The following is a 144179-nucleotide window of genomic DNA, read 5'->3' as shown; positions in this document are numbered from 1 at the left end:
TCGAATAATAATAATAATCTATTAAAGCAAGTTATGGAGTGTCAGTCGGTTTTGCCGACAAATGTATATCCTCAGCCAATGTTCGATTATCTAAATATATGTTGTCTTCTGTTATGATTGTTCAAATTATTGATCCTCTATGGAGAATGGGCCAATATTGTCCTTATAGTATCGAACCTATATAAATATGATATAAATATTGCGACGTGCCAGATTTGGACTATATTGGTTACTTCCTTCACTTTGTTTGAAATTTGTGATAGTTTTTAGAAAATGGTAAAATGTGCCTGAGGTATAGTTGAGATATAGTCGACCGAAGTATTCCATGTTCATACTCCATGTTGATGGAAATATTGAGATGTGCCAAGTCTGAAGGGAATTGGATGATAATTTCGCGTTTTATGAGCTTCTTGGATATTCAAAATTTTGATCCTTTGTGGAAAAAGATATCAAAAGATCTTGTTTTATTAAAAACAATGGGATGTGTGAATTTTGAAGAGAACCAGATGCTTATTTGGGATTTTATAATAGTTTTTGTTATTCAAAACTTTGACCCTTTGTGGGGAGGTACCAGGAGAAATGGTCCGATCTTTATCATATTTACTACCGATCTTGTGTTGATGGAAATATTGTCATGTACCAAAATATTGTGATTTGTGTAATTTGAAGGATTCTTACATCACATTTTATAAGAGTTATAATTATTCAAAATTTTGTGGGGGAGGTACTTGATCGAGTGGATCGATATTGTGCATGTTCGCACCTGACCTAGCACTGATATTAGGATTTGCAATTTTGGAGCGAAATCGGATTATCCTTTCTTTTTCTGTGCAAAAATATATCATATATATTGTAAAATATTTTTTTTAATTTTTGGCCTTTTGTGGGAGGTAACAGAAGGAGTGGACCGATATTGTTCATCTCCGAACTCGATCTAATATTACGATATACCAAGTTTGGACTAAACCCAATATTCCCTTCGAGAGTTATCGTGCGCACCAGCCAACCAAACCGACAGACGGACGGACATAGCTAGACCGACTCCAAATGTCCTGAAACGGATTTGGGATAAAGGAGACCTAGGATCAAAAAACCTTTATTGACCGTGTCAAATGATATATACACTTATTTAGCCGTGTGGCTGAGGGTATAAAAAAGTATTATAACAATATAATCATATATCATATTAATATGAATACTAATATTGTAAAATTTCTATGATTAAGAAGTAAATATTTATGACAACCATATCCATACTTTGAAAACATTCCAGAGATTGCATTTTAATTCACTCCAAATCACTGCTATTTGCAGAAGTAATTGAATACAAATTTGTTGCCTCCTTCAGGCTAAATTAAACTTAAGATAGCGCGGTCAATGCAAATTATTTAAATTCCACGCAACCAAGTCATATAGGTAATATCCATACGATATTTCTTTAAAAATGCACATTATTCGATTGCATTTTAATTTTCCAAAATAGTCCGGATTGTTATCCGTTTTAACGTTTGAACTTGTCATTTCCATTTTGGTATATTCGATGCCACACTTTCCCCCAATATAAAAAAGTATCGAACCAAAAACACTGGATTATTTTGAAAAATCAATCCAGTGTTTTGCAATTGCTAACATTATTTTACATGACAACACAATTTCAAATATTAACAATATTTCTCCCATCTTTACAGGCATGCGTTATTTGGAATCGAAAAATTGTATACATCGTGATTTAGCAGCCCGCAATTGTTTAGTTGATTTAGAGTGTTCCGTAAAGATCTCTGATTTCGGCATGTCAAGGGAGGAAGAGGAGTATATCGGTAAGAAATATTTTACATTTCTTCCCTAAAGGAATACATTTTTAATTTTAAATATCTCTCGATTTCAGTATCGGATGGCATGAAACAAATTCCCGTCAAATGGACAGCACCGGAAGCCTTAAACTTTGGCAAATATACATCACTGTGTGATGTCTGGTCGTATGGTATATTAATGTGGGAGATTTTCTCAAAGGGTGATACACCGTATTCGGGTATGACAAATACCCAGGCTAGAGAAAAAATTGATCATGGTAAGTTGATTAAACCACTTTAAGTAGAAAATAACCCAAGAATAGAATTCAATAATACGAAATATTAAAAGTAATTGATAAAACATAATTCTATACTCTTTGGCTTTTTCGCCCGTCATCACAATCATCAACAAATGAAGGCCTTAAATACCTGTAAATATTCCTTTGAATCCCTGCAAATGTTTCTTTGTATCTTTCTCAGGTGGGCTGTAAGGACCTTCACATTATCTGTAAATATTCTTATTAGCTTGTCTACAAAAACTCCTCTGTCAATAAAGACAGCCTTCTTGCAAATCCACAGAGGGTTTTGTTGCCTGGTGTTCAAAAAGATTAATTTCTAATCCGTCTGTCAAGACTCGTCTTTAGAAACTCACTTCTTCTTATAAGGCTACGTTTCCCCTGGCACAGAGAATCGGTTTAAGATGTTATATAAAATCCCCTATTTATCTCGTTTGTTATTTTTTTCTGTTCGTCCATTAAAACTCATATCCGTTAATCTATATACATCTATGTAGATTCGTAATAAAGCATTTTCAGATCGGTAATAAAGACTCTCTTCTACTGCTCTATAAAAAATATTTTTTTCGGTAGTTTTAAAACTCTACTGTTACTTTGATTCAAATTCTTCTCTTCAACATAAACTAACCGCCGCTACCTTATAATTATATCCTATAGCACATAGTGGTACGGGTATTATGTTTTTGTGCATTTGTTTGTAACATGAAGAAGGAAGCGAAATGGATCCATAGTTACTTTTGGGGATTTTCATAGAATCACTTTCTAAGTCGATTTATGCATGTCAGTCCGTCTTTCCATGTATTTTTTGTGAACAAAATGAAGGTATCAATTTTTATCCGATTGAGATGAAATTTTCCAAACAATATTTGTTTGGCCCAAGGACGAATGGAATTGGTGAGATTCGGTTCTATATACATCTTCATCCTATTTTAATGTTATTGTGCACCATATATGTAATATCAGCTCAAATTTAATAGATTTTTTCATTTGGTGAAATATTTTTATTTATTTATCATCATTTGATGCGCATCATTTGATGCGGTCAAAACGTGAAATAACGGTTTTAGACCCTAGGTCTCTTTGGACCAAATCCGTTTTAGGACATTTGGAGTCGATCTAGCGATGTTCGTCCGTCCGTCTATCTGTGTGGCTGGTGTGCACAATAACCCTCGAAGAGAGTATCCGATTTGCTCCAAAATTGGTACATCGTAATATTTTTGTCAAACTTAGATAGAGTTCGAAGATGGGCAATATTGGAATATCCATAAAGCTCATATAACGCGAAATGAACATCCGATTCCATTCAGACTTGGTACATCTCAATATTTCCATCATCACAAGATCTGTTATAAAGATGGTACAGATCGGACCATTTCTTCTTGTACCACAAAGGGTCCAAGATTTTTGGAAAACAAAATACTCAAAGAAATCTCACACATCCAAACATTTTTGTTAACGCAATATATCTTGTGAATTTGATATATATCTACCAACCCCTTCTGGTACCTTGCCTACTCACTTACTTATATTTGCCGTAACTTGCGAATCAAGAGATTCTTTACAACTTGCTATATCTAAATATTTCTCTTGACCAGAAATCTGATATGAATATGTAATTTGTCGAATTTTATGATTTCGTATAAAAGGGTATCATATAGTCGGTCTCGCCCGACTTTTGACCCTTCCTTACTGGTTTTAATTTACATCTATGAAGACACTTCAGTTCGTCTCAAAGTTTCATATGGAAGACTCACATCTGTTTGTTTCTTTTTTTTTTAACTTTCTGTCTGAATGGTTCTGATAAAATTTTTGTTAAAAATTTACATTTAGAAAAACATCCTTAAAAATTTACCTTGATTGGTAAATTATTGGAAAAACTATTGTTACAAAATCAACAAATATTGGCTGATTGATCTTTAAAAACAATTCTTACAAAATTAACGATGATTGTCCAAAACGTTAAATTAATGTTTATTGGAAAACAATCTTAAAAATGTAAATTTTTTGATTTAATAGTCGTTAAAAATGATCAAAAATTACACAATTTTTCTTTAAAAATCCAGAATTATAAATACAATGAAAAAACATGTTTAAAATGCTCTAATAAACATAAAAATATCAAAAAATCCAAGAATTCCGGCATAATGGACTTTGAAGAAGTATTCTTAAAAAATCACGATTGTTGGTCTTGTAGCCCTTAAACAAATATTCTTAAAGAAACTTCAATTATTGGCCATAAAAATATATTTTTTAGTATTTTTAAAAAATATATATTTTTCAGAAATCGTTACCCAAAAATAGTCTTGAGTAATCCTCGATTTTTACGTCTCCAAAAATATTTTCCAAATTTCCACGATTTTTGCTCCTTAAAATTTTTTTTATAAAAATCAACAAAAATGTCCTATAATGATCAAAAATATTGTTCTATTGTTTTATTTCTTCTAATTCTACATTGTCTTTATTGATTTTGAATTTGTTTTATTAACAAATTTATTTTTATTTTCAGGTTATCGTATGCCAGCCCCCGATAATGCTCCAGCGGAAATGTATCGTTTAATGTTAAAATGCTGGGCTGCTGAACCAGAATCTCGTCCACATTTCGATGAAATTTACAATGTCGTCGATGCACTGATTTTACGTTTAGACAATAGTCATTAAATTCTGCAACAACAAAAACGCTGAAATAGACACCATACTCATTACTTTACATTTATATACATACAAAATATAATAATCATAGCATCCATATACTCTTGCATATAAAAATATATCCTCACTCAATCACATCCCAAAAACAAATATACATGCATATAACATTCATATTTGTAATGAAATCTCACTCATCAATGTTTTTAGTTGTAAGTACATTTGTAATTAAATATTATTATAAAATTCATTAATTTTTTTTCGTCGTACATATACTACTTATATAATATGTGTTATTGCATATCTGTTGTTATTATTTAAGCTTTTAAAAATGTGTTTATTTTTTTTTTAATTTTTTTAAATGTTAAGTATAAAACTAATATTTAAGCTATTATTAAGTAATACTCTGAGAGAATGAAATTTGAAAACAAAGATAAAATCGAAATCTATACCGCCCAACTAATGGAGGCTGAAAGCAATGTTTCCCAATGCAATTGATAAAAAGGCAACGAATGTTTCTTTTGATGAGGAAAATGAAATTGAAAAACAAATAATCAATCATATTTTTTATAAAGCATTTTACTACTATATTAACCCAATATTGTATTGAAAAGGTTAAACACAAAAAAATTGTAATTGTGAGTAACAATTTTTATAAAAATCATCTTTGAATTAAATTAGTGTGTGTGTGTGCTTTTTTATATTTTATATAATTTTTTTTTTCTTGTATAATGTGCCAAACCATAAAACAAACCCGAAATTAAGACGAAATCAGAAAACAAAAATATTTGCAAGGTGTCTTAAATTGAATGGATGATAATGAAATGCAGTAACAACTTAAAAATAAATTAATATTAACATAATTAATTTATTTTCATTTAAATCAGACTTGAATACATTTTTTTTTTTGTTTTTTGAAAGACTGCAAGGCTATTTTGCACATGAATGATTTTTGAAGTACGCATTTGAAGTGCTGCATAATTCTTCTTATGCAATTGTAATTTATTTTCAATTAAATCTGATTTTTTAACACATTTTCTTGACAGACTGTATATATTTTTGTTTGTTTTATTATGTATAATGCATATTATTATTCACAATTTTTATTATTTTATGTATACAGGTTGAGATGAAAAAACTGCAACAAAGTCAAACGCCATAATGTTTAAATTTTTCTTTAAATTTTATTGAATGAAAGCAAAAAATGTCGGAAATATCATCAAATTTTAGAATAAGTTTAGATTTTTTCGAATTGGTCACGTTTGGCACGAATGAAACCATCACACGCTCCCCGAATGTAGCTCTTCGGTATTTTGGCCCATTCCCGGCGAAACGCTTGCTTGAGGTGATCGACACTTTGGTATTTTTTAGTGCCAACCTTGCTTTCCAAAATACTCCAGACATAATAGTCCAACGGATTGGTATCCGAAGATTTAGGTGGCCAAGCGAAGAAATCTTTAGCGTTTTTGAGTCTATTTTCTTTCTGTTGTTGTTACGGTGTAAGTTCTTGCACTTTTTGGAATTTAAATGGCTTTACCCCGAGCTCATTTGTCAACGGCAACTGTGATCTAACAATAGTCACTTGTGATTTTCTAGCCAAATGTAAAGAATTCACACAATCACGCTTGAATTCCATCACGAGTAACTTTTTTCTGGATAATTCTCACCAAAATGATGTTGTATGCTTGTAAACAATATAACGAGCTGTCACTGGAATAATTCTAACAGCTGTCGGACGAGTGGCTTAGAAATGACAGCAGTCTGAAGTTGGTTGCAGTTTTTTCATCTCACCCTGTATTTTATATTATATAAATTCCTGACACGGTAGTCGAGCACAGAAAAATTTGAATTAAAAAACAAAGAATATTAGACCTAATCTCATTACCTTCCTTAAAAAATTCAATTGTCAATTCATGAAATTTCCCTTACCTCTTTTCTGTATCTCGACTCCGAATTGTAATTGTATTCAAATTGCAATCAATGCTAAAAGTAACACGCATCTTGTGTATCTTTAAATTACACCCGAATTTCTCATTTTGTTGATAGAATTCTTATAAATTCTTAAGTGGTATGTTTGTTTTTAATTAGTTATTAAGTAAAATTGTTTTAAACTCTTTTTATTTTCCTTGTATAAAGAGAACCAACTTATTACTGATTTGCTCTTGTTTAATGTAAATGCTTATGTTTAAAAAATATTATATTTTAACAAAAACAAAAAAGATCTTAAGGGAAAACTTACAATAAAAATCAAAATATATATTTAATATGCAATAAACTACAATTAAAAAAACACAATATATTATGATATATATAAAATTTATTATATATAAAAAATTATTTTCAATAAATAAAAACATACATAAAATATTAAAAAAGAAAAACAGTGAGTTTGTCCATTTTGTTAAGAATTATAATTGGCGCCTAAGAGTATGCTCCATATTGTTTTATGTTGGACATCTTTGCAATAATGCATCTGGCAACATCACAAAGGAGAAACATCTGACGCCTAAGAGTATGCTCCATATTATTACTTCTCAACTATATAATTTTTTGGTAGTAAATCTGGCAACATTCCACTTTCTTGTAGCTTTTTGAGATTTTCAGTAACATTGTGGTGACAATCTCAAGTATCAGGCAAACAGCATCGAATAGCAGGGATATTTGGCATCAAACCAAAATTCAAATCGCTATAACTCAGCAATGAAAGGAGCTATTTGCATGAAGTTTTCACCACATGTTAGGGAAAATATTGTAGTTTTGTCATGGGCTTCTATTGTTTTAAAAAAAAATAATAATAAACCCAGAAATTATGGAATTTCTACAGATATGAAAATACTATAGAAAAAGCGGAAATAAGGATTTTTCGCGTTGAATAGTTGATAAATCACTACATCTAAGGTAGAATTGTTGCGGGTGTTGCGCATTGGTGGCAAATTAGGGTCACTTTCTGAATCAAGGCAAATTTACAGCAGACTTTTTTCGAAAAGCCACTAATCGGTCTAATTACATGAGAATAGTCAGAAATGGGAAATTGTTAGAGGAATGGAATGTATCTTCCCTTGACACTGTTCCCTGTTCGTCTTAAACGGTAATTTATATTACTTTCACGTATCAAATAAAAAATGCAAGGGAAATATCTTTGTGATTTTTTCGGCAACATTTACTTAAATATTTTGTTTGTATTTAGTGTAAATAAATATTTTGTTTGTCTTTGGTGACTAATTTTAAAATTTAACGTAGAATATGTTTGTCTTTGACGTCATCCGCTTAAGATTATGTTTTATGGAACTACATATTTTGCATAAACCCAGACTGAGTGCGATTTAAAGCCCAAAACATGTTTTTTTTTTCAAATTTCGGGATATAGGTTAGTCAGAGGTTGAGTACATTCTGGATTTACAGTAAAGGTTCGTGACAAAACAATTTTCGAAAAATATTTTGATCCGATACGATCACATCTTAATAGAGTTTTTGAACAGTTTGGAAAGACCTAATAACTCGATTGAGGGTAAATTGGTTTAACAGAAATATTGCTCTGATGCTTGTCAGTTATATTGTCAAAGGCACTATACAGGGTCAGATGAAAAACTGCAACCAACTTCAGACTGCTGTAATTTCTAAGCCACCCGTCCGACAGCTGTTAAAATTATCCCAGTGACAGCTCATTATATTGTTCACAAGCGTAGAAAAGCATTTTGGTGAGAATTTTCCAGAAAAAAAGTTATTCGTGATGGAATTCAAGCGTGATAGTGTGATTTCTTTATATTTGGCTGAAAAACCACAAGTGGCTATCGTTAGAGCACTCCATCATTTAAATATTAATAAATATTTTGTGTCTCGTACCATCGCTCGTTACCGTGATACTGGTAGCGTAGCCCGACGTCAAGGAAGTGGACGGAAGAAATTGGCAACATCAGCAGAAATGGTTCGAAAAATAGAGAAGCGGCTTCATCGAGACCCGCGTCGCAGTGGCCGAAAAATGGCTCGTGAGCTGTAAATATCGCAATATTCTATTCGGCAAATATTAAAAAATGAGCTCGGGATAAAGCCATTGAAATTTCAAAAAGTGCAAGAACTTACACCGCCACAAAAAGAAAATAGACTCAAAAGAGCTATAGATTTGCTTCGCTTGGCCGATAGTGGTGAACTCCGGAGTTTGGTTTTCTCCGATGAGAAAACATTCGTTGTCCAGCATTTTGTAAAAAAAAACAAAATTATCGTGTTTTCTTGCCAAAGAGGTCGGCTGAAAATGTGCACCTTCGGTTGGCCAACAGAACTCAAGCGCCGGCCATGGTGATGATGTGGGCTGCCATAACAGCCTATGGACGCTCTCCGCTCGTATTAATCGACCGTGACATCAGAATAAATTATCGCGAAAATATTCTGGAGGGTGTATTAAAGTCTTGCTCACGCAGACATTTTGACCGCAGACCTTAAACATTCTAACAGGACCCAACATCATCGTACTCAGCACGCGCCACCCAAGAATGGTTAGAAAATGAGGTTCTTCGCTTCATTTCCATCGCACAATGGCCACTAAAATCTCCGGATACCAATCCGTTGGACTATTGTGTCTGGAGTTTTTTGGAAAAAAAGGTTGGCACTAAAAATACCAAGGTTTCGATCACCTTAAGCAAGCGATTCGCCAGGAATAGGCCAAAATACCGCAGAGCAACATTCGGGCAGCTTACATTCAATAAAATTAAAAAAAGTAAGAATTATGGCGTTTGACTTTGTTGCAGTTTTTTTTATATCACCCTGTAGGTCCACGATATCGTATAACCAACATATAACGGTACCTCCCTATATTCGGAATTTTGATGATTGTCTAAACATCTATACTAGAAGTTGCTTCTAAGCACTTTACCCCTGAGAAGAGAAATGTCTATATAGGTCACGATAATCGTGTAGCCCACATACGGCGGTACCCCCGATATTGGATATTTTGATGATTTTAGAGGCATCATTCACAGAAGTTGTTTCAAATTGTATTTAGAGTTTGTGATTGGAACTACAGTCTATGACAAAAAATTGTCTATGCAGGCTCCCTCCGAATAAAAAATATTGTTAAACAAAGAGTGATATAACGCAATTATTGGCAAAAAGGTGTTAAATTTCTGTGCAAGATCAAGTACGGCAACTCTGGTTCTATGACATTGTGTTTTGTTTTTGGAGACTAGATATTCTTGGAGTTTTATTAAAAACTTTAACGACGAGAATATGTATATATCAATATTAATACATTTTACAAAATATATAATGAAAAGAGGTTAATTATAAGTATGGAGCATAAATCGAGTAAAACAACCTTTAAAATATAATTAATATTTAAATATACACATTAGTATCAAGGACAGTTAAGGCTTCTTAAATATTAAATTCCAACCACTTGGCTGGGTTGGTGACAGTCATTTGTTCAACTTGCTCCACGGACAGGCCCTTGGCAAACATGCGTGGCAAAATATTCATATGGACATGATGATAGCCATGACCACCGAAGGAGGTCTAAAGAAGAAATCGAAAATTCTTAATATATTTTCACAAACGACAGTAAAAAATATTCCAATTACTTACCAAACGATGTTTTGTATGCAAATCGTGCGACATGAGAATCTTATCCACATAGCCCTCATCAATCAGACGCATTAGATTATTAATACGTTGGGCATCCGAAGGCATATCCACGGTTAAATTGAGTTGATACAAAGAGCATTCAGTACCGAAAAGATCGTATTGAATATATGTGCCCATTTTGGCAAATTCCAATAGCTGATCAATATCAAAAATGGTGCGATCCAAATGGGACATCACACATTTCGATGCCTTACCACCAGCTTCCAAATACAAACGGACAATTTCAAAGGGAGCCTCAGCATCACGACCGGGATGGAAGGAGACACCACAACCCAAGACTTCCTGAATCTCACCGGTGGCCTTAATGGCGCGCTTTTCGAAATCTAGAAAATATAAGGAATGAGAATAAATAAATGAATACGTATTTAAATACATGAATAAATAAATCATTAAATAAATTTATAAAATTTGAATAAACAATTTTTTGAGCTTGAGGAAATGAATTGATATATTGCAAATAAATAAAGGAACCCCAAACCTCAAGCTCAAAGCAAAAACTATTTCTTTAAGTTAGATTGGACAAGGTGGAATAAAAGAAAGTTTATAAAAATCACTAAAGAAAGACAAAAAGTTGGGCGGAGCCGACTTTATGATACCCTACACCCCTTTGCATATTTAGTAGACTTCATATAACCAATTAAAAATATAACAAATAGGATGAACAATATATATCTGAACCGATTTTCACCAAATTTGACATAACTGTTTCTAGGCTAAATTTGGTCGAAAGTGCCAAATTCCATCCCATTTGGGCTAATATTAAATGTTTAGTGCACAATACAAGGCAATTCGGACAAAGATATACAGGATGAGATGAAAAAACTGCAACCAACTTCAGACTGCTGTCATTTCTAAGCCACTCGTCCGATTGCTGTTAAAATTATGGCAGTGACAGCTCATTATATTGTTTACAAGCGTACAAAAGCATTTTGGTGAGAATTTTCCAGAAAAAAGGTATTCGTGATGGAATTTAATAATGTGATTTCTTTATATTTGGCTGGTAAACCACAAGTGGCTATGGTTACAGCACTCCAACATTTAAATGTGAATAAATCTTTTGTGACTCGTACCATCGCTCGTTACCGCGATACTGGTAGCGTAGTCCGACTTCAAGGAAGTGGACGGATGTGAACAGCTAAATCAGCAGAAATGGTTCCAAAAGTAAAGAAGCGACTTGATCGAAACCTGCGTCGCAGTAGCCGAAAATGGCTCGTGAGCTGAACATATCGCCATATTCCATTTGGCAAATATTGAAAAATGAGCTCTGTGTAAAGCCCTTGGCATTCCAAAAAGTGCAAGAACTTACACCGTAACAGAAAGAAAATAGACTCAGAAGAGCTACAGAGTTGCTTCGCTTGGCCTAAAGTGGTGAACTGCCGAATTTGTTTTTCTCCGACGAGAAAACATTCGTTGTCCATCAGGTTGTAAACGAACAAAATGATCGTGTTAACTTGCCAAAGAGGTCAGCTGAAAATGTTCACCTTCGGTTGGCCACCAGAACTCAAGCGCCTGCTATGGTAATGGAGTGGGCCGCCATAACAGCCGATGGTCGCTCTCTGCTTGTATGAATCGACCGTGGTATCAGATTAAATTAAATTTAAACGAAAATATTATGAAGGGGTATAATCGGCTCGGGCACGCAAACATTTTGGCCGCAGACCTTGTACATTCCAACAGGACTCAGCACCATCGCACTCAGCATGTGCCACCCAAGAATGGTTTCAAAATGAGGTTCCTCGCTTCATTTCCAGCGGACAATGGTCACCAAAATCTCCGGATACCAGTCCGTTGGACTATTGTGTCTGAAGTATTTTGGAAAGCAAGGTTGGCACTAAAAAAATACCAAAGTGTCGATCGCCTCAAGCAAGCGCTTCGTCGGAAATGGGCCAAAATACCGCAGAGCAACATTCGAACAGCGTGTGACGGTTTTATTGGCGGTTTGAAGGTCATAATTCGTGCCAAAGGTGTCCAATTCTAACAAATCTAAACATATTCTAAAATTTGATGCTATTTCCGACATATTTTGCTTTCATTCATAAAATAAAAAAAAAAAATGTAGAAATTATGGCGTTTGACTTTGTTGCAGTTTTTTTATCTCACCCTGTATATGGGGGCTATATCTAAATATTGACCTATTATTAATAGGGCTCGTCCTTGGGTCAAACAAATGATTTGTGCAAAATTTCATCTGGATCGGACAATAAATGCGACCTGTACTTTGTTTATAAAAATACATGGACAGACGGACGGACGGACATGCATAAATCGATTCAGAATGTGATTCTATACAGATCATCAAAATGAACTTTGGATCTATCTCGTTTCCTTTTGCGTGTTACAAACAAATGCTCAATGACATAATACCAAGACCTTCTTGTGGCGTAGGGTACAAGTAAATATTTCGACGTAGTCGTTTGCTTACCATGAATGGGATAAACACTGCCAACCTCGCCGATAAAACCACACTTCACCATGCCAACACCTTCCAACTCCACACCAGTGATAATTTCCTTGGAATATAAATCTGTCATTTGCTCCACAGTCATGCCGACATGATCTTTCTCTTGCAAGTCATGGACATAATGTCCCGTGCCAGCCACAATATGGACACCCGTCTTTTTACTGGCCTCCACCATAAATTCCATATTACGTTTCAAGCCATGCGAACTATTTTCCACAATGGTACCACCACCAAATTTCTTATACAATTCGATGTCTTTCAGCACAGCTACACGAGTTTCCTCATCATAGAATCGGGTGTTGTCACGGCTCGAATAGGGATATTGACGAACAAATCCCAAATTTTCCATACGCAATTTTCCCTCCAAAAATGGTTTGAAATCCTCTGGTGGGTCACAGTGGAAACCCTCAAAATCCAGCGCGATGTGTTCATGGGTGAGAGTGCGACCCAAGAGATTTGGATCAATGGGTCCCAAAACTGTGAATTAAAGAAGAAAACAAACAGATATTTCGATTAAAATTTCTTGATCTTAAAGCACATACAAATGTATGTATGTATATGATTTGATAATTGTTCTAATTTTCCGTTTCTTAATGTTAATGTTTTATCTGCAAATGATAAAGCATTTGATTTATTACCTTGTCATATACCTCCCCTGGAACGTTGTTATCTAATTTTGAATGTTTGCTAATAATTGTAGATTTCTTAAAAATGTTTTATATTTTCAGATATATAAAACATTATTAAAAATTTTAAGGAATTTTTTTCCAAAAAAAAGTGGATCACTGGTAACTTAATAATCGTGGAAATTTTATGAATATTTTTTAAATAAATATATTTAAAGAATATATATTTAAAGATATATATATATATATTTTTTTTTTGGGAGGACCATTGACGTATTTTTAAGAAACATTTTCGAGAACTAATAGAACAATAATCGAGGATTTTAGGAGGAATAGTTTTAAAGGACTTTCAAAGCAATTATTTTGGATTTTTAAAGGAATATCTTTTGAAGGACCTGCGAAGCAATAACCATCGGGATTTCCCAGCATTTTCTATGAATATTTTTTAGGCCATTATCGATTTCTGTAAGCATTTTTGGAAAGGAGGGTATATTAACTTTGTCGTTCCGTTTGTAACATCCTTAAATATTCGTCGTAGACCCAATAAAGTATATATATATATTCATAATCAGCATAAAATTCTAAGTCGATTTAGCGATGTCCGTCTGTCTGTTGAAATCACGATCGTGTGGCGAAACATTGCATGTATGGGTCCACGATTTAGTATAGCCTCCATATAACGGTACCTCCCAATATTCGGTATTTTTATGGTTTTTGCTACATTTTTTCACTGATTTGTCTAAAAATTGGTATTTGTAGGTCATAATGGGTCCTAGTTCGTGTGGCGAAACATTGTATGTATAAGTCCACGTTTTGGTATAGTCCCCATATAACGGTACTTCCCAATATTCGGTATTTTGATGATTTTTGACACATTTTTTCACGAATTTCTCTGAAAATTGGTAGTTGTAGATCATAATGGTCCTAGTTCGTGTGGCGAGTCATTGTAATTATAGGTCCACGTTTTGGTATAGTCCCCATATAACAGTACCTCCCGATATTCGGTAATTTGATGATTTTTGCCACATTTTTTCACGTATTTGTCTGAAAATTGGTATATGTAGGTCATAATGGGTTCTACGAAAGTTCTTACGAAAGATTTTTGGAGATCTTTCAGTGCAATAACCATGGAATATTTTTTGACGACATTTTAAGCAATTTTTACGGATTTATAGGATATTATTCTAAGGGCTGATTTCAATTTTTTTGAAATAGTTTTAGAGGACTTTTCAAAGATTATTTTTGAATGACTAGACAAATCGAGTATTTTTTAAATATCTTTAAAAGACTATCTGTCTGTCTGGAGGACTATCGGAACAGTGAATTTTCAAGAAATATTTTTCAAAAAACTATCCGAAACCTGTAAAGAAAGTCTTAAAGTCGGGCGGGGCCGACTCTATGATACCCTACATCACTTTACTTATTAAGTAGAGCTTCACATAACAAAAACAGGTTTTATGGAGAATTTGTGAGAACTAAATCATACCAATTATGATTATAGTTACAATTTAAAGTCCAAAGGAACTAATATATGAGGGGAATATTCTCCCCTGAATCGATTTCTACTAAACTTGCCTAGGCATTTGTGCCTTTTCAATTCGGTCTTGTATTACCCATTTGGTGTACAACTAACTTGAAATCGGATAAAGATATATATGGGAGTTATATCCGAATCTGAACCGATCTCGATAAAGTTTGGGCTGTATTTGATATATTTCCCGGAATATCGTTACTACGCAGTGCATATTACGGTTGTGCAGGACAATTGCAACAAATCGGATGAACAATATATATGAGAGCTATAGCTATATCTGAACCAATTCTCACCAAATTTGCACACTTATTTCTAGACTCAATTTGGTCGTAAGTACTAAATTCCATCCCATTTGGAATGATATTACATGTTTGGTGCACAATAAAAGGCAAATCGGACGAAGATATATATGGAAGCTATATCCAAATCTGAACCGATGTCGATAAAATTTAGCAAAGGTATTTCTAAGTTGTATTTGATATATTTCTCCAAATAACAAATCGGATAACAATATGTATGGGAGCTATAGCTATATCTGAACCGATTTCGCATACTTATTTCCAGACCTAATCTGGTCGTATGTGCAAAATTCCATACTATTTGGGCTAATATTATACGTTTGGTGCACAATAAAAAGCAACTCGGATAAAGAGATATATGTAGGAGCTATATCTAAACTTTGACCGATTATCTCCAATTTCAATAGGGTTCGTCCTTGGGTAAAACAAATTATTTGTGCAAAATTTTATCTGGATCGGGCAATAAATTCGACCTGTACTTTGTTTACAAAATACATGGACAGACAGACGGATCGACGGAAGGGCAGACATATATAAATCGACATCGAATGTGATTCTATGCAGACAATCAAAGGTCTATCACGTTTCCTTTTGCCTGTTACAAGCAAATGAACAAAGGCATAATGCCCTTACCACCTTTTGGTGTAGGGTATAAAAATTGGGAATATTCCAGTGTGTCGTGGAATATTTAAACCCTAATTTCGGATTTTTGAAGAAGAATTTTAGAGGATTATCAGATATATTTCTAAAAATACTTTTAAAGGACTTTCACATAAATATTCGTGGATATTTCAAAGAATAGTTTTTGGAAGATTATGAGAACATGAATTTCTTAAAAAATCTATTTTGGATTCCTTGTTAAGAAGTATTAGAATACTTATAAAGGACTATTAGATCAATAATCGAAATTTTTTTTAAATATATTAGTAAAGAAAGATCAGATCAATAATCATGGATTCGTCTACAATATACTTTTAAAAACTGCCAAAGAAAAAATTTTCGAGGAAAAAACTTTTTTTGTTTTTAATAATTTTGATCACTACTAACTTTTTCCATGATTTTAGCACATAACTATCAGAGGAACTATCTTGAATTTTTTCTTTACATATTTTTTGAAAACTATCAATAATCGTGGAGTTTTTAAAAATAAATTTTGTATTTTTCTAAAAATATTTTTGGAGGACTATCGAAGCTATGACCATGCAATTTTTTAAGTAATATTGTGGGGGATGTCAGAGTAATAATCGTCGAATTTTTTACGAATAGATTTAGAAGACAATCGTGGTTAATTGACCCAATAATTGCGCATTTTAAAGAAAAAGTTAGAGGACTATAATAAGAATGGTCGTAGATTTTTCTCAGAATATTTTTGGAAGACTATCGGAGTAGTAACGGCAAAAAATCGTTGTTTTTTTTTTTTGTGGTATATTCCTTTTTTTTTTGTTTGGAAGACTATTCGGACAATAATCGTGGATTTTTCGAAGAACATTTTTAAGGTATTTAGAGTAATTTTGGAGCTATAATCGTGCATTTCTCGAAGAATATTTTTGTGTGGATTTTTTGAAGAGTACTTTCGTGAAATATTGGTATCCTCATTCAGGATTTTTCGGAGAATACTTTTTGAGGGATTTTCGAATTTATCAGTGATTGATTGAAGAAATAGTGGGACTATCGAAGCAATCATTGTCGCTTTATCTAATTATCCGGAGTACGGAATTTCTCTGGAAATATTTTTTGGGGATTTTCAGAACAACTTTTTCTAAGAATTATATTGAGGACAGTTAGGTCAAGTATCGTTTTCTTTTCTATGTATATATTTATTTTTTATATTTTTTTGATTACTATTGAAGCCATTATGTGGTTTTTCCTGAAAATATTTTATAAAATTTTTAATATATTTTTTATAAAAATTCTGGATTTTTTCTTTAAATATTTCCTTAATGATCGTTCCAGCAATAAATGTTGACTTTTCAAAAAGTGTCCTTTAAGAACTATTAATATATTTTGGGGACTATAAGAGAAATTTCCTTGCATTTTTATGCAAATATTATGGAATTATCAAAACAATCAGTTTTACGATTACTTTTAAAGACTGTCCTAGCAATAATATATTTTCTGGGAGGAATCATAATTGTGGATATTTCTAATATAAAAAATTTGTATTTTTCTGACATTATACTATTCTGAAACTATTCTCTCCAGCTCATAAAAATATTTAACAACAGTTTCATATTTTCAAACCACATCACAATTTAAATGCTGTTTTTGGTGTTTCTACTAGTAAGAGATCACGAGTTATTGTCATAAATAATCTATATTGCCCACTTTGTTTTAAAACGACACAAATTCCTTGAGATAAATTCAAATAAACCCCCCACACTTTGTAATGCTAACAACAAACACAATAAATTATTACTTTATGATCGCAACATAAACGCACTCCACAAACATTGGCAAACACACATATGTATTGCCATATATATGTTTATACGAATGTATGTATGTTTCTAGATTAGATTCCATTGTCCACTAACTACTTACCTGTTTGGACAATTGGCATTGTGACCGATGACAAGATAGATTAATTTAAATGCAAAAAATCAACAACTGATTAAATATTAAATTTAATTGCACAAATAAAAACAAAACAGAAATGTATAAAATAGATCACTGATCTGTTGCCAACACAATACTTTCACTTGTTTTCAATGCAAGAAACTTTCAACTGCACTCTGGCGATGACTCTGAAAAACTGAAGCCTTTGAAAAACACTTCGGGTGTAGAAAGGCCTCAACAATTGTCAATTGGTTGGGAAAGAGAGAAAAATGATAATAAAACCGGCCGGTTTCTGTTGTTGAAAGGAGAGAGAGAGAGCACAAAATGTTCATATCTGCATTCAATTTTTAAAAGAGCTATTTGTTATCAAGTGAATAAAATAATAACAAACACAAAAACAATGAAACATACATAATTATGAGCGTATATACATTAGAATGGGTCGATAATTTAGACTGATAGAAATGTACGCTATTGTTGGTTTCGTTCAAAAAATTATTAGGAAAAAACTATTTTAAGAAAAAGCCAAAAAATATTTCTCCATAAAAATTCCAAGAAAAATACATCCCAAGAAAAATCGACAATTATTTCTCTGATAATAGCGAAAAATATTCGTAGAAATATTGACGATTTATTGAATTATTTTTGGAAATATTTGGTATTAGTACTCTATTAGTATTCTAAAATTATAACTAAAACTATTAACTATTTTTGCTCTTATTGTAGGCCATGTAAATCAAATATATACAATTTTTATACTCTCCACCATGGAAAGGAGGGTATATTAAATTTGAAATTCCGTTTGTAACACCTCTAAATATTCGTCGTAGGCGCATATAGCATAAAATTCTAAGTTGATTTAACAATGTCCGTCTGTCTTAGATAATCTATCAATATCGGCTACTATCGGAGATGCCGCATAGCTCAGGTGCGAAAATGGATAATGTTGGTCCACTCCATCAAGTACCTGCCCCACAAAGTGTCAACATTTTTTTTAATATTCATGAAGCTCATAAAATTAACATCCGATACAATTCAGAGTTGGCACATGTCAATATTTCTATCAACACAATACTGGACATAAATATGATAGAAATCGGTCTACTCCTTCTGAATATCACATTTTTTATACCCTCCACCATACATAGTAGGGAGGGTATATTAAGTTCGTCATTCCGTTTGTAACTCATTGAAATAATAATTTTTAATGCCAAAAATGTATATATATTCTTGATCAGCGTGAAATTCTAAGACGATTAAGCCCTGTCCGTCCGTCCGTCTGTTATAATCATGCTACAGTCAAAACGAATTAAGATAGGAAGTATTTAAAAATTGAAAATATTTTAAATTTTGCAAAGGCATGACAAGTTCGAAGATGGGCTACATCGGTCCACGATATCCGATAACCCCCATATAACGGTACCCCCCGGTATTCGGTATTTTGATGATTATAGACAAATTTTTCAATGGAATTGTCTGAAATTCTACACAAGGAGTTCTTTGTGAGTTCTTTATCCCCTGGAAGAGAATTATCTACGACACGTCTCGATATTCTGTATTTTGATGATTTTAGCCGCATTTTGAGTACTTTATAGCTGAAAAGGAATTATCTATACAGGTACACGATATCATATATCTCCCATGTAACTGTATTTCGCCATAATAGGTATTTTGATGATTTTAGCCACATTTTTCAACGGAATTGTCTGAAAATCCATGGAAGGATTTTCTTGTGAGTACTTTATTTCCTAGAAGAGATATTCCGATATTCGGTGTTTTGATGATTTCAGTCAATTTTTCCAATGGAATTGTCTTGAAATCCACACAAGGGGTTTTTTTGGAGTACTTTATGCCCTAGAAGAGAATTGTCTATAAAGCTCCACTTTTTAGTATAGCGCCCATATAACGGAACCCGCAGATATTCTGTATTTTCCTGATTTTTGCGGCATTATTCGCCGGAATTGTTTCAAATTTCGTATTTGAAGTTCGGAACCGTTACTAAAGCCTATGACAAAAATTGCTTATGCAGGACCATATCTTCGTATTGTCCCCATATAACGATTTTCATTAGAGAGGTATTTTTCGACGGATTTTTTTTTTAATTTTCAAGCTTCTTTCAAATGGTGCTTAGCTGCTGTTTTACTTGTTTATTTTCTTTTCATTATATTCGACCCATTCTAATATTATAAAAAATTATATATTCAAGTGTATATGTAAATATGTATAGAGAATTGATAAACGAAGATAGAGAAAGTGTTTATTTTTGTTTATATTGATGTATCTCTTGGTTTATCATACAATTATGAGTTGTCATCTTCATATAAAACTTGATTAAAAACATACTTATATTCAGATGATCAGCATCTACAGTACCCGTCGGTACTATTGTATAACATTTGTTCATGTTCTCGAAATTATAGATATATATGCTTTTCCCATAATAAAAACAGATTTAAGGCATTTAATAGTCTCTGAGGTCCATTTTTGATCGATATTGAATGAATGCATCTTTTTGTTTAAGATTTTTATTTAAAAACAAGTAAGCAAAGGCTATAGTCGTGCGGGGCCGACTATGTTATACCCTACAACACAACAATATGTTAGAAGCCCCCTTATGTCCAAATCCATATTAGAAGATTTCGCTTTTGTAATTAGGATTTTGACTAGGGACACTTGCCCAACATTTATGCACTCCGTTGGGCTGTTAGTTGTTGTAGTCCATTTACAGCTAAAAATAATCCAATGGTCATCCAAAATGCTAGAATTCTTCCCTGTCCTTAAATCTCTTCTCAGGCGTGTCGATTGGCTACAATTGTGTGATCAGGAATTTTTTTCTGTTTTTGTTTCATTTGAACCCCTAAATATTTGGCGATCATCTCCAAAAGGAAGAGGCCCCTCTGTATCTCCAAATTTAGACTCATCTATATGATTTGCCTGTCTACGATATTTGGCTATATTCGTCAACGAAATCAGCATAAAAAAGCCAGAAGTTCGCCTTTTGTGTATTTCGGATATCGCCTGTAAGTAATGCTGGTATTATTTCACACAAAATTATTGGTCCATTCAACCCGATGTCCTAAAATCTAACTTTATGCGAGATTTCGTGTCCTTTGGTTTCTATTTGTGACCTTTATAACGGCTGCAAAATCAGGAAAATGTTTAGTTGTTGGTCCATTTCAACCCCCTAATATATTGCGGACATCTTTAAAAACAATAGGCCTAGCCCTTCTGAGCCCAACCCTTCCCTTGTGAAAATTTCGGTGATAATCGGACGATAATTGCAATCTGTATATAATAGCCCCAACCTGTGTTGTAAGGTGAAAAAATATTACAAAATATACACCTCAATATTATAAGTCAAATTGAAAAAATCGCATGCGATAAAAAATATGAAAAAATAAAAAAATGTCACAAAATACTACAAAATCTATATTAACATCATTATTGGCATATTTTTCTGCGATTTTTTTAGATTTTATTCTTTTATGTCAGGAGGGCATAAAATTTATCAAAATCTGTCCAGCCATTCTTGAGATATAAACATTCAAGCTAACATCCCCTTCCTATATATAACCGATATATTTACTATCGGCATCTACGTAACGGTCAGAATTGACCTGTTCGTCTATTTGTGATTTCGCCGGGATTAAAAATATTCGCGGTTTAATGGAAAATTTGACTTTTATTTAACACAAATGTTGTGGCCTATTTTACCTACTATTTCACCCGATGACCATCAAAATTGGAAGGCTTCTGCCCAGCCATGAGCTCTAGCCCCATGTTAACTTCCGCTTTGATTGGTCATAATTGCGACCTGTAGAGCAACTGCAAAATCAGGAATTTTTTCAGTTTTTGGTCCATTTCAACCACTAAATATTACGCGATCATCTCCAAAAGAAATAGGGTTATATTCTGACCTTAACCCCACCTACATACTAAATTTCGTGAAGATCGGGTCATAATTGCGATCTGTAGAGTGATTACAAATTAACATGGACAGATGGACAGACGGACGGACGGACGGACGGACATACATAGCTAGATCGACTCAGCTCGGCGAGATAGGAAGATCGTGTTGTTACATAATTTTTGGTCCAATCAAACTTATAATACTCCCAACACATAGTGTTGTAGGGTATAACTACAAAAATTGACCATCATGTTTAAAGAAATTCAATATCTTCCATTATAGTATGGTTTGAGGGTTTACTAAATCTGCAATCACCGTAAGCTTACTATTACATTCTGAATGTGTCTTCCAGTAAGAACTGCTAAAATGTGTCGTATTTCTGTCACATTAGTGGGTAATTTTTTAGATCTTTAGTTTTTATGAGTTTAAAAAAAAATGTTGAGATTTTATTATTTTTTTTTATTTTAGTGTCCAATATTGATTGGACACAACCATACTTACCCCTTGATCATATTCAAAATCGAGATGACAAACCTAAAAGGTCTTTCTTTTATTTATTTATTTATTTCAAATAGAATATATGTTAATAGAATATTCTATCAACTGTTGACTATTTTAAGCTACATATTGTTTATTTATTTAAACTCCCACACAGCAAATGACTACGACAATAATAATAATAACAATTTTTGTTTACCACTTTGCAATACAATGGAGGTAGAAGATATCTTATCTAGATATCTGTTCGAGTTTGCCACTGTTGTTATTTTTTAATCCCATATTTATGTTTACACTTTTTTGTATCATATGATAATTGCATTAAAAAGTCACCTCTTGCTTTCCTTCTTGCAGGTAGCTGGAGAGTATTCTCCGCCGGCAAATGCGTTTCAACTTTCTTTGTTCGATAAATTTATTGAAACCCAAACAAAACGACACACTATTGACTCAATGTTTTGTTGTTAGATCATATGATTTTAATTTGTTTAATAAAAAAAAAACAAAGTTGTGAGTTCTTATTTAAGTAGCAACCATCGAAATGAACTGCATTAATTGTGGAATTGAAATGCAATTGAACAGTTCAACGACCTGTTATATATTAAAATAAGTTAAAAAGTATCGGTCGATTTATCCGATGTTCGATTATTTAAATATATAGATATGTTGACTTGTGTTATGATTATTCTCTATGGAGAAGGTCCCGAAGGAATGGGCCAATAGCGTCAAGTTGGTATCGGTCCTAAATAAATATGATATAAATATTGCGACGCACCAGATTAATTTTTAGAAAATATAACAAGTTAAAAAGCACTAAGTTCGGCCGGGCCGAACTTTTAATACCCTCCACCATTTGCAACGAATTTGAAAATTTATAAAAAATAAAATCCTAAAAAATGCTGTTAAAATTTTAAAAATACCGAATATAGCCGTTATATTGGGGCCTATACGACGTGGACATACATAGGCATTGTTTGTCATAAGCTATTACCATATTCAAATTGGAAACTTGAAATAAACGGTGAATAATGTAGCTAAAATCATCAAAATATCGTATATAAGGAGGTGCCGTTAAACTGGAGCTGTGCAAAGACCTGGACCAGCATAGACAATTTTCTGTCACAGGCTGTAGCATCCATTACGAACTTCAAATACCACATTTCAAACAATTTAGGTGGGTATTGTTCCTAAAATCGTCAAAATACCGAATATAGGGAGGTACTGATATACGGGACCTATACGAAGACCTGGATCCGCACAGACAATTTTCTGTCACAGACTGTAGTTCCTATAACGAACTTCAAATACCAAATTTGAAACAATTCCCGTGAATAATGTCGTTAAAATCATCAAAATACCGAATATCGGGAGGTACCGTTATATGGGGGCTATACGAAGACATGGACTTACACAGACAATTTTCTATTTTAGACTGTAGTATTCATTACGAACTTCAAATACCAATTTTGAAACAATTCCGGTGAATAATGTCGCTAAAATCATCAAAATACTGAATATAGGGAGGTACCGTTATATGGGGGCTATATGAAAACGTGGACCTACATGGCCCATTTACGAACTTAACCTACCTACTGGAAAAAAAAAAACATGTGTGCAAAATTTTAGCCATCTATCTCAATTCATTCGAAAGATAGCGTGACTACAACAGACAGACATACAGACGGACAGACAGACAGACGGACATCGCTAAATCGACTTAGAATTTTACGCTGATCAAGAATATATATACTTTGTTGGGTCTGACATGAGTATTTCGAGGAGTTACAAACGGAATGACAAAGTTAATATACCCTCCATAGTATGGTGGAGGGCATAAAAATGTGCATATTTAAAGTAGATCATACCACCTATCAACATTTGGCTTTAGAGCAGTCACAGTTTGGTTTCAGAAGGCATATCCAATTCTGAATCGATTTTCACTAAATTTGACGGAGACATTTTAATCTTGTATACCAAAAAACATTGCTATACAGGGTTGCCCATATTCGACGGACCCATGACCCTTTGGGCCCATTCCAATCGACAAGGCTTGTCCGCAGGCAACATTCTTTGCGTCAATGCGAATAATCCGTTGTAAAGTGGACCGAGCCATGCCCAACTGTTGAGAACGGCGTTTTTGGGATGTTCTTGGGGACCTCTCAACACTGACTCGTACGGCAGCGATATTCTTGGCCGATCGCCTTGGTCGACTTTTATATGGCCTCTTCGGATTAGAAAGAGCCTTACCAGTCGAAAATTTTTCGTATAAACGCTGAATGGTGTTCTTAGAAGGCGCACTTCTCACATTTTTTAATGTTTTAAAAGCACGTTGAGTTTTCGCGATTGACTTCTTCTGTTGAATGTAAATTTCAACTATTTCGCGTGGCGTGTATTGGTTCATGGTAAAAATCTGCTTGGACTGACGCTTCAAACGCGGTATGTAATTAAGCGATATGACATCTCTGTCAAAAGTTATGGCGTTGCCAGATGGGTCCGTCGAATATGGACAACCCTGTACAGTTCATGATATCACTTCGTTAAAAAATATATGGGAGCCGAGTTCCACAAAATGTTAACGTTCGTTCCGAAATTCACTCCATTTTGGCTGATATTAGCAATTATTTGCACTATAAACCTGAAATCGGATTAAGGACATATATTTTGGACCTATATCCAAATCTTAGTCGTTCTCGATAAAATTTGGCAAACAAATTTCTGAGATATCTGGTATCAAATATCATTGTTGTCGAATGCATATTACGAATATGAGGGACTTAAACACCAAATCGAGTGAAACACATATATGGAGCAATAGCTATATCTGAATCGATTTTCACCAAATTTAATGTACTTGCTTCCAGACTGAATTCGGTCGGATAGGCGAAAATTCAGGCCATTTGGATTATCCATATCTGAGCCGATCTTGACAAATTTGATACACTTATTTCAGAGCTGTATCTGATATCTGTTACCAACTATCATCGTTGTGGAATGCATAGTACACGTGTGAGGAACTTAAAACCCCAAATCGAAACATATATATATATATATATATATATATATATATATATATATATATATATGGGAGCTATAGCTATACCTGAACCGATTTGATGTACTTTCTTCTAGAATGAATTCGATCAGATGTGCCAAAATTCAGGTCATTAGCGCATAATTAAACAAGTAAGCAAAGTCTACAGTCGAGCGGGGCCGACCGTTGAATACCCTACAACACTATAATAAATGATACAGTTTATATAGGCGAGATACTCGAAAGAATTCCACAAGATAATAAAAGAAAACCAAAAATAATAAAAGAAAACCATCAGGTTTCGTTCTCTAATTTTCGAATAATAGCAACTGAAACTAATTTGCTCATTTCCAATTTATTTTGGTAGATGTTGCAAGTAAATGGTCTTCCTAGATCTGGAACCAATATTTCCCGAAGACCCATAATCTCTCAGAAGTGGCAAAGGATTAACATTTATTATTGGTTTTTGACTGAAACGCATCTATATGAGATACAGCCATTTGACTATATTCTTCAACTAAATCAGCGTTAACGAAATAGTCAGAAGTGCGTCTTTCCTGTATTTGTGAATTCTCCAAGAAGTCACTGTAATGGACATTCTCGTATTTTGTCTACAAAAGTTGGCAAACTATTTCACACATTGAATATTTTTGGATGACCATCCAAAACTGCTTGGCTTTTGCAATGTCCGGTAACCCCCATTCAAATGTGCGTGAGGATCGGGCGATAATTACGACCTGCTGACAATTTTGCAGTTTTTTTTTTGTCCATTTCAACCCCTAAATATATTGCGATCATCTCCAAAAAGAGTAGGCTTCTATTCTGACCCTCATCTTATCCCCATGCAAAATTTCATAAGGATCGGGCCATAAATGCGATCTGTATATGATATCCTGATATCCTAACTACTTAGTTTTGTTAGCTGTAGAAATATTACCAAATGTTTAATTCAAAATGAAAATATGCCAAAAATATGACAAAATTGAAAAAATATGAGAAAATAATACAAAATCAATATTTTCATCATTAGAGAGATATTTTTATGCGATTTTTTTAGACGATTTTTCTTTCCTGCCAAGAGGACATAGCGAATTAATGAGAACTGTCGAAATCAGTTCAGCCGTTCTCGACATATAAGAGATCTTTCAAGCATACCTTCTTTGATAGACATATATATCGCACGTATTTTGCTATATATCCGATTTGTTGGATGTTAACATCAATGTAAAGATCAGAAGTAAACTTGACATGGCTTTGGATTTCGCCAGGATTAAAAGTATTCGCGGTTTAATGAAAAATTTTGAATTTTTTCAACACAAAAGATGTGGTCTATTTTACCCGCTAAATAGTATCCGATGACCACCCAAATTGGTAGGCTTCTTCCCCGCCCTAAACTCTAGCTACATGCGAAATTCCGCGTCGATTGATCTATAATTGCGACCTGTATAGCTACTGCAAAATCCGACATTTTTTCAGTATTTGGTCCATTTCAACACCTAAACATTTGGCGATCATCTCTAAAAGAAATAGGGTTCTATTCTGACCCTATCCCCACCTCCATTCTAAATTTCGTGAAGATCGGGCCATAATTGCGACCTGTAGAGTGATTACAAATTAACATGGACAGACGGACAGACGGACGGACGGACATACATAGCTAGATCGACTCAGCTCGGCGAGCTAGGAAAATCCATATATACTTTCCTATGTGGGAAACCAATATTTCGAGGTGTTACATAATTTTTGGCCCAATCAAACTTATAATACCCCCAACACATAGTGTTGTAGGGTATAAAAAATGGGTTGAAGATATATGAGAGCTATATCTGATCCTATTATCACCAATTTCAATAGATTCGTCCTTGGGCCAAGCAAATATTGTTTGGAAAAATGTCATCTCAATCTGATAATAAATGCGACCTGCGTGTTGTTCACAGTAATACATGGACGGACGAATGGACGGACGGACGGACTGACTGACATGCATAAATCGACTCAGAAAGTGATTCTATGAAGATCCTCAAAAGTAACTATGGGTCTATCTAGCTTCCTTCTCCCTTGTTAAAAACAAATGCACAAAGACATAATACCCCTACCACTATGTGGTGTCGGGTATAAATATTGGTATGGGCAAATTTACAAGAAAATCGAACATTTATATCCAATTTTATTCATCCCAGGCTTTTGGTCGAGAGAAATATTTAGATATAGTAAGTTGTAAGGAATCGCTGACGGACATCGCTAGATCGACTTCAAATGTCCTAAAACGGATTTGATACAAATAAACCTAGGGTCTAAAACCGTCATTTCGATGAGGCACGTTTTGGTCGTATCACGCTGAGTGTATAACAAGTAAAAAAGCTGTAACTTCGGCCGGGCCGAACTTTTAATACCCTCCACCATTTGGTACAAATTTTGGCAAATTCCAAAAAAAAAAATCCGTTAAAAATTCATTTAAAATTTTAAAAATACCGAATGCGACGACGAAGTTTACCTGCATAGACAACTTTTGTCATAAATTATTACAATATTTAAATGCTAAACTTGAAGAAAAATCTGTTTATAATGTAGCTAAAATCATCAAAATACCGAAGACGTGGACCTGCACAGACAATTTTCTGACATGGACGAAGACGAGGATCTACATAGCCCATTTTCTTTTTAATGCTGCAGTATCTATTACGAACTTCAAATACCAAATTTGGAACGATTCCGTTAAATAATGTCGCTAAAATCATCAAAATACCGAATATCGGGGGTACCATTATATGGGGGCTGTATGAAGACATGGACCTACATTACTCATTTTTTGACTTAGGATGTAGTATCCATTACGAATTTTAAAAACCAAATTTGAAACAATTCCGGTAAATAATGTCGCTAAAATCATCAAAATACCGAATATCGGAGGGTACCGTTATATGGAGGCTATACGAAGACGTGAACCTGCACAGACAATTTTCTAACATGGGCTGAAGTATCCATTACGAACTTCACATGCGAAATTTGAAACAATCCCGGTAAATAATGTCGCTAAAATAATCAAAATACCGAATATCCGGAGGTACCGTTATATGGGGCCTACATGGCCCATTTACGAACCTGCCTACTTGAAAAATATACATGTGTGCAAAATTTTAGCCTTCTATCTCAATTTGTTCGAAAGATAGCGTAATTACAACAGACAGACAGACGGACAGACAGACACACAGACAGACACACTGACAGACAGACGGACATGACTAAATCGTCTTTGAATTTTACGCTGATAAAGAATATGAATACTTTGTTGGGTCTGACATGAGTACAAACAGAATGACAAAATTAATATACCCTCCATAGTATGGTGGAGGGTATAAAAATGCAGGAAAATAATGAAGGATTATTAAAGCCGATTTGAATTGACTTGGCGGTAACTCTGTGTGAGATTTTAACTTCCTATGTGGATTTGTTAAGGACATGGACTTGGAGAATTTTACGTTGATCAAGAGTCTTAAACGACCTTTTGGAAGAATTACAAATTGTAATGATAACGTTTGTGTACCGCAAATTTTATATTGGAGGACATAATATGACAATATTTCCATCCATTCAAAGCCATAACTTTATGGCCATTAGAAATATATTTCGAATCGCGAAATATCGAGTATTGTTTTTGGACTACGTCTGAACAATTTTTATTAAAATTTTCAGATTTGTTGCCATTACCAATCCAATCGACGTCAATTCCATTAAAAATAATTTATTTTTATTTCTATTAACTTTCAAACTCCAAAACATACATATTTACCCATACAGCCGATTTAAATCATGAATTTGGATACGAATTTCTCATGTGGGGATTTTATACCAACAGATACTTCCAGTAGTGTTAAAATTGGTGGTGACTATCCCTTTCCCAGAGCACAGCCAGCATGTGCAGAATCTGAAGAGAAGATATCAAAACAAACTTCAAAACAATCGTTTGTGCAATGTCCCTCTGTGATAATATCGAGCTCTTCTTCATCCTCCCTAATTAGCAGTGCACTTTTCAATCAGGATTGCCGGAAACAAAAATTATCCCGCCCCGCAGCACCAAATATTGACTATGAATTGGCATTGGCCAAATCGATAATGCAGCAATACAGCAGTATTAGTGGCGATAATCTGTGAGTAGCAACAAGTTTTGATTGGAAGAGTCCACTCTTCCTTAAGACCTCGAAAATTTGAATTTTCTAATTTCAATATTTTACAGTTTCGATCATTTATCGGACATCATAAAACGTGTCATAGACGAGAGGCCACCAAATGTCATTGATTTTTTCGAAGAGTTCAGTCGCAATGTTCGTGAGCAGAAACTACATCTCCCCGAACGCTTTCCTCCGAATGGAGTATACGAAGAACATCGTCTATATCAGGTGGCAAAGAAACAGCTGATGTCCATGAAGTTACCCCAAGTCGATTATACCAAACCTGGCATCTCCGAGGAAGATCTGGAAGAGGAACTCCAAAAAGAAGAAAACCTAAAACTGGAATTAAAACCAGAATTTCCCTATAAAATTCGAATTTTCAATGAACGTGTTCAATATTTACAATTCTATTGGAACCAATGTGGTTTTAGCATTTCCTCTGAAGATATATTCCAGCTGGCCTGTTCCATGGATCGTATCCAGACACATCCCTCCATTAGGCAGTGCCGTTTTTGGGGCATGATTAATGGCCTGAAGTCGTCGTATTACATTGTCGAAGCCCTGTTGACAAACGAAGAAATCGATTCGAGATTTCTGCAAATGCATAAGGAAATTGCCGAAAATCAATGGAGAATGCCAGACGAAGTAAAACTACCCTCCCATATAGGTCCAGAGCTAATACCAGGATCGGTAGGTTGGGAAAATTATCCCCACGATGAACTGGAAAATATGAAACCTAATGCTATGCCCATTCCCACTGTGAGGCGCGAAGAACTTTTCGATATACCTCCCGAACCCATAGGTCAGGGAGTTAATCGTTTTTCATATTTTGTGGTGAACTGCCTTTCAGATGAGTGGATTGAGCTGCCGATTTGTACACCCAAACAAATTGCAGTGTCTCGCCTAATTAAGAAATTTTTAACCGGTGATTTGGAAGCTGATATTATTTCATATCCCTGTTTTCCGGGCAAAGAGAAACATTATTTGCGGGCAATGATTGCTCGCATTACTGCTGGGACCCAAATAGCTCCCAAGGGATATTATCGCAAAATGACGAAAAGTGAGAAAAGACTTTTTGATGGTATAGTTGATGATGAAATGGGTGAAGAGGAAGAAGACGAAGGAAATGCAAGTACCTTTTTTGGCGAAGGAGAAGATGAGGGAGATGAAGAACCAGGTAACGGAAAAAATAATTAATTGATTTGCTTTGTTTGATAAACTTTTGATTTAAGAGAACTGGTTACTTAAAACACAGTATGGAAAGGTCAAAAAAAAGGGACGAAAAAAAGTTTATGTGAAGTAGATCATACCAACTATGAACCTAATTTGAATGCGTATCATGGCTTTAGAGTAGTCAAAATTTGGGAACTGTATCCAACTCTGAATCGATATTCAACAAATTTGACGGAGGATTCTGTACCTCTAGTACAAAATAATATTGCTGTATAGTTAGTGCATGATATGACTTCGATAAAAAATGATATTAAAAAATATTTATTGAAGCAATAAATAAACCGGACTGAGTTTCAGCAAATGGAAAAATTCGGTTCAATATGAACCAATATATCCAATTTGTGCAGATATTACATATATGGTGAACAATAAGCATAAAATCGGATAAAGATGTATATTGAAGCTATAAAAAAATCTGAACGGATATCGATACAATTTTGGCAGAGGTATTTTCGAGCTGTATCTAATATCAGGTATAAAAATAAATTGTTGTGGAGTGCATACTACTCATGTGGTGGGCTTTAACTTCAAATCGGCTGAAACATGCATATGGGAGCTATAGCTAAATCTGAACCGATTTTCACCAAAATTTAAAGTACTTGCTTCTTGGCTGAATTCAGTCTGAAGTGAAATGTCGGAAATAGCATAAAATTTTAAAATATGTATAGATTTGTTCGAATTGGCCACCTTTGGCACGAATTGTGGCCTTCAAACGGCCAATGAAACCTACACACGCTGCCCGAATGTTGCTTTGCGGTATTTTGGCCCATTCCCGGCGAAGCGCTTGCTTGAGGTGATCGACACTTTGGTATATTTTAGTGCCAACCTTACTTTCCAAAACACTCCAGACACAATAGTCCAACGGATTGGTATCCAGAGATTTTGGGGGTCATTGTGCGCTGGAAATGAAGCGAGGAACCTCATTTTGTAACCATTCTTGGGTGGTGCGTGCTGAGTTCTGTTGGCACGACCAAGGTCTGTGGCCAAAATGTTTGCGTGCCCAAGGCTTTAATACACCGTCCAGAATATTTTCGCGATAATATTCTGCATTTATTCTGATGCCACGGTCGATTAATACGAGAGGAGAGCACCCATCGGCTGTTATGGCGGCCCACACCATTATGATAATGGCTGACGCTTGAGTTCTGGTGGCCAACCGAAGGTGCACATTTTCAGCTGACCTCTTTGGCAAGTAAACACCATCGTTTTGGTTGTTTGCAAACTGCTGGACATCAAATGTTTTCTAATCGGAGAAAACCAAATTCGGCAGGTCACCACTTTCGGCCAAGCGAAGCGACTCTTTAGCTCTTGTAAGCCTATTTTCTTTCTTTCTATTGCCGTTGCGGTGTAAGTTCTTGCACTTTTTGGAATTTCAATGACTTTACCCCGAGCCAATTTTCCAATATTTTCCGAATGGAATATTGCGATATGTTCAGCTCACGAGCCATTTTTCGGCGGGTTTCGATCAAGACGCTTCTGTTCTTTTCGAATCATTTCTGCTGATGTTGCTTCCACCCACTCCCTTGACGTCGGGCTACGCTACCAGTATCACGCTAACGGGCGATGGTACGAGACACAAAAGATTGATTCACATTTAAATGCTGGAGTGCTCTAACGATAGCCACTTGTGGTTTTCCAGCAAAATATAAAGAAATTACACTATCACGCTTGAAATCCATTACGAACTTTTTTTCAGCAAAATTTTCACCAAAATGCTTTTGTACCCTTATAAAAAATATAATGAGCTGTCACTGGAATAATTTTAACAGCTGTCGGACTAGTGGCTTAGAAATGACAGCAGTCTGAATTTGGTTGTCATATTTTTTCATCTCACTCTGTAATATTTTTATCAAACTTAGATCGAGTTCGGAGATGGGAAATATATCCTCCCAATTTTTTTTTTTTTTTTTTTTTTTTTGAGAGAGAGATTAAAGAACGATTCTCGGAGGTATGGTAATAATCGTTCTAATTTGAGAAGTCAAATTTTAAACCACGACGTAATATGTGTTTTTTCCAAACTAAAATTTCTTGAGATGTAACACTCAAACTAAGGGTAAAGTCAAATCTGACAATATGTAGTTGGGTATGTGGATCTAGGCTTTCTGGTACCTCTCCCATAAACGATCAATACTTTCAATAACCAGTCGAATTCTAATTTTTTCTAATTTCATTCAACTTGAATTAAGTACGAAAATGGACAATATCGGTCTACACTTTACGGTACCTGTCCCAAAAACATATCTCATTGAAAGGCAAGGGTGTCAGGCGCATTATCTATATTTCTTTCCCTATCTCTCTCTGGGTCAAAATTTTAAATAATCGTATGATTGTCCAACAAAAACAAAAACTTTATCTTCCTTCAATTCAAATACCTTGAAAATACATATAAGGTTTATTTGTTTAAAAAACGTGTTTTAGAACTCACAAGGGTTCATACGAAACCCGACATTTTGTATTCTTCTACCCAGATGATACGCATGATGATTTCAGAAGGGGGGTTCCGATTAGGGACTGAATAAACATATCTTTATTAAAATTATTCAAAATTAGATGCAAAAAGTTATTCTATTGTTATTGTTTTATAAAAAATTTTCTAAATTTAAAACCAATTTTCAGATAATGATATTGTTTTGGTCAAGAATGAAAATTATAATCCGTTATCTTTAAAAACCTTAACCGAAGCCACGCAATGGCTTCACACAAGGCCCAACATTTTAAAACAAGGACGTGTTGTTTGGTTCGATGAGGAAAAGGCAAAACGTGAACGACAGCGGGAACTTAAACGCTTGGAGAAACAACGTGAGCTTGCAGAAATGGGTTTAGAAGAAGATAACAACGAAGAAGAAGGCGATGAAGAGGACAAAAGCGAAGAAACCGATTCCGAAGAAGGCGGAGAAGAAGAGGAACTTGAAGAACCTGATTTACGTGAATATGGACCATCGATATTGAGTCCTTGTTCTCGAGATGTAAACCCCGAAATTCCGGTGCCATGGGTTGGACGTTTCACCAGCAATTTTACCAATAAAAATGAACGTATTCTGATAATGAGATCCAATCTATGGCCAGGAGCCTTTTCCTTTGCTTTTGAGGATCTTTGCGATTCCATTTATTTGGGTTGGGGTCATAAGTATGTGGCACGTAATATGGCATGGCAACAAATACCAGATCCAGCTGAGGAATATCCTCATATGCCAATGGATTTTGTGGAGACCACTGATCCCAGTGTTGAAATGGAGGAAGCCTATCGCCTAAGTTTGCTCAAAAAGGAACTGCAGTTGGTGGATATGGGAGAGCATTTGGGTGATTATGAAAATGAAACTCATGAATCTGAGGAAGAAGCAAGTGATGATGATGAGGAAGAAGAAGAAGAGGAGGAGGAGGAGGAGGAGGAAGAATAATAACAAACAAATTTTAGTAGTTACTTAAATAAATAATAATTTATTGATTAAATACATTTTTATAAAAATAATAATAACAAGGATTTTATGCTACAAGGACTTCGCGTTTCTACTTCTTGCCTTGATTAATCATTTGTTCATGTATGGCCAATGGCTCTTCAGAAAATTGCACTTTCGAATAATGTCTCTTCAGTTCTTCTTTCAATTCTGTACTGTGGGCCCAATCTCTGGTCTCACACACCACCTTAACTTCCACTGTATAGATATCCTTTAGCCAGGCTCGTTCATGCATAATATCCTTAATGGATACACCAAGTTCTGAGAGAATTTCACACAGCTCATGAATGCCACCGGGACGATCGGATACCTCAACATTGAATTTAACCAAACGACCCTCGGCAGCCAAGCCACGTTCCAAACAGCGACCGAACACTGTTGTGTCGATGTTACCACCACATAGGAGGACGACAACCCTGGAAAGTTGAAAAATGAAGATGGTAGTTATCTTTGCAAGTTCAGTTTTATATCTATGTGAGTCCATGTGGGTCTAAAGAAAAACTTGCCAAAATTTTATTTCTACAGAAAATTTGGTCCAAATTCTATCACTATCAAAAATTTGGTCAAAATTTTATCACTATCAGAAATTTGGTCCAAATTTTATCGCCATCGAAAATTTGGTCCAAATTTTATCTCAATACTGAATTTGGTCCAAATTTTATCTCAATAGAGAATTTGGTCTAAATGTTATTTCCATGGAGAGTTTAGTCCAATTTGAAATTGGATCATATTTGTACCTCTATCGGAAATTTGGCCCCAACGTTATATCTATAGAAAACTTGGTCCAAATTCTATCTGTATACAAAATTTGGTCCAAATTCTATCTCTATAGAACATTTGGTCCAAATTCTATCTCTATAGAACATTTGGTCCAAATTCTATCTCTATAGAAAATTTGGTCCAAATTATATCTCTATAGAACATTTGGTCCAAATTATATTTCTATAGAAAATTTGGTCCAAATTCTATCTCTATAGAAAATTTGATCCAAATTCTATCTCTATAGAAAATTTGGTCCAAATTCTATCTCTATAGAAAATTTGGTCCAAATTCTATCTCTATAGAAAATTTGGTCCAAATTCTATCTCTATAGAAAATTTGGTCCAAATTCTATCTCTATAGAAAATTTGGTCCAAATTCTATCTCTATAGAAAATTTGGTCCAAATTCTATCTCTATAGAAAATTTGGTCCAAATTCTATCTCTATAGAAAATTTGGTCCAAATTCTATCTCTATAGAAAATTTGGTCCAAATTCTATCTCTATAGAAAATTTGGTCCAAATTCTATCTCTATAGAAAATTTGGTCCAAATTCTATCTCTATAGAAAATTTGGTCCAAATTCTATCTCTATAGAAAATTTGGTCCAAATTCTATCTCTATAGAAAATTTGGTCCAAATTCTATCTCTATAGAAAATTTGGTCCAAATTCTATCTCTATAGAAAATTTGATCCAAATTATATCTCTATAGAAAATTGGTCCAAATTCTATCTCTATAGAAAATTTGGTCCAAATTCTATCTCTATATAAAATTTGGTCCAAATTCTATCTCTATAGAAAATTTGGTCCAAATTCTATCTCTATAGAAAATTTGGTCCAAATTCTATCTCTATAGAAAATTTGGTCCAAATTCTATCTCTATAGAAAATTTGGTCCAAATTCTATCTCTATAGAAAATTTGGTCCAAATTCTATCTCTATAGAAAATTTGATCCAAATTATATCTCTAGAAAATTTGGTCCAAATTCTATCTCTATAGAAAATTTGGTCCAAATTCTATCTCTATAGAAAATTTGGTCCAAATTCTATCTCTATAGAAAATTTGGTCCAAATTCTATCTCTATAGAAAATTTGGTCCAAATTCTATCTCTATAGAAAATTTGGTCCAAATTCTATCTCTATAGAAAATTTGGTCCAAATTCTATCTCTATAGAAAATTTGGTCCAAATTCTATCTCTATAGAAAATTTGGTCCAAATTCTATCTCTATAGAAAATTTAGTCCGATTTCTATCTCTATAGAAAATTTTGTCCAAATTTATTTCTTACGGAAATTTGGTCCAAATTTTATTTCTGCCGGAAATTTGGTCCAAATTTTATCTCTGACGAAAACTTGGTCTAAATTTTATCTCTATCGGAAAATTGGTTCAAAATTTTTCTCTAACGAAAATTCAGTCCAATTTTAATATCTAACAAAAATTTGGTCAACATTCAATCTCTATAAAAAAAAATTTGGTCGAAGCTTAAAAATATCTATCTTTCTTTAAGAAAATCTTACTTCTTGCCCTTCAGTTCCGGCAACTGTCCAGCCAAAATGGCAGCCAAACCCGAAGCTCCAGCACCTTCAACCACACATTTCTCTTCTTCAACCAGACGTAAAATGGCCAAGGCAATCCATTCTTCTTTCACCACCACCATTTTGTCAATCAATGGCAAGGCTGTGACAAAGGCATTGTAACCCACTTTGGGTACAGCTAAACCATCGGCTAAGGTATTCTTAATAGGTGTGTGAATGGGGCCATTATTTTCCATGGCATTAGAGAAACTGGGACATTTGGCTGATTCAACACCCTAGAATGGAGATTTTAAAATTAAAATAAAAAATTCAAACAAATCGCCAAGTTTCGACTTACAATTATTTTTGTTTTTGGCGACAAGGCCTTAATGGCCGTTGCAATACCCGCAATGAGGCCACCACCGCCAACGGGTATAATAACTGCATCGGGATTTGGAACTTGTTCGAGAATCTCCAAACCAATAGTACCCTGACCGGCCATAATGTGTGGATGATCGTAACCGTTGATGTACAACATTTTCTGTTCTTTGGCCATTTTCATGGCTAAGGCCTTGGCCTCGCCCATATCCTTACCCTCGACAATAACATTGGCCTTGTAGTTACGACATTTTTGAATTTTCATAATCGGAGCCGCCTTGGGCATTACCACTGTCACAGGAATGTTCAATTTCCAGCCATGATAACTGAGAGCCTAAAGAGTGGAAAAAATAAATGTTGAAATATTTTGAAATCCGTAAAAATGAAGGTTTGGGACTTACCTGAGCATGATTACCCAACGAAGCCGAAATAACACCGATTTTCTTCTGCTCATCGGATAGAGACAATAAAGCATAGCGAGCACCACGTTCTTTGAAGCTGAAATAAAGAGGTTTTTTAAAAAAAAATTGTATTGTATTTTTTCAAAATGTTGACTCTTGTCAAGGGCCTATTTTGATACCACCAACAATTGGTAAGCACACGTATCACTATAGCATAGTAATGACAACTACATACTCTCTGCATTACCAGTAAGCTAAAAAATAATGAATTATTCCTAACATTAATATCGGGATGTTTTAATATCGACCTGACTTGCACAAATTTGGATTATGACATTTGTACCCTTTTTTATAATTCGATTTTAATGCCCAAAAACTCCCAATTCTTGCATCGATCATTGAATGAAGTGCGTATTACGGCTTTAGAGCAGTTATAATTTGAAATCAGTAGGAACAATTATATGAGAGGTATATCCAACTTTGAATCGTTTTCCACCAAATTTGATAGAAACATTATATATAGTGCATAATAAAACCCCGAGAAGGTTTATTTTACCAGTAAAAATACATCAAGTTCGGCCAGGCCGATTAACCTCCACAATTAGGCAAAGAAAACATTTGTATATAAATTTTTCTGGATTCAAACGTGTTCCGCTCTAAACTACAAGCACTAGTAAGATCGATAGGAAAAGTTCTCAATAAAGTAGCTTGAGCCGTTGTATGGGGCCATACCAAAAAAGCGGGATGGTTATTAATTGCGAGAAATAAATACCAAATTTCGTGGGTAAATATGGGGCTATACCAAAAAGCGGGATGATTATTAATTGCGGGAAATAAATACCAAATTTCGTGGGTAAATATGCCTAGGATTACAAAAATACCGAATATCAGTGGGTACCCTTATATAGAACCCTTTATGGAGCACTAGTACTAAATTGTATACAAATCTATTAGAAAATGTTTTCTTAATCGTCAAAATACCGAATATCCGAAGGTACCGTTACATGTGCGCTATACGAAAACGTGGACCTAGATATTCAATGTTCTGCCGCCGGAGCTAGAACCCATCATGAACTACAAATACGAATTTTTAGACAAATCCGTTTAAAAATGTGCCAAAAATGATCAAAATAGCGAATATCGTTCCGTCACCGAAGCTAGAAACCACAACGAATTAAAAATACCAATTTTTTGGACAAATCCGTGGAAAAATGTGGCAAAAATCGTCAAAATACCGAATATCGGTAGGTACCGTTATTTTGGAGATATCCCAAAACGTGGACCGATATATCTCATTTTCAATACCAACGATCTTAGACACAATACAAACTACTGTGCCAAATTGTAAAGCTCTGCGACAAATATGGTGGGTTGTATCCTGATTTCATCACACAGACGGACATCGTTAAATCGATGTAGAATTTTATGCTGGTCATAAATATGACGAATATTTAGAGATGTTACAAATGGAATGACAAATTTAACCATTATTGCATTATATATGGACTGATATTAATCATTATATGTGCAAATCTGAACCGATCTGGCTGAAATTTGGTGGAGGTATTTCTAAACTGTATCTTAAATCTGGTACCAAATGTTATTGTGGTATGAATGTGAGGGACCTAAACATCAAATCGCATAAAACATAACTATGGGAACTATAGCTACATCTAAACCGATTTTCACCAACTTCGAAGAATTTCCTGCTAATCCACTTCAATTGGACTGATGTTAACCATTTTGTGCACAATAAACCTAAAATCAGATAAATATATATAGATAAAAGCTATATCCAAATCTAAAAATTGGAAAAGTTATTTCTGAGGCGTATCTGATATCTGGTTCCAAATATCATTGAGCGCATATTACGAATGTGTCATATGGCAACTATAACTACATCTGAACCGATTTTCACCAAATTTGAAGTACTGAATTCGATCGGATGGGACGAAATCCATCCAATTTGGACGAATATTACACATATGGCATTAAAATTGAAATTGAACGAAAATATATGTGAGAGCTATATCTAAATCTGAACTGATATATCTAAATTTGAAACAAAATTTCCAGACATACTTCTGGACTGAGCTTGACCTTGTGTACTAAAATTCATTTTCGGGTTGATATTACGCATTTGGTGCGCAATATTTACGAAATCAGACGATACTATATATGGGAGCTGTATCCAAATATGATTCGATGATTTGTGGAAAATTTCATCTCAATCGAACAAATTCTTTTCTCTGGTGGAAAATGCACCGAACATAAGTAATTAGAAATGGCGACGAATTTGATGTGATTCCGAAACCATTTAGATAATATTTGAAAGTTTCAAATGTTTAAAAATACTACTTATTTGTAAAAATGTGAAAAATGTATGTCATATCTGTTAGATTTGTTTTCGACTCAAAAACGTTATAAATCTGAGGGGGAAGTACATAAAAATTAAACAGATATGGTCTATATTCTCCCTTTGTTTATGAATTGTTGTTTTGACACGTTTTAAATCCAGAACTAAGCGGATTTCAAACTCAAACAATTTTTCGAGTAATTTGCCATTGTTGACTAATTAACATTGAGAAACAAAATTCAAACATAAGCAAAATTCGCCAGCGATGATATCTCGGCGTTTTATTTAGAGCCGTGGACCTTTGTCCTATTTAAAATAAAAAATGAAACGGCACACACGTATAGCCACAGTTGAATGCATTTTAAAATGAAATCTAGTAAAAAATGTCTTAATTACCATTTCTTATCGCATTTTTTGTATTGGGTGCTAAATATGGGAGCGGAACTATTTATTTTTTATAATTAATATAAAATTAAAATTAATTATAATTAATATAAAATTAAACGAGAAGAAATTTTTGACTAAATAAAATTACTTTTCAAGTTTATTGAAAAGTCATTTTATTTAGTCAAAAATATAATACATTTATATAATGATTTTGAAATATGTATTTGAAATACATATTTTTTAAATATTTATGTATTTGAATAAAATCTTTATTTTTAATTCAATATTCATTCATGTATATATAAGCTTTCTTATGATGCAAACTTTGCTCTAAACTAATGCTTATCAAGATCAAGTTCGAAAATGATATATTTCGATGTAGTTCTTCTAGCCTTTGTTATCAAAAGAAATTTAACTTTTTTTTAGTGTATTGTGTAGAAACACAAATTTAAAATTTCTTCCCACTTTACTTATTAGAAAAACTTGAACTTTGCTCCCCATAATTTTCCACCCATTTCCATTTTCCTGTATCAACGGATTTAAAAAAAAAAAGAATATGAAACGTGAAATGTCTGCCGATACTAGAATGCAATACGAAGCGTGGCTGATTGGAAAACTTTTTTCCATTGACCGTACTATAAACTGATTGTCATAATGAATAAAGAGAGGCAGACATTTATTTGATAAGGAAAAAACCATGACGATTATATTATATGCGTCTGGACTATGAGACGGAACATAAAGGTAATGCAATGCAGACGTCCAGTCATTCCGTTTCATGGCTGTGTTTGTTTTTTTATAAACTATTTTTATTTCCTATATTTCCTCTGAATATACAGAAACCGGTAATTTACTCAAAGAGTGGCATAACTCATAAAATGTATATTTCCAGTTAGTAATTCTTATTTGTTCTATGCATTTTACTTTATTATTCTATCCAATTATCATACTGTAGAATTCAAGGCGTTAGGGCTATGAAGTTTGACATAAATCCTCAAAACGGCATTTTGAGTTTTCAAACCACGCTTGCGCATTTGGCGCAGATATCTAGTGACACTTTCGGAAATAATTGCCCAGCTACTTTTACAAATTAATTTATCAGAGCGTTTTTCTAAAAACTGATTTTTATACCCTACAACACTATGTGTTGGGGGTATTATAAGTTTGATTGGGCCAGAATTTATGTAACACCACGAAATATTGGTTTCCCACATAGGAAAGTATATATGGATCTTCCTATCTCTCTGAGTCGATCTAGCTATGTATGTCCGTCCGTCCGTCTGTCCATGTTAATTTGTAATCACTCTACAGGTCGCAATTATGGCCCCATCTTCACGAAATTTAGAATGGAGGTGGGGCTAGGGTCAGAATAGAACCCTATTTCATTTGGAGATGATCGCATAATATTTAGGGGTTGAAATGGACCAAAAACTGAAAAAATCCTGATTTTGCAGTTGCTCTACAGGTCGCAATTATAGACCAATCAAAGCGGAAGTTAGCATGGGGCTAGAGCTTAGGACTGGGCAGAAGCCTTCCAATTTTGATGGTCATCGGGTAATATTTAGTGGGTGAAATAGGCCACAACATTTGTGTTAAATAAAAGTCAAATTTTCCATTAAACCGCGAATATTTTTAATCCCGGCGAAATCACGAATAGACGAACAGGTCAATTCTGACCGTTACGTAGATGCCGATAGTAAATATAATGGATATATATAGCGAAATATATACAATGTGTATATACAAAGGAAGGGGATGTTAGTTAGAATGCTTATATCTCAAGAATGGCTGGACCGATTTTGACAAATTTTGTCAATTCAGAATGCCTTTTTGGCATAGGAGAACAAAATCTAAAAAAATCGCAAAAAATTGTGCCAATAATGATGTTATTATAGATTTTGTAACATTTTGTGATTTTTTTTATTTTTTATCGCATGCGATTTTTTCAGTTTGACTTATAATTTTGAAATGTAAATTTTGTAAAATTTTTCCACCTTACAACACGGGTTGGGGTTATTATATACAGATTGAAATTATTGTCTGATCTTCACGAAAATTTTCAGAAGGATAGGGTTAGGCTCAAATGAGCTATTGTTTTAAAAGATGAACGCAATATATTTAGGGATTGAAATGGACCAACAACTAAAAATGTTCCTGATTTTGCAGCCATTATAAGATCGCAAATAGAAACCAAAGGACACGAAATCTCGCATGTAGTTAGGGTTTCGGACAGCGGGTAGAATGGGCCACTACTTTTGTGTGAAAAAAAAAATATATTACTTACAGGCGATATCCGAAATACACAAAAGGCGAACTTTTGGTTTTTTATGCTGCAAATCATATAGATGGGTCTATATTTGTAGGTGCAGAGCGGCTTCTTGCTTTTGGAGATGATAACAAAATATTAAGAGCCTCAAATGTCCCTGGTCAAAATGGAAAGGGCAATATCTGGGCAGTGCTCCATGACAAAATTTCAAAAGGGAAATCTTCCAAAATGGACTTGGAAATAAGGGTGCTTCTAACATATTGTAGTGTTGTAGGGTATCACATGGTCGGCCCCGCACGACTATAGCCTTTGCTTACTTGTTTCTATTCAACTTACTTTATCATTCCATCCAATTATCATATTGTAGAATTCAAGGCGTTAGGGTTATGAAGTTTGACATAATTCATCAAAACGGCATTTTGATTATATGGGGCACTCAAATAATTCAAACCACGCTTGCGCATTTGACGCAGATATCTAGTGACACTTTTGAAAATAATTGACCAGCAACTTTTTTAAGTTTTTGTGTAAAATCAAATTACAAATTAATTTATCAAAGCGTTTTTCTAAAAACTGATTTTTATATATGTAACAATTTTTTATTAATGAGAGACATCATCTTTGAAATCTGTGTATAGTTAGATAGATCGTAGGTTCCAATTAATAAAAAGTGTCCTTTATCAAACATTTTTTTTTCACTGAGAACACAAGCTGCTAAATTGAAGCCAACAATGCAACTAACAAATTGCATTTTCGATTTTGACTTGATTACAATTCTGTTACTTAAATTCCAAAATGTCTGTTTCCTATCATAATTTGTAAATCCAACAGACTAACGAACTTAGAATTTGACTCTGGACTTGAATGTTAATCGGCAAAACTTAGGTAAATATATATCCTCAGTCTACGACCATTTTTACACCCTACACTGTGTACCATCCACCATACAATGAAGGGTATGTGTAAGATGTCATTCCTCGAAATATCGTCGGAAACCAAAATAGGTATACATATTTCTAATCAGATTAAAATTATAAGGCTATTTAGCGATGTTAGTCTGTCTTTCTGTTGAAATCACAATAGAATTCATATTGTTTAATCCAGAGCTGAAACTTAACAATTAGGGTTCTGGGAAAGTCTGTTCTCTTCCTGCGAAAAGGTGTTCGCTACAGGTCCACTAATGGCTATAGCCCCCTCCCGATTTTCGATATTTTGAAGGTTTATGTCACAATACGCAACGATCATAGGTTTCACGATTTACCTCACATAAGTTTACTCCCTGTGTGAAGGAGGTAGCAAAGGAAATGGACCTATGTTTTCCAATTTAATACCTGACCCAATATTTTACCAAAATCGTGTAATGTTCGATGTTTTGAAAAGAGATGATACTCCCCTTGCCTTGTGTCGTATTAATAAATTTTGAAAATATCGGTAGCTAGTACCCACCTTTCTATTTGCTCTACCGAAATTTAATCTATTCCGCTAAAAACTGTGGTAAAAATCAAAAGTCAAAATGCCAAATATCGGTAGGTACTATTATATGGGACCAATAGGAAAATTTGGCCCAATATAGACAATATCCAGAAACAGAAAGTAGAACCCGTTATGAACTCTAAATACCTAATTTTATATTATTCCGGTCGTAAAATTACTGAATATTGTTGAGGTACAATTATGTATATTGGGGATATACGAAAACGTGGAGCAATATAGTCAATATTCTGCCACATGATGCAGAACCCTTTACGAACTCGTAATACCAGATTTTTTACGAATAATATTAGAAATTCGATAAATTCCTCAAAATACGGAAAAATTGAGATTTTCGCGTAGGTCCGGCACCTCTGGGTAGGTCCGGCACCGGTTATCGCGAACCAAAGATTTCTAAATTTTAAACTTTTAGTAAGTAGCCGGCCTCCGGCCGGGGCTTGAGATTTTCTCTTTTCTCTGGGTATGTCTGGCACAGGTTAACGCGAACTTAAGTTTTGTAAATTTTAAACTTTTTGTAAATTTAAACTTTTTTCACCTCCAGCTAACGCGAACCCAAGTTTTCTAAATTTTAAACTTTTTGTAAGTAGCCGGCCTTCGGTCGCGTCTTTAGATGTTCTACTCCGTGTATGTCCAACAGCGGCTAACGCGAACCTAAGTTTTCTCAATTTATTTCATTTTGTAAGATTTGGAGATTTTCACTCTTCTCTCGGTATGTCCGACAACGATTAACGTGAACCAAATTTTCCAAATTTTAAACTTTTTTCTCCTCTAGGTATGTCCAGCTAACACGAACCCAAGTTTTCCAAATTTTAAACTTTTTAAGTAGCCGGCCTCTCCTCCTCCGAATCGTTAAATCAAATGTAAAACCTATGGGTCACATCTTCCGGTTTCTCGGATCACAATAAATTCCGGTTCCTCGGATCATAATAAATTAATCGCAACACTCATAAAATGAGAAATGTTCCAACGATTTTCATAGAAATTGTTCATCTTAATATTTCTGCTTATATGAAATACTGTGTATAGATTAGATAATCGGTTCATATATTCTGGTTCAAGCCTCACAAACGGTCAACATTATATTTGAAAATCATAAATTACATACTGCGTTTTCAAACAAGAGGTTTTATTTTGACAATTAACAACTACGCCATCGTTGCAAAAAATAGTAAGCAGCTAACATTTTTTGGGTTGTCGAGCAAAATAAAATCCGTGCACGTCTCTGAAGAACAGTTGCCGGTATTATTTCTGTACCCTATTAAAGCGTCAGTACAACGAATTTTGCATAAAGTCTTGGGTCGTAAGGCTTATAAAGTCCAGTTAACACAAAAACTCTAACCAAGCGGCGATGGTACACAATTTAACTTTTGAAGGAAGCTCCTGATTAGGACCAAAATTTCCATATCCCAACAAAACCATTTTCGAAAGTTTGAACTAAGAGGTCCTCTTCTTACTCTTCTTCATCTTTGGCTAAACATTTACTCCATTTTGGTCCAGAAATATGTTAGTTTTGAATATTAAATTTACAGATCCAATTCAAAATCTTAAATAAAGCTAACTAAGGCTGTTGTATTTCTTCCTTCGTTAACCATGAACGATTCTGTAAATTTTGCCATACTCCTCCGCTATTTTTCACAAAGAGTGTACTGTAATAATATTTAAAATATTTATGGCGAACGACGATTGGTAATCTAATTATTGGATAGGATTAACAGAGTTAACATTTTTTTTTTCTTAAGGGGTGAGCATATATAGCTGTCTGAAAAATCGATGAATAAATTCAAACTCATTTTTCAAACGGTTTCTCCACAGTAAAAAAAGTTAATTTCAACTTAACATAATTTTATATAAAATCATTTCTAACAAGTAAGCAAAGGCTACAGTCGAGCGGGGCCGACAGTTGAATACCCTACAACACTATAATAAACCATACAGTTTATATAGGCGAAATACTCGACAGAATTCCACAAGATATTGTGACAAATAATAAAAGAAAACCATCAGGTTTCGTTTTCTAATTTTCGAATAATAGCAACTTAAACTAATTTGCTCATTTCCAATTTATTGGTAGAAGTTCCTAGATCTGGAACCAATATTTCCCAAAGATCTATAACCTCTCAAAAGTGGCAAAAGATTAACATTTATTATTGGTTTTTGACTGAAATGCATCTATATGAGATACAGACATTTGACTATATTCTTCAACGAAATCAGCGTTAACGAAATAGTCGGAAGTGCGTCTTTCCTGTATTTGTGAATTCTCCAAAAAGTCACTGGAATGGACATTTTCGTATTTTGTCTACAAAAGTTGGCAAACTATTTCACACATTGAATATTTTTGGATGGCCATCCGAAACTGCTTGGCTTTTGCAATGTCCGGTAACCCCCATTCAAATGTGCGTGAGGATCGGGCGATAAGTACGACCTGCTGACAATTTTGCAGTTTTTTGGTCCATTTCAACCCCTAAATATATGGCGATCATCTTCAAAAAGAGTAGGCTTCTATTTTGACCCTCATCTTATCCCCATGCAAAATTTCGTAAGGATCGGACCATAAATGAGATCTGTATATGATATCCTGATATCCTAACTACTTAGTTTTGTTAGCTGTAGAAATATTACCAAATATTTAATTCAAAATGAAAATATGCCAAAAATGTGACAAAATTGAAAAAAATATGAGAAAATTTTACAAAATCAAAATTTTCATCTTTAGAGAGATATTTTTAGGCGATTTTTTAGACGTTTTTTCTTTCCTGCCAAGAGACCATTCTGAATTAATGAGAACTGTCAAAATCAGTTCAGCCGTTCTCGACATATAAGAGATCTTTCAAGCATATCTTCTTTGATAGACATATATATCGCACATATTTTGCTATATATCCGATTTGATGGATGTTAACATCAATGTAAAGATCAGAAGTAACCTTGTGATGGCTTTGTGATTTCGTCGGGATTTAAAATATTCACGGTTTAATGAAAAATTTTGATTTTTTTCATCACAAAAGATATGGTCTATTTTACCCGCTAAATATTATCCGATGACCACCCAAATCAGTAGGCTTCTTCCCCGCCCTAAACTCTATCTACATGCGAAATTTCGCGTCGATTGGTCTATAATTGCGACCTGTATAGCTACTGCAAAATCCGACATTTTTTCAGTATTTGGTCCATTTCAACCCCTAAACATTTGCCGATCATCTCCAAAAGCAATAGGGTTCTATTCTGGTCCAAACCCCACCTACATTCTAAATTTCGTGAAGATCGGGCCATAATTGTGACCTGTAGAGTGATTACAAATTAACATGGACAGACGGACAGACGGACATACATAGCTAGATCGACTCAGCTCGGCGAGATAGGAAGATCCATATATACTTTCCTATGTGGGAAATCAATATTTCGAGGTGTTATATAATTTTTGGCCCAATCAAACTTATAATACCCCCAACACAAAGTGTTGTAGGGTATAAAAACTTAACCGCCACAACAAATTAATTTAAATATTTCATATTAGATTCGAAAAAATCTTTTAATAACTTACCTTCCTGTGTATTGAAGGAAATCTTTTTTCAAATATAAGTCCATGCCATAGGAATCTGATGTCGTGGAGCGCTGTTGAGAAATATTAATAAATGTAAAACACATCTTATTTGAATTTCCTTTCAATTTCAAAAAAAAAAAAACACTTACCGGACACGGTGTCCTCTCAATGCCATCCTTAATTAAAAACGCAGCCGAAGTAATGTCATGGAATGAGATCTTTTGAGGATTTTTAGGATCACAATGGGGATCAATAATTTCACCATTTGCCTCAAACTGAGAAGGAATTTTACAACTTGCACTTGGTATGACAATTTTGCCATTTAGATTTTCCTTGATAATGGCTTTGTTGGCTCCATTTGTCGTTGTTGTTACTGTTGATGCATTGGCAGGAGATTTTATGCCATTCGTGGGTTTTTCATTTGCCATCTGAACTTCTACGCCGTTTGAACCACCACCCATTTTTTTTTTTCTTTTTTTCTAGATTTCTTTTCACTTCTTCACCGAATATTTTTCTTTTCCTTTTCGCAGAAAGTGTACCACACACTCGGCACACTGTACGACCTTCACTGGACGATTTTAAGAAAACAACTGAATTTAAGTTTTGTCCGCTATTTTGAATGTTAAATATTCCACCATCAGCACCACCACCGCTGTTATAGATTTCAAACGTAAATCATAATTCGTCATATTGCCATTTCGCACTAAACACCGCTGATAATCTTCTTGGCGAATTATCAACGACTATGGGATATACCCTACAGGCGGTAGATATGTTAGACTATTTGTAAACAGATAAGCGACGCCGCCTCAATTGTGTGGCTTTAGTGGAAAGTCACCATTGATAAGTTATCATCGTTTTTCTTGTCAGATGTTTCCATTCAGACATTTAGTTTCCATCAACTATACATAATCATGTCATATCGTAGGAATCTAAATAAATAGATGCACACATGCTTAGTAGAATTAAATTGATCTCATTTCGTAATCCCATCTTGAAATGTATCACTTCCAGATCAAATTAGTGCAAACTCAATTAAAAAAATAAGGTGAAATAAAATGGTATCTTTTTAATGAATTGAGAGAACTAAACATTAACTGACAAAGCTCCTCAAGTTGGTTTTCCACTTACAAAAAAAATTGAAAATTATTGAACCAGATTTTCTTCACCCATAGAAAAATATGGCATAACCGATTTCTTCCTTACTCGTAAGAGTACTCCCACTCAAATTCGAGTAATTCGTTGCTATTATTTGAAGTACTTTTATGATCTCCAATATGTTGGCTACTTATATGGGAGGTTTATATTCTAACATGATCTAAGTTTTGTAGCAATATTACGATATGTACATTTCGGACCAAATTATTTTAGGACATCAATTTTTTGCGAACGCATCCAACATGCCCATATTTTGCAAATACTTTTTTTGACATTTTCCAATTTTGTTGAAAATTGGGAATTTATTGGGGTTACAACAAACAACACCATTTCTAATGAGTTATAATAAAAAATGCACAAACTAATGGTTATGCAAGTATTACATATCAAAGCTTTACTAAAATAAACGATAACCAAATTTAAAAATAATACGTTTGAAAACGAAAGATTGAAGTAAAAGTATTTTTTTACAAAAAACAGGCTGTTACTCAATATTTTTAATATATTTGCAAAAAAAAATTAAAATTTATGGAGAAATTGAAATATGATTCAACAAAAAGTTTTAAAATTGTTTGGAAAAAGCTATCTGTTTGAACTCACAAAACCTTACATTCCAACCTAATAACTGAGGTAGACGTTCGCCGTTTTCATACCATCCACCATAGTATGGAGGGTATATTAAGTTTGTCATTCCGTTTGTAACACCTCGAAATATATGGATCAGCATAAAATTCTATGTCGATTTAGCCATATCCGTCCGTATATTCGTCTGTGGAAATCACTCTAGATTCCGAACGAAGTAGTTGAAGTAGGTTGATAAAATCTTACTCAAATGTATATTATGTTTGCAGGACCTTTGTTCAATACCATAGGCCATGTCCACCAGGTCCACGTTTTGGCATAGCCCCCATATAACGGTACCTCCCGATATTCGGTATTTTAATGATTTTAGCGATATTATTCACCGGAATTGTTTCAAATTTGGTATTTGAAGTTCGTAATGGATACTACAGCCTATGACAGAAGATTGTTTGTGCAGGTCCACGTCTTCTTATAGCCTCCAGATAGCGGTACCTGCCTATATTCGGTATTTTGAGGAATTTGATGATGCAGGTCCACGTCGTCGTATAGACCCTAATATAACGGCTACATTCGGTATTCTTTAAAATTTTAACAGAATATTTAACGGATTTTATATATTTTTTTTAATTTGTCAAATTCGTATTATCAAAAATATTAACCAGTTTTACCGTAGAATTAAAATATTGAAAATCTTAGATCATAATCGAGATTTCAATCATTTTTCGCTCAATTTAACTTATTTTAAAAATGAGGAAAAAAAATTGTTGCATGTTATTTTGAATAATATTGACAAGAAGCTGTAGTTTTTGTAGTTTGTAGTTTTACGAAGCTGTTCTACCTTCTTATTGTACCATGTCTAAAACTTTATATTTCGAAATCACAATTGTAGCACCATTTTAAAATAGGCTCCATGTAATAATACTAATTGTCCATAGTAAAGAATAACATTAAAATAAATAAATAAAATTAAAATAAAATCTTGCAATTTACCATGATTTTGACTGGAAGTGCTTACGTAAGACAGAGTTTTGTAATGTAGAAGGGTGCGAAAAGCACCATTGTAAAAATGGTGATGAGTGGTTAGAAAGAGACCTTCAAAGATAGTCTGTCTAAAAATATTCATAAAATTCTACGATAAAACGTGATTATAGCTCAGGAAGTCTTAAAAAAATAATAAGAACAATCTGAATATTTGCAATGACATTCCTTGAAAAAATCAACAATTAAAGCTCAAACAGTCCTGCTAACAATATTTCGATTACAGTTCAGAACGACCTTCCACAAATATTTTTAATAATCCACAATTATTGTTCAGAAATTCTTTCAAAAAATATTTTAAGAAATCTATGAATAGAACAAACGTAGTGATTTGGTAAAAAATAAAAAAAAATCCTTCCAAAATACTCTTAAAATAACTGCAATTATAGCTCAGATAGACCTCCCAAAAATATCCTTAACAATTCACGTAGTAGCTAAGAATTTGGTATGTATATTTGTATATCTTTAAAAAATATTTTTTGTAAAATCATAATAAAAAGGGTGCGCTTTGGAGAAAATCTGAGAGTGATTTCACAAATTATGGCAATGATGAATATTTAAATTGTAAAAGCTTTAAGAATAATGACTTATGCCTGTAACATTTACAAGGCAAAATAACTATATTTTATCTCAGTAACGGGAGACTACAAAACCTAGGGATACTGGTTAGAATCTCCCCGCCAGCAAAAAAAAAAAAATCCGAAAATTCGAAGAGAATACGAAATTCGACGTTTGAAACAATTTCGTTGAAAATTTTGACACAAATCATCAAAATCCGAATATCTGAAGGTGTCATATGGGAACTACACAAAAAGTTGAACCTACAGAGACAGTTTTGTGCAAGCTGTAAACTAAAAGTGCTAAAATGTGACTAAAACAAGCAAAACACCTTGAATCTGGTGGTGGAATCAAAATGCTGACCTATACCATTAGGAACTTCAAATGCCAAATGTGAAACAATTCCGGTGAATAATATAGCTAAAATCATAAAAATACCGAATATGGGGGATATACGAAAAAGTGAATCTACATACGATTTTTTGTCATAGGCTGTAGTACCCATTACGAACTTTAAATACGAAATTAGTTACATTTCCGGTGAAAAAATCGCACAAATCATAAAAATACCGTCATATGGGGGCTATACGAAGACGTGGACCTGCTTTTTTTTTGTCATAGGCTGTTACACCCATTACGAACTTCAAATACGCAATTTGAAACGATTCCGGTAAATAATGTCGCTAAAAACATGAAAATACATATATAGGGAGGTACCGTTATATAAGGGCTATACGAAGACGTGGACCGTCATGGCGATATGGCCATTTACGAACTTATCCTGCCTACTGGTAAACTATGTACAGGGTTGCCCATATTGGACGGACCCATGACTCTTTGGGCCCATTCCAATCGACGAGGCTTGTCCGCAGGCAACATTCTTTGCGTCAATTGAATTTTGTACGGGAACAAATGCAAATCAATGCGAATAATCCGTTGTAAAGTGGACCGAGCCATGCCCAACTGCTGAGAGCGGCGTTTTTGGGATTTTCTAGGGGACCTCTCAACACTGGCTCGTACGGCAGCGATATTCTCAGCCGATCGCCTTGGTCGACTTTTATATGGCCTCTTCGGATTAGAAAGAGCCTTACCAGTCGAACATTTTTCGTATAAACGCTTAATGGTGTTCTTAGAAGGCGCACTTCTCACATTTTTTAATGTTTTAAAAGCACGTTGAGTTTTCACAATTGACTTCTTCTGTTGAAAGTAAATTTCAGAGCGCTCGCGTGGCGTGTATTGGTTCATGGTAAAAATTTGCTTGGACTGACGCTTCAAACGCGCCATTAAGCGATGTGACATCTCTGTCAAAAGTTATGGCGTTGCCAGATGGGTCCGTCGAATATGGGCAACCCTGTATGTATGCAAAATTTTAGCCTTCTATCTCAATTCGTTCGAAAGATAGCGTGATTACAACTGACAGGTAGACAAACGGAAAGACAGACAGACGGACATCGCTATATCGACATAGAATTTTACGCTGATCCAGAATATATATACTTTGTAGGGTCTATTATAAATATTTCTATTATAAATATTTCCACAGAATGGTGGAGGGTATAAAAAGGGTCCTAGGATAGTGCTACGCTAGAGTGAGGCGATTTCATAATGGATAGCAAAGTTTGGCATCAAATCGTATATTTAGAAATCTTATATTTAGTAAATGACATTTTGGCCGGGATTTCTTATGAAGTTATACAATCAGAAACATACCCTATCAAAAGGTGAAAAGAATTTACGTAGGGTACATCAAAGGAATACTACAATAGCGATTACCACATTATCATCACCTTATCAGGGCAGGCTTGTTTTATAACTTTTCACTTTTTCACACACACACATGCTTACATACATATTTATTGATTATGCTTTGTATTTGTTGTTCATTCAATTGATTCTGTGTGTTAGGTTAGTGGCGAAATGAGTGTGAGCTAAGGAGGCTGAATGGTATATACTATCTCTATCACTAACATTACACATGTACACATTATAAAAAATATATATAATTGTTAATACTATTAGAATGGTATAGCTCGCTTAGCAGTGGTAAGAACAGTAAGTGCAGATATTACCTTGATCGACATATCTGAGTATTGATCGTTCACACCTACCTGCTAATAACATTTCACTTTGATAATACCATATTCAAATTGTTGGTAATTGATATTGGGGATAGGTGGATTTTTTGAATATTTACCGATAAGTGAATTAAAAAAACAGCTAACATTTATTGTTTATATTTAGGCAAGAATTATCATAATTGGTTATTCAAATACTTATTTGGGGGGTCTTTGGGAAAATAGTAAACTGTTCTAAATATTATGGAGTGTGGCTGTACTCACAATATTTACCAAAGAAATAAAGTGGGGAAATGTTTATGCAATTTCAGTCGATAATTGTGGAAAAATAAATAATTTTCATTATGTTTTAACTTAGAGCCAATGCTTGCAATCGAAGTTGATTTTCACACCCCAAATGACGGTTCAGCATTCACGTGTTTTATCACAAACATATCGATAAGAGCTAATAGAATTTGAACTTTATATCGATTATAAAAAAAAACAATTTCAGAACTTTGCTATTTACAGTCTCTATGTCAATAGCAGATGTTGTGTATGAAGTGTATAAATAAATATTATCAAATTCAAAATACCGAACAACAATTTACCAAAATTTTGTTTCTTCTTCGAAAACAATTTAGCTCAGATTAGATTAAAATGCGAAGAAAGTGTTTTGATCTGTCTTTTGTTTTTTTTTTTCTATTCATGTTGCGAATAAAAAAAGAGGTTTCTAATATCAGATAAGAGCGAACACGCCCATAACTTGCCAATGGCCAAAAATTTTGATAACAAGACACTTGATGAAAATCGTAATTAAGAAAAAATACTTGATACTTTTCAAAACAATGCAAAATATACAATATACATAGAAACACATGATTTGAAATGACAAATCCTAGAGAATCCAACCATGGGTAAGTATGTGGCGTTAGTTCTAGAGAAAATATCAGACACGTCTAATGAAATTCAAAAACGTGCGATGAAAACTGTTTATACCGTGGCGCAGAATTTAATTTTGAAGTAAACAAGTAAAAAACATTAAGTTTGGCCGGGCCAAACTTTTAATACCCTCCACCTTAGAGTAAAAGAAACACTAGAAGAAATGTGGCAAAAACCATTAAAATGCCGAATATCAGGAGGTACCGTTATATGGGGGCTACACCAAAGCGTGGACCTATAATTCCAATGTTTCGCCACACGACCCACAAATACCAATTTTTAGACAAATCAGTGAAAAAATGTGCCAAAAACCATCAAAATACCGAATATCGGGAGGTACCGTTTTATGGGGGCTATATCAAATCATGGACCCATGCATGCAATGTTTCGCCACCGAAGCTGGAAGCCATTATGACCAACAAATACCAATTTTCAGACAAATCCGTGAAAAAATGTTGCAAAAATCATCAAATTACCGAATATCGGGAGGTACCGTTATATGGGGGCTATACCAAAACGTGGTCCTATAATTACAATGTTTCGCCACACGAACTAGGACCCATTATGACTCACAAATACCAATTTTTAGACAAATCAGTAAAAAAATGTGGCAAAAACCATCAAAATACCGAAGATCGGGAGGTACCGTTACATGGGGACTATACCAGAACGTGGACCGATATATCTCATTTTCAATACCAACCATCCTAGACACAATGCATATAGCTCTGCTAAATTTTGGCGCTCTACGTCAAATAATGTGGGCTGTATCGTGATTTCAACAGACGGACAGACAGACGGACATCGTTAAATCGACTTAGAATTTTATGCTAATTATGAATATATATACTTTATGGGGTCTAAGACGAATATTTAAGGATGTTACAAACGGAATGACAAAGTTAATATACCCTCCTTTCCAAGGTGGAGGTTATAAAAATTACTCCAACTTTTTTAATCCCCTAAAATATTAATAACATCTATACAAAAATATATAAGTAAGAAGTGTCCGCTACTTCATTACGCTAAAGTTCGCACTTATAAAGTAACAAATATTAACTGAATTCAATACGAAATAGTTAGAAGCGGACAAAAGTCAGACTAGACAGATTATGTACACCTTACAACAAATTATTCATAAAATGTAGGGTAAATTAAACTTGTCCTTCCATTTGCAACACATAGTAATAATCATTTTTAACCCAACAAAGGATATATTTTCTTGCTCTGCATAAAATTCTAAGTCGATTTAGCCCTGTGCATACATCCGTCTGTTGTAACCACGCTAGAGTTTATAAAAAATTAAGATTTTTCATATAGTTTTTATTTGTCTGCAGACAGTTCAGGTTCGGTCAACGTTTTTAATATCCAACTTCAGACTTCTGTCATTTTTAGTTTTAACCGATAGCTGTTAAATTTAATCCAGTGACAGCTCATTATATTGTTTACAAGCGTACAAAAGCATTTTGTTTAGAATTTTCCAGAAAAAAAGTTATTTGTGATGGAAAACCACAAGTGACTATCGTTAGAGCACTCCAGTATTTAAATGTGAATAAATCTTTTGTGTCTCGTACCATCGGTCGTTACCGTTACCGATACTGGTAGTGTAGCCCGACGTCAAGGAAGTGGACGGAAGAGAGCAGCAATATCAGCAGAAATGGTTCTAAAAGTAAAGAAGCGACTTGATCGAAACCCGCGTCGCAGTGGCCGAAAATAGCTCGTGAGCTGAACATATCGCAATATTCCATTCGGAAAATATTGAAAAAAAGCCATTGAAATTCCAAAAAGTGCAAGAACTTACACCTCAACAGAAAGAAAACAGACTTAAAAGAGCTAAAGATTTGCTTCGCTTGGCCGAAAGTGGGGATCTGCCGAATTTGGTTTTTTTAATGGGAAAACATTCGTTGTCTAGCAGTTTGTAAACAAACAAAATGATCATGTTTACTTGCCAAAGTGGTTCGGTTGGCCACCCGAACTCAATCGCCGGCCATGGTGATGGTGTGGGCCGCCATAACAGCCGATGGTCGGTTTCCGCTCGTATTAATCGACCGTGGCATCAGAATAAATGCCGTATATTAACGCGAAAATATTCTGGAGGGTGTATTAAAGCCTTGGGCACGCAAACATTTTGCCACAGACTTCGGACATTCCTACAGGCCTCAGCACGCGCCACCCAAGAAGAGTTACAAAATGAGGTTCCTCGCTCCATTTCCAGCGCACAATGGCCGCCAAAATTTCCGGATACCAATCTGTTGGACTATTGAGTCTGGAATATTTTGGAAAGCAAGGTTGGCACTAAAAAATACCACAGTGTCGACCACCTCAAGTAAGCGCTTCTTATTCTAAAATTTGATGCTATTTCCGACAAGTTCTGCTCATTCAATAAAATCTCATTCAATAAAATTTAAAAAAAGTGTAAAAATTATGGCGTTTGACTTTGTTGCGGTTTTTTTGTCTCACCTTGTAGTAGTACTTTCGAATGTTATTTCAACACTAAACACTAGCCACTTTTGGCATAAATTTCCAAAAAACCTTAGACTCTATCTGCGGCATTTGGTATTAAATGCCATATTTCAAACTCCATTTATTTTTCAAGAGTGTCTCTTACAAAAGGTAAAAAAAATAATCCCGTACCCTTTTATAGTTTCCGGAATTTCAAGATCTTGCTCTACTGATCGGCCATCAACACCGCTATATTATTTGGCAACTTTTAGTACTAAAATTAAAAAAGGAAAACCCCAGAATTCTACCATTCTCCTGAGTTTAAATTTAACACATAATAAAGAGTTAGAAAATTCCACGCTAGAAGGTCGAAGAAGCATTGTTGAGCTTTTCTTGGTACGATCAAAAATATTTTATTCGAATCACATGATTCTGTAAATCAGCGGTCTCAAAAAAAAAAATTGCCATATACTTTTTTTAAAATTTATTTGTAAATTTCCAATCAATGGGCGTTAAGTGTCAACACTACTTCAAAACATTATGGCCTCTTTAAAACAGCAAGCATTTGTTTTGTTTGATATGCGTAGAAAATTGTGGTTTAAAGGTCCTACAATTAATTAATTTTTATTGAATCTTTAAGAAATGCAGTGGCGAGCGGTCATATACTTTGAGATCAAAAGGAAGGTAAAACGTACTGCAGACATTTTGTCGATAAGATTGAATGCAGTAGCTGATAATCTTTGTGTACTTTGAAATTCGAATTGCTTAGATGATCCGCCTTCAAAAATAGAATTCTAATTAATTTTATTGCTATGCCTATTTGGAACAGGAGACGTAAATATTTTTGAGTAATACAAAAAACAATATAAACCAGCGAGAAAAGGTCAGGCGTTTGACATATACTTCACTCGGTCTGTTTCTCAGATGTGTATAAAAATGTGAACATCATAAAAACTAAGTAGGCATAATTTTATTCAAATTAAAAATAAAAACTGAGATTGTGTATAAAAATATTTCTAAGTTTAATATTTAGAACCAGGGTCGACCAAAACGAGACTAGACGAAAATGTATAGTATAAAAAAATGTAAGAGTGGATTTTTAATCATTCAAGATCTCATATTGATTGCGCCATATATTGAAAAAATGGATACAGAGTGTAAATATCACCCGATTCATCAAAATTTGCCTCATTGAAATAACGTTTCCCAGGTCTCTTTGTACAAAATCGATTAAGGACAATTCGAATCGGTCTATCTATATCTGTCTGACTATATTCTGTGCCCATGACATACAGGGTGAGATGAAAAACTGCAACCAACTTCAGACTTCTGTCATTTCTAAGCCACTCGTCCGATAGCTCTTAAAATTATTCCAGTGAAAGCTCATTATATTGTTCAAGCGTGCAAAAGCATTTTGGTAAGAATTTTCCAGAAAAAGAGTTATTCGTGATGGAATTCAAGCGTGATTTCTTTATATTTGGTTGGAAAACCACAAGTGGCTATCGTTAGAGCACTCCAGCATTTAAATGTGAATAAATCTTTTGTGTCTCGTACCATCGCTCGTTACCGTAATATTAGTAGCGTAGCCTGACGTCAAGAAAGTGGACAGAAAAAAACAGCAAAATCCGCAGAAATGGTTCGAAAAGTAAGGAAGCGACTTGATCGACCCCCGTCGCAGTGGCCGAAAAATGGCTCGTGAGCTGAACATATCGCAATATTCCACTCGGCAAATACTGAAAAATCGGTGTTAAGCCATTGAAATTCCAAAAAGTGCAAGAACTTAAACAGCAACAGAAAGACAATAGACTCAAAAGAAAGCAAAAAAAATCGGAAATAGCATCATATTTTAGAATAACTTTAGATTTGTTCGAATTGGTCACCTTTGGCACTAATTATGACCTTCAAACGGCGAATGAAACAGTCACACGCTGTCCGAATGTTGCTCTGCGGTATTTTGGCCCATTCCCGGCGAAGCGCTTGCTTGAGGTGATCGACACTCTGGTGTTTTTTAGTGCCAACATTGCTTTCCAAAATACTCCAGACACAATTGTTCAACGGATTGGTATCCGGAGATTTTGGTGGCCATTGTGCGCTGGAAATGAAGCGAGAAACTTCATTTGGTAACCATTCTTGGGTGGCGCGTGCTGAGTGCGATGGTGCTGAGTTCTGTTGGAATGTCCAAGGTCTGCGGCCAAAATGTTTGCGTGGCCAAGGCTTTAATACACCCTCCAGAATATTTTCGCGATAATATTCTTCATGTATTCTGATGCCACGGTCGATTAAAACGAGCGGAGAGAGACCATCGGCTGTTATGGCGGCCCACACCATCACCATGGCCGGCGATTGAGTTTGGGTGGTGAACATTTTCAGCTGACCTCTTTGGCAAGTAAACACGATCATTTTGTTTGTTTAAAAACTGCTGGACAACGAATGTTTTCGCATCGGAGAAAACCAAATTCGGCAGTTTACCACTTTCGGCGAAGCGAAGCAACTTTTTAGCTCTTGCACTTTTCGGAATTCCAATGGCTTTACCCCGAGCTCATTTTACAATATTTGCCGAATGGAATATTGCGATATGTTCAGCTTACGAGCCATTTTCGGCCACTGCGACGTGGGTTTAGATCAAGTCGCTTCTTTACTTTTCGAACCATTTCTGCTGATGTTTCCACTCCCTTGACGTCGGGCTACGCTACCAGTACCAGGGTAACGAGCCATGGTACGAGACACAAAAGATGTATTCACATTTATATGCTGGAATGCTCTAACGATAGCCACTTGTGGTTTTCCAGCCAAATATAAAGAAATCACACTATCACGCTGGAATTCCATCACGAATAACTTTTTTTCTGGAAAATTCTTACCAAAATGCTTTTGCAATATAATGAGCTTTCACTGTAATAATTTTAACATCTGTCGGACGAGTGACTTATAAATGACAGCAGTCTGAAGTTGGTTGAAGTTTTTTCATCTCACCCTGTATGTACATCTTTGCCCTTTCAAATGATATCAACTCTCTGTAGCCATAAACAAATTAAGTGAACACTTACCTGGTTACACTGCTGAGAAAAAATTACTATTTTGAAAACAAATCCAACGATATCTATGGATTTTAATACTTGGTCCATGATTAGGAACCCAAAGTGATGTCACTTTCATTTCCTGTTTTTAAACACTTCACAATTTCACCAAACCATTTCACAAAATAACATGTCGATTTGTTTACATTTTCTGCACAAAGCATAACGGGCCACATAACTGATTGTTTTTGTAACAACACAAAAATACTAAGACACTTTGATTATTTCACAGTAATATTTGATTAAAATTTAGCACAACATATTGTCTGTATTGGGAAATTACATTGTCACATTCTTACATTAGTAAAACAATTTTTAGGAAAATCACATTCATGTTGGATTTGTTAATAAATTATCTGCAAAAAATTACATGCAGACGTGTTGAATGCACTTTGTGCACTGGCGATGTGAGAGAATAATGCAGTTGTCGAAAGAGATGAATGCAAAGTAAGTGGAGAGAGGGGAAAAAGAGAGTATCTACCCTATAGTGAGCACTTTTAAGACTTTGCTTCTCTTCCAAACTCCACTGTTTACACAAATACGCTAGCCAAGGCCCACTACTTCATCAGCAAAACCTCGAGCTGGTGTGGGCCGCCATAACAGCCGATGGTCTCTCTCCGCTCGACTCAGCACCATCGCACTCAGCACGCGCCACCCAAGAATGGTTACAAAATGAGGTTCCTCGCTTCATTTCTAGCGCACAGCGGCCACCAAAATCTCCGGACTATTGTGTCTGGAGTTAATTTGAAAGGCACTAAAAAATACCAAAGTGGCGATCACCTCAAGTAAGCGCTACGCCGGGAATGGGCAAAAATACCGCAGAGCAACATTCGGGCAGCGTGTGACGGTTTCATTGGCCGTTTGAAGGCATTCTAAGGCGATTTAGCCCCGTCCGATATTCGGTATTTTCATGATTTTAGCAATATTTTTCAATGGAATTGTTTCAAAATTCACACCAGGTGTTCCTTCTGAGTACTTTACCCCCTAGAAGAATATTGCCTGTATAGGTCCACGATATGGTACATCCCGCATATAACGGTACCTCCCTATATTCGGTATTTTGATTATTGTAGCCATATTTTTCAATGCAATTGTCTGAAAATCCACATAAGAAGCTCCTTTTGAGTAGTTTACCCCCTGGAAGAGCATTGTCTATATAGGTCCACGATACCGTATGGCTCCTAAACAACGGTACGCCCCGATATTCGGTATTTTGATGATTTCCACGACATTTTTACAGGAATTGTTTCCAACTTCGTATTTGGAATTCGAAATGTGTACTACAGCCTATGAAAAAATGCGTATGCAGGTCCAGGTCTTCGTATAGCCCCCATATAAAAATACCTCCCGATCTTTACGGAATCAAAGGGAAGTTTTTTCTGGGATTGTTCGTAAACGTTTTGCACGCCCCGCAACAGCTGAAAATGTTACAAAATAAATAAAATACCAATTTTATAGTTTTTAGAATAAATTTCTTTATTTGTTTATATTTCTTTTTTATTTTCATTGTTGATTTAGCTTGCATACATGCTTGCGTATCTCTAAGTCATGATCAGTTATCGGATGCTAGGGTCTTAATGGTTTTATTTTCTTTTTCTTTATATTATTGTGTCTGTGTGTCGGTTTATATTTAGTTGTCATTTAAATTAATACGAATTCTTTTTACATAATATTATTTATATCATATTATTTAAATTAGGTTCATATATATTTTTGCATTAAATTTAGTTTTTTTTTTTCTCTGGGTTAGGGAATTTGCATTTTATTTTTGTTTTTTTTTTTTCTCGTTTGCATTAATTTAATTTTAGTTTACAAATAGCATAAAACTTACAAATATGATTTCTATAATATTTAGGGGGTTTTATGTATTAATTAATAATATTGTTATTATAATTCTTATATAAATGATCGCTTGTTATGGTTATATATTTCTCTTAAGGATTTTGTTGTTGTAAGTCTTACCACATAAACGTAATTATTTTTTTTAATTAGTTTGGCTATATAAAAAACGCATATTTAGCTAAATGAAAATTTGCAATTAATTTCGTTATTTTTTATATATATTATTTTATTTGAAATTGTTTACAAAATGAATAGATTAATAAAAAAAAGTATATGCAACTTGATTGGATATTATTTTTTTTCGTGGTTATCTTTCACTCATTAAATAAGCACTTTAATTGCTGGCAAATCAAAAAATTATTATTTTTTATTTGTTTTTGTATTTGTATATCTGTATTGCCTTAAAATGACTTATTGTTATTTTAAATATAATTTTTTATATTTTTTCTTAACTTAGAAATTCTAGTGTTTTGCGTCACTACAGTCGTTTTTGTATTTTATTCTAAGTATTTTATTTATTTTTTTTTTTTTTAGAAAAAAAATCGTAATAAATTTTCCAAAGTATTGAGGAGGTTTGGAGACTTTTGCATATTGGAAAATCGTAAATGTTTTGTAATCATTACATTTATTTAAAGATTTCATTCTATTGCACTTTGCTACACCATTTAGCCTTTTTTAAATAATTAGATCCTAGACCCGATTCTTGTTCTATGAAAATGAGAAAAAATGCAGGTGTTCGCTATTAAAATTTTTTTTTTATTTAATTTACTAAACAAATTTTTAATGTTTTGTACTAAATTTGGTAACCAATAGAATACAAGTGTTCAAATAATAGTTGCATGGTTCACGAAAGGGCTAATTCGAATAAATGAGTCATTTATGAGCGTATGAACTAGTGATGGAGCGATTACATATCTAGTTCAATTTATACGCCGTCTCCTGCGCATATTGATTTCGCACGATTGAATCAGAAATTGATGGGGTTATACGAAGACGTGGACCTGCATAATTTTTTGTCATAGGCTGTAGTTCCGATTCCGAACTTTAAATACGAAATTTGAAACAATTCCATTGAATAAAGCTACTAAATAAATACCAAATATAGGAAGGTACCGTTATATGGGGTATATATATGGTGAACCTACATAGACAATTCTTTCCAGAGGGAAAAGTACTCAGAAGGAACTCATTGTGTGGGTAAAATCATGAAAATATGGAATATAGCGAGGTACCGTTATATGGTGTATATAAGAGATTGCGGACCTATGTAGACAATTCGTTTCCAGGGAGTAAAGTACTGAGAAGGAACTCCTTGTGTGGATTTTGAGACAATTTCATTGAAAAATGTGACTAAAGTCATGAAAATTCCGAATATTGGGAGATACTGTTATATAAGGGATATACGATATCGTGGACCTATATAGATAACTATCTATCCAGGGGGCAAAGTACTCACAAAATACTGATCTGTGCAATTTTAGCTCTCTATCTTAATTCGTTTTGACTCTAGCGTGATTACAACAGACGGAGGGACAGACAGGGCTAAATCGTCTTAGAATTTTACGCGGATCAAGAATCTATATACTTTGTTAGGTCTAAAATTATTATTTTGATGAGTTACAAACGGAATGACGAACTTAATACAGGGTGAGATGAAAAAACTACAACCAACTTCAGACTGCTGTAATTTCTCAGCCACTCGTTCGATAGCTGTTAAAATTATTCCAGTCACAGCTCATTATATTGTTTACAAGCGTACAAAAGCATTTTAGTGACAATTTTCCAGAAAAAAAGTTATTCGACACCAGTAAAGTAAAGAAGCGACTTGATCGAAACCCGCGTCGCAGTGGCCGAAAAATGGCTCGTGAGCTGAACACATCGCAATATTTCATATGGCAGATATTGAAAAATGAGCTCGGGGTAATGCCATTGAAATTCCAAAGAGTGCAAGAACTTACACCGCAACAGAAAGAAAATAGACCCAAAAGAGCTAAGGAGTTGCTTCGCTTGGCCGAACTGCCGAATTTGATTTTCTCCGATGATAAAACATTCGTTGTCCAGCAGTTTGTGAACAAACAAAATGATCGTATTTACTTACCAAAGAGATCAGCTGAAAATGTCCACCTTCGGTTGGTCACCAAAACTCAAACGCAGACCATGGTGATGGAGTGGGCTACCATAAAAGCCGATGGTCGCTCTCCGATCGTATTTAACGACCGTGGCGTCAGAATAAATGCCGAATATTATCGTGAAAATATTATAGAGGGTGTATTAAAGCCTTGGGCACTCAAACATTTTGACCGCAGACCTCGGACATTCCAACAAGACTCAGCACGCGCCACCCAAGAATGGTTACAATGGCCACCATCATCTCTGGTTACCGATCCGTTGGACTATTGTGTCTGGAGTATTTTGGAAAGCAAGGTTGGCACTAAAAAATACCAAAGTGTCGATCACCTCAAGCAAGCCCTTCGCCAGGAATGGAATGCAACATTAGGACAGCGCGTGACGGTTTCATTGGCAGTTTGAAGGTCATAATTCGTGCCAAAGGTGACCAATTCGTACAAATTTAAACTTATTCTAAAATTTTCAATAAAATTAAAAAATTTTAAAACTATGGCATTTGACTTTGTTGCAATTTTTTATATCACATGTATTTATAGTAAGTTCGTAAATTATCATCAAATTAGTTAATTGCTGCTAATGGCTGTTATCCGGGTCCATTTCAAAATTTCATAAAGAAAGGATCGGTCCAAGGATTTTAACTAAAAAAAAAATTATGTTTCTTTGATTGATAATTCCGAAATTTTTGCTTTCATTCAATAAAATGTAAAAAAATGTAAAAATTATGGCATTTGACTTTGTTGAAAACTTTTATATCACCATGTATTTATAGTAAGTTCGTAAATTATCTTCAAATTTGTTAATTTCGGCTAATGGCTGTTATCCGGGTCCATTTCAAAATTTCATAAAGCAAGAATCGGTCCAAGGATTTTAACAAAAAAAAATTATGTTTCTTTGATTGATAGATCGTGAAGAAATCTAGATACACAAAAATGTCTATATAAAGTCCAAATTATTTATTTAAATACAAATATTTTGTGGCGAATGGATCGGATAATCCATCAATCACAATAAATGTAACGTATGTTTCCCATAGTCAAATTGGTTGTGATTGGCTATTTATCACGGTTAAACAATCTTACTTTGTTAACATACTTTATATAAAAATAAAAAGTAGTAAAATGAATATTAAAGATAAAGATAACTTCACCAATGCAATTACATTATAAAGATTTTTAAATGTTGAATTTCAAGTGGGTCCCTAAGTAACATTTATTTATATTCCAAAAATTTATTAATTTAGGTTTTAATTCATATATGTTCTTATTTTTATAATACAATGCGTGCTACAATTAGAAGCTAAAAAAACATATGTTTTGAAGTCGAATACTTCTTGAGAAATATTAAAATTAAATTTATAGACAAACTAGTGTTGGTATTTATAATTGCAATTATTTTTTTATTTAATACATGTATATACACCACACACAATCAGTTTTAGATATATTTACATTGTTAGTTTTTAAATAAATAAGACAATAACTGAAAATTAAAAATATGATGTAAATTGAGCAAGCATAAATGGAATTAAATTCCATAACTATTTTGATACCCTCTCTCCATAGGACTAGAAGTAAGTTACCTTCCTGTAGTCGGAAGATATAGAAGATAAACCAGGGTAGATGTTCTGGTGGTAATCCTTTTATATAAACAGAAAAAAACGTAAATGTCTTAAAAGTTCCATAGAGAATTGACTAAATGGACCTTTCCAAAATTGGTCTTCTTCTAGCCACTAAATAGTAACGGTGAAACGCCTCGCATACTGGTTGGATGGTTGCGACTTCATTAATAGCTCAACTCAAAGGTAAGAGAGCCCGCTTTGTTTTTATTTCATAACTGCGTCAAATAACAAGGGAGAAGCCGTACGCCGTCCAATTGCTTTGAATTGTACTGTCAATACTGACAGGCATATACGAAGACGAAATTTTTTTTGCATAGACTGTAATACCCATTACCAACTTCGAATACGAAATTTGAAACAATTCCGCTGGATAATGTTGCGAATGTCATCAAAATATCGGATGAAGGGAGGTACCGTTACGATACGGGCTATACGATATCATGGACCAATATAGATAACTCTCTTCCAGGGGATAAAGTACTCACAAGGAACTCCTTGTGTGGATTTTCATACAATTCCGTCGAAAAATGTGGCAAAAATCATCAAAATACAGAATATCGGGAGATTCCGTTCTATGGGGTATATACGACATCGTGGACTTATATAGGCAATTCCCTTCCGGAGGGTCGAGTACTTATATAGAGAACACCTTGTGTAGAATTTAAGTCAATGTCATTGAAAAATGTGGCTAAAATCATCGAAATGCCGAATATCGGGGGTACCGTTATATGGGGGCTGTACGATATCGTTTACCGATATAGATAATTCTTTTCCAGGGGATAAAAAACTCACAAGGAACTCCTTGTGTGGATTTTCAGACAATTCCGTTGACAGACAATTCAAAATACGGAATATCGGGAGGTACCGTTATATGAGGGCCATACTTGACCTGCATGCAGACAAAACACAGATATGTGCAAAATTTCTTAATTCGTTTTGAATGAAGCGTGATTACAACAGACAGCCAGACGGACATCGCTAAATCGCCTTAGAATTTTATGTTGATCAAAAATATATATATATATATACTTTGTAGAAAAACAGCAGGAGTAAGGTACAAATTGCCAACAATGCTCTCCATCATGTTTGGCCGAATAACCCATTAAAAAATATGCTAATGTCAGCAAGTTGAAAAAATAAGGGTTTAAAAAAACTTTGCAAAGGAACTCTCCTTTCTCGCTACCAAGTAAAAAGTAACGTCGTCAAAGAGTGTGTGCATCAGACTACGAGGTTGTGAGTTCGAGACTCGGAGTCGGCAAACGAAGAAAGGCATATTAATACACGATGGCTTATTGAAGAGAATTTGGGTCAAATGAAAATTACTAATTTCTCGATCGTCATTGGCCACAGAATAACTAATTATTTCAGGTGGCATGTCAAAAATTGATTTGGAAGAAACCCATTATTAGGCAATGAACATTTGGGTAGATTTGTTTGCAGCCGTGAATCGAGAAAATCATACAGAGTGAGATGAAAAAACTGCAACCAACTTCAGGCTGCTGTCATTTCTAAGCCACTCGCCCGAGAGCTGTTAAAATTATTCCAGTGACAGCTCATTAAATCTTTTGTGTCTGGTACCATCGGTCGTTGCCGATACTGGTAGCGTAGCCCGACGTCAAGGGAGTGGACGGAAGAAAACAGCAACATCAGCAAAAATGGTTCGAAAAATAACAAGCGACTTGATCGAAACCCGCGTCGCAGTGGCCGAAAAATGGCTCGTGAGCTGAACATATCGCAATTTGGCAAATATTGAAAAATGAGCTCGGCCATTGAGCCATTGCAATTCCAAAAAGTGCAAAAACTTACACCGCAACTGAAAGAAAATAGACTCAAAAGAGCTAAAGAGTTGCTTCGCTTAGGCGAAAGTGTTAAATTGCTGAATTTGGTTTTCTCCGATGGGAAAACATTTGTTGTCTAGCAGTTTGTAAACAAACAAAATGTTCGTGTTTACTTGCCAAAGAGGTCAGCTGAAAATGTGCACCTTCGGTTGGCCACCAGAACCCACCCAAGCGCCGGCCATGATGATTGTGTGGTCGCTCTCCGCTCGTATTAATTGACCGTGGCATCAGAATAAATACCGAATATCTTATATCGTGAAAATATTTTAAAGCATTGGGCATGCAAACATTTTGGCCGCAGACCTTGGACATTCCAACAGAACTTAGCACCATCGCCATCTCAGCACGCGCCATCCAAAAATGGTTACAAAATAAGATTTCTCGCTTCATTTCCAGCGAACAATGGCCCCCAAAATATCCGGATACCAATCCGTTGGGCTATTGTGTCTGGAGTATTTTGGAAAGCAAGGTTGGCACTAAAAAATACCAAAATGTCGATCACCTCAAGCAAGCGCTTCGTCTGGAATGGGCAAAAATTCCGTAGAGCAACATTCTGGCAGCGTGTGACGGTTTCATTAACCGTTTGAAGGCCATAATTTGTGCCAAAAGTGACCAATTCGAACAAATCTAAACTTATCTAAAATTTGATGCTATTTCCGACATTTTTTGCTTTCATTCAATAAAATTTAAAAAAAAGTAAAAATTATGGCGTTTGAATTTGTTGCAGTTGTGAATTTTTAGGGATTATGCAATTTTATTATCGCTAATTTTTTAGATATTTAAGAAATATTTTTGAAAAGATATATTCAACGTTTTTGAATGTATATATTTATGGATTTTAGGTATTTTTGAAGGGTTATTATAGTTTTTAAGGAATATTTCCGTAACTATTCTCTTGGATTTTTTTTTAGTTTGGAAAATAAATCCATTAATTTTTCGAATAGATAGAAAACAATTTTGTGGTTTTAAGGGCTTGGTCCAGAGCCAAATTCATGGATCTTTAAAGAAAGTTATTTTAAAGGCCTGCCAGAGTTATTTTGCAAAGAATATTTTTTAAATTTTGTGGGTTTTAAGGGTTTGGTTCAGAGCCAAATTCATGGATCCTTAAAGAAAGAAATTTTGAAGGCTTGTCAGAGTTATTCTGCAAAGAATATTTTGAAGGACTAATCGCAGCAATGATCTCGTTTTTTAAGGGTCATGTTTTGAAGTCTTGTCAGTGCTATTTTCGTGAATTTATTAGGGAATATAATTTGAAGCATTTTTTGCTTTCATTCAATAAAATTTAAAAAAAAATGTATAAAAATTATGGTGTTTGACTTTGTTGCAGTTTTTTTATATCACCCTGTAAATCTACAAATATAACTTGATTATGATTTCGTTAGTTGATCGCGTTCAAACAAACAGGAAACATAACCCGCATAGAAATTTTACCAGATATTTAGATGAGAAAACTGAAAAACATCGTCCAATAAACATTTAAAACCCATGACAAAAAAAAACATTCCCAGCTTCTTGTCAATAACAAGCCGATAAGAAAGAAAGGGGAAGAGCTTTGGCCTTTCACAGCAGCATTCCCTTGTCATACCACTTCATTACTTGTTGCTTTCATTGCGAATGGGGGGCAAACACATTCAATTTCAAACCTAATGTTAAGAAATACTCAAAAGACAAGGGTAATTTGTTTGTTTTTATATATTATTTTATTTGTTTTTTAAAGTTTCAATTTCAATATTGTTGTGTTTTTTTAATTATTATTATTTTATTGTTTATTTGTATATAATTAAAACCATATTAACTTTAGACTTGCTCAGAGAGATAGTGGGAGAGAGAGAAAGAGAAAAAAATTAATAATAAACAAAACTCACACAAATTTTCAAAAGAAAAATAATAAAGAAATAACGAAAATAAAATCAATAATAATCTCTACTTCTACTGTGTTTTTAGATGGGGGCTTGGTTTGATTGGTAGATGGATACAAAATCCTTGCTAATTGTTTTGTTTCCCGCTGGATTTATCTACTCATTAGATTTCAAAACATTTTGTTTGTTTTATAAGCATTGAAAGAGTTCTTAATTTTTCCATATTTTATTCAAATATAATTTAGATTAAAAGCATTTTGGGTATCTTTTTGTTAAGCAGTTGTGTTTTTCATTTTTTGTTTTCATTACAAACCCCAAAATACTTTTGTCCATTAGTTTGCCTTTTGTTTATATTTATATAAAGTTTGCTTGGATTTTATATATGTTGTTGGTTTTTGTCTAGTAAATAGTAGTAGGTTTTACTTGTTTGTTCCTTTTTCCCACTTGTTTGTTGTTGTTGTAGTAGTATTAAATAAGTTTTTTTGAACTTAGTGTAAAATTTCTTTTTTTTTTTAGTAGGGTGTTTTTTCAAAAGTGTTTTGTTGGTTTCATTTTTAGAATTGTTTATTGGTTTTTTTGTTTTTCTTCTCCTTTTTCTTATCTTTTATATTTTATAAACTAATATTAATTAATTAATAATAATGATAATTAATTACATTAAAAAGAGCTTGGTTTGCATTATTTCCATTTTCTGTTTTTGTTTTTTTTTTCCTTCTTTTTCTTTTCATTATATAAACATTTAAAAACTATATTAAAAAGAAATCGCGTGTAAGTGTAGGTGTCGGTGTGTATTGAGTTGTTTTTTTTTTTTTTTTTTTTTTTTTGATTTTTTCAAGAAAAGAATAAAAATTAAATCCTATATAATTTTTTAATAATAATTCCTTTTTATATCGAGTTTTGTTGTTTAAAGCAAAAATTACCGTTGTTTTTTTTTTACTAAATTTTCTAAATAAGAAAAGTAATTTTCAAAAGAACAAAAAAAAATAATCTATGTTAAAAAAAAAAACTGCAGCAGCACTTTACTTCTTCAATATGTTTTGATTTGTTTTTAAATAATTTTAAACTACTACACCATTTTCAAATGTTATACAAAAAAATATATATTTCACTTCAAACTTGTAAATTATCGTGTTAAAAAACAAAGACTTGAATTGAAAGTTATAAAAGTTTTAGATATTGAAGTTGAATTTAAATAATTCAAACGAATATTTCCAGAATATTTTTTTTAATTAAACAATTTTTACAAAGGGATTTTAAAATTGTTTGAATCAAAAATTGGATTTTGGCGTATAGTTTTGTATTCTCACCAAAATAAAATATTTCGATCGTAACGGAAGTCCATGTTCTCAATGAAATAGCTTTGTAAATCCAATTCCTATTCGAGTTTTAAAATGAGTATGCAGCGGTTTGGGTACACTCGGATTTGTTATCCACTCGAAATACAAATAGGGTTTTCTCGATAAAAATTATTACTTGGCTTGGTAATTCATTACAAATCTTAAAAATCGAAGGTTGTTCAAATTTCGAAAATAACAATTGGCCATAAAGATGGTAGCCAGAATTTGAAACCATTTCGATATAAAACAAAATAGCAATGTGGGTTTGTTTAAGTAGATGAAGTTAAAAAGGATTTATTTGCAGTTATCCAATTGAAATCCAAACAGGGTTTCTCGTTAAAAATTAAAATTACTTGGCTTGGACGATATCTCATTTGAAGAATGAATTTGAACTTAAATTTGAGTAATTCGTTACAAATTCACTTGAAACCTCAAAAATCGAAGTTTGTTCAAATTTCCAAAATAACAAGGTAGCCAGAATCCATATTTGAAACCATTTCGATATTAAACAAAATAGCAATATGGGATTTATTAAATAGATGAAGTAAAAAGGATTTATTTTGTTTTGAATATATTTATTTTGAAATATTTGAGTATCGAAATCTAATTTCCATCATATTTCCCGACAAAAGTTCGGCATCACTCTGAGAGGACTTGGAAACCCTGACAAAGAAACTTCTACAGCAAAGTTTGTTGTGTAACATTTAAATTAAACTTCAATTCTCAATAGATGGCCAACTGAACAACAATTACTTGATATTGGGTAGAAGCACTGCAGCAAATCTATTAAAATTGGAGAACATTTTTTTTGTTTAATTTCACAATTTCAAATATTTACTGGCAATCCGTAATTTCCAAAATTCCATAGCAATTTATTTAGATTGAAATTCTATAAATTTTTTATGGAAATTTCCTAAAATTTATAGATTTTCACAACTAAAAAAAAAAAAATGAAATTTTTATCATTTACGTTATTTTTTTACTTTCCTTTACAAAATCACCAAAGAAATTTGTTGAAATAAAAATAGATCTTCACATTTCAATTAAAAAAAAAATAACCGCAGCAGTTTATTGGGAAAAATTTTCGAAATTTTATTTGTGAAATATCGTTTTAGTGTATAACATCTGAAAATGGTGTAGAGAACAAGTATAGAGAATTTGCTTTTGTTTATAGAATATCCTACTAATTATATGTATATATAAGAAAGAAAGAAAAAATATTAACGTCTTATATATTAAATTTTTCTCATATATTATTATTATTATTAATTTTATCCCTTAAAATGTGTGTGTGTTTGTTTGTTTCTATGTAATGTATTACTCTAACTTGGTTCTATACAAGAAAAAAATCATAATAATTATAATAATAAAAAATAAAAATATATATGTTGTTTTCCCTTTTCGATATTTGTTGAAATTATTTATTTTTTTATATAATTAAAAACAAAAAAATAATAATAGTAATAATGAAAACTAAAGCAAAAAAATTCTACTACAGAAAAAAACGCTAATTGCAAATATATTTATATATGTAGGTAGGTAGGTAGATTGGTAGGAGGTGTAATAATGGTTTTAGGCGTTTGTGTTGTATGTGTTTTTGTTTGGATTGCAAATGAAAACTAAACATTATTCCATTAAAAAATTTATTTAGAGAAGACAACTTAATTGTTTTTCTTTTTGGTTATTTTCTTCTTGATTTTTTTTCTTTTAAATAAAACAAAATAAGAAACTTCAATCAATTTTAATTATTAAATATAAAAAAATATGTGTGTGTGTCGTCTGCTTGTGTGTGTATAGAGAAGTAATGGTTGTGGTGGTGGCTATGGTTGTTTGCTGGCTTGTTGTGTGATGGAGTAGGAGAGCTATTGCAGGGGGTATTTTTTCATGTATAATTTTCCAGTTTTTTTTTTTAATTTTTTTCTTTTTTTTATCTTTAAATTAGTTGTTTCTGTTTCTTCTTTTAGTGTTTGTTGTTGTTTTTGTATTTTTCTCCGTTTTTTTTTTTCAGTATTATTTAATATATTTTTATTATATGTATATTTAATATTTATAAGTTTTTGTGTTTTCTGTTGTTTTTTTCCTTCCTTCTTTTTTATATTTATATATAGATGTATGTATAAGAATTATATTATTATTATAAAGTGGTTTAAAGATGATGGCACAAAAGTTCAAATTTTTTGTATTTTCTCGCCAACGACTACCGGATTATTGCGTCTGATCTCTTGGGCTCCGTGCTCCCGATAATCAAATGTGCAGTTGTGCTTATCGCTGTATCGATGGACAGCACAGTAAAGACCACCGCATCGGCAAAGGAAACCTGTTGAAAAAAGGGGTGAAATAATTAATATTAATTAGAATTCTTAAAAAAATTATATAAAAAAAAACATTAAATTAATGTGGATATAAAAAATTAACAACAGTGAAGGCGATATTAAGTCATTAAAAGGACGAAGAAAAATTATTTTTCGTAACAGGACATTCAAACTATCATTGATTGGGGGATGCCGTCAAATGGGGGCCATATAAAAAAATGAAAAATTTGTGTGTTCCACCTCTTAAGATCTCTAAATATTGAACTGGTGGCATTTCAGCTAAAGGGTATGGTCAGGATCTCAAACAAACATAAAATCAGTGGTTACAACCAATGGGGTTTTTTGTCAAAAATTTGAAGAGACGTTGAAAGTTTATCGTGGAGTGTATGCAGGCTGAGATAAAAAACTGCGACAAAGTCAAACGACATCATTTTTACATTTTTCTTTCAAATTTTATTGAAAATAGCATCAAATTTTAGAATAAGTTTACATTTGTTCGAATTGGTAACCTTTGGCACGAAATATGGCCGTCGCCCGCTGCCCGAATGTTGCTTTCCGGTATTTTGCAACATTCTCGGCGAAGCGCTTGTTTACAAACTGCTGGACAACGAATGTTTTCTCATCGGAGAAACTCCCAAATTCGGCAGTTCACCACTTTCGGCCAAGCGAAGTAACTCTTTAGATATTTTCAGTCTATATTCTTTCTGTTGCGATGTAAGTTCTTGCACTTTTAGAATTTTAATGGCTTTACCTCGAGCTCATTTTTCAATATTTACCGAATGGAATATTGCGATATGTTCAGCCCACGAGCCATTTTTCGGCCACTGCGAAGCAGGTTTCTTTCAAGACGCTTCTTTACTTTTCACGCTTGAATTTTTTTTGGAAAATTCTCACCAAAATGCTTTTGTACTCTTGCAAACAATATAATGAGCTGTCACTGGAATAATTTTAACAGCTGTCGGACGAGTGGCTTAGAAATGACAACAGTCTGAAGTTGGTTGCAGTTTTTTCATCTCACCCTGTATATGTGATATCAAATATGGCACCTTTAAGGGAAATTTTGATTCTATTCAAGAGTTGTTTTTAAGACATTAAGTTTTTCAATTTCCTTCCTATATCGGCTTGATAGTACCCTTTGACCTTGGCTAAATGTTCTGAAATGCCTTAAATGGCTATGGAGGAGACCTGCCAGTTCTATTGTAGGAATAGACAATTCCTCTGGCCTACCCATAGCCTCTCTTTCTTGAAATATATTATCTCTATATAGTGTTCTCTTCTGCAATTTTTAAGGATAGAAAAAAATCGGCATTTCCAAGTTTTTGTTATTAGGAAACAGCAGCTACAAATTCTTATAGATATTCTCCACATTGAGTTCTATATAGAGACGATATATGGTCATTTTCAGAAGATGGGGATACTTTCTTTAACTGCTTCTTGATTTTATTAAAAAAAATATTAAAAAAGAAAGAATTTTTCCATGATGCTATTAAACCTTCTTCCTTTTATCTATTTAATTTAGATTCCTCAGAAATGTCTCTTCGTCTTTCTTCATATTCAATTTTTCATATCCAATAGTTGTTGAATTGTTATATCCGGATCTCTACAATACTGGTAATACGTACCTGTCAAGCCCACTTTCTTGCGACATTCGGAGCAACGGTTCTTTTTCTTTTTAGAATCTTTGTCATCTTCCTTGTCTTTATCTTCTTCGGCTGGTTCGGTGGAAGTTGATGGACCGGCGGATGCGGCTGTTTCGCTGCTAGTTTTGGCTGAATTTTCTTCATTTATTTTCTGCAACAAAAAAGAAAATGAAATTTTTGATAAAAATTGTATATACAAGAAAAAGAAAGATTATAGGAATATATCCCTTCCTAGGGATAAAAGCATCTGTTCTGGGTTTTCTAGAAGTCATAAATTGCAAGGCAATGAAAATCCGATTTGTATTGGTATTACCTTTATATAAAACAAATCAGAAACAATAGATTAATAAAAGGTTTAATTTTTAATACTATTCATATTATATCAATTAATATTTTTCCTTATAAATATCCCAGGTTTATACATTTGTGGCCATATTGGTTTTGTATTATAAATGGAAGATTAATAAATTCAGTTGCCATTGATTGGTATTGTAAGAAAATCTTTCCTACGCTTCATTTTCGAATCTATAAGATGCAATTCATGCAACAATATTGTAAAAAAATTAACCTTAAATTCCTTTTCGATTTCATTGAAAAATTGTCCAAGGCTTCTATAATGAATGAATCACTGGGCAATTAAATGGTAATAAATACTATCAACAAAAAATATGACAAGCTATACCTCATCAACCCTTCTCCCGCTGCTGTCTTGTCCACATGCTGCCCTTTTTTGACCATTAGAAGAATCCATTGAAACGAAATACACAAACTGTTTTAAAGAAATTCTTTCATCATCATCATCGTCGTCGTCGTCGTCGCCACCAAACAAAGAAAGAAAACGGCGAAGAACCACTTTTCAACATTGAGGGACAAGAACAAAAATCATCACAAGTCACGAGTTATTTACAAAACAAATGGACGACAGACAACATGGGTGCTTTTTTCTGGCGGTGCCAACAAAATTGAAAGAAAGGCAGAATGTACATATTTTTTTTAAATGTAAATTAAATTGGCATCAGAGCAGAAGCTGTAGTTTGAATAAAAACAAACGCACGATTTTCAAAAAGAAATAAAGGCAAAAAAAAAACGAAAAGAAGAAATCAAACAGAAGCTAATTTTGATTTGTTAATCAATTTAAAAAAAATATTTTTTGTTTGAAAGCGACAAAGATATTGGAATAACAATGAGCAGAACAAAGTTTATTCAAAATTTGAAAAACAAAAGCTTTGAAAACATCTGAGAAGATAAAATGTTTAAAAAATGGTTATAGGAATAATATGAACAGGGTGAGAAGGAAATAACTGCAACCAACTTCAGACTGCTGTCATTTCTAAGCCACTCATCCGACAGCTGTTAAAATTATTCCAGTGACAGCTCATTTATATTGTTTACATGAGTACAAAATCATTTCGGTGAGAATTTTCCAAAAAAAAAAGTGTGTGGTTTTTATATTTGAATAAATTTTTTGTGCCTCGTACCAACGCTCGTTGTTTTAAGTTTTAGGGAAATATTTTTGAAGTTCGAAATTGTTATTTCAATTGGGAATCACAAACGAAATGCTACCCTTAATAGGATATCCATTTTATGACTAAGGAGGAGCTTGAAACGAAATAATAATCTAAATACCAATTACCCTTTTTCGCGAAGATGAAGGTTGTTCGTTTTCATTTTCCAAACTCCCTTTTTGAAGGGAGTAATTTGCAATTGCCCCCTTTGCTAAAGATGAAGCGGCTTTAATATCCTTTTCTTGTTCGACATTTGTTTCCCTAGATTCCTTATCTTTCGTTTTCTTAACCTTTTTCGTTGCATCATTGCTTTTATTTGATTTCTTTTTGCCAACCATGCTGTCAAAAGCAACACTACGCAAATGTACACGGGGTTGAGTTTGTAAAACGGGTGATGTTATCAAACTATTATCTTCGAACTGTTGGCTGTAGATATTAAAATTAGTTGTAAATTCTCGTAACAAATGCTTTGGCACGTTTATGGGTTTTATGGCTTTGTTTTCCAAATCAAGGGGGAGTCGTTTTAAAGATGTACTAGCGGCAGTAGCAGAATTTGTGGCTTCTGTTACTTCGTCCCCAGATATGTTGTTATTACTTGTTATAACTCTCGTGTGAGGTTTTGTGAAAAAGTTATATTTCCTTTTAAAAATTGATTTCGATTTGTTTGAATTTTGTGGATCAGATGATGGCTGATGATCATCGGCGGCATTCGCAATAGTTTCTGTTGCAGTATTTTCAATTTGATTACTCCTTGGACTGGAATTTTTGTGGATCAAGTTTGAAATATTATTTCCGTTTGAATTTCTGTTTGGTCTTTTAACGGTCACCACTTCAATATTATCGCTGGGCCTCTGACCCTTGGGAGGAGTAGATAGAATTTTTGCCGCCTTCACAGCCAAAGAGGGATCTAATTTTCGATTGGAATTGAGAAAATATTTAATCTTCAAATTCACTCGCTTGCTTTTTTCTTTTCCAATTGAACTGGAACAAGAGGAGTCCGCAGATGATTTTAAAATCTTTTGCAATTTTTCTTTTAAATTCTTTGAGGATGATGGTTGTTGCTGTTCTGCTTCTTGCGAATTAGTTACTGGTGGTGAGATATTTGTTTGCTCTGAATCATTATTTGCCATAATCAATGATGATACCGAAAAGGGAAGATAGATCTAGGCGAAACTTAATTCCCAAAAAAAAATAGTTGGTTTTTGGAATTTTGAAGTAGAAGAAATTTGTTAAAAAATACTGACAGTATTGACTTAAAAGACAAAGCCAAGGGACATGACAAATTTCGGAGGGGCCTGTGTCTTGGAAGGTACAATGAGAATTGAGATATGGCCTTGGAATTTAAGGAATAATTTTGGAAGACTAAATCTTTAAAGAAATATTTAAAAAAACGAGGAATTATATGATATTGTTCTAAAATACTTCTTTGAAGATGAAACCGATTCAAATTCGCTGACTTCCAAGGCCATTTTGGAAGAGAAGCAAACGAGTATTTTTTAAAGACTATTTTTTGAAGACATATCAATTTAAAACACGTATTTTTAGGGATTTTTTTTTTCCAGGACTAAGCTGCAGAAAGCTTACAGAAGTTTATAGCAATTTTTTTAAAGTTGTTTAAAGCTAAAGAGCGTCTCTTAAATTATAGTGTCAGGATTATGTTTTGAAGGGGTATTAGGTTTTAATACGTACAGAATATTTTTGGTGTCGTATGTTGCTTCCATCGTTTTTGAGGAAGTAGTTCTTAAAGAGAGTTCAAGATTAAACCGTAGCTTTTTAAGAAATATGTATTCTTAAAGAGCGTTTAGGGTTAAACTATGTCTCTTTATAGAATATTTTAAAAACAGTGAATTTCTTAAATGATACCTTTTTTAAAAAAAGAGGTCGAGCTAAACCATTACCGTTTTTATACCCTCCACCATAGTATGGAGGGTACATTAAGTTTGTCATTCCGTTTGTAACACCTCGACATATACATTTTAGACCCCACAAAGTATATATATTCTTGATGATCAGCATAAAATTTTATATCCATTTTGCGATGTCCGTCCGTCTGTGGAAATCACTCTAACTTTCGAACGAAATGAAATAGGTTGATAAAATTTTACTCAAATGTATATTATATCTGCAGGACTTTTGGTATTGAAAATAGGCCATGTACGTCCACGTTTTGTTATAGCCCCCATATAAAGGTACCTCCCAATATTCAATACTTTGATGATTTTAGCGACATTATTCACCGGAATTATTTCAAATTTGGTTTTTGAATTTCGTAATGGATACTACAGCCTATGACAGAAAACTGTCTGTGCAGGACCACGCCTTCGTATAGCCCCCATATAACGGTACCTCGCGATTTATGATGATTTTAGCGACATTATTCACCGATTTTTTTTAAGTTTCGCATTTGAATATTGTAATAGCTTATGACAAAAGCTGCCTATGCAGGTCCACGTCGTCGTATATATCCTAATACAGTGGCAACATTCGGTTATTTTTAAGATTTTAAAAGGATTTTTAACGGATTTTATTTTTGAGAAAATTGCCAAATTCGTTAAAATGGTGAAGGGTATTTAAAGTTCGGCCCTGCCAAAATTACAGCTTTTTTACTTGTTGTAATCTAAATCGCGTTTACATGGAAATTTCTGTGATATATTTAAAGATGTTTGGGTATAAAGCGTGGAGATTTTAGGGAAAACTTATTGAAGGTTTTTCAGGTCCATGTTTTTTTTTTAATGAGAAGTCATATCTTAGCCTGCATTTTGTAGTTATATATTTGAAAAGAATAAATAATTAAATTTTTAACCAGTCTTTAGGGCTACGCCTCCGACTTCTAAGGAACATTTTGGAAGAGTGTTCTAATTTTGTTAGGGGGATTTTTTAAGTTGACTTTTTAAAAGGATATTTTTAAAATGCGGGAAATGGAAATTTCTGTGATATATTTAAAGATGTTTGGGTATAAAGCGTGGAGATTTTAGGGAAAATTTATTGAAGGTTTTTCAGGTCCATGTTTTTTTTTTAATGAGATGTCATATCTTAACCTGCATTTTGTAGTTATATATTTGAAAAGAATAAATAATTAAATTTTTAACCAGTCTTTAGGGCTACGCCTCCGACTTCTAAGGAACATTTTGGAAGAGTGTTCTAATTTTGTTAGGGGGATTTTTTAAGTTGACTTTTTAAAAGTATATTTTTAAAATGCGGGTTTTAAAAAGATACTTTAAAAGTTTAAAAGGAACCACAAGCATAGATTTTGGAAAAGTATTTTAAATAGTTTAACGGGTCAGTTTTCTGTGGGATATTTTTAAGGGTAAACCGTTAAGTCTTCAAGTGCAAATTGTTTCAGACTAAACTATATTTTTAAATTATAATATCTAAAGTCCTGTATTCTAAAAAAAGATATCTATCTTGTCTTATCCGACGCAGAAATCGTGAATTCATATTGAGACCCTTCGACACTACTTACATCTTTAATTTCATTGTGTTGCTGTTGTAAACTCTGTACTGTTGGCTGTGCGGCTGAAGGTATTGTAATGGCTGGACTAAATGTGGGACTTGGTTGTGGGCTTGGAACTGATACGGGAGTGCTGCCAACAGGTGGTTGTTGCTTTTTTCTTAAGGAGTCCTACAAAAAAGAAGAGAAATATTAGTAAAAAAAAATAAAACAATATCACCAGCATAATTGAAATTGAAAATTACATTACCTTGTAACAAACTGAGCACAAACCATCTGTGGCTGGATTGCCATAGAAGCCGCAACCGGAGCGGCACATAGGTTGCATCGGATTTGATTCACGTTCCATTGCTTTGTTTTGGTTTTGGTGTGTTGTGGTGGTTGCAGTTGCTGTTGTTATTTACGCTGCTGATATATTTTTTTTTGTTTTGTTAATTTAGTTAAATTGCAGTAATTCTTCGCCCAGCGAAATTCTTATTGCGGTTAAAAAGGTAATTTGTTGTTTCTAATTTTGTTGTTGTTGTTGAGTTAGTGATGTGAACTTTTTGCTTCTTCTTCTTCTTCTTGTTTTTCTTTTATAATAAAAATTCTATATATATATTTTCTTCACGTGAGGAGGGTAGTAGTGGTTGCTTGGTTGGCGTAAGAGATCAAAAAACTTGGCGTGATACAATTGTTGGATATTGCAAAAAAGTGTAGAAGAGCAAGAATGGGTCCCAGCTGTTTGTCTTTTTCAGTGTTTTGTTTTGTTTTAATTTAATTTTGGATTGTATTTACTTTGAGGAATTTTGTCGTTTTTCTAGCTCAATTCAATTTATAAAAAATATGTATGAACTAAACGTCGTTTTGTATATGTTTTGTGTTCCCTTTTTTGGTTTAATCAATCCAAAACAAATAATAATGCAAATTTATATTCTTGAGTACCGCTGGGTTCTGTTCTTTTGCTTTGTTTTCTGCTGCTGTTCTTTTTGTTGTTGCTTTCAATTTCAAAATCTCTATGCCTTTCTCAATTTCCTCCTAACTGTTGTATCAGCTAATTTCCATAAAGTAATGCTCGCTTCGATGCTCCAAGGAATGAATGTCACTCCTCAAGTTGGACAAAAACACAAAAATGGTAATGCTGTTGCTGCTGCGACGTATGCGACAGATGTTTGTCGGTTGGCTGACTTGTTGGTGCTTTTGTTGCTGATGATCAATCAATCAAACCTGAATGAAAAGGAAAATTGAAAGAGAAAACAAATTATTAGTTATGAGAACAATGTATATAAGAAGGAAATGGAAAATTATTATTTTTTACAAGGTGCTGATAGAATAGATATTTAGATATTTTCGAATCGATATTTGAATAGATTTTTAGAGGTATATTTTTGGAGCTTCCCAAAGCTCCCACAATGGATTTTTAAAGAAGTACTTTCTGGGGAGTCGCTAAAGTGATAATCGTGAAACAATTTGGGATTATCCTAAAATAAAAACATGCATTTTCAACGTGTACTTGGCCTCATCAGATTGGCAGGCGTGTATTTTAGAGGAATTTATTTGAAGTATTTCCAAAATTTAAGTTTTTAAGGGTCATAATCGTGTGTCTTAGGGAAAATATTTTGAGGCCTTACTAGAGATATAAATGTTGCTTCAAAGATATATTTTTTGAAACGTTGCCAGAGCTTTATTCGTGTGTTTTGGAAAATATTTTCTTTCTTGGGGCTATATTCCAGGATTTTAAAGCCTATCGCGAGTTATTTTCGTGGTTTTGTAAACTTTGTATTTTAAATCCTCGCTAGAACTTAATTAATAGAATTTAAGATATACATTTTTTTGAAGTTCTACCAGATTGAAAATCGAGAATCTTTAAGGTTGATTTTTGATTGATTGAAGGCCATAATTGGTGCCAAAGGTGACCAATTCGAACAAATCGAAACTTATTATAAAATTTGATGCTATTTTCTATATTTTTTGCTTTCATTCAATAAAATTTAACAAAAAAATATATAAAAATTATGGCGCTTGACTTTGTTGCAGTTTTTTTATCTCACACTGTATATATTTAAGGATTTCGAAACTATATAATTTTGGATTTTAGGGACATATTTTTGAAGCCTTTTTATAGTTTTTAAGGAATATTTCCGTAACTATTCTCGTGGATTTTTATATTTTTTTTTTTTTAAGTTTGGAACTCTAATGGATTTTTTTCGAAGAGATAGAGAGATAATTTTGTGGGTTTTAAGGGCTTGGTTCAGAGCCAAATTCATGGATCTTTTAAGAAAGATATTTTAAAGGCTTGCCAGAGTTATTTTGTAAAGAATTGCTCATCGGAGCAATGATCTCCTATTTTTAAGACTGATGTTGTCATTGCTATTTTCTTGCATTTATTAATGAATATAATTTGAAGCTTTACGAAAACTGTAGTCGATTTTGCTATGGAATAATTTTGCAAGTTTATCAGACTGAAAACCGAGAATTTTTAAAGATAAATCATGGATTTCAGAAAATACTTTTGAAGCTTCGCCCTATGGACTTTAGGGGATATTTTTTAAAGAGCTATTCTCCCAGATTTATAATCGTGGTTTTGAAAGTATTGATTGAACGAATCGTAAACAGATCTATAATCCCAAACTTTAGAGGAATACTTAAGTGATACAGTAGATATAATCCTGTATTTTTAAGGAATATTTCATTAAAACTCTTGAAGCCGCCTTTAGTTATGTCCAACACTGTATGCCCTGACAAAGAAGCTACTACCCACCTTGCTTGTTATTATTAATTTTCATATTATTTACGATATTGTGTAACATATGTAAATGAGAGCGTGTGTGTATGTATGCGCGTGTAATTTGGCCTTTTGATGTTTTCCATTTTGTAAAACTTACAACCAACGCCAACGCCAACAACACAGACACAAAGAGAGCAACCCATCAATCAAGTGTGTGTGTGGGGAAAATTAATAAAGAATATCGTAATGATATCGATTTAAATGAACGTACGTTTCCCCTCCAAATGAGTGGTGAATAAAATAAAGAAGCGCAAACAAGCAGCCTTCGTCTTCGTTAAACAAAAAAATCCAATTCTCGACAATTTAGAAAATGTCGTCGTGGTTTGGAGAGTTAGAAAGAGATGGAAAACAAAACTACGCAGGTCTGTGAAGAATATTAGAAGAGAAAAACAATAAAACAAAGAGTAAATGGTTGAGTTCAACAGAAATGGGAAATTGTTTGTTTGCAGCACTAGTCGAAATATGGACATTTATCTCACAATCCCCCTGAAAAATCTGAGATTGAAGCAATTTTGAAGCTAAATGCGAAGAACATAAAAGTTTAACCCGACCCATTATGAATCGGGAAGAATACTTGGAAATTTTAAATGAAATGATGGGGAGATATATATGGGGGCACACAGTTCTGGCCTTTTTATAATTGCGAAGATGGAAAGTACCCAAAGGGCCCTGACAGAAAACTAGCTATTAAGAAGGTAAGGTAATATTAAAAAAAACAATTGAAAATCTGTAATTTCGGTCTGGCCGAAAAAAAGCTGCAATTTTGGGCCATTTGGAAAGAACTTGGCAATTTCCAAAAACAATAAAATCCTTTAAAAATACTGTTATTTTAGGGTCTATACAACGACGTGAACCTGCATAGGCAACTGTTGACATAAGTCATTACAATATTCAAATGCGAAACTTGAAAACATCGGCGAGTAATGTAGCTCAAATCATTTAAATACCGAATATCGGGAAATACCGTTCTATGGGGGCTATACAAAGATGTGGACCTGCACAAACCATTTTCTGTCTTAGGCTGTAGTATCTATTACGAACATAGAATACCAAATGCGAAAAAATCGGTGAATAATGTAGCTAAATAATCAAAATATCGAATATCAGGAGATACCGTTATATGGGGGCTATACGAAGACGTGGACCTGCACAGGCAATTTTCCGTCTTAGGCTTCAAATAAGACATCTCAAGCAATTTCGGTGAATAATATCGCTTAAAACTTCAAAATACCGAATATCGGAAGTTACCGTTTTATGAGGGCTATACGAAAACGTGGTTCTGTGCTGACAATTTTCTGTCAGAGGCTGTAGTATCCATTACGAACTTCAAATACAAAATTTGAAACAATTCCGGTGAATAATGTAGTTAAAATCATCAAAATACCGAAAATAGGGAGATACCATTATATGGGGGATATACCAAAACGAGGGGGATATACCGACATGGCCCATTTTCAATACCAAAAATCCTGCAGACATAATATACATTTGAGCAAAATTTTATCAACCTACTTCATTTCATTGATTGCCACAGACTGATAGACGAGTGGACATCGGTAAATCGACATCGAATTGTATGCTGATCAAGAATACATATACTTTGTGGGATCTAAAATGTATAATTCGAGGTGTTACAAACGGAATGACAAACTTAATATACCCTCCTCCATACTATGGTGGAGGGCATAAAAATTGACCACTCGCGCACAGATCGTTCGAAATTTTTCGAAAATTTTCCCTAACAGCTTCCGTAAGTATAAACTAAATTATTATTTATACTAAAATGCGTTGCATAAAAATTGTACCTCTCATCACCGTTAAAGCTAAGAAATTAAGTAATATCACAGGCAGGAATTATTTCCCTCTCTTTCTTAGACTGACTTGTTAAATGGAGCCAACATACCCACAATTTGGGGGCAGCTGGCTGGCATTATATTCTCAAAGGTATTTTTGTGATTTGATTTGATTTCTCACTGTCACTCATTAAAGTCTCATAAAATGAATACCTTTTTTAATACCCACCACACCTATACCCCTCCCAGAGAGCTCTTTGTGGAAAAACAAACCACACAATTTGTCAACACCACCATCACCTCCTCCGCCGAGTTCACCTCCTTCTGGTTTAGTTAGTTGTCATCTGTTATTTATTAAATTTTCTCTCATTTTATCTAAGGCGGAATCCATATAATAAATGATGGTTGGGAACGAGAGGGGTGGGGAGGCCTTTCACGACATTTAAATAAAGGAACGGCAGTCTCGGTCTACGTCATTATGAATTAAAAAATATATGTTAATTTAACAACAGCAATAATAATAGCAACAACACACACACAGTCGCAAGTAATAACAATAATAATCAAAAATAATACGAGACTAATAGCAACAGCAACAACACAGATAGATAGATACCCGACGACGACCACTTTAACGAGATGGAGAGAAAAAATGAACGAAACGACAAAAAAAACTGCACTGTTGTTAGGAATAATAACAAATGATAATGACAGTATTATTTTGTATTGAGAAGAGTTGCCAGATGGTTTTTAAGAGATTAAGAAAAAATCGCCAGAAAGTATTAAGGATTTTAAAGATTCAATGATGGATTTTAAATTAAGTTTTTCAAAGACCGATGACTCATTTTATTGAGTTAGAAAAAAGTAAGGAAAGAATTGAAAAAAAGTGCGCCTTTGTTAAGAACAATTACAGGTATAATTTCGGTTTGGGAGCCGAGTTGCAAGATAATTTTACAATGTTATAACATGGATTCGAAAGTGGTTCTAAAGGACTGAAGGGATCACTTTCTTATATTTTTAGTTTTTAATTTTTTTTCGAAAGATTATTAACCATGGATTTTTTTAAGAATTTATATAAACGGGGTTTGAACTTTTTAGTTTTTTTTTTTCGATAATTTATTTTTTGAGTTATTATACCCTCCACCGGGTTATTATACCCTCCACAGGGTATATTAGCTTTGTCATTCCGTTTGTAACTCCTCGAAATATTCATAATAGACCCTACAAAGTACGTATATTCTGGATCAGAGTAAAATTCTAAGACGATCTAGCGATGTCCGTCTGTCTGTCCGTCTGTTGTTATTACGCTATCTTTCGAACAAATTGAGATAGAAGGCTAAAAATTTGCATACATGCAAAGTTTACCAGTAGGCAGGTTAAGTTCGTAAATGGGCCATGTCGGTCCACGTTTTCGTATAGCCCCCATATAACAGTACCATCCGATATTCGGTATTTTGATAATTTCAGCGACATTATTCTCCGGCATTGTTTCAAATTTGGTATTTGAAGTTCGAAATGAATACTACAGCTTAAGGCAGAAAATTGTCTATGCAGGTCCACGTCTTCGTATACCCCCATATAATCGTACCTCCCGATATTCTGCATTATTTATCGGAATTATTTCAAATTTCGCATTTGAAGTTCGTAATGGGTGCTACAGCCTATGATAAAAAAATGTTTGTATGCATGTCCACTTCTTCGGATAGCCCCCATATGTCGGTACCTCCCGATACTCGGTATTTTCATGAATTATGTAACAAATTTCGTCTTTAAAGTTTGTAATGGGTACTACAGCCTATGACAAAAGAAAATCGTATGTAGGTTAACATTTTCGCATATTCCCTATATAACGGTACATCCGATATTCGAGTTTTTTGATGATTTTAGCGCCATTATTTACCGGAATTGTTTCAAATTTGGTATTTGAAGTTCGTAAGGTGTACTACAGCCTATGACAAAAGAAAATCGTATGTAGGTTTACGTTTTCGTATATCCCCTATATAAAGGTACATCCGATATTCGGTTCTTTGTCGTTAGATGATTCTTTAATAAAGAATTTCAAGAAGAAGAATCAAAAGAGCTGCCAGCGCATTAGATTGATTTTTGAGATTTTTTTTCTTGAAGAATATTTTTTTTGAGAATATTTACCGAAAGATTTTTTGAAGGATTGTCAGCTCATTTATTTAAATATTTTTAAATGTTTTCCTGTGGAATTTTAAGGAATTTTTCTGAGGGCCTCTCAGCTTTAAATCCAGAATTTCTTTTAAAATTTTTGCTGCAGATTTTTGCTTTTGGTTTTTTTATTTATTGGAAATTTTATCACTTTTTAAATGATTTTTCAAAAATTGTTGAGGATATAGGTAGATTTTTAATTATATTTCTGAGCTGGAGGAATTTATTCTACTGTCATTGTTTTACACGTGAATTTTTAACAATTTAAAAATTATGAATTTTTTTGAAATTTTCAAATTGATGTTTTCACTCCATTTAGAGAAATTTCTGAATGACTTTCTCAACTTTTAACGTGGATTAGAAAATAATCTGAAACATACATTTTCACACAATTTGTTACATTCATGAATCCAAAATACGTTAAAATATTTCAAAAATTCTATCACTTTTTTCCAAAACCCCTGGATTAAAAAATTTTCGTGGAATCGTGGATATTTTCTAAAGTTTAGATTTAAAAAATTGGGTCAAAATCTATTTTTACGGGTACTTATGATCCATTGATATTTAAAATATTTTCAGAATCACGAATTTTAATTTTTTTTTTTTTTTCGTTGAAATTAAAGGTTTTCAGAAGCCTATTCGTCTCGGCCTTTTAATTCTCCCATTGATTTCAAAAACTGCCTACAATATTACCTTGGCAACTCATATCGCCGTGCAAACAAACAACAAAGAAATGCCTTTCAACATTCCTAAAACTCGAACAAAAAAATATCGTTAATATTTTTGAGAGTTAAAATAAACTGGTTTTTATATTTAACATTTTCAAGCTACAATAAATAAAGAAAAACCAAAAAAAAAAAGAGAGAAAAGACAACCAGTTCAAGACAATCATCTTTAGTCAAAGCCAGCCAGCCAAGCCATTGGGTCTGAATTGTGGTGAACGCAACCGACAACTGGCTTGGCTTAACAGCCTTGAAACAAACGACGTTCATTCTTTTTTTTCATTCGATTTAAGATTCAAATCGATTTACTCAGTTTAATACTACGTATATCAATTCAAGCAATTTGTTTTAAAGGCAATGGAGGTTTTTTTATGATAATTTATAAAAATAATATTTATTTTTTTCCTAGGTTTATATATTTTTATAAAAAAAGCAAGCAGACGACAATACGCGTAGGTTTTTAATGTTTATGGCATGGCAGGCAGATATGTGAAAAATATTAAAATATATTTAATATAAATTCTCTGGGATTATTGCAAAGCGAGAGGTGTCTGGGTTTTTTACTATTTTTTTATTTTTAGTCACACAAAGAAATATTTTTTTTTTCATTTTTATAAAAACTAGTTTTTTGTTTTGTTTGATGATAATTGCATTTCTGCTGCTATGCATATTCAACTTTCAAGCAGTCTTTTTTTTTTCTTGTTCAATAAAATATATCAAACTATACAATATGTCATTTGCCACACAATGTTCGATATTTTAAAAACGTTTATTTGAGATTGATTTTTGGGAGGGGAGGGGGAGAGGGGAGAAATGTTGTTTTCTATGAATTATTTGATTTCATTGTTATTATTATTGTAATTTGATATGTAATTATGGTTATTATCGTTACTAAATACCGTAAAATTATTCTGTGTTTTCCATAAAATAGAAAATGCTTATTTTAGTATAAAATTTATAGGAAATTGATAAAAAAATGTGTTATTTACATCTAAAAATAGTGAGAAATATTCAAAAATTTACATAATTCGTTTACGTTCTACTACGCAGTATCCCAACTAGATGTATTTTAACGATTTTTTTCTGACAGCTTTTAAAAATTATTCAGAGGATTCAAATTTTCCTTTTTTGTTAATTGCTCTGAGTAGCTTCGATTGTTAATACTTCGTTCCGATAATAGTGGACTGTGGTTCCAGTTACGACGATAGTAGTGAATTTTCAATAAATATTTTTTATTATACCCTCCACCATAGTATGAAGGGTGTATTAAGTTTGTCATTCCGTTTGTAACACCTCGAAATATACATTTTAGACCCCACAAAGTATATATTGGATATTCTTGATCAGCATAAAATTCTATGACGATTTAGCGATGTCCATTCGTTTGTGGAAATCACTCTAGCTTCCGAACGAAATGAAGTAGGTTGATAAAATTGTACTCAAATGTGTATTGTGTCTGCAGGACTTTTCGTATTGAAAATGGACCATGTAGGATCACGTTTTGATATAGCCCCCATATTCGATATTTTGGTGATTTAAGCGAAATTATTCACCGGAATTGTTTCAAATTTGGTATTTGAAGTTCGTAATGGATACTACAGCCTAAGACAGAAAATTGTCTATGCAGGTCCACGCATTCGTATAGCCTCTATATAGTGGTACCTCCCGATATTCGGTATTTTGATAGTTTTAGCTACATTATTCACCGATTTTTTTTTAAGTTTTGCATTTGAATATTGTGACGGCTTATGGCAAAAGTTACCTATGCAGGTCCATATATAGACCCTAATATAACGGCTACAATCGGCATTTTCATGGAGGCCCTTTTGAGTAATATTCGTGGTTTTTATTAAAGATTCGTGTTTTTGGATTTTTGAAGAAAATTTATGAAAGCCGTTTTAAGAAATTATTGTCGAATTTTTGAAGCATTTTTTAAGGGCCTACTGGGCTATAATCATTGTTTTTAATTGTAATTTTTTTTATTTTTTTTTTTTAAAGATTTTTTTTTAAATTTTAAAGATTTTTTTTCACTTGTATTTTTAAGAGAATTTTCGTAAGGGTTGGTTTCAGCTATGTTTGTGGATTTGTTAGAATTTTATTATTAAGAGCTCATGAGTGATTTTTTCTAAGTTTTATTAAAATATAATCATGTTTTTTAAGAAATAAATGAAGACTTTATGAGCTGTAAAATGGCTGGAGGATATTAAATGTTTGGCTCGGCCGAACTTAATGTTTTTTTGTTAATTCTTTTTTATATGAATACGTGAAAAAATGTGGCATAAATCATCAAAATACCGAATTTCGAGAGGTACCGTTATATCGAGGCTATACCAAAAGCGTGGACCTATACACACAATGACCTACAAATACCAATTTTCAGACAAATCCGTGAACAATTTTAGCAAAAAATCATCAAAATACCGAATATCAAGAGGTACCGTTATATGGGGTACCAAAACGTGGACCGATATATCTCATTTTCAATACCAACCATCCTAGATACAATACAAATTGTTCTGCTAAATTTGTTACGCTCTACGTCAAATAATGTGGGCTGTATCGTGATTTCAACAGACAGACGGACATCGTTAAATCGACTTAGAATTTTATGCTGATTATGAATTATGGGGTCTACGACGAATATTTAGGGATGTTACAAACGAAATGACAAAGACAATATAATAATCTCTTCCAAGGTGGAGGGTATAAAAAGAACTCATGTTATTTTTCTTTCTCACCTTTATGATTTTTTATTACAATTTTTTAATATCTTAACCTTTAATCATGATTTTTTTTGGAATCTTAAGCATTGCAGTCTTGGTGGATCCATTAAAAAATTCTATGATCACTTTGATAAGTTTTACGATTTGCTTATAGGGTCATCTCATTTTCTGACATAATCATTCAATCTAGGGTTTTACATATCGCACACGTTTTATATTATTTCATAACTGCAGCAAAATATTATCAAAACTTCTTCCTCCACACCCTTACCACGACCATTCCCTTAGCCGGACAATTATTATCCTACCAGACACCAACCAAAAAGGATGTCATCCTGACAAGGAAATAAATATAGATTGCATAAGTTTTACAATGTAATCCTTCGTTACAAAAAAAAAAATAATAAAAAAGGAAAAACCTATAAAACCTTTAGGACAAATGAGACACGTAATGGCGTCACTTGCTGCAACCAAACAAAGTGACCAACAACAACTACAATAATAATTGCATTTGTTATTATTGTTTCAAGGCAGCAGTAATAACAAAAAAAAAGAAGTAAGAAACCTATATTGGCAGGTATGATGGTGGTAAAGGCCAACAATATTGGCCCGGGGTTTGGTTATCAGATATCGAAATAGTTGCATGTATATGATAGGTTGATGCTGGTGGTTCCATTATCGCCAACACCTTTCTTCTCATTCTCCTCCTCCTCCCCTTTCACATCATTGTGTACGTGACGGTATGAATTTTTCTTAAATGAACGATTCGCAAAAAAATTTCCTAGAACTATGTTGAGATACGAAAAATAAGTCAGAAACTTATTTTTCGTTGGCTGGCTGTGCGCAATAATCTCTTTGGCATCTTCACGCTCATGTCTTCTTCTTTTTTAGTTTAAATTTTATTGCCAAACTAAAATCGAGAAAAGAAATGCAATAAATGGCCAACATCACATCGTGGTAATATGGCCGAAACTGCCACAAGATGAGATGGCCAACTAATGTTTGTTGTGGAGCGCGAATTCTTCTTTCGTTTCGGTCATACGCTCTGTGTTGGTGGTGGATGGTATAGTTTTACGTGACCGGAAATAACTTTAATAGGCTTTAATCTCTTTTAAAAGGCATACGGATCGTAAGAGATACAACGAGCACACACACACATACATACTACACAAGGCTGTGCAGTTTGTTTAAATTTGGAAAAGATATTTTGGAATAAAGGAGAACGAAAGGAAAGGAATGACCAGTGTCTGACTACTGAAAGCGAAATTAGGAGTATCAGTGCCGATTTTTCTATACCACATTACAATAATAGTACAGGACGGAATGTCTTGTGAGCTCTCCGATTTTCCAACAAGAAATCAATTTTGCACTGACTTACCGCTTTTAAAAGCATATCCAATTTATTTGACACTTACCTAAAAAGGAAAAATAGAACAAATTTCCGTTAATAAATAAATTTATTAAATTCATTTGAAATAGTGTTTTATTTTAAAATTCGAGGGCTACTTTAAAAATATTTTTTGAAACCTATCTGAAATAGTGTGTACTTTGAAACATTTTTGAGGCTTATAAAAAATCAGTGATTTTTTAAAAAATATTTTTGGAGGTCTATACAGGGTAAGATGAAAAAACTGCAACCATCTTCAGACTGCTGTCAGTTCTAAGCCACTCGTCCGACAGCTGTTAAAATTATTCCAATAAAAGCTCATTATATTTTTTACAAGGGTTCAAAAGCATTTTGGTGAGAATTTTCCAGAAAAAAAGTTATTCGTGATGTAATTCAAGCGTGATAGTGTGATTTCTTTATATTTGGCTGGAAACCCACAGGTGGCTATAGTTAGAGCACTCCAGTATTTAAATGTGATTAAATCTTTTGTGTCTTGTACCATCGCTCGTTACCGTGATACTGGTAGCGTAGCCCGACGTCAGGGAAGTGGACGGAAGAAAACAGCAACATCAGCAGAAATGGTTCGAAAAGTAAAGAAGCGACTTGATCGAAACCCGCGTCGCATTAGCCGAAAAATGGCTCATTACCTGAACATATCGCAATATTCCTCCATTCGGCAAATATTGAAAAATGAGCTCGGGGTAAAGCCATTGAAACCCAAGAATGGTTACAAAGTGAGGTTCCTCGCTTCATTTCCAGCGCACTATTGTGTCTGGAGTATTTTGGAAAGCAAGGTTGGCACTACAAATTACCAAAGTGTCGATCACCTCAAGCAAGCAATTCGCCGGGAATGGGCCAAAATACCGGAGAACAACATTCGGGCAGCGTGTGACAGTTTCATTGGCCGTCTGAAGGCCATAACTCGTGCCAAAGGTGTCCAATTCGAACAAATCTAAACTTATTCTAAAATGTGATGCTATTTCAAAATTTTTGGCTTTCATTCAATAAAATTAAAAAAAAAAAATGTAAAAATTATGGCGTTTGACTTTGTTTTTTAGTTTTTTTTTTTAATATTTTATTTTTTATTTTCAATGAAGTTGTGGATTCTTTAAAAATATTTTTTATTCTTTAAATATATTTTTTGGAGGCCTATATAGAATGTTTGTTATTTTTTCAAATAAATTAGAAGGCCTATATACAGTTGTGGATTATCTAACAATATTTTTGGAAGTCTATATGAAATCGTAGATTTTATAAAAATATTTTTAGATATTTTTCTAAAATATTTTATTTATTTTTGATTTTTTTAAAAATAATTTTGGATTCTTAAAATATATTTTTTGGAGGCTTATATGAATTCGAGGATTTTTTAAAAATATTTTTGTGTGTCGATATGAAGTTGTGTTTTTTTTTAAATATTTTCAAAAATCTACATGAAGTCGTGGATTTTTCCAAAAAAATATTTTTTGGAGGCTTTTAGAGGCTTTTTTAAAAATATTTTGTAGACATATATGAAGTCGTGGATTTTTTTTAATCTTTTTGTAAACCTATAAGAAGTTGATTTTTTTTTTAAATATTTTGTAAACCTATTTTAGACCTTATGAAGACATGGAATTCTTTTTATTATTATTTTTTGTAGACCTATATCAAGTCTGGGATTTTTTAATATTCATGGCGGCCTACATGAAAATAATAAACACATTTTTTAAACCATACTTTTTTTTAATTTCCAAATTACATGGCAAGGTATTGGTTGACAATTTAAGATCCTACCAAGATTTTAAAGAATATTTTCTATCATTATTATTTTTCAAATGTTTTCTAGAAATATTTTTGAAAAATTCATTCAAATATTTTTTGAAAAAAATACCTGTATATCTGAATTAGAAATACATTATTAGTTGATAATTGACCAGTAGAAGAATATTTGAATTAAAGAATATTATTTAAAATATTTTTTTAAAATTAATTAGCGCCGTTAATTGTCCGGGAATGTAATTTAAGACCGATCTGACATTGCGCTGAGGCATCCACCATATGCTTAATAATTAATTTAAATTTTTGTATCTTTTTTTTTGTAATTTATAGGTTAATAAAAAAAATTGTAGATTTGAAAATAAATATTCGAATGATTTCTCAAATTGTTATTAAAAATATTTTTAATGCACTTTTCAAGAATATTTTTCATACAATTTTTGAAGGCTCAAAGTTTATTCAAAATTTCCCAACATTTACAAACTACCTCAGGGTGAGCTAAATCTTAGTAAACCCAACTCCACACGCCATTTGGGCTAAACCGAAAACCAAATTCCCAACACTCACGGCTAAAACTGTGTGGCAAATGTATGGTCGTCGTCGTCATCATCACCAGCAGCATTGAGATACCACCATAAGGTGAAGTGGAGTGGTTTTGGTATTTATGAAGGAGAGAAGATTTATATACGATTATAAATAAAGCCTTTTATAATAACATGGTCAAAACGGCGAGGCAAATGCATTGGTCCCCACACACAAGAGAAGAAAAACGAGAGACGATGGAGGGACAAAATTCTGGCCAAGGCAGATCAAGTTTTTATTCAAGTATTTTTATTGGATTCGTGTTGCGGTATAAAACACACACACACTCTCTCTCTCTCCCTCTCTCACAATTCCCTCCGCTGGAGTTTGGTAATAAATCAGCTTAAGAAGCATAATTTACAAGCGTTGGTAAAATATACCTCCCTCCCCATACACCGCAACAACATATGTTGTTGGACAAGATTTGATTCAAGTTCTTATGCTACTATCACTCATTTATTTAAAATGAGTAAAACAACAACAACAATAAAATCAATGAGAAATATATTGGTTTTTGTTGTTATTGTTGCTTATCTCTTGCCTCATTACAATATTCTCATTGAGGTCGACTAGTGCTGCGCGACGGCGCACAACTCTGGACTCTGTAGCCGTCGCTCTTCTGGCTGGTGCCTTGAGACGAGATTGCCTTCAGCGATTATCTGTGTTAGGAATGAAATATGTCCAAAAGGGGAGAGAAGAAGGAAGTTTGGGGGACATCAAACTCCAACATGTTGTAGACCGAAGCAGTGACTGGATGTTGTGTTGTTTTACCAGCTCTAAAATATTCAGTTAGAGTTGTTAAACTAGTTTGAGTAGTACCTCACTCAAAATAATGCCGCCCCTTTCTCTCTCTCTCTCTCTCTATTCCTCTTGCCAACATTGTTTTGACGGTGTATTAAATTAAGGTACACACAATACCCCATATAATAACAATAACTTAGTAATAAACAATAATGCGCTTGGTGTTGTTGTTTCGATTGCTTACTGTTGCAGTAAAAACAAAGTTGAGGTTAAGGGGCCACAGCCAACACTTTGTTGCACAATCTCCGATAACAATGCAAAATGTGTGTTGTTTGGAAAACCAGAGGGGCGGGGGATCATGACAATAATAATGATGATCTGCCTTGTATTTTTTCACATAACAACTAATCGATTACAGTAATGGAGCTAAAAATGGAGATATATGGGGGAAGAGAGATATAGAGGTGATTATCTTTGACTTCAGGCGTAGAGACACAAGTGATAATTGAATTGATTATTGTTTGGAGAATTTTTCCATTAATCATAGAAGAGACCTCAAAAGAATTTTTTGAAAGGCATATCTATTGTTATTTTTTTCGAAATCATCTGATGTAGTGGAATTTTTAGATTTGGGACTGTTTCAATAATACTTTCAGACTAGAAATTTTTTAAGAGAGGTTTTTTTTATTTTTGAAAGATACAGAGTGAGATAAAAAAAAAACTGCAACAAAAACAAACGCCATAATTTTTAAATTCTTTTGAATTTAATTTTTAGGATTTTTTAAATTTTTTTTAAACTCAAAAAATGTCGGGAATAGCATCAAATTTTAGAGTATGCTTGGATGTATTCGAATTTGTCACCTTTGGCACGAATTATGGCCTTCAAACGGCCAACGAAACCGTCACACGCTGCCCGAATGTTGCTCTGCGGTATTTTGGCCCATTCCCAGCGAAGCGCTTGCTTGAGGTGATCGACACTTTGGTATTTTTTAGTGCCAAAGACACAAGAGTCCAACGGATAGGTATCCGGAAATTTTGGTGGCTCCTATATACCGATTTCTGGTTAATTTTGTACCAAAATCTGACCTCAATTTTGGCACAACCAACTGATTTCATCCTAGCTAGCGATTTTCTGTTATTGCTCACCACTCACTGCTGTCATTTCTAAGCCACTCGTCCGACAGCTGTTAAAATTGTTCCAGTGGCAGCTCATGACATTGTTTACAAGCGTACCAAAGTTTTATATTTGGCTGGAAAATCACAAGTGGCTATCGTTAAAGCACTCCAGCATTTAAATGTGAATAAATCTTTTGTGTATCGTACCATAGCTCGTTACCGTAGCCCGAGGTCAAGGAAGTGGACCGAAGAAAACAGCAACATCAGCAGAAATGGTTCGAAAAGTAAAGAAGCGACTTGATCGAAACCCTCGTCACAGTGGCCAAAAAATGGCTCGTGCGGGCAAAGCCATTGAAATTCCAAAAAGTGCAAGATCTTACACCGCAACCGAAATAAAATAGACTCAAAAGAGCTAAAGAGTTGCTTCGCTTGGCCGAAAGTTGTGAACTGCCGAATTTGATTTTCTCCGATGAGAAAACATTCGTTGTGCAGCAATTTGTAAACAAACAAAATGATCGTGTTTACTTGCCAAAGAGGTTAACTGAAAATGTGCACTTTCGGTTGGCCACCAGAACTCAAGCGCCGGCCATGGTGATGGTGTCGGCCGCCATAACAGCCGATGGTCGCTCTACGCTCGTATTAATAGACCGTGGTATCAGAATAAATGCCGAATATTATCGCGAAAATATTCTGGAGGTTGTATTAAAGCCTTGGGCAGGCAAACATTTTGGCCACAAACCTTGGACATTCCAACAGGACTCCGGATACCAATCTGTTGGACTATTGTGTCTGGAGTATTTTGGGAAGAAAGGCTGGCAGTAAAAACTACCAAATTGTCGATCACCTCAAGCAAGCGCTTTGCCGGGAATGGGCCAAAATATCGCAAAGCAACATTCGGACGGTTTCATTGGCTGTTTGAAGGCCATAATTCGTGCCAAAGGTGACCAATTCGAACAAGTCTAAACTTTTTCTAAAATTTTATGTTATATCCGACATCTTTTGCTTTCATTCAATAAAATTAAAAAAAATATAATGTAAAAATTATGGCGTTTGACTTTGTTGTAGTTTTTTTATCTCACCCTGTATCTTTTAAAAATAAGAAACCTTTCTGAAAAAAAATTCTAGTCTGAAAGTATATATCTGTTTGGCCACGCCAACCTAATTCTTTCTTCATTGCCTTTTTTACTGACTTTTGTATTTATTTATAATTCCATTCCATTTATTCGTGTCAAGAAATATAAGGCGTGTGTTATGCGTGGCTTTATCTCTAGAAACGAGAGAATAAAAACTGATGTTGTTTGCAATACGAATTTCATCAGCCAATAAAAATTACAAAAAAAAAAAAATACATGTGCAAATTAACAACTTGCCGTACGTACGTACGTACATAAGGATATTAACACAATTTTTTTATGGTGTTAATATGCATAAACAATTAACATGAAAAAAAACTGGGCCAGCATTCCAAACAATGAAATAATGCTAACTACAACTCCCCACCGAAATGGAATGGAGAAGCTAATGGAATAAACTACTTTGGAACATAAATGCGAAAATTTATTTTCAAATTTTAAAAATAATTCGTGTGTTTTTGCACAAAATTTCAATTTCAAAACTACTTCTGGCTGCAATGAGAAATTTCTCAGAGACAAACTGGCAGGAATTAGCACAATTTTCTCTCTTCAATCCTTTTTCTGAAATTTAATGCAGGGAAACATGGCTCTTTTGGGGAAAATTTTTAAAACATAATCTGCTCTGTAAAATCTCTAGAAAAATATTCCAAATTCCATTCGATAATTTTACTAATCGCTCTGAAGGAATTCTGACGGAAATTAAGTCGGAAAATTTGTTCACTATTTTCAGAAAATTATTTTTGTCATCGAGCAGTTATCAGGTCAATTATTTCCCGGTTTTATAATTTTTTATAAGCTCCATTCTTAATTTTTTTCTTTTTAAAGCAAGGGAAACCGAAATTCAACGTCATACACATTAAAAATAATTTCTTAGTAAATAATAATTACTAAATGCTTTTTTTTATTTTCAAAAATGATCTCTCAAAACCGCCACAACCTTGCAAATTCATATAAGCTTGAAAATATTTATTTTTTCTGACTAATACCCAACATCATCTCATCGTTGAGAATAATCGAGGTTTCATTAGACAATATTGTAATTGTGCTAAATGATCACGACGACAAAGCTACGAGTAACAGAAATGAAAACTTTCCACTTATGGCCACACAACAATTTTGAAAAATAAATGTTGACATTGGGCGAGAATGAATACAAAATAATGATGATGGGGAGAGAAGGGAGTTGAATCAATTTGTTTTCGCTTACTAATAATGATGAATACAATTTAGAAGCTATGTGTCGGATTGAGGTAACGAGGAAATTGTGTTGACAGAAAAAATCGAAAAAAAACGCTAGTCAGCATCACCGCAACAAAAACGACGTTATTGTGTCATTTATACTCTTATAAAACACCTAAAAAATCTCACAAATTTTTGTAGTGTGAGTTCATAATGGTGTAATTACAAGGATACAAGGATTGGTCAGAAGGATACAAGGATTGGCCAGAAGGAGAATGAAAATGGCTATACAACCTTTCCCATGCATATTTTTTCACGCAGAATATTTATAGCAAACGAATCAGTACGAAATTCAAGAGAAAAGCATAAAAAGTGTCAAAGACCCCCAGAAAAATCTCTCTTAGCACTGTCGACATTCATCCGACATTTCTAAACGAATTCTGATATTAAGCTATACGAAGAATCTTAAATAGATATATATTGAATTGGGTAATACTGAAAATCCGGCAGAATTTATTGTCTGCAACGATCGAAACACATTAGAACAAGTTAAAAAGCAGTAAGTTCAGCCGGTTCGAACTTTGAATTTCAAAAAATAAAATCCGTTTAAAAATTCTGTTAAAATCTTAAAAATACCGCATATAGCCGTTATATTGGGGTCTGTACGACGTGGACCTACATAGGCATTGTTTGTCATAAGCCATTACCATATTCAAATTCGAACCTTGAAATAAACGGCGAATAATGGCCTGCATAGACAATTTTCTGTCACGGACTGTATCGTGCATTATGAACTTCAAATATGACATCTCAAACAATTTCGATGAGTATTTTGATCTAAACTCGCCAAAATAACGAATATAGGGAGGTACTGATATATGGGGTCTATACGAAGACCTGGTCCTTCATAAACAAATTTCTGTCACAGACTGTAGTTCCCATCACGAACTCTAAATACGTAATTTGAAACTACTCCGGTGAATAATGACCGAATATTGGGATCTACGAAGACGTGGACCTGCACAGACAATTTTCTATCTTAGGCTGTAGAATCTATTACGAACTTCAAATACCAAATTTGAAATCATCAAAAAAAAACCGAATATATGGAGGTACCGTTTTATCGGGGCTATACGAAGACGTGGACCTGCACAGACAATTTTCTGTCTTAGTCTGTAGTATACATTTCGAACTTCAAATACAAATTGAAACAATGCCGGAGAATAATGTCGCTGAAATTATCAAAATACCGAATATCGGGTGGTACTGTTAGATGGGGGTTATATGAAAACGTGGCCCATTTACGAGACTAACCAGCCTACTGGCAAAATAAACATGTGTGCAAAATTTTGGCTTTACATCTCAATTCGTTCGTAAGGTAGCGTGATTACAACAGACAGACGGGTATCGCTAATTTGACTTAGAATTTTACGCTGATCAAGAATATATTTCCTATTTGGGTATGACATGAGTATTTCGAAGAGTTAGAAACGGAATGACAAAGTAAATATACCCTTCATACGGTGTTTTTATACTCTTCACCATAAGATTTGTCGCTCCGTTTGCGGTACTACGAAAAATTCGCTGGATTTTTATTTGTATTAAAATAATATTTTATGGAGACTTGTTGGCCTACCAACTCGTCTATGGAGACTTGTTGGCCCTCCAACTCGTCTATAGAGACTTATTGACCCTCCAACTTGTCTATGGAGAATTGTTGGCTCTCCAACTCGTCTATGGAGACTTTTTGGCCCTCCAACTCGTCTGTGGAGACTTTTTGGCTCTCCAACTCGTCTGTGGAGACTTTTTGGCTCTCCAACTCGTCTGTGGAGACTTGTTGGCTCTCCAACTCGTCTATGGAGAATTGTTGGCTCTCCAACTCATCTATGGAGACTTTTTGGCCCTCCAACTCGTCTGTGGAGACTTTTTGGCTCTACAACTCGTCTGTGGAGACTTGTTGGCCCTCCAACTCGTCTATGGAGAATTGTTGGCCTTCCAACTCATCTATGGAGACTTTTTGGCCCTCCAACTCGTCTGTGGAGACTTTTTGGCCCTCCAACTCGTCTGTGGAGACTTTTTGGCCCTCCAACTAGTCTACGGAGACTCGTTGGCCCTCCAACTAGTCTATGGAGACTCGTTGGCCCTCCAACTAGTCTATGGAGACTCGTTGGCCCTCCAACTAGTCTATGGAGACTCGTTGGCCCTCCAACTCGTCTATGGAGACTTGTTGGATCTCCAACTCGTCTATAGAGACTTGTTGGATCTCCAACTCGTCTTGTTGGCTCTCTAACTCGCTCTCCAGACACGTTGGCCTTCGCAACTTGTCTATACCAAGTATTATGCCATATATTACTCCCTATGCTATGATCTTCAGATTCTGCAGATAATGGCATGGTAAAGATAAATATTTTAGTTCCAAAAGAAAATTGAAAAAAGGGAAAAATAAAAACATAAGAAACACATTTTGCTTTGTAAACTCGAAAAATATGATTTTTCATTGCCAAAACAAAAAAGAGAGGGTAGTGGTGGGCTAGGGTTGGCATAAATCGGAATGTAATAACAAAAATAAATGTTCATGACGAAAGATAACTACAACAACAAAAGTATATAGGTACATATGTATGTATAGTACGTACATAGTATATACGTATATACACATTACATAGCATATGAGAACACGTAACACATGACTGCAGAGAAACTTTTATTTACGTCTGTTGTTGTTGTTCTTATTTTTGTAAAAGTGTCTGTTGCTTTTGTTATCATTGCAAACAACAAGAAAAAAATAGAAATACAATAAAAACCAAAAACAACTGAAATATAATTGAAAATAATGACGTCATCTGGGTTTCACCATTACACACGGCAACAGCAGCCGCCGTTTTTTTTTTTTCTGATGACTAGTCAGGACCGGCCGTCAGACACATGGTCATCATCATTCTCGGTTTCAAATGTGGCTACAACACAATATGGTCAGACAAGCGGGAGGAGCAGAGGGTGCATGCGCGAGGTATTATTTTATGACGCTAGTCATTTGCGGTTAAATGCAGTCTGAATCGACTAACAAACACAGCGCATATTGAAAAATGAATTTAATTACAAAACAAATATCCACATTTCCTTTTTCGTTGTCTTGTTCCTTATCAGACTAGGTGTAGTAAATTTTCGATACAAAAAACTGTAATTCATTGGATATGACACAGCTAATTTTACGAAGGTCTGCAGGCCTTCTATGGCAAGAAGACCTTCGACAGATCTTCTATGGATAGAATTTCTACAAATTGTCTACGGATCGAAAGCATGCTACAGGTCTTCTATAGATAGAAGATCTTCCACTGGTCTACCATAGATCAAAGGACAGTCTATAGGTATTTTGTGGATAGAATAGACTGCTGTCATTTCTAAGCCACTCGTCCGTCAGCTGTCAAAATTATTCCAGTGACAGCTCATTATATTGTTTACAAGTGTACAAAAACATTTTGGAGAAAATTTTCCAGAAAAAAGTTATTCGTGATGGAATTCAAGGGTGATAGTGTGATTTCTTTACATTTGGCTGGAAAACCACAAGTAGCTATCGTTAGAGCACTCCAGAATTTAAATGTGAATAAATTTTTTGTGTCTCGTACCATCGCTCATTACCGTGATACTGGTAGCGTAGCCCGACGTGAAGGAAGTAGACGGAAGAAACAGCACCATCAGCAGAATGGTTCGAAAAGTAAAGAAGCGACTTGACCGCAACTCGCGTCACAGTGGCCGAAAAATGACTTGTTAGCTGAACATATCGCAATATTCCTTTCGGTAAATATTGAAAAATATGCCCGGGGTAAAGCCATTGAAATTCAAAAAAGTACAAGAACTTTTACCCGAACAGAAAGAAAATAGACTCAAAAGAGCTAAAGAGTTGCTTCGCTTTGCCGAAAGTGGTGAACTGCCGAATTTGGTTTTCTCCGATGAGAAAACATTTGTTGTCCAGCAGTTTGTAAACAAACAAAATGATCGTGTTTACTTGCCAGAGAGGTCAGGTTGGCCACCAGAACTCAAGCGACGGCCATGGTGATGGTGTGGGCCCATGGTCGCTCTCCGCTCGTATTAATCGATCGTGGCATCAGAATAAATGCCGAATATTATCGCGAAAATATTCTCTAGGGTGTATTAAAGCCTTGGGCACGCAAACATTTTGGACGCAGACCTTGGACACTCCAACAGGACTCAGCACGCGCAGCACCCAAGAATAGTTACAAAATGATGTTCCTCGCTTCATTTCCAATCCGTTGGACTATTGTGTCTGGAGTATTTTGGAAAGCAAGGTTGGCACTAAAAAAATACCAAAGTGTCGATCACCTCAAGCAAGCGCTTCGCCGGGAATGGTCCAAAATACCACAGAGCCATAATTCGTGCCAAAGGTGACCAATTCGAACAAATCTTAATTTATTCTAAAATTTGATGATGTTTCCCACATTTTTAGTTTTCATTCAATAAAATAAAAAAAATGAAGTTTTTTATCTCGTTTTTTTAGACTCGTTGGCTCTGCAACTCGCCTATACATAGTCGTTGTGCCTCCTACTCGTCTATAAAAACGCGTTGAATCTCCAACTCATTTATTAAGGCTCGTTGGCACAACTCTTATATAAAGACTTAATGGCGCTCCAACTTATCTAAGAAGAATCATTGACCGTCCAACTCGTCTATCGTCAGGTTCGTTGGAATAAAGCAAAAATTACGAATTAATCTTATTCGATATTATAGATTAAACTCACCACAATTTTTAATTTTAATTGAATTTGGAAAGTAAAACTCACTGAAAACTTTTAAATTTTTCATCTTTAAATTAAAAATAAATATAATTTGGTATTGCACTTAAATATATAGTGCAAAAAATATATTTTTATTTATTATTGTAATTACATTATATAAACACATGGCTTTCCTAGTCCAATTTTTGGAGAATATATTCGTTACACATACAAAAAAATCAACCTGCCTCACGAATATCCCCTCAAATATGAAAATAGACGACCTTGTGTAAAACGTTTCATGACAGACTGTAGATTTATTTACATTTATTAGAACATTAGTGAGATAAAAATATTTACATTTCCGTTTTCATGAAAAATATAATTTACGTAAATTTTGAAAAAAAAAAAAATAGATATTTCAAAAAAAAAAAAAAAAAAACACACACACACAAATGCCTCATTACAGAAAAAAAAAACACAAACTACCAACAAAAAACTCATTACACACATACAGATGTATTACCCAGATTTTTTGGTGCTTTGAAAACAATTGAAGGTCACCACCTTGAGCTATAAAATAAGCGTTTTTTTCATCATCACCCAAACATAGCTCATACACACACACACTCACATCAAATAATTTGAAATTTCATTCAAACAAATTTTGCAATAGTTGATTTATTTCAATGAAAGAGAGCAGGAAGTCCATTTTGTGAATATGAACAATTTTTGTGAGTTTTTTTTTTTGTATTATTTTTAAAGCAAAATGTTTAAAATAACCTTTGAAATGAAATGTAAATAAAACAAAAAAATTGTTTTGAAATGTTGAAATAAATGATTTGTTGGAAATCTTTAGCTAATAATTTCCGCAATTTTTTCGGGATGTTGATTAGATTCACAGATTTGATGGGTGCCTTTATAGACTATCGCCTATATAGACTCCCTGCCCAACAACTGAGATTCACAACTTTGATGGATGTCTTTATAGACTCCCTGCCTAAACAACTCGCCTATATTGACTCTATGGCCTCCAGCTCGCCTATATAGAGTCTCCGGCCTCCATCTCGCCTATATAGAGTCTCCGGCCTCCATCTCGCCTATATAGACTCTCCGGCCTCCATCTCGTCTATATAGACCCTCTGGCCTCCTGTTCGCCTATATAAACTCTCTGGTATCGAACTCTTCTATATATATCATCTGGCACCCAAACTTGTCTAAAGACTAGATCATCTAGTCTCAAACTGGTCCACATATACCAATTGACCCCCCGCTATCTAGACTCCAGGTCCTCCAGCTCGTCCATATACACCGCCTGGACTCCAGCTCTCCTACTATACAGACTCTTTTGCGTCTAGTTCGCTTAGATATCAATACATATAAATCATATAACCTCCAACTCGTCTATGTGCACCATCTGGCCCAACTCGCCTGTAGCTACATAAACTACCTGGACTTCAGCTCGAATATTTAATCTTTCTGGTCTCCAGCTCATCTATATGGACTCTAGCTCCATATATAGACTCTCTGGCCTCCAGCTCGCCTATATAGACTCTCTGGCCTCCAGCTCGCCTATATAGAGTCTCCGGCCTCCATCTCGCCTATATTGATTCTCTGGCCTCCAGTGCGCCTATATAAAATCTCTAGTATCGAACTCTTCTATGTATATCATCTGGCATCCAAATTTGTCTAAAGACTAGATCATCTGGTCTCAAACTGGTCCATATATACCAATTGAGCCCCAGCTATCTAGACTGCAGGTCCTCCAGCTCGTCCATATACACCACCTGGACTCCAGCTCTCCTACTATACAGACTCTTTTGCGTCTAGTCCGCTTATATATCAATATATATAAATCATATAATCTCCAACTCGTCTATGTGCACCATCTGGCCCAACTCGCCTGTAGCTACATAAACTACCTGGACTTCAGCTCGAATATTTAATCTTTCTGGTCTCCAGCTCATCTCTATATAGACTCGCTGGTGTCCAGCTCGTATACATAGAATTCTTGCCTTCCTACTCGTGGTCATTGACTCTCTGGCCTCCAAATCATCGGTACAGAATTCTTAACTCTTAGGACGTCTACAAAGTCATCTTTCGTCTGTAAAAACTCTTCGGACTTCAACCTCCAGCTCATCTATTTAGATCCTGACCTTTAAAGGAAACTTCTCACCATCTGAGGAATTTTCGCTCTTTACTTCTTTTTTTACCTCAGGTGTATAAGGTTATTTTTAACCTCAAAAAAAAAAAAAAAAAACGAATTAAAGTTCTCCTAAAAAATATCTGATTTATACAGCTGCCATTGAACACCTGAGAGCAAAAAGAAGAACATGGATCCACAAAAAAAAAAGAAAACAAAAATAAAAAGATATTTGCAATGTTCGGAAAAAAGAAGAGTCTGATACCAAAGGCCAAAGGCATCATTGGACATTGTAAACATTTGGATGACAGCAGGAACTGGAGACAACATAAATACCGCAAATAATCAAAATGAAAGCAAAACATACAAGTAAACCCATAACAAAGGATCATGATTCAGAGACGGCAAAATATTGGTGGCATTAAATACGTCAAAAAAACAAAAATGAAAAAAAAGAGAAGGAGAACCAAAACAACAAAGGCCATTAAAACAAAAATGTGGTGATGGCCAAGGAGAATGTTTAAAAAAAACGCATGGAAAAAATCTGTCAAGACAAAGTACACCCTGGGGAACTGTGCTTAGGCAACGGGGGCATAAAGGAGTTAAGGTTGTTTTTTTTTCCTTTAATTCTTTGTTTTGTTTTCACATCTCTGTTGTTGCTGCTTTTATGAGTCTCCTTGAACTCTTGCATCTGAGGACATCAGCAGTATGTCCGATGAACAAAAATAAAAGAAACGCATACAAATGTCGCAGTAGAACAACAACATCAACGACGGTATGAAAACAAAAGTAAAGGAAGCAAAGGAAAAAAAACAAAAAAAAAGTATAAAAAATTACTCGCGTTGCTTAACAAACATCGAAATAAATCAAAAGAATGGAGAATGCCTCCACCACCGCTCCATTTTTATATTTTTATGTCCTCTATCCCAAGATGGGGGATATTAAATTTATCATTCCGTTTGCATTACATCGAAGAGAAGCATAACTCAAGACCTCTTCCATATTCCTTTCTGTTCCAAATCAATCCTCCAAAGGGAAAACAACTAATTAGGGGGCTAGTTACAACCAAGGAAGGCTTCACTTAAAATGATCTCTCTTGAATCGAAAAAGAGCAACAATTAAATGTCATATAAGACAAAAAAAAAAAACAAATGTCAAAAGATTAAAATCATAAACGTAGAATAGTGGGGGTAAGATAAAAGATGCAATAAATGTGTACAGCGGCCACCTTCCTTCGAAAAGGACATATTTCCAAGTATCAATTCCATAAACGATGAAGGAGCGACCCATGTTAGATCTGTGCTGTATCCTATGGTCGTCAGCGTTCTATGCCAAGGTTGTAATGCCAAATATTCTTTTTTATAAATAAACCAAAAAAAAAAGGAAAGGAAAGAAAAGAACTCATGTCTATCTGCTGGGCGTAAAATGGCACTGACAGCCACACAGCTAGCTTTTTTAGTTGTTGTAATTTATATTTGTTGCTTTGCTAGTTAAGTATTTTATGTGTGTTTTTTTTCAGGGTGGAGGAAAAAGTTCGAGGACAACACGAGTATTTTACTAATAAAACAGCCATGACGCGACCTTTACACTCACACACAGACACACAAGCGTTACGTTACATGATATCCAATTTTTGGTTGTTTGGGCGTATTTAACGTGGATATTTTACGTCAATATCGAATAGCAACTACTACAACATCAACTACGACGACTACCAAGAAATCATTTTGATTAGAAATTTTTAGTTGGGCCAACAACAGGATATTTATAGGCCATGCCATATTGAGGATTGTTAGTCATTTCTTGTAATTTAGTATTACAGAGGTACGAGGTACGGTGTTGTGGGTAGGGGAAAAATACAAGGACAAGGAAAAAACTTTTTCAAAGTTCAATACAAAGGCAGGATATGTGAGGGTTGTTGCAACAAGTTCATAGGATAACATATTGGCCCTCCTACGAAGAATATATATTCTTGAACAGCGTAAAATTCTAGGTCGACGAGGACGAGGAAAAAACTATTTCGAAGTTCAATAAAAAGGCAGGTCATATCAGGGTTGTTGCAAAAAATTCATGGGATAAAATTTGGACGATTACTTAGAGTTTATATGTCTTGTATCAGCTTATCTTCTATACATAAAAGATTAGTGAAATAACTGACTGAGAATCAACGCCTAGACGAAGCGGCTGAAGCTAGTATCTTGAAATTTTGCACGAAGATGACGCTGGGTTTTTGGAAATTTCTACAAAAAGTTTACGAAAAGTATTAAAAATTCAACACGAAATGAGCTGGAATTCTGAAATTTGAATGAGAGACACTGATGGCGTGAAGGATAGATATATCAACAGAGTTTATGGAAAGTAAGGTTACGAAAAGTCCCAAAGTGGTATCAAACTTCTAAAATGGTACCATTTGGTACTATGTAACCGAATAGAGCTAAAAAAATTGAAATTTGGTATGAAAATCAAAGGGGTGGAAAGTAAGTTTGAGTCATAGAAAATGTTTACTAAGTGTGGGATCTGTTTGAACTGGACTAAATTGTACTAAATTTGGAATAGTTGGATTTAGGGTTAATGGATGAAGCTGGTATTTGGAACTTTTATATTGACGTTCCTGCTAATGGTGGGTTGTTAAAACTGAGGTGGTTTTGGAAATGTTAAGCATAAGTGCACGGAAAGTACTAAATGGTACTATATTTGGTACAATTTGGTATTTAGTGAAAATATAATGGCAAACCGCAAACCCGACGTCAAGGAATTGGACGGAAAAAACACCAACATCAGCAGAAATGGTTCGAAAAGTAAAAGAAGCGACTTGATCGAAACCCGCGTCGAAGTAGTCGAAAAATGGCTCGTGAGCTGAACATATCGCAACATTCCATTCGGCAAATTTTGGAAATAAATTTCAGGGCAAAGCCATTGATATTCAATGGCCGCAACAGAAAGAAAATAGACTCAAAAGAGCTAAAGAGTTGCTTCGCTTGGCCGAGGTCAGCTGAAAATATGCACCTTCAGTTGGCCACCAGAACTCAAGCGTCGGGCATGGTGATGGTGTGGGTCGCCATAACAGGTCGCTCTCCGCTCGTATTTATCGACCGTGGCATCAGAATAAATGCCGAATATTGTTGCGAAAATATTCTGGAGGGTGCAATAAAGCCTTGGGCACGCAATCATTTTGGCCGCAGACTTTGGACATTCCAACAGGACTCTGCACCATCGCACTCAGTGAGCGCCACCCAAGAATGGTTACAAAATGAGGTAACTCGCTTTATTTCCAGCGCACAATGGCCACCAATATCTCCGGATACCAATCCGTTGGACTATTGTGTCTGGAGTATTTTGGAAAGTAAGGTTGGCACTAAAAAAATACCAAAGTATCGATCATCTCAAGCAAGCGCCCCGCCAGGAATGGGGCAAAGGTGTAAAGGTGACCAATTCGAATAAATCTAAACTTATTCTAAATTCAATTCAATTATTTGTACGTAATTCTGTATTTGTACGAAAAATAATATATGGTGCTACCTTTGGTACTTGGTGAAGGAATAGATCTTACATTTTTTTATTGATGTCACTGTTGGTTTCTAGGGTTTACATATGGAGACGTTAAAATTTTATTTACAGAAATTGTGGGAATGGTTTTACTAACATAAAAATGAAAGATTTTGAAGACTTTTTTGGTGTAAAAGGCGAAAGTCCGAAAATTTAGTACTATGTATGAAGTTGTGATTGAAAAATGTTGTCAACCTGAATAAATTATGCATTTTGAATGCCAAAAAGGCCTAACACAAACTGTTGGAACGAATCTAAATTTTTAAGATGGACTTTTCGCAGACGAAGTAGTAGCGATACTTGCTAGTTGTCTATATAGGTTAGCATTTTCCTGCCTGATGATTTTTGGGGTAATCGTTTAAAATGAGGTATATAGAGTGTGTAGTGTGTTCTGTCATATGTCGCAGAAGACTGCTAGCATAGCCTCATTATTTATTAAATCACTAATAAAGCAAATCCTCCAAATATGTGAAATACAGCGAGGAACTTACCATGCGTCCATGTAAATCGCATGTATGTCTTTTTTTTTGTAAACTTACCTATAAAGAAAAGAAAAAAAATAATTAGTAAAATTTAGAATAATCAAAAAAAAAATACAAATTATAATATATACATGCGACTAATAACAGACAAAAACCGTTCATTTAAAACATTTTTTTTTTTTTTTGAGGAGAGAGCATGGAAATAAGCTAGCTACTTTTTATTATTATTTATTTATCAATAAATTTTTCAGTTTTGTAATTAACTCAAATAAACTTAACTCAGTTCAGCTATTTTTTTATATCCTCAGCCATATGGCTACAAAGGGGATATATCGAAATAACTAGGTCTCTTTGGACCAAATTCGTTTCAGAACATTTGGAATCGATCTACCGATGTCCGTCCGTCTGTCTGGCTGGCTGGTGCGCACGATAACTCTCGAAGGGAATATCCGATTTGATCCAAACTTGGTACATCGTAATATTTTTGTCAAACTTAGATCGAGTCCGGAGAGGGGCAATCTCGGTCCACTCCTTCTGGTACCTCCCACACAAAAGGTCAAAATTTTCAAAGAAAATAATTTATTGCATAGCAAGAGAAAGAATAATCCGATTTTGCTCGAACTTTGCGAATCCTAATATTTTCATCAGTGCTAAGTCATGTGCGAAAATGGACAATATCCGTCCACTCCATCAAGTACCTCCCCCACAAAGGGTCAAAATTTTGAATAATTAAAACTCTTATAAAATGTGATGTATGATTCCGATTGTCTTCAAATTTCACACATCCCAATAATTTTATTAGCCCAAGGTCTGGTGTGAAAATGGAATGTATCGGTCCACTTCTTCTTGTACCTCCCCCACAAAAGGTCGAAATTTAAAAAAAATACGTTTTGCACAAAAAGAGAAACGATAATCCGATTTTGCTCTAACTTTGCCTAATATTTGCATCAGTGCTAGGTCAGGTGCGAAAATGGACAGTATCGGCTCACTCCATCAAGTACCTCCCCCACAAAGGGTCAACATTTTGAATAATTATAACTCTTATAAAATGTGATGTAAGGATCCGAACGTCTTCAAATTTCACACATTCCAATATATTTGTATACCCAAGATCTGGTGTTAACATGGAATGTATCGGTCCACTCCTTCTGGTACCTCCCCCACAAAGTGTCGAAATTTTGAATACGCATAAAGCTCATAAAACGCCAAATTAACATCCGATTCCATTTAGACTCTCAATATTTCTATCAACACAAGATCTGTTATAAAGGTGGTATAGATCGAACCCTTTCTTCTCCCCCAAACATAGGGTTCAAGATTTTGAAAAACGCTCAAATAAAATAAAGCGAAATAATCATTCAACTCTCTTCAAATTTCAAATATTTTTGCTAACACAAGATCTGTTGTGAAGTTGATATATATCTGCCAACCCCTTCTGGGGTCACAATTTTCAATAATTTTATCTGTCGTAACTTTCGAAACAATTTAGCAATTCTTTACCACTTGCTATGATCAAATATTTCTCCCAATAAGAAGCCCGATATGAATATGAAATTTATCGGAATTTACGATTTCCCATAAAATTGGACATAAATATCCTTTCTTGTAATGTTGCCCAATATTTCGCTCTATATTTTTATTTGTATCAGATGAAGTATAAAAGTGGAATACTTCGGCAGATTCTATCTTGTACATCACGCACATTTTAACATTTTCTAAAAATTATTACATATCTCATATAAAGTGAAGGAGTGAAGTAGTCCATACCAGAAACGTCGGAATATTTATATCATATTTTTGGGTCCGATACTAAATAGACAATATTGGCCCATTCTTTCGGAACGTGCTCCATAGAGGGTCAAACGTTTGAATAATTGTAACACTAGTCAAATTATATTTAGATACAACACAGGCTGAGGGTATATATCTGTCGGCAATACCGACTGATACTTTTTAACTTGTTTCTTTAAAAAAAACTTACGCTTTCCCGAAGAAAAATCAATTTGTATCCCTAATAAATTAAGTTTTTTCCTTAATAAAACTGTGTTTTATAATTTGAACTTAATTTATCCAACATTCCATGCTTGAAAAAAATTCCAAACAGCTTTCAATGGAAAAAGTTACCAAAAAATCAATTTTCATTTAATATTCAACCGTAAATGTGAATAACAAATTTATGTAAAATTGAACAAAGCAATTAGAGAGTACATTGTCCATTTTCCCAAGGAGAAACGCACAAAGCGGGAAAATCGGAAGGTGAGTAGTGGAGAGATAAACGAAATTTATTTTTTTTCTTCTAGAAGAAAAAAAAAAACAACAACGACAGGAGGAGCCAATAACCTTTTCATTCTGTTTCTGTATTGACGTACTGCTAATGGCTTACCCAACCACAGCAAGCTAGGCAGCCAGATAATGTTAGTGTTTGTTTGAACAAGTCTTTTAAGAAATCTTCCATTCTTTATGACTTCATGGTGAATATACAACACAGAGGGAGAGAGCGAGAACGAGAACGAGAACAATGAATTCGATTTTGTATACCTTGAAAATTGGTGGAGAAATAAGTATGACTACAAAAAAAAAAAAATACTTAAGGTCTTTGAACGACCTTCGTGGGCCAAATACCTCAAAACAGCACACAAAGTGTTAAAATTCTACCGAGTATAAAGTTTCATATTCTTCTCCGTTCATTTTTTCGAATTTCGTTTTGTGTAAACCCATGGATTAACTTTGTATGGAAAGGTAATTGTTTTCTTGGAAGACGTTTTCTTTGTTTGTGTTTCCTCGACAATCAAACAAACGAACAGAAACTCTTCATTTATGTTTTCTTCTTTGTTTTTTTTTTTTGGTGCAGAGTTCATTATGTTCCGTTTATATAAGCCAGGTGTTGAACGTTTCCTCCTCTCTATATGTTGGATGGCATGATTTTTTTTTACTGACTCTGATGTGTTATACCGCAGCCAGCAGCAGTTACAGAGTAATTTTGGGTATTTTGGCTTTACTCATCATTATGATCGTCATTCAGTCATCAACGGCGATTTGCAGAAACCAATTACTTGAATATTTCATGTTTCTTTTTAATGTATTCTCTTTGAAAAAAAAAAAAATAAAAATTGCAAAAAAATACATTGGGATCCAGTTGAAATTTCCAAAATCTGAGTTTTTTTTTTAAATTATTGGTGGAGTTTTCACAAACTTTTAGAGCCTGTTTTTAGTGATGATTCGAATGTGAATACGAAGGAGAAAGCACCAAGTCCTAAAGAATTTCTAATATGTTTTTGGGTTTACGTTGGTCCTTAGGTTTAGAACTGATATGGCGTCCTAAAGCGTATTCTACATGAATAATAAAAACAATATAAATTAGAGATGGGTTGATTTATTTTAAAACACCACCAGTATGTCGAATTCTAGAAAGTGCTCATCTACTTTGTCAACGAAAAGTTCAAATTAAAATTTTAGATTTGTTCCAACATTTGTTTCAGTCATCTAAAGTACTCAAAATGCATAATTTGTTCAGTTTGACAAAAAAAATTGACAAATTTTAATCAAAACTTCATACATCGTACTACATTTTCAAACTTTCAAGGTTTTCCTGATTCAAGTTTTTCCCTATTCGAATCATCCAGTTCCACTCCAGCATTTAAATGTGAATAAATCTTTTGTGTCTCGTACTGGAAGCGTAGCCCGACGTCAAGGAAGTGGACGGAAGAAAACAGCAACATCAGCAGAAATGGTTTGAAAAGCAAAGAAGCGACTTGATTGAAACCCGCGTCGCAGTGGCCGAAAAATGACTAGTGAGCTGAACATATCACAATATTCCATTCGGCAAAAATTGAAAAATGAGCTCGGGGTAAAAGCCACCAAAATTCCGAAAAGTTCAAGAACTTACACCGCAATAGAAAGAAAATGGACTCAAAAGAGCTAAAGAGTTGCTTCGCTTGGCCGAAAGTGGTTAAGTGCCGAATTTGGTTTTCTCCCATGAGAAAACATTCGTTGTCCAGCAGTTTGTAAACAAACAAAATGTGCACCTACGGTTGGCCACCAGAACTCAATCGCCGGCCATGGTGATGGCGTGCCGATGGTCGCTCTTCACTCGTATTAATCAAAATAAATGCCGAATATTATCGCGAAACTATTCTGGAGGGTGTATTAAAGCCTTCGGCACGCAAAGGATTTAGACGCAGACCTTGGACATTCCAACAGAACTCAGCAACATCGCACTCAGCACGCGCCACCCAAGAATGGCTACAAAATGAGGTTCCTCGCTTCATTTCCAGCGCACAATGGCCACCAAAATCTCCGGATACCAATCCATTGGACTATTGTGTCTGGAGTATTTTGGAAAGCAAGGTTGACCCTAAAAAATACCAACGTGTCGATAATCTAAAGCAAGCGCTTCGCCGGGAATGGACCAAAATACCGCAGAGGTCACCAATCAGAAGAAATCTAAACTTATTCTAAAATTTGATGCTACTTCCAAAATTTTTGGCTTTCATTCAATTAAATTAAAAAAAAAAATGCCGCAGAGTTTGAAGGCCATATTTTGTGTCAAAGGTGACCAATCCGAAGAAATCTAAACTTATTCTAAAATTTAATGCTATTTTCAAAATTTTTGGCTTTCATTCAATAAAATTTAAGAAAAAAAGTAAAAATTATGGCGTTTGAATTTGTTGCAGTTTTTTTATCTCTTACCAAATTTAGTACCTTTTTCCACTTTTCCTACAATTATTATTTCCGAGACCATCTCCATATGTCCAGGCTACACATGAACACAGCGACCCTAATATCAAATTTCAGAATTCAAGCACTATACTTTCACCCCTAACCAAATTGTACCAAATATAGTACTGTTTGGTAATTTTCCTGCACTTGCAGTACATATTTCTCAAAGCACGTTTTTATCACGAACCTACCACCAAAAGAGACCCCCCCCCCCAATATAGAATTTTAGAATTCCAGCTTCATCCGTTCACCCCAAATTTAGTATCATATAGTACAGCAGTTCGGACACTTAGTACACAGTTCCAAAACCACCTTCATATATCAAACTTACTTTCCAACCTTGATTTGCATACCAAGTCTTTAGTTCTATCCCTTTACATAATACCAAATGGTACCCCATTTCAGAAGTCTAGTACAATTTATTTTAGAACTTTTCGTAACCTTAAATTTTGAACAAGTAAAAAAGCTGTAAGTTCGGCCGGGCCGAACTTTTAATACCCTCCACCATTTGGTATAAATTTGGCAATTTTCAAAAAATAAAATCCGTTAAAAATTCTGTTAAAATCTTAAAAATACCGAATGCTTATACGACGACTTGGACCTGTATAGGCAAATTTGTCATAAGTTATTACAATTTTTAAATGCGAAACTTGAAGAAAAATCAGTTTATAATGTAGCTCAAATCATCAAAATACCGAATATGGGGGGTACCGTTATATGGGGGCTATACGAAGACGTGGACCTGAACAGACAATTTTCTGGCATGGACTGAAGTATCTATTATGAACTTCAAATACCAAGTTTGGAACGATTCCGCTAAATAATGTCGATAAAATCATCAAAATACCGAATATCGGGGGGTACGGTGTATGGGGGCTATATGAAGATGTGGACCTATATAGCCCATTTTCTGTTTTATGCTGCTGTATCTATTACGAACTTCAAATACCAAATTTGGAACGATTCCGCTAAATAATGTCGCTAAAATCATCAAAATACCGAATATCGGGGGGTACCGTTATATGGGGGCTACACGAAGACGTGGACCTGCACAGATAATTTTCTGTCTTAGGCTGTAGTATCCATTACGAACTTCAAATGCCAAATTTGAAACAATTCCGGCGAATAATGTCGCTAAAATCATCAAAATACCGAATATCGGGAGGTACCGTTATATGGGGGCTATATGAAAACTTGGACCTACATAACCCATTTACGAACTTAACCTGCCTACTGGCAAAATATACACGTGTGCAAAATTTTAGCCTTTTATCTCAATTTGTTCGAAAGATAACGTGATTACAACAGACAGACGGACAGACACACAGACAGACAGACAGACGGACATGGCTAAATCGTCTTAGAATTTTACGCTGATCAAGAATATATATACTTTGTTGGGTCTGACATTAGTATTTCGAGGAGTTACAAACGGAATGACAAAATTAATATACCCTCCATAGTATGGTGGAGGGTATAAAAAACCATTTGCTACATCTATTCTGCAGCCCATCTGGGAGTCTCATTTCAAATATCATAATTCTAGCTTATTCCTTCAATTCAAAGTATTCAATGGTTAGCACATGTTAGCACTTTTCGTACCCTGTCCAAATGCCAAGCTTTTTAACACGCTTATCCACCAAGACGTGCAAAATTGCAGGATCCTCTTTCAACCGTTTCGTGTGGGCGTTGTTTCTCAGTAAGTCAGTCAGTTATATCACTACTCTTTTATATATAGCCAAGATTAATTCAAATCCCTTGCACATCATTTCTGATGGATTTTGCGAAAAGTCTTCCACTGTGTCGCGGCGGCTTATGTTCGTTGAAATGAAATTCCTTTAATATTTGTGCTGTTTTGACCGTTGTTGCTGTCTCTAAATACCAACATGATTTATGATGTTTAATTTCATATAATTTTAGCGTACATATTTCTTTTCGCAATATATAACCAACCACTTATTTAAGCATTTTTTTTTGACATTTTTCTTTTGAAATAATTTATTATTTCCATTTAATTGTGCCGAAAAATAATTGTTTCAAGATTTATAACCATAAAAAAAAATCTAGAAATATATTCTGAAAAAGAAATGTATAAAGAAAATGTGAAAATAAATATCCAAGGAAAACCAAAGGAAAAACCCCAGGTGATGATGAAGTCATCTACAGCAAAACCTTGCGCCCTAAGGCGTTGTCTTAATTTTCACTTAAAACAAACGTTCCCCACAACCCCCAATCATCATTTTTGAAAAAAAAAAAAAAAAAAAAAAAAAAAAACTGAGGTATTTTCTTTTCTCACATGGAGTAGCAGTATTTCTTTGTCATTTCCTATTTCCTTCTACAAACACACACACACATATGTATTTTCTTAACATTTAATTCTAGTTCCGTTCCACTTTACCAACACACCAGGCCCTCCTTTGTTTATGTCCCCCCCTCCGCCCTTACTCCACACTACAGTTGCTGCTTATGTCTTTTGCAAAATTGATTAATGGAACTTCTTTCAGTGTGTGGAACGATGGCGACGACGCCGACCGACGGTGTGTTGGAGTATTACTTTTTTTTTTTTTGATAGTGGCTTCCTTAGCTAAAATGGATGATTTCATAGCGTCGTCGTATGTTGCTTCATGATGATGATGATGATGACGACCACATAGTTCATGTGGTGTCTGACTCAGGGAGTGGTCTCTGTCTTCTTTGTTTTACCATTTATAGCTGCCTTTTATGGCTGCACAACACATGACGATAATGAGGACGCTGATGATGATGATGATGATGATGGTGTATCCATTTACAACCGTTTCTGCGTACATAATGATAATTTAGCTTTTACTGCACTTTACCATTGGTGTGCTCCCCGACTCCCTCCCCCTCACCAACACCCTTGTTATTATTTGTCCATCAAGTCGCCCAACAACCAAGTCCAATCAGTTTAATTTTTTTTCTCCTTTGTTCAAAAACTTTCTACCCATATATCTTCTTCATTTCCATCATTGAAAGTACACAGCAAAAGCAAGTTGTGTGTTTGGGTATCGTAAATTTTACGATATCATCAAACGAAGTTGTTGTCGTTATTATACTTTGGTATTTACCGCTCTTTGGTTCGATAATATGACCACCACAGCACTAAAAGTTCTCCAACTTTTTGATGAATGTCTTCATCATAATGAAAAAAACACGAAACCATAAATCCAATGACAAACAACAACTACGAGTGTGATATTTGAAAAATCTACTCCAAAACTAAATTTTATGAAAGAAAGATTTAAATCATTTGTTTGAAAAAAATTAAAATATATATTTCAGATGTGAAATATTCTGTAGTGTTACTTTTAAAGTTTAAAATTTTTTTTATCAATTTTTAAATCCTTGAGCATATGACTACAGGGGGTGTATATAAGACCTCCGAAAAGTCGCTCGGATTTATTTAAAGAGTGAAAATCAAATATTTCGATGTCGCTCGAATATGAGTGAGCATATTATCCTCGTATCTGAGTGGAATCAAGATTCCATCAAAATCGAGCAGATTCTACTCTTGCCGAGTATTCTTTCAGTTCTTGTTTCCATATTTAAATATTTTTAAATATTTGTTCCATGTTGAGCGATTATGCTCCCACTAAAACAGGACTCCGGATTAGACCCACAAAAAGACAAGAATGAAGAGTAGACTTCGTAAAAAGTCTCACCCTTCGAACAATCCTGCTTTCGATCATGTTACCCTCCCGAGTGAACATTTACACATCTGTGTTCTGGTATATACAGGATGAGATAAAAAAAAACTGGAACCAACTTCAGACTGTTGTCATTTCTAAGCCACTCGTTTGACAGCTGTTAAAATTATTCCAGTGACAGCTCATTATATTGTTTACAAGCCCACAAAAGCATTTTGGTGAGAACTTTCCAGAAAAAAGTTATTCGTGATGGAATTCAAGCGTGATAGTGTGATTTCTTTATATTTGGCTGGAAAACCACATGTGGCTATCGTTAGAGCACACCAGCATTAAAATGTGAATAAATCTTTTGTGTCTCGTACCATCGCTCGTTATTGTGATACTGGTAGCGTAGCCCAACGTCGAGAAAGTGGACGGAAGAAAACAGCAACATCAGCAGAAATGGTTTGAAAAGTAAAGAAGTAACTTGATCGAAACCCGAGTTACAGTGGCCGAAAAATGGCTCGTGAGCTGAACATATCGGAATATTCCATTTGGCAAATATTGAAAAACGAGCTCGGGGTGAAGCCATTGACATTCCAAAAAGTGCAAGAACTTACACCGCAACAGAAAGAAAATAGACCCAAAAGAGCTAACGAGTTGCTTCACTTGGCCGAAAGTGGTGAACAGCCGAATTTGGTCTTCATCAATGAGAAAAAAAATTTGTTGTTCAGCGGTTTTTAAACGAACAAAATGATCGTGTTTTGTTGCCAAAGAGGTCAGCTGAAATGTGGACCTTCGGTTGGCCACCAGAACTCAAGCGCCGGCCATGGTGACGGTATGGACCGCCATAACAGCCGATGGTCGCTCTTCACTCGTACTTATCGACCGTGGCATCAGAATAAATGACGAATATTATCGCGAAAATATTCTGGAAGGTGTATTAAAGCCATGGGCACGCAAACATTTTGGCCGCAGACCTTGGATATTCCAACAGGACTCCGCACAATCGTACTCAGCACGCGCCACACAAGTATGGTTACAAAATGAGGTTCCTCGCTTCGTTTACAGCGCACAATGGCCACCAAAATTTCCGGATACCAATTCGTTGGACTATTGTGTCTGGAGTATTTTGGAAAGCAAGGTTGGCACTAAAAATCACCTAAGGCAAGCGCTTCGCCGGGGATGGGCCAAAATACCGCATAGCAACATTCGGGCAGCGTGTGACAGTTTCTCTGGCCAATTCGAACAAATCTAAACTTATTCTAAAATTTGATAATATTTCCGACATTTTTTGCTTTCATACAATAAATTTAAAAAAAATGTAAAAATTATGGCGTTTGTTGCAGATTTTTATCTCACCCTGTATATTGGCCCGTGCATTCTGACACCTCCCCCACAGAGTGGTCAACATTTTGAACGCTCTTACAATGCGAAAAAGCATCCGATTACTTTCGAACTCGACAAATCCCAATATTTCTAACAACACAAGATCAGGTATGAAAATGGGATATTTCGGATCACTCCTCCCTTAACAGGTTGAAATTTTGGAAATTTATAACTCTCATAATATGCGAAATAAACACCGGATTTTCTTCAAGCTTTACACATGTCATATATGTTTATTAACAAAAGAACTTGTGCCCCCTCTGGCATCCGATTTTGAACACTCATACAATGCGAAAAAGCATCCGATTACTTTCGAACTCGACACATCCCAATATTTCTATCAACACAAGATCAGGTATGAAGAAAATGGGATATGTCGGATCACTCCTCCTCCCTTAACAGGATGAAGTTTTGGAAATTTATAACTCTCATAATATGCGAAATAAACACCGGATTTTCTTCAAGCTTTACACATGTCATATATGTTTATTAACGCAAGAACTTGTGCCCCTTCTGGCTTCGCCCCCCTTCGACACCCGCAAAGGGACACAATTTTGAATATTTGTATATCTCTTCTAACTTGTAAACGATTCTTTTCAAACTTGGCATATCTAAATATCCTTCTCAACCGGAGATCTGATGTGAGTATGGAATTTATCGGCTCTTCTCATACCATAAAAATAAGTGTTGGGTTTTTTTATATTTTGCACAATCCTTTGGTCCACTATATACGCACCTTGCGCATATTTCAACATTTACGAAAAATTACCACATATCTCATATACGATGAAGTATACAGGAACGATATAGCATAAAATTTTCACGTTCTAGTATTTATATCAGACTTAGGTTAGCTAAAACATACGCCATATTCGCCCACTACTTTGGAACCTCAGCGCCAGAGGGCTGCAATGAGTATGATTGAGTAGGCTTGATCACACACAGTGGAAATACAATCAAGCTCAATCAGTCGGTCAGATGCAACATGTTCATTCGAGTCACTCAAGCCAAACGAAAAAGTTGTGATCAAACATGTATTGATCGAAGTTTTGTGGTCGCAATCAAACAGCTCACATGAGTTATTTGTTTACGAACTTATGTTGAACTGTTCATAACGGGTCGATCATCTATGATGAGTCTGATTGGTTTTATTTATCCTAGTTAAGTGAGTTATTTGATTTGATTAAAACACAAATGTTCGAATTTGAGCGAAATCATGATTGTAATTTTACTAAGGATTTCATAACTAAAAGATGTCCCCATTAAAGAAAGTGATACAAATTATATTTAATAAGCATACAATTTTTCATTTTATTTGGGTTTTTGGTATGCTAGACTTCAATAACTTATTTAAAAAAAAAAACAAAATTATTTTTTTTAATAAAGAAACACATCATTGGTATTTAGAAAACTAAAAATGTTAAAATATTTTTTTTGTTATTTTACAATATTGGTCAAGATTTTTCACAAACTTCGACCTTTTCGTTTACCTACACCTGCGTAGTTTCTACTTGCAACAATTTCGGTCGCACTCACAATATTCCTCCATTTAAAATATTAAAAAAGTCAAAATAAACTGTCCCAACTTGATTAAATGGTTGAATAAACAATGACGCCGAGCGAACTCGATTCAAAGAAGACAATCACGGTTGTGATTGCTCATTTACATTCATTTGTTCGATCAACTCATGTTGCTGAACACATCAAACCGTCTCGAACGCTCATGTTTGATTGTGAGTGAAGTGATTCAAACTGAGCGTTCGATTCGATCAGAAGCGATTCATTCATTCAGATCAAACTAAACGACTGCATCAACAAAAATCATGTAAGAAACCGAGTATGCTTGAATTTTTGCATACTCGTTGCAGCTCTCTGCTCAGCACCATGAGATAAATACAAATTTTAAAATTAAATTATAGGGAATGATTATTGGGTCCACTTCCAGTTTTGGCAGTGAAATGGGTTGGTAAAAACTCTTCAATGCACCGCAAAGTTTAAGATGTTGACTTCCTACGTAGATCGTATTTAAGGCCCAGCTTCACGAAATTGTGAATGGTTAAGGTTAGGGTCAGGATAGAAGATTAAAATGGACCAACGGTATAACATTTTGCTTTTGAAATTTGTATTAATAATGTTTGAGGATTAGAAGAGTTGTTAACTAGATTTCTGTATATTCTATCCGTTATAAGACGTTCTTTCTTGTCCTTAAATATTAAATGTTGAAATATTGAAAATCTTTATGTAAATTTCCTAAAATTAATCAAGAAACCTTTTCCATTCAAATCTTATATAAAAATATATTTAAATTTAATTAGAAAGAGCACAACAAAAGTGCAATATTTGAGAATGACAAGGATGATGAAGAGTGGTGGGGCGGTGGTGGTGTGGCTAATACAACAAAACAGAAATGAAAAGTTAAAGACAAAAGAAAATAAAAACAACACATATGTACAGCACGCACATACATATAAATAATGTATAAATTTCCATCATCACAACTTTAAGGATATTGACCTTGTCGCTATCTTTGTTATATAGGATGATGACGATGATGGTGGTGTTCTTTGTGTTTGGAAGGGGGGAGGAAATGAGAAACAGAGAATTTCCATGGATAAGAGAGAGAGAGAGAGCGCAAAAAGGAGAATCATCAACCAGCCAATGATGATATCTTTCACAGCAGTGTCATTTGCAAAATGTACAACAGATGAAGAAAGTACATGCGGGCAAATACAATATGTACACATGTAGTACGTACTACATACAAGAAAGTATACAACACACTATGTACAAATGTACTTATTGTTTGTACATTATGTACCAACAAAACAACAAAGGAAATGAAGAAAAATCACTTATGGCAATGACAGCAAGTTGTAGAGGACGATGATGATGATGAAGAAGAAGAAAAACGGGAGAACATAAACACAAGAGTGAAACACACGCACAACAAACACTGGAGAGGCGACGATATCTAAAGGCAAAGTAAACAAAATTTCATCATGGAGGGGAGTATGAGGAGAGAAAAGAGAAAGGTTACCATCCATATGGAGGAGGAAAGTGCAGCATTATACACCATAATCATCATTCTCATCCCAAAGCAAGGCAACAAAATGAATATGGGTTGTAAAGGAAAAAATAAAGAAATTAAATGGAAGCCATGTCACAGTAACCGAAGCATTCGAGCGACAGTCAGCAGCCAGCCATACTCTTCTGCATTACTTGGAGAGTACGCAATTTTTGTACAACAAAAAAACGTTGGGGGGTAGACTACAAAGCTATGCGGCAGTTATGTCTCCCTGCCTCTTCGTCGTTTTTTTTTTTTTTTTTTTTTTTTTTTTTTTTTTTTTTTTGTTTATCCTTTCCCCAGACTAAAAGGGAGCAAATGTATGCGTTGCAGACAGACCAACAAAAAACAACAAAACAAAAGCTCCTCGCGAAAAAAAACAACAACAACATATTGTGCCATATTTTGTGGAGAGTTATTATTGACTTGAGAAGAGGAGGGGGGTTTGTTGTGCTGTTGTTATTGTTGACTTGAGAAGAGGAGGAGGAGGTTGTTGTGTGGATGTTATTGTAAACACCATCAAACTACCAGCAATACCATTGCGAGCACATCCTTTCTAGTCCTTATATAGTACTACTAGCTGCTGTTGTAGCTTGTTTGTTAACTTTCCATGTCTGTTGATGAACTGCTGTACGGTATTTACTGTATTATATACAGATCACAGATGGAAGGTGGGAAGGCGTAGGGTTTTAGGATTCAAGTATCCCTCAGTGTTAAAGACAAATAATGGTTTAGTCCACATGCAATTGTAAATAAAGCTGCATACGCTTATGTAGTGGTGTGTTGTATTATGCGGGATTGCAATTTAAAGGGAAGGACTTGATATTTGCTCTTTTTGTGATATGTCTTGTGTGTAGTAACACATGTTTAATTTAAATTGTTCTAAAGAATTTTTAATTAAGCTGAATACAACATAGTGCATGAAGAATAGAAATAGAAAATATTTCCATACATGTTCAAAATAAAAAGAATAAATAATAAAAATATTTATTTTTTTAATTAAAAAAAATATATATTTGAAATCAATAAAGGCCTCCGAAAAACTCGTTGGAAATTGTACAAAGAGTGAAACGCACGCGTTCCTGGAAGCAGAAAAAATATTGAGCATCGTTCGGTTTTGCCGACAGATGTATACCCTCAGCCAATGTTCGATTATTTAAACATATTTTGACTTTTGTTATGAATTTTCAAACTCTTGACCCTCTGGAGTGGATTTTGAAAAAATTGGGCAATATTGTCCATTTCGTATCGGACCTAAATAAATATGATATAAGTAGTATTATGAATATATAAGAAAATCGAACATTTATATCCAATTTATGGGAAATCTTAATTTCAGAGAGACATATATTTAGATATAGCAAGTTGAAAAGAATCGCTGAGTTGTTTTGCAATTTATGACAGATAAAGTATTGAAAATTGTGTCTCTTTGTGGGAGAGGTACCAGAAAGGTTTCGCAGATATATAGCATCTTCACAACAGATCTTGTGTTAGCAAATTTGAAGAGAGTCGGATTCTTATTTCGCCTTCTTTGGGCGTTTTGTTTTTCGTCGTTTTTCTTTCTCTGCAAAAAATATGTATTTTTTTTTTTTTTGAAAATTTCGACCGTTTGTGGGGGAGGCACCAGAAGGATTGAACCGATATATTCCATCTTATCACCAGACCTTGGGTTAATATAAATACTTGGATATGTGAAATTTGAAGACAATCGGAATGTTACATCACATTTTATGAGAGTTGTAATTATTCAAAATTTCGTCCATTTGTGGGGGAAGTACCAGAAGGAGTGGACCGATATTGTCCGTTTTCGCACCAGACCTAGCACTGACGCAAATATGAGGATTTGCAAAGTTGGAGCAAAATATGATTGTCGTTTCTCTTTCTACGCAAAAAATATATATTTTTGAAAATTTCGACCATTTGTGGGAGAGGTACCAGATGGAGTGGACCGATATTGTCCATTCTCGCACCAGGCCTAGCACTGATGCAAATGTTAAGATTTGCAAAGTTGGAGCAAAATCAGGTTATCGTTTCTCTTTCTGTGCAAAAAATATGTATTTTTTTGAAAATTTCGACCATTTGTGGGGGAGGTACCTGAAGGAGTGGACCGATATATTCCTTCTTAACACCATTCCTTGGGTTTATATAAATATTGGGATGTGTGAAATTTGAAGACAATCGGACTCTTACATCACATTTTATGAGAGTTGTAATTATTCAAAATTTTAACCATTTGTGTGGGAGGTACCTGATGGAGTGGACCGATATTGTCCATTTTCATACCTGACCTAGCACTGACGCAAATAATAGGATGTGCAAAGTTGGAGCAAAATCGGATTATCCTTTCAGTTTCTGTTTCAGTTTATCGACCGTGACATCAGAATAAATGATACCACGGTCGATGTATCGCAAAAATATTCTGGAGGATGTATTAAAGCCTTGGGCACGCAAACATTTTGGCACCAGACCCACGCGCCACCCAAGAATGGTTACAAAATGAGGTTCCTCGCTTCATTTCCAGCGCACAATGGCTTCCAAAATCTCCGGATACCAATCCGTTGGACTATTGTGTCTGGAGTATTTTGAAAAGCAAGTTTGGCACTAAAAAATAACAAAGTGCCGAATCACCTCAAGCAAGCGCTTCGCCGGGAATTGGCCAAAATACCACAGAGCAACATTCGGGCAGCGTGTGACGGTTTCATTGGCCGTTTGAAGGCCATAATTCGTGCTAAAGATGACCAATTCGAACAAATCTAAACTTTTTCTAAAAATTATGGCTTTGATGCAGTTTTTTATCTCACCCTGTATATATATACAACATCATTATTATTAATTTTTTGTTCCATATGTATACAAAAAAATCATTTTTCACAAAATATACATAGAACTGTGTGTGGGCAAAAAAAAAAACATAGGATATAATCTTCCGATATGATGAAAAACAGATTAAAATTGCTTCAACAATGAATGACATGTAAAACAAGCATTAGTGGGTGGGACGAGGCGTAGGTGGCTGCTGATAGACAATAGAAGAATGCAAAGTCCAACAGAGCAAAAAAGGATTTCAACAGAAAAAAATAGAAATAAAAAACAAACACTAGTAAACAATAGAGAGATTTTAGAAAACAAAAGTTGGAGGAAAAAAAGAATACTTTCTCATTTAGAATTACACAAACAAACAAAAAAAAGGAATGATAATGATGAATCTGCTTTAAAGGGTAACTAAACACATAGCTATCCTACAAACGATTTAATGCAAAAAAAAAGGATTAATGCTTCTCCATTTCGAAGAGAAATGCTGGCATTATGGTTTTTTTTTTTCTTTTTGAAAATTCTCTTCCCTCGTTCTGTCTGCTAGAAGAGCACTAGAAAAGATTTCTAAATCGCCAACAAAAGCCCACCGCCACTGACATGCGCAGTAGATATTTGGAAAAAGAAATGCTTGAGGATTTTATTTTTGTTGTTGTCAGTGGGGTAGCTTGTATTCTAAATACTATTTTAAATTGGATTTCCCATTTGGTAAAGATTTAATAGGTTTAATGAAATTTAAGTGGCAATGAGCAAGGCAACTTGAACAAATAATGCATGTAGCCAGCCAGGCAGCAGCAGCATGTACTTTCTCAAGGGCTAATGTGGAGAAGAGGACGAGAGAATGTCAGCAAAAACGAGAGAAGGTGGTTTAATTGCGGTAACAATGGGGGTATTTTAAATTAAGAAAAGTAAAAACAACTTTTCTATGAAGATTTACCAATATTTTTTGGGATTAAAATACACCTTTAAATGTGGATTTTCAAAAAAAATTTCCTGGAACCAAAATAGCTCTAAATGTTCTCCCATTGTGAATTTCTAAAATATATTTTTTCGAGGATCAGAAAAACATATTTTAATGGAGAATATATTTTTTAAGATTTTAAGAAGTTTTTGTTCAAGGAGCGACACAGCGCTAAACGGGATTTAAAAATTATATTTTAATGGACTATCAGAGGCATAAACATGGAGGAGAGGGCCAGGCCAATCCAGTTCCAAATACGGATTTTTAGATCAATTTAAGGAAAACTGTTAAAAATTATTTTGCTGTTGTTATTTATTGTTGGCTTGGTTCAATTTATTTATTGTTCGGCTGGAGGTCAATAAAATAATTTTATTATTTCCTTTTTCTAACTAAATAAAAATGTTTTTTTAGATTGGTTTTTTGCGGATCAAAATAGTTGTCAACTAGGGATTTTTAATACATTTTTTTCGTATGCAAATGCAGCTCAAATATTTTTTCTAAGACTAACACATTTTTAAGCTTAAATTGGAATTCAAGAATATTTTCTTAAAACCAATACAGCTTGAATTGAGGATTTATTTAAAAATATTAGTTTAGATTCAAACAAGGATTTTTTTTTCAAATATTTTTCCACCTTCAAACCAGTATGTTTTAATACCCTTCATTTTAGTAAGGAGGGTATATTAAGTTTGTCATTCCGTTTGTAACACCTCGAAATATACATTTTAGACCCTACAATGTATATATATTCTTGATCAGTATAAAATTCTATGTCGATTTAGCGATGTCCGTCCGTCTGTCCGTCTGTTGAAATCACTCAAGCTTCCGAACGAGATGAAGTAGATTGATAAAATTTTACTCAAATGTATATTATGTCTGCAGGACTTTTGGTATTAAAATGGATCATGTAGGTCCACGTTTTGGAATAGCGCCCATACCTCCCTTTCTTCTCTATTTTTATGATTTTAGCGACATTGTTCACCGGAATTGGTATTTAAATTTCGAAATGGATACTACAGCCTATGAAAGAAAATTGTCCGTGCAGCTCCACGTCTTTGTATAGCCCCCATATAACGGTACATCCCGATATTCGGTATTTTGATGATTTTAGCGTCATTATTAACCGGAATTGTTTCAAATTTAGTACTTGACGTTCGAAATACATACTACAGCCTAAGACAAAAAATTATCTGTGCAGGTCCACGCCTTCGAATAGCCCCCATATAACGTTACCTCCCGATATTCGGTATTTTTGATGATTTTAGCGACATTATTCACCGGAATTGTTTAAAATTTGGTATTTGAAGTTCATCATGGATACTACAGCCTATGACAGAAAATTGTCTGTGCGGGTCAACGTTTTTGTATAGCCCCCATATAATGGTACCTCCCTATATCAGGTATTTTGATGATTTTAGCTACATTATTCACCGATTTTTTTCAAGTTTCGCATTTGAATATTGAAATGAATTATGATAAAAGTTGCCTATGCAGGTCCACGTCGTATAGACCCTAATATAACATTTGGAAGTTTTAAGATTTTAACAGAATTTTTACGAATATTATTTTATTTATTTATTTTTTTTTTTGGAAATTGCCAAATACGTACGTTACAAATGATGGAGTGTATTCAAAGTTCAAAGGGGATTTTTTTAAACGTTTTTCCAACCCAGATTCAGACGTGGATTTTCTCAAACCATTTTTTCAATCCAGATCAAAAACTTTTTCAACCCTGATTTAAATGTAGATTTTTTAAAAAAAAAAATTTCCAACCCAGATTCAGACCTAGATTTTTTTAAACATTTTCCCAACCTAGATTGAAATGTGAATTTTTCAAAACATTCTTCCAACCCAGATTTAAATGTGGATTTTTTCAAAAAAAAAAAAAATCCATATTCAAACTTATTTTTTCTTAATATTTTTCCATGATTAAATGTGCTTCAAACTTGCATTTTTTTAAAGAAAAAATTACAGCTTTAAACCTGGATTTAAAAAAAATATCAAACTCTAACGAGATTTTTTCAAAACATTCAGAACCCCAAAAAAACATTTTTCCAACTTCAAATCCAGCTTCAAAGGCGATTGTTTTCGAAATATTTATCTATTTCAAAATACAAAACTGCAGCCACTTCCCTTGGCAAATTACCTTTTAATCTCTTTAAAACTATTGGTAACGATAAGTGGGGCATATGTCAAAATTGTAACCAATATTTTATTGTTTTATTAAATAAAATTTTTATTAAATTAAACCCCAAAAATTGTCCTTTCGAATTGCTTGAAATTGGATTAAAAAAAATTAATTTTTCACAAAAAAAAAAATAATTTCTCAGAATGTATTTTCTGTAGCTTCCCAGAATAAAATAGGTCCTATTCTACTTCACAAAGCATGGAAATCCTTATTTAAATAATAAAGAATGCTATAAATAAAATTCAAATTGTATATCCTTATTATACAGCAGTTTGTGTGGGCAGGCGTCCTTAAATTTCTTTGAATTGCTTGTGTAACATAATTACACGACTTTTTTCTGGGAAACATATTTTGCTATAAAAGAAAAATTCCTAGAAGAAAAATCTGTCAATGAAAGGCATCATCATCATCGTCGGCGCCGACTAAAAAGGGAACATAAAAAGGATGATTCCTGGCCCAAACAACAAACCTTGATTAAAGGCAAACTTTAAAAAAATAATTTCCAAATAATGAAGGACATAGAACAACGATAGCGATGGTTCGATGAATACATACAAAAAGCAATGCAAACCAACGTTGGGTTGGAAGAAACTAAAAAAACAAAAACTACGGAGAAAGCAGCCTTGACGAAGGCATGGTATAAATTACAATCAACAGTTGATTTTGATATGGCTGATGAGTTTTTTTTTTTTTTTTTTTTTTGGTGTTGTCGTCGTTGTAATATCAGCACTGAATGTAAGCGTCGAGATGCCAACCATTCAGTTGGTCCGTCTGTTTGGAAAAATCACAAGCGGAAATACTGGGCATTAGCACTGAAGTAGAACACAATTGAAAAGGGAGGAAAAATCAATAATTCTTCTTAATATAGTCGGCATTCATTAAATGGTGTAAGAAGAGGCGCAGATGATTAGAAAGGCATAAGCCAAACGAAATTATAATGAAAAGGGAAATTATACCAAGAACCTGCTTCGAAAAGAGAATGTGGCAGAAGAGAAATAATTTCAAAGGACAAAATTGAGGACATCCCATAAAAGTTATCGAAGAAAAAAAAACGGAATTTGCACAAAAAAAAACTATTTCGATTCTCAGAACAAAATTATTATTTATTATCAAAAATTTAAAAAAAAAATTGAAAATATTTGCTTTTACTTACTTTGTTTGTTAGTTGTCTAGCAAAATACGCAGTTGCAGTAAAATCAATATAGAAATCGGGAGAATGTGCCTTTGTTAAATCCAAATAGATTGTTTGTACTGTAACGAAACAAGAGAACAATGATTAAAATAATTGAGAAATAAAAGACAATTAGAATTATTGGAAATTGGAAAAACAGCTATAAGTGATTAAACAAAGAAAATGTTGAGCAAAGCAATCATGTTATCAGGAAAATCGGAATTTATATAAAACTGAAAATATTTTATAATAAAAAAATAACAGCCGATGGTCGCTCTCCGCCCGTAATAATCGACCGTGGCATCAGAATAAATGCCGAATATTGACGCGAAAATATTCTGGAGGGTGTATTAACGATTTGGGCACTCAAACATTTTGGCCGCAGAACTTGGACATTCCAACAGGACTCAGCACCATCGCACGCAGCACGTGTCACCCAAGAATGATTTCAAAATGAGGTTAGTCGCTTTATTTCCAGCGCACAATGGCCACCAAAATCTCTGGATACCAATACGTTGGACTATTTTGTCTGCAGTATTTTGAAAAGCAAGGTTAGCACTAAAAAATACAAAAGTGTCGATCACCTCAAACAAGCGCTTCAAGCAAATTTCATTCCATTTGTTACAAATATTCTAGAATTTCGAATTCAATACTCCAACCCCATAACACATATTTTCCTTCCAAACAGAATCAAACAAAAACCAATTAAGTCTATGATTTATTTTTCGTGCGTATGACCCACAAATGGCGTAGAGAACAGACAGACAGACGGACGGCCAAAAACCGAAAAAATATGAATTTAGTTTTCCCATCCACTGATCGCCACCATCCATCCATCCATCCATCCATCCATATGTCATAAATAACTTGACTAGACATTTGGAAAAATACAATTATATACCAGCAGCCAACATGGAATATAGCAACAAATATTGTTTCTATATAGACTTGGTAAGACAAAATAAACAAGGCTTCTTATCTCTCGCCCTCTCCCCCCCTCTCTACGAATATGCGGCACGAGTCGCCGCCATCTGAATTATAGAAAAACTACGTCATTGCAGCAGACAACAAATATCGTATAGAGAAAAAAAATTAGGTCAAATAATTTGGTATGTTCTAGTTTCATTTTTTTTTTTTTTTTGGTTATAACAAATCCAATACCACAACTGACAGACGGAGATAAATATGGAAAGAAGGCTGCAACAAAGTAAGCAAATATCTAGGAGCCATGTTTTGTTAAGTAAAAAATAAAAAATAAGTATAAGTTTCAGAGAATAACCAGTAAAGAAAGTCCTAAAGTCGGGCGGGGCCGACTTTTTGATACCCTACACCACATTGCTAATTAAGTAGAACTCTACGTAACAATTAAAAGTTTTTATGTGAGAATTCAATCATACACGCTTAATTATAATTATAATTTAAAGTTCAAAGTTTAAATCTTTTAAATTCGGACTTGTATTGCCCTTTAGTGCAAAATTAATTTGAAATCCTGAAATAAAGATATATAAGGGAGCTATATCCCAATTCTGAACCGATCTCGATAAAATTTGGCAAAGATATTTCTGAGCTGTATTTGATATATTTCCCTGAATATCGTTGTTACGGAGTGCATATTACGGCTGTGGGTAACAAATACTAGAAATCGGATGAACGATATATATGGGAGCTATAGCTATATCTGAACCGATTTCGATCAAATTTGGCATACATATTTTCAGGCCTAATTTGGGTGTATATGCAAAATTCCATACAATTCGGGCTGATATTACACGTTTGGTGCACAATAAAAAGCAAATCGGACGAAGATATATATGGGAGCTATATCTAAATTTTGACCGATTAGCTCCAATTTCAATAGGGTTCGTCCTTGGGCCAAACAAAAGATCTTTGCAAAATTTCATCTGGATCGGGCAATAAATGCGACCTGTACTTTGTTTACAAAAATACATGGACAGACGGACAGAGGGACGGACGAATATGCATAAATCGACTCAGAATGTGATTCTATGCAGATCATCAAAAGGAACTATGGGTCTATCTCGTTTCCTTCTGCCTGTTACAAACAAATGCACAAAGACATAATACCCTGACCACCTTGTGGTGTAGGGTATAAATTATATTGAAATAATAATGAAAAATGGGAGTTATACCAAAACGTGGAACTGCATAGACAGTCTGTCAAACACTGTATTTCCCATTACGAACTCTAAATACGTAATTTGAAACTACTCCGGTGAATAATGACGATAAAATCATCAAAATACCGAAAATTGGGAGGTACCGCTATATGAGGGCTATACGAAGACGTGGACCTGCACTTAAAATTTTCTGTCATAGGCTGTAGTATCCATTACGAACTTCAAATACCAAATTTGAAACAATTCCGGTGAATAAGGCATTATTTTTTGCTTACCAGTAATGCAGAAAGTATAGGTAATTCAAAGGGTATGTACTTCTCAATAGAAATCATGCTGAATGTGCCACATATGCCTGCCGAATTTCTGCTGGGTAGGAAAAGCTGATTTTCACAAAAATTGTGAATTTTATCCATCATAGCCTAATTATAACTTTTCGCTTGAAAATTATTAAAATTTCTTCCCACATTTTTCCTAGTACTACTTGGCAACCCATGCCTACATACTATATTTTCTCTCTCTCTCCCCCTCTCAGTTTCACAGTGCGTCGTTGTTAAATAGTATTTCAATGCTCTACTGATAATGAACACAACATTTTGAAATCGTTGCTGTTGCTGTTGCCGCCGCCGCCGCCGCTGCCGCTCTAGTACGGACGGAGTACAGTTGGGTATACCTTCTTTTCGTGCCATTGATAATTCAAAATGAATATTGTTTATAAAGAGACTACTCACTAAGTGTGTGTGTGTGTGGGGGAGGTGGGGGATGGTGAAAGTGAGACAAAGGCAGCCACAAGTCACTCAAAATACCAAAGAAAATGATGTTATGCAATTTGTTTTTCAGCAAAAATGAAGAAAATAAACAAAGTTCGCAAGATATTGAGACGATGGGGGGAAGGGGGGTGAGGTAGGTGAGGGGCCACAAAAAAAACGACAATTGTTCGTCGACGTTTTGATCAAAAGATCACATCAGTGCACAGTTATCAGCCAATCAATAATTCGCAATGACTTTTAGTTTACAATGTCCCAATAGAAAAAAAATGAGGGCAATTAATGGAAGTAGGTATCTAGAAGAATCTGAAGTATACGCCGCTTATTTCTTTAAGCCCCAAAAGTATTTGTGTTCCAAATATGAATGTGGAGCATCTCCATGGGTATAATTTTCAACTAACTGTAATGTTTGAATTAGTTATAAATAAAAATAGGTACATAGCAGTGTTGACATTTTTGTTTTTTTTTTTTTTTTTTTTTTTTGGGGGGGGGGGTTAAATTACGAAATTGGTAAAATAGTTTCGAGAATATCCCCAGGCAAAACCCAAGGGATTTGTTTTCATAAAAAACAATAGTAGTGGGAATAACCCTGACTGGGAATGGAAATAATTTCTGAGCTAAATGCTAATCACATAATACTAGGACGGACCAAATCCTTCCAAGTTTTGAGATAAATAAAAAATTAATATTAAATTAAAAATACTTGTTGATCCTTACAATACTGCAATTTTTTGTCTTCTATACTTTATTAATTCGACTTGATCGAAACCCGCGTTGCAGTGGCCGAAAAATGGCTCGTGAGCTGAAAATATCGCAATATTCCATTCGGCAAATATTGAAAAATGAGCTCGGGGTAAAGCCGAAAAACGCAAGAACTTACCCCGCAACAAAAAGAATATAGACTCAAAAGAGCTAAAGGGTTGCTTCGCTTGGCCGAAAGTGTTGAACTGCCGAATTTGGTTTTCTCCGATGAGAAAACATTCGTTGTCCAGCAGTTTGTAAACAAAGAATATTATCGTGTTTACTTGACAAAGAGGTCAGCTGAAAATGTGCACCTTCGATTGCCCACCAGAACTCAAGCCCCGGCCATGGTGATGGTGTTTGGGACGCCATAACAGCCGATGGTCGCTCTCCGCTCGCATTAATCGACAGTGGCATCGGTATAAATGCCGAATATTATCGCGAAAATATTCTGGAGCTTGAAGTCTCGGGCACGCAAACATTTTGGCCGCAGACCTTGGACATTCCAACAGGACTCAGCACCATCGCAATCAGCAATGGTTACAAAATGAGGTTCCTCGCTTCATTTCCAGCGCACATGGCCACCAAAATCTCTGGATATTGAGTCTGGAGTATTTTAGAAAGCAAGTTTGGCACTAATAAATACCAAAGTGTCGATCACCTCAAGCAAGCGCTTCGGCGGGAATGGGCCAAAATACCGCAGAGCTCCATTCGGGCAGCGTGTAACGGTTTAATTGGCAGTTTGAAGGCCATACTTCGTGCCAAAGGTGATCAATTCGAAGAAATCTAAACTTATTCTAAAATTTGATGCTATTTCCGAAATTCCGAAAAAGAATTAAAAAAAATTTAAAATTTATGGCGTTTGACTTTGTTGTAGTTTTTTTTTATCTCACCCTGTATCGGGAGGATATTCGCCATTTTGATGATTTTAAGGACATTATTCGACGGAATTGTTTCAAATTTTATATTTGAAAATCTTAATGGGTACTTTAGCCTATGACCATAATAAGTGAAAACAAGTAAAAAAGCTGTAAGTTCGGCCGGGCCGAACTTTTAATACCCTCCACCATTTGGTACAAATTTGGCAATTTCCAAAAAATAAAACCCGTTAAAAATTTTGTTAAAATCTTAAAAATACCGAATGTTTATACGACGACGTGGGCCTGCATAGGCAACTCTTGTCATAAATTATTACAATATTTAAATGCGAAACTTGAAGAAAAATCTGTTTATAATGTAGCTAAAATCGTCAAAATACCGAATATGGGGGGTACCGTTATATGGGGGCTATACGAAGACGTGGACTTGCACAGACAATTTTCTGGCATGGGCTGAAGTATCCATTACGAACTTCACATACGAAATTTGAAACAATCCCGGTAAATAACGTCGCTAAAATCATTAAAATACCGAATATCGGGGGGTACCGTTATATAGGGGCTCTATGAAGACGTGGACCTACATGACCCATTTTCTGTTTTATGCTGCAGTATCTATTACGAACTTCAAATACCAAATTTGGAACAATTCCGCTAAATAATGTCGCTAAAATCATCAAAATACCGAATATCGGGGGTTACGGTATATGGGGGCTATATGAAGACGTGGACCTACATGGCTCATTTTTTGACTTAGGATGTAGTATCCATTACGAACTTCAAATACCAAATTTGAAACGATTCCGGTAAACAATGTCGCTAAAATCATCAAAAAACCGAATATCGGGGGGTACCGTTATATGGGGCCTACAGGAAGACGTGGACCTGCAGAGATAATTTTCTGTCTTACGCTGTAGTATCCATTACGAACTTCAAATGCCAAATTTGAAATAATTCCGGTGAATAATATCGCTAAAATCATCAAAATACCGAATATCGGGAGGTACCGTTATATGGGGGCTATATGATAACTTGGACCTACATGGCCCATTTACGAACTTAACCTGCCTACTGGGAAAAAATACATGTGTGCAAATTTTTAGCCTTCTATCTCAATTTGTTCGAAAGATAGCGTGATTACAACAGACAGACAGACAGACAGACGGACAGACAGACAGACAGACACACAGACAGACAGACGGACATGGCTAAATCGTCTTAGAATTTTACGCTGATCAAGAATATGTATACTTTGTTGGGTCTGACATGAATATTTCGAGGAGTTACAAAATTAATATACCCTCCATAGTATGGTGGAGGGTATAAAAATGAAAAAGATATAGAAGTTTTAAACTTTCCATCTCGGTTAAATACTCAAAAATGTCTTAAAATGTAATAATTTGCATCGCAAATTACAAAAGAAAAGATTTTTTTCTCACTACAATTTCTTACACACAGGGTTGGAAAGTTGTTATTGATTGAATATGACAGTTTTACAATGGTGTAGTTCTTGTCGCAAAGTAGGAATATACATTAAAAATCCTAAAAAGACTCGGCAGGAGGTCTGTGGACATTTGGATGACATGTCTTTTGCCAAACCGGTGGTGGTTAGAGACTGAATCGCTTAAATATTTAAAAAAGGAAGTTTTTGCCTCCCGGCGTTTTTAATCCGGGAATTATGTGTCACATTATTAATTAAAGTGCTACTGCTGTTTTTTTGTTTAACAATGATGATTGTGGGAAAATGAATGAAATATTTAATTTGAAATTATTTTTCCACCATTCTATGCAGGGTATATTAACTTGGTCATTCCATTTGTAACTCCTCGATATATTTATAATAGACCCTGCAAAGTATATATATTCTGCATCAGCGTAAAATTCTAAGTCGATGTAGCGATGTCCGTCTGTTATAATCACGCTATCTTTCGAACGAATTGAGATAGATGGCTAAAATTGTGCATACTTTACCAGTAGGCAGGTTAAGTTCGTAAAAGGGTCATATCGGTCCACGTTTTCGTATAGCTCCCATATAACGGTACCTCCCGATATTCGGTACTTGCAAATTTCATATTTAAAGTTCGTAATGGGCACTACAGCCTATGAAAAAAAAATTGTATATGCAGGTCCACGTCTTCGTATAGCCCCCATATGACGATACATCCCGATATTCGGTATTTTAATGATTTTAGCGATATTCTTCAACGGAATTGTTTCAAATTTGGTATTTGAAGCTCGTAATGGGTACTACAGCCTATGACAAAAAAAATTCGTTAGCAGGTCCACCGTCTTTGTATAGTCTCCATATAACAGTTTTCATTTAAGTGGTAGTTTCCGGAAGTTTTTTTAAATTTTTCAAGTTCTTTCCAAATGGTGGAGGGTATTAAAAGTTCGGCCCGGCCGAACTTAGCTGCTTTTTTACTTGTTAAAATTTCTTTGGTATAATTTTAACTGCCTTTATGAATTGAATTTTCCGCCCTCAAATTAATTTTATTTACACACTTTCATTTACAATATATATATGCATTTTTTTCTCTACCACACATCTTAATTAGTAGTTTTTTTTTTTTTCATTTTCTTCAATAAACTTAAATTCTTTAGCTTATTCTTGCCCTGACATTCTACATATCGCCAAATGTTATATCTATTATTTTGTATAATTTAACCATTTATTTTATATAAGATGATAATGTAGAATTTGGCCTAATGCCATTGACTCACTCAACGGCGATTCATTTGCCTTTGGCCACAAAAATACAAATATTTTCATTTCATTCTTTATTTTTCCCTATTCGCTTTTTTTGGTTTCTTGTGTAATATTCTGACAAGTTTCCCAAAAGGTACAACATATTTGCTATAATTTTAAATCACACCCCTCCCTACAATTTTCTATGTGAGAAATCCCCCCCCCACCAAAAAAAAAAAAATAGGTACGTTGCCAAAATTAAAACACGAGTTTTTTTCGCACACAAAACAATCAAGATTGGTGAACGTATTTTGACTTTTGCCAAATGTTGCATTTTTTTGTCTGTCACGCTACTAGAAAAGGGAGGAATTTTGTAAAAAAAAAAAACAATTGAAGAAATCTCAATAAAAATAGTTTGTATACATTGTAAAGATTTTCAAAAATGTCCACAAAACAAGTAAACCAAAGATTTTAAAAAGATATTTGAAAAAAATATGAAAAAAACTAAGGACTTCCTTAAGTCCGGCCGGGCCGAACTTTTAATACCCCCCACCATTTGGAAGGAACTTGAAAATTTTCAAAAAACTTCCGAAAACTACCACTTAAATAAAAACTGTTATATGGAGATTATACGAAGACGTGGACCTGCACAGATAATTTTCTGTCTTAGGCTGTAGTATCCATTACGAACTTCAAATACCAAATTTGAAACATTTCCTGTGAATAATGTCTCTAAAATTTTCAAAGTACCGAATATCGGGAGGTACCGTTATATGGGGGCTATACGAAGACGAGGACCTGCATAGACAATTTTCTGTCATAGGCTGTAGTATGAATTACGAACTTCAAATACCAAATTTGAAACAATTCCGAATAACAATGTCGCTAAAATAATCAAACTATCGAATATCGGGAGGTACCGTTATATGGGGCTATACGAAGACGTGGACCTACATGACCCATTTTCAATACCAAAAGTCCTGCAGACATAATATTCATTTAAGTAAAATCGTATCAATCTACTTTATTTCGTTTGGAACTTAGAGTGATTTCCACGGACGGATAGATGGTCGGACATCGCTAAATCGACATAGAATTTTATGCTGATCAAGAATATATACCCTTTTCTGGGGTCTAAAATGTATATTTCGAGGTGTTACAAACTGAATGACAAACTTAATATACCCTCCATACTATGGTGGAAGGTAAATAAAATAAATAATCAGAAACACAGAATTATTCCCAAAACTAAACCTTAATCACATAATGAGTCATCCATCCACCACTCGTAGAATAGGTAGGTGTCTGATGCAATTTCCATAAAATCCAATGACGATGATATCAAATATTATAACTAGAAATATCTCGATGATGAGATAAGAGGGACCGATTATTTGAATTACTTGGCTATTTTTAGATCAGACGACAATAGCTAATATTGTGATATAAGATGAGATTAGCCAGAGATGCGAGGAGGAGAAGAGAGAAATTCGAAAAAAAAAACAATTTCACGGGGTTTTTATTTTTATTTCCAAAAAACCAAAAGCTATCTGGTTAATGAAATGTTTTCAGTGTCAGGCCCAAGACAATTTCTTTGTTTTTTTTTTTTTTTTTAATTTAAAAATATTGAATTAAAATAAGAAATAATTAAAAACACTCATAGTATGGGTGTTTTTCGCATTTCTTCTTATTGGATATACAGTAAAATACATTTATTATACATATAATTATTCTATTACTGAAAACATTTGTCATAATTTATAACTTTTTTTTAATATTTTTTTTTTCTGGAAATGTCAAACAAAATTCCCTTATCCAAAAAGCTAATAAAAGATTGCATATGTGCTGAAATTTTCGATTTTATTATTAACAAATGATTGGTCATCATCCTTTTGGCCAGTATTATTAATCACAAAAACAAACACTAAACAAATATTTATCTTTATGAGAGATACGGAGAGCATTAGATAATGACTCATCGCAGTGTTTTTTTTTTTTTTTTTTAAAAAAAAACAAATTTTGTATTATGAAATTTTCGCGGAAATGCTTTTATGAAATTTCAAAAAATACAAAGAAAAAGAAAGACAGCAAATTAACAAACAAAAATATTGTTTATTTTTCTACTGAGAGATGCTGGCAGGGTGGCTGGCACAGCCGCAAGACACCACAAATAAACAAGATTTGCTCGTCAAAGCAGTCAGTCAGCCACCTAGTCTATTTACGAAAAAGGAAAATGAATTTCCTGTAAACAAATTGTAAAATATTTATTATAAACAATAAATATCCTTGAAAACCTGAGGGAAAATGGAAGAAAATTGTTATAGAGAGACACTTAACTTATTAGTAACTACTTATACAAGTTAAGTTAATTGAAGAAAAAACTGCTTTGCGATAGTAAATTTAAAAATTTCTTAATACAGGGTGAGATGAAAAAACTGCAACCAACTTCAGACTGCCGTCATTTCTAAGCCACTCGTCCGACAGCTGTTAAAATTATTATATTGTTTACAAGCGTACAAAAACATTTTGGTGAGAATTTTCCATATCGCAATTTTCCATTGGGCTCGGGGTAAAGCCATTGAAATTCCAAAAAATTGCAAGAACTTGCACCGCAACAGAAAGAAAATAGACGGAAAAGAGCTAGAGTTGCTTTGCTTGGCCGAAAGTGGTGAACTGCCGAATTTGGTTTTCTCCGATCAGAAAACATTCGTTGTCCAGCAGTTTGTAAACAAACACAATGATCGTGTTTTCTTGCCAAAGAGGTCAGCTGAAAATGTCTGGAGGATGTATTCAAGCCCGTGGGCACGCAAACATTTTGGCCGCAGACCTTGGACATTCCAACAGGACTCAGCACCATCGCACTCAGCACGAATGGTCACAAAATGAGGTTCCTCGCTTCATTTCCAGCGCACATTGTGTCTGTAGTTTATTGGAAAGCAAGGTTGGCACTAAAAAATACCAAAGTGTCGATCACCTCAAGCAAGCACTTCGCCGGAAATGGACCAAAATACCGCAGAGCAACATTTGGGTCAGCATGTGGCGGTTTCATTGGCCATTTGAAGGTCATAATTCGTGCCAAAGGCGACCCATTCGAACAAATCTCAACTTATTCTAAAATTTGATGTTATTTCCGACATTTTTACTTTCATTCAATAAAATTAAGAACTAATGTAAAAATTACATTAAAAAATCCTGTAGACTTTCTAAAAAAAATGTCGCTCGAATTTCAGGGTCTAATGTCAAAGTGGAAAGAAAAAACAGATTATTTAAAAAACAGATAATTTAAAAATCTATGACTTCAAAATCGAAATTTAATTTCTAAAAGTCAGCAATTCTAAAAGCCATAAAGTACAACGATAATGGCAAAGGATTGTGATTTAACGATTTGAGGAGACATTCGGTGATTCACAATATAAATGACGTGTTTTTCTATTAAAACATGTTGAAGTATATAAACATATTTTTCACTTTTTCTCTTCGAAATCCATAATTGTTTCACATTGACAGCAAACGAATGTAAGCCACGCTGGTCAACATGTTCGACAGTGTGTACCCTACCAACGATTTTACGTCATAAACCCCGATTCATGTGCCAGTGTGTTAATTTTTTAAATACTATTTCACAACAAGGAGAAACTCACATTATACTTAAAAAAAAAAGAAACAAGAAAGAAAAAAAAATAACTTAACAATTATTTCTTCATTTTTGAATGCTTCATGCAATATTGTTATTTTCTTATGGTTGGTTAATTAAAAAATACCAACCCTGAGTCATGCACTTTTGAACACTGGTGGCTTGTGGCTTATTGCCGTAGAACACCACCACCACTCTGTGGAGAGTTTGACATGGCAAATACAACACAAAGTAAATAACACAAGTTTATGATGCTCTCTCTCGCTCCGTTTCTCACCAGTTTTTAGACTCTCTCTCTCAAAATATAGCCAAATCATGGGTTTTTTTGTTTAATACAAAAGTAAAATAGAATAAATAAAAAGAACGAAGCCAAACAGAGGGCAAATAAGAATGGGGAAAAACTAGTTATGCAGCAGTGGGAATGGATATATGGATGATAACAAAGAAAATTTAAAACCAAAGGGAAAGGGAGAACATGTGTTAATGTTAAGAGCATTAAAAAATATAACTCAAATTAAAAAAAAATATATTTCTATAGTTTAAGTTTTCACATTTCCACTTAAAATTATTTTCCAGATATTTCCATGAAATGTTTTTTGCATACAAACAACAAATTTAAGCCAAGCTTTTTAAAACACAAATGCAAAATTTAATTATTTTGTTTCTTTCTGGCAAAATAAGAGGAGAAACTAAAAAATACACAGTAACTAGCATTCACACGTTTCGTTGTTGTTGTTGCTTTAATGTTATTTTACTCCATTACCCAGCAGCAGAGCATATTGCTGTCATTTGCAATGTGTTGTGTTGGTGTATTCGTCTGTCTGTCCATCCACCCATCCATCCATATGTGAACAATGGCTTCTGACGGTGCTTGTTTGTTTTTTTTCCTGCTGATGCCCATACGAGCGGGCGGGGGGCGTACATACTGCGGATGGAAGGTTACTTTGTTGGCTGACTTTTTCCTATTACTTTTCATTTCGTCTACGTTTCTGGTGGAGTTAACACAAAACAACAAAATCATTTGCTTGGCTACTGCCAGACTGCTATTATTTACAGTGGAAGGAAGAAGAAGACGCGAAAAACAAAAACACACAACATACCTTCCTGCTCTTCCCACAGTTTTTTTTGTTTCTTTTCAAAGAGTACCACCTTTCGTAAAGAGTGAGAGAGAGCAGAGCAGCAACGTAAAAATATAACGTCACCAAACAGTTACAAATACAACAAACACACCCGAGATCAGTGTTGCTATCTATTTTGGTAGAAAAAGAAGTAACAATTTGTAGTTGGTAGATTTTTGAGAGTTGCAAGGTAGTAAAAATATATATATTTAGGAATTAATGGGCGTATAATAATACAAAAAAAGACATAATATAAGCCCAAATAATTTAATTTACAAATTCCATAAAGAAAAGTTAAAATTTCATAGTTTTCGAGCATTTTTTAAGCAAAAGTAATTTCTAATATATAGAAGAGCTTTTGGAACATCTACTCCTTTTTAAATGAATTACGGATTATGAAAATTTTACACAATACCAATAACTAATCTTAATTTGTTTTGTAATATAAAAAATATTTCCCAATTCTAAATACAGGGTGAGATGAAAAAAACTGCAACCAACTTCAGATTACTGTCATTTCTAAACCACTCGTCCGACAGCTTTTAAAATTAGCATTAGCATAAATTGTGCGAAAAGTAAGAAAGCGACTTGATGGAAACCCGCGACGCAGTGGCCGAAAAATGGCTCGTGAGCTGAACATATCGCAATATTCCATTCGGCAAATATTGAAAAATGAGCTTACCCCGAGCCATTGAAATTCCAAAAAGTGCAAGAACTTACACCGCAACAGAAAGAAAATATATTGAAAAGAGCTAAAAAGTTATTTCGTGGTGAACTGACGAATTTGGTTTTCTCCGATGAGAAAATATTCGTTGTCCAGCAGTTTGTAAAGAATAAAAATGATGGTGTTTACTTGCCAAAGGGGTCAGCTGAAAATGTGCACCTTCGGTTGGTGCCAATGGTGACCAAACAAATCTAAATTGATTTTAAAATTTGAAGCTATTTCCGACATTTTTTGCTTTCATTGAATAAAATGTAAAAAAAAAGATGTAAAAATTATGGCGTTTGACATTGTTGTAGTTTTTTATCTCACCCTGTATGTAACAATATATTTCCTCTTTCAGCTCTAGTCTGGGTGTTGTACTTGTCTTTTAGATATTTTTTATTTTTTTTTAAAGTTAATTTATTTTAAAAATTCGAAAATTTTTAGGGACTTATTTCTGATGACGAATTTGTGTTTTCGTGTTTACTTTCGAATCGTCAATTACGATTTTTAATCAAATTAAATGCTATTGTCATACCTAGTTTTCAGAGAATGAACAACACAACGTAAATTGTCCGCTGTGGCTTATTTTTCATACAAAACATAATTCTTATTATTTTCCCAACCTTTTCATATATATTAGGTTTCAAATTGAACAATTTATTAACTATTTAAAATTCCTTATTCGTATTGGGTAAAATTATCACCAGAGTTACCATAAAATTAATTTTAATTCATGAATTTTGGCTTGATTTAATTAAACATTTCGGTAAGAAGTTTGAAAACAGTTCGATATTAAATGCAATATATCGCATTTAGTCCACAAAGAAGCTTTAGTCAAAATTTCCCACGGAATTTGATGTGATTCGAAATATTATATTCTCAGAATGTTCTAAAAAAAATAAAAATTCAAAAAATTCATCTAAGATATAGAACATAACTGGAGCTGTCATGGGGCAGAAAATATCGTGAGAGAACATCTGCAATTATAAATAAAATAGGAAGATGAATGTTATAGGGGCACATTTTTCTTCGACTTGGTTTTTTAATATTTCATTCGGGATTTTAGACTCTAAACAGAGCAAAAAAAAATAGAAATCTGTAGAGACCGGGGATTTCAATTGATATTTACTCTGTTTAGAGTTTAAATCCTGAATTATATCTTTGAAAATATACCCATTCTCTTTTAAATCACATGCTAAAAAATAATTCCAATCGCAAAAAAAAAACACCGAATTAGCATCACTGTGCCCAAAGCCCAAAGAGATATATAACATGCTGCTAACTATACTAAAAACACAGCACACACGCACACCAAACACAAAAACATACAGCGTCACATTAAAAAAGAGCAGAGCAAAAGGCAGAGAAGTAATGGCTATGTGTGTTGGTGCGTGTATAAATCGTGTGTAGTGAAATGGAAATTTGACAACATTGCTTGCTTTGCTTTGGCATTGTCAGTTGAATAAGAAACAAATCTCACCATGAGCAGCAAAATGGGGAAACGTTTACCAACACTGTTTTCTCTACTTAAATATTTTCTTTAAATGGTAGGAAGACTTACATTTTTTGTGTTAAACTGCAGTAAAGAATTAAATCCTTTTTTTTTTTTCAAAATTTAGGTGTGTGCAGCAGGAAAAATAATCCAAGAAAAATCACAGTTATTGCAGCAAGTGGGAAAGAGAGAGTTAATCCTTTTAATTCTTCGTTTGCCTTGTTAACCAAACACACTTTGTTAATTTTAATGGAGTAGCGTTGGTGTGGAGATGATTGGTTGGTTTGTATCCTTTTTTTTCTTGTTTTACTTTTTAATTTAAAGCATTAAAAATTGCACTCGTATAAGAATGTTGATTGGTTCTGGGTAAAACCAAAAAATATCACAATTAATTTTCAAGTTGTTATCCTTTGTTTGGAAGTAAAAAAACAATGTGCTGCTGCAGTTATCCTTTTGCTTGCACTTTCACATACAAAAAAAAATACTTTTTTTCTATTTGACAATTCTCCGTTTTTCTTTTGTCAGTGAATCACCACCATTTTAGTACAGAGTTGGCGTTTTCTTTGCTTTTTGTCTTCTCAGCGAGACTTTTGAAGGGAAAAATATTTTTGCCACTTTATAATTTATTATTTTTTTTTTTCAAATGACAATTCAGGTTTTTTTACGTTTTAATTTTTTAAGGTTTCTCCAAACACAAATGGTCACTTTTTTTGCGTGCGTGTGTGTGTGGATTTTAATTAAATCCAGTAATTTTTTTCTATTCCACCAAAAATTTCTTCTCTATACAATTTCTTGTTTTCACACACTATGATTTTTGTATTATTTTGCTTTGTTTCCTATATTCCACATGAAAAAACACCCATGGAGGAAAAATCAAATTTTTTGTATGGTATTTCACTTTTTTTCTATTTCTTCTTCTCCTGTATTCTCACACAGTAGAGCAGTAGATATTTTGCCAATGCAAGTTATGACGTGGATTTGATCCTCCAATATGTGAAGTCTCCAAGCACTCGTTTACGACTAAATGGCAGAATTCATATGAAATGTTGTTGGCTGCTTGGCGTATCGTTGAAAAAATCCAACACCACCACACAACGGCGCACACAGATGGGAGCAGGAGAAGGTGTGGTAGGTTGAACGCGAACAAAGCAACAAAGCTGGCAGGGTATTCACAAAGAAACCATAAAATTCACCATGCCACCACTACCGTTTTACACAACATGCCAGGCAACAAAAACAACAACTCATCAGAGAGATATCCGCAAAATAGAGTGGGGAAATCACTCAGCAAATGAATGAGCAAGAGCAATGAGATTCGTGGTGGTGGAAATGAAGCAAAAACAATTAAACGGGTGGCTCTCTTTGTTATTATATTAGTTTTTATATTTAAAAAAGAAGAAAAACAAAATCCCACCACAGCCCTAAAGAAACTCAATTGATTTCTATTGTAACAATAACAACAACACATGGGGCCCAGCAATCCAACCAACCTTTGATCACAAACAAATGAGGGATTTTATTTTTTCTCTCTCTCTCTCTGTTTTTCAGTAATGCCATTGTTTTGTTTTTACTTAACGTCGACAAAACCTAAAAAGCATTAATTTTGTTGTTTTGTTTGTCTTTGTTTTGTTATTTTTCCTTGCGTCTTTTTTGTTGTTTTGCTTTTTCTTTGATTATTTCTTATGGGAAGGTATGCTACACTTGATGGAGTCTACATTTTGATTGCGGTGAAAGTTTGAATTGTTTTATTACTTATCGCTTTGCTTGTTTGCTGAATGGATGAATGGCTGGTTGGTTGGCTGGCGCGTTTGTGTATTATTTGCCAGGCCAAGCCAGACAACATAATATCTGCTCTTAATGCAATTTTATGTACGTACATGTGTACATATGTACATAAGTATTGATAGTACAGTACGTTTTAGCAATAATTCCCAAAAAATTAGGTCGGTAATAGAAGACACCAAGGCCACCTCATAAAAGACCGGGAAGTGATATCATTGAAAACCTGATAACTTTTCATAAAACACCATATTTCCATAGACGTCCTGAGGTCTTCTCATGGAAGTCTTCGAGGTTTTCATAAAGAAGAACCTGAGACTGCAAGGTCTTCTCACAGAAGATGAACCTGAGACTGTAAGGTCTTCTCAAAAAAGAAAACCATGAGGAGAACCCTAAGAAGAACCTGAGACTGTGAAGTCTTCCCACAGAAGAAAATCCTGAGGATTCAGAAGTCCTCTCAAAGAAGACCCATATATCTTTTGAAAGAAGACCCAGAAGTCTTCTTAAAGAAGACTCAGAATTATTCCTAACGAAGACCATGAGGTCTTCTTATAGAAGAACTTAAGGCCTTCTCACTGCATGTGGTCTTAGAAGACACAGGGGTCTTCTTATTGAAGACCCTTGGGTCTTTTCATAGAAGAAGCTATGGTCTTTACAAAGAAGACCCTCAAGTGTTCTTACACAAGATCCGGCGATCTTCTTATATAAGT

At 34.2% G+C, this 144179-nt stretch overlaps 5 protein-coding genes across 6 annotated transcripts in view; 2 read left to right on the top strand and 3 right to left on the bottom strand.

Moving 5' to 3' along the window:
• The window catches only part of LOC101890877 (tyrosine-protein kinase Fer), an 18559-nt gene extending 13789 nt beyond the window's left edge, over nucleotides 1–4770 (top strand). The window contains exons 9-11 of the mRNA XM_059123102.1: nucleotides 1689–1817; nucleotides 1886–2068; nucleotides 4593–4770. Of these exons, the coding sequence (XP_058979085.1) occupies nucleotides 1689–1817; nucleotides 1886–2068; nucleotides 4593–4744 (464 nt within the window). The 3' untranslated portion in view covers nucleotides 4745–4770. The remainder of the gene's footprint in view (nucleotides 1–1688; nucleotides 1818–1885; nucleotides 2069–4592) is intronic.
• Nucleotides 4771–9971: 5201 nt separating this feature from the next.
• On the bottom strand, nucleotides 9972–18042 carry LOC101890186 (phosphotriesterase-related protein). The gene is made up of 4 exons (XM_005180087.4): nucleotides 17828–18042; nucleotides 12789–13304; nucleotides 10307–10689; nucleotides 9972–10237 (listed from the first exon to the last, which is right to left on the bottom strand). The coding sequence occupies exons 1-4, from the start codon at nucleotides 17844–17846 to the stop codon at nucleotides 10100–10102; spliced, it is 1056 nt and encodes a 351-aa protein (XP_005180144.1). The 5' UTR covers nucleotides 17847–18042; the 3' UTR covers nucleotides 9972–10099.
• Nucleotides 18043–29016: 10974 nt separating this feature from the next.
• On the top strand, nucleotides 29017–34175 carry LOC131802695 (radial spoke head protein 4 homolog A-like). The gene is made up of 3 exons (XM_059123108.1): nucleotides 29017–29426; nucleotides 29513–30624; nucleotides 33297–34175. The coding sequence occupies exons 1-3, from the start codon at nucleotides 29089–29091 to the stop codon at nucleotides 34076–34078; spliced, it is 2232 nt and encodes a 743-aa protein (XP_058979091.1). The 5' UTR covers nucleotides 29017–29088; the 3' UTR covers nucleotides 34079–34175.
• LOC131802696 (L-threonine ammonia-lyase-like) lies at nucleotides 34090–47893 on the bottom strand. The gene is made up of 6 exons (XM_059123109.1): nucleotides 47379–47893; nucleotides 47230–47300; nucleotides 37186–37282; nucleotides 36765–37118; nucleotides 36410–36702; nucleotides 34090–34551 (listed from the first exon to the last, which is right to left on the bottom strand). Exons 1-6 carry the CDS (start codon nucleotides 47688–47690, stop codon nucleotides 34188–34190), a joined length of 1491 nt encoding a protein of 496 aa, XP_058979092.1. The 5' UTR covers nucleotides 47691–47893; the 3' UTR covers nucleotides 34090–34187.
• Nucleotides 47894–68182: 20289 nt separating this feature from the next.
• On the bottom strand, nucleotides 68183–142725 carry LOC101889916 (AN1-type zinc finger protein 5). Of its 2 annotated transcripts, XM_005180085.4 has the most exons (6): nucleotides 141760–142725; nucleotides 127516–127613; nucleotides 78860–79815; nucleotides 78622–78780; nucleotides 73636–73804; nucleotides 68183–72018 (listed from the first exon to the last, which is right to left on the bottom strand). In XM_005180085.4, exons 3-6 carry the CDS (start codon nucleotides 78956–78958, stop codon nucleotides 71870–71872), a joined length of 576 nt encoding a protein of 191 aa, XP_005180142.1. In that variant the 5' UTR covers nucleotides 78959–79815; nucleotides 127516–127613; nucleotides 141760–142725; the 3' UTR covers nucleotides 68183–71869. The 2 variants fall into 2 exon arrangements, with proteins under 2 accessions (XP_005180142.1, XP_058979094.1); XM_059123111.1 differs by lacking the exons at nucleotides 78622–78780; nucleotides 78860–79815; nucleotides 127516–127613; nucleotides 141760–142725 and adding an exon at nucleotides 75287–76381.
• Nucleotides 142726–144179: the final 1454 nt, after the last annotated feature.

Source organism: Musca domestica, unplaced genomic scaffold, assembly GCF_030504385.1.
Source record: "Musca domestica strain aabys unplaced genomic scaffold, Musca_domestica.polishedcontigs.V.1.1 222, whole genome shotgun sequence".
Taxonomy (NCBI): Eukaryota; Metazoa; Arthropoda; class Insecta; order Diptera; family Muscidae; genus Musca; species Musca domestica.
This window is presented reverse-complemented; position numbering and strand designations above follow the sequence as displayed.

Bases quoted from the DNA above. Each gene is read 5' to 3' on its own strand.
- LOC101890186 (XM_005180087.4), bottom strand. The intron at 10,690-12,788 runs GTAAGCAAACGA...TATATTTTCTAG, and splicing joins CAGTGTTTATCCCATTCATG to ATTTCGAAAAGCGCGCCATT. The intron at 10,238-10,306 runs GTAAGTAATTGG...TTTCTTCTTTAG, and splicing joins TGCATACAAAACATCGTTTG to ACCTCCTTCGGTGGTCATGG.
- LOC131802695 (XM_059123108.1), top strand. From the start codon at position 29,089: ATGAATTTGGATACGAATTTCTCATGTGGGGATTTTATACCAACAGAT. The intron at 29,427-29,512 runs GTGAGTAGCAAC...AATATTTTACAG, and splicing joins AGTATTAGTGGCGATAATCT to TTTCGATCATTTATCGGACA. The intron at 30,625-33,296 runs GTAACGGAAAAA...ACCAATTTTCAG, and splicing joins TGAGGGAGATGAAGAACCAG to ATAATGATATTGTTTTGGTC.
- LOC101889916 (XM_059123111.1), bottom strand. From the start codon at position 76,288: ATGGCAAATAATGATTCAGAGCAAACAAATATCTCACCACCAGTAACT. The intron at 73,805-75,286 runs GTAATTGGTATT...TTTTTGTTGCAG, and splicing joins CTTCATCTTCGCGAAAAAGG to AAAATAAATGAAGAAAATTC. The intron at 72,019-73,635 runs GTACGTATTACC...TTTTTTCAACAG, and splicing joins CAAGAAAGTGGGCTTGACAG to GTTTCCTTTGCCGATGCGGT.
- LOC131802696 (XM_059123109.1), bottom strand. From the start codon at position 47,690: ATGGGTGGTGGTTCAAACGGCGTAGAAGTTCAGATGGCAAATGAAAAA. The intron at 47,301-47,378 runs GTAAGTGTTTTT...ATTTCTCAACAG, and splicing joins TTGAGAGGACACCGTGTCCG to CGCTCCACGACATCAGATTC. The intron at 37,119-37,185 runs GTAAGTCCCAAA...TCCACTCTTTAG, and splicing joins CGTTGGGTAATCATGCTCAG to GCTCTCAGTTATCATGGCTG.